The 143,101-nt window shown below is 42.7% G+C and overlaps 5 protein-coding genes across 8 annotated transcripts; 2 read left to right on the top strand and 3 right to left on the bottom strand.

The window, feature by feature from the left end:
- Positions 1-3,107: 3,107 nt before the first annotated feature.
- Positions 3,108-46,381, top strand: LAMB1 (laminin subunit beta 1). Its single transcript, XM_051805206.1, has 33 exons — positions 3,108-3,350; positions 3,540-3,709; positions 6,010-6,145; positions 8,163-8,236; positions 10,156-10,344; positions 10,440-10,503; positions 11,975-12,177; positions 13,445-13,565; positions 13,741-13,929; positions 14,198-14,377; positions 14,797-14,909; positions 15,731-15,810; positions 18,977-19,112; positions 21,177-21,335; positions 22,111-22,238; positions 22,675-22,798; positions 23,202-23,406; positions 23,563-23,706; positions 23,803-24,034; positions 24,546-24,709; positions 25,165-25,389; positions 26,199-26,416; positions 26,518-26,614; positions 35,402-35,771; positions 37,457-37,641; positions 38,866-39,107; positions 40,595-40,798; positions 41,176-41,320; positions 42,056-42,263; positions 42,436-42,577; positions 43,427-43,603; positions 44,884-45,043; positions 45,930-46,381. Exons 1-33 carry the CDS (start codon positions 3,314-3,316, stop codon positions 46,064-46,066), a joined length of 5,358 nt encoding a protein of 1,785 aa, XP_051661166.1. The 5' UTR covers positions 3,108-3,313; the 3' UTR covers positions 46,067-46,381.
- A 1,747-nt stretch (positions 46,382-48,128) lies between these two features.
- On the bottom strand, positions 48,129-63,645 carry DLD (dihydrolipoamide dehydrogenase). The gene is made up of 14 exons (XM_051805208.1): positions 63,516-63,645; positions 62,568-62,643; positions 61,723-61,802; positions 58,070-58,138; positions 55,635-55,704; positions 55,164-55,264; positions 54,690-54,833; positions 54,423-54,524; positions 53,083-53,273; positions 51,772-51,942; positions 51,195-51,384; positions 50,686-50,823; positions 49,288-49,377; positions 48,129-49,138 (listed from the first exon to the last, which is right to left on the bottom strand). Exons 1-14 carry the CDS (start codon positions 63,552-63,554, stop codon positions 49,073-49,075), a joined length of 1,527 nt encoding a protein of 508 aa, XP_051661168.1. The 5' UTR covers positions 63,555-63,645; the 3' UTR covers positions 48,129-49,072.
- A 21,353-nt stretch (positions 63,646-84,998) lies between these two features.
- Positions 84,999-103,792, top strand: SLC26A3 (solute carrier family 26 member 3). Its single transcript, XM_051805128.1, has 21 exons — positions 84,999-85,154; positions 88,695-88,893; positions 89,698-89,837; positions 89,950-90,060; positions 90,152-90,309; positions 91,034-91,198; positions 91,884-92,036; positions 92,776-92,858; positions 94,396-94,543; positions 94,673-94,786; positions 94,896-94,973; positions 95,384-95,479; positions 96,466-96,572; positions 96,831-96,900; positions 96,987-97,079; positions 98,493-98,588; positions 99,214-99,447; positions 101,163-101,217; positions 101,716-101,861; positions 102,608-102,673; positions 103,283-103,792. Exons 2-21 carry the CDS (start codon positions 88,763-88,765, stop codon positions 103,304-103,306), a joined length of 2,268 nt encoding a protein of 755 aa, XP_051661088.1. The 5' UTR covers positions 84,999-85,154; positions 88,695-88,762; the 3' UTR covers positions 103,307-103,792.
- A 6,518-nt stretch (positions 103,793-110,310) lies between these two features.
- Positions 110,311-116,665, bottom strand: CBLL1 (Cbl proto-oncogene like 1). 4 transcript variants are annotated; one of them, XM_051805139.1, is made up of 6 exons: positions 116,594-116,665; positions 113,934-114,101; positions 113,498-113,598; positions 113,151-113,234; positions 112,264-112,337; positions 110,311-111,753 (listed from the first exon to the last, which is right to left on the bottom strand). In XM_051805139.1, exons 1-6 carry the CDS (start codon positions 116,604-116,606, stop codon positions 110,712-110,714), a joined length of 1,482 nt encoding a protein of 493 aa, XP_051661099.1. In that variant the 5' UTR covers positions 116,607-116,665; the 3' UTR covers positions 110,311-110,711. The 4 variants fall into 4 exon arrangements, with proteins under 4 accessions (XP_051661099.1, XP_051661100.1, XP_051661103.1 ...); XM_051805140.1 differs by having other exon boundaries at positions 113,498-113,595; XM_051805143.1 differs by lacking the exon at positions 116,594-116,665 and adding an exon at positions 116,004-116,292.
- Positions 116,666-116,814: 149 nt separating this feature from the next.
- Positions 116,815-142,774, bottom strand: SLC26A4 (solute carrier family 26 member 4). Its single transcript, XM_051805125.1, has 20 exons — positions 142,531-142,774; positions 142,030-142,169; positions 139,735-139,845; positions 137,918-138,108; positions 137,285-137,449; positions 134,585-134,737; positions 134,396-134,478; positions 133,292-133,439; positions 130,864-130,977; positions 130,002-130,079; positions 129,711-129,806; positions 128,149-128,255; positions 126,719-126,788; positions 126,306-126,398; positions 126,108-126,203; positions 124,174-124,404; positions 122,660-122,714; positions 122,198-122,343; positions 120,941-121,024; positions 116,815-120,434 (listed from the first exon to the last, which is right to left on the bottom strand). Exons 1-20 carry the CDS (start codon positions 142,683-142,685, stop codon positions 120,411-120,413), a joined length of 2,340 nt encoding a protein of 779 aa, XP_051661085.1. The 5' UTR covers positions 142,686-142,774; the 3' UTR covers positions 116,815-120,410.
- Between the last annotated feature and the right edge of the window lie 327 nt (positions 142,775-143,101).

Here is a 143,101-nt window from a genome sequence, read left to right as displayed (position 1 = left end):
TGTTGTGAAAATGATGGAATCAAATTATAATTTTGATATAATCTAACAAAGCCACCTGAATGCAGGAATGCATGTAATTTGCAGGTTAGCATTTTCTGAATTTTAGCACTTTGAAAAATCATCTGTGAGGTGTGAGGCTTCTTTGTAAGTTACTAGGCTGTAGTCTGATGCCTGTATTTAGGCTGACTTTGCCATAATGCAATAGAACATCTCTGTTTTACTCGGAGCACACACCAAGCTGTTCACACATGGATCTCCAGGTAACAAAGGATTTTCTGCAGGTTTCAATGCATCCTTTGCAGCTGCACTGCACCCAGAAGAGGCAAACTGAAACGCTTAGACAGAAATTCCCAACTGCATATAAACCAAAATTATTTCATTCATGGCTTTAAAAATCTGAATTCACAAGTAGAAAATTGAAAGAAAACTTCCTTCTAAAATCCACTGTTGGCTGTGAGAGTTGCCATATGGCTTTCCACAAGCTCTACAGATGAGGAAATCTGTAAACACAAGGCAGTTAAATGTATCCATGGGGGGAAACAGAAATCGCTGGAAGAAAAACGGAAACAGGAAGATGAAAGCCAGCGTGGAGTCTAACCTCCCCAGCCTTCCTCCAAGCATGCTCAGACACACAAAGGAAGCAAACCTGATGGGACCAGCAGCTCTAAATCCATCCTGTGACTGCTTCTGAGGTTTACAACTGTGCAGCATTCCCCACTGGAAGTGGCACAAAAACTTTTAGTGTTTTTTCAAAGTTAATTTGTGGGGAAAATGCTATATCTAGATAAAAAATACCTATTTTTAGTTCCCCCTGGACCTGTTCCTCATGGGCAGAAGTGGCTTCAGAAAACTGTTTCTTGAAAAAAAATTGAAATCAGTATCTTGCAGTAGAGCATTTTGACTTCAATAGCACTAATTAAAATGTAAACAACACTCAACCAAACCCACATATAATCAAAGATATATTTAATCAAAATTATATCATCAGCTCTGTCTGCCAGGCATTCAACCACTGCAGTGTTGTAAGAAAACAAGTGATCAAGTGGATCCCACTGAGGTAAAATTCTGAAATTTTATTCTTTGAGAAGACTTCCAACACAGCACAAGCACAGACACTGCAGTGCTGTAAAGCTGCTTCACCAACCACAAAAACAGAGCACAACACAAAACTGAATTTTTGTCATTTGAAGAAACAAATTAAAATACTCCCACTCGCTATTTGTTGTGAGCACTGCAGAGAGGGACGGACACAAACAAGTTCTCTGCTCCTAATCACGCACACACTGAATGCTGGTAGTTCCAGCTACCTCTGAAAGGTGACCACAATTATGAGGGATGGTGGCCATCCAATCTGGGGCTGCAACTCCAACTCAATCCCTGATGCCACATGGCAGAGTCACTCCCAGGCTGGAACAAAGAGTATTTGCATGCTGTCTCTGGCAAGGCATGAAGGAGCCTAGGCACAGCAGTTATCAGGGAGCTTGGAGGGCAATTTTACCCAATTTTAGGTATAGGAGAGGATAGGACTTCTACAAGGCTGTGAAACAGACAAAAAAAAAGGAGAAAACTTCAATAAAAGTGGAAAAAATATGGGACAAAAAAAAAATTCCAGTGGCAATGAAACACTCTGTCCTTGCACAGTTGCACATGGAGTGATGTTGCTGCTCATCTGCCATGGACCAGAAGAGGTTCTAACCACAGCAAAGTAAAACATTTTCTGTTAGTGGGACAAAAATATTTGTTTTACTGAAGTTGAAAAATATGTTGGGATTATGAAACTGAATTAGTTTTGTCAATTTAGAAGACCATATTGCAAAGGAAGTTTAAAATATTACAATTCCTGTCAGCTTAGAGTGATTTCACTTCATGGATATCTGTAATGAAACAGCCCCACAAGTTCTTTAATCAGGAGTCTTGGGTTATGTTTCAGACCTGGTGTTTAACCTTTAGGGCAAGTCATTTGGTATCTTTCTGTTTCTGCTTATCCATCTGTAAAATGAGAATGAGCATATTTACCTACCTCGGCAGGGTTTGCTGGACAGACAGACCGTGGTGTGTTTTCACTCTGGCATTGCAAATAGTGAGGGCAAAGTGTTCTTGGGGGACACTGGTACATGGTAAAGATTTACACAAGTTCATGTGTTACGTATGTGAAAGCAAACCTCGGATAAATAAACCCAGGCATCTCTCCCAGCCACACGTCCATCCTTCGTACCCGCTCCTTGGCATTTATTTACCAGTAAACCTTCCCCTTGGGTGCCAAGGGGACTCTGCCACCAGCCGATGAAGCCCCCGTGTCTGCCAGCAGAGCCCAGGGAACCGACACGGGACGCTGGGAGCGCAGGGCAGCTCCAGCACAGCCATTTACGCCTTGCAGCTGCCCCAGCGCCCCTGGGAAGGCAGCACCACGTGAAACGAGTGACAGCCTGGCAGCGGCTGATCTGACGGGCCTCTCTGCCTGTGCCAGGGCCAGACCAGGCCATGTATGGCAGCAAGGCCGCCACCCCCAGGAATGGCATAGGAACGGCATTCCTTAGCCACGTGTGCTGGCACCGCAGCACCGGGCAATGTGGGGCCACCGAGCATCACACGTGACAGCTGCCAACACCCTGGTTCTTTGCTGGGTTTTGGGCCTTACCGCGCAATCACCCATCCATCCATCCATCCATCCATCCACCCATCCATCCATCCATCCATCCATCTTTCCTTCCCTTCCCTCCCTCTCTGGCCCAGCCCCATCAGCACTAACTCCATTCCTTCATTGTTCCTCCACCGACAGGAACAAGGAGAGGGCTCACCCGATCGGTCATTCCTCCCACTCACCCCTTCCCCCCCATTTATCGCAGAGCCTGCTCCCGACGCTGGAGAACAGCGGGGAGGGCACAACCTGTGGGCCAGGGGCTGGAGCCCGGCGTTCCTCCCTCGGGGCTCCCTGTCTGCAGCGGGGCGGCAGTTCCCCTCCCCGGGGCGCTCTCTCCGTGCTCCCCACCCCGACTGGGCTGCTCTTCCTCGACGGCAGCCGCCCCTGCGCTCCTGCCCCGAACGAGCGCGGCGGCTGGGCCAAGCACCCCGGGGCGGGGGGCCGGACGGGAGGGGCTCGGCCGGGCCCGGCCCCGCGGGGGCGGTGGGGCGGAGGAGGAGGAGGACCGGGGGGCGTCCGACGGCGCGGGGCCACTGCCCGGGAGCCGCGGGAGCTGCGGCGCCTGCGTGGAGCGGCGGAGCAGCAGCAGCTTTCGGCGGCGCGTGGAGGGGCAGCCCCGTCCCGTCCCGCCGTGTCCCGTCCCGTCTATCCCGCCGGTGCCCGCCGCCCGCCATGGGCCGCCTCCCGCTGTACCTCTGCTGCTGCCTCGGTAACTCCCGCCCCGCTCCGCTCCGCTCTGCCCGTCGGGGCACGGCGGGCCGGGCGCGCCCCTGCAGCGCCCGCCGGGGCGGCTCGGGGCGCGCAGCCTGACCGCGCTCCCGCTGCCCTCTCTCACCCCCTGTCCCCCTCTCTCCCTCACCCTCTGTCCCGCTCTCTCCCTCCCTCCGCGGCCGCGCAGCGCTGTGGCCCGCGGCGGCACAGGAGCCCGAGTACAGCTACGGCTGCGCCGAGGGCAGCTGCTACCCGGCCACCGGCGACCTGCTCATCGGCCGCGCCGCCCGCCTCTCCGCCTCCTCCACCTGCGGCCTCCGCCAGCCCGAGCCCTACTGCATCGTGAGCCACCTCCAGGTGAGCGCCGGGGCGAGCGGGCAGCACGCCCGGGCACCGCGCCGGCCGCCGCTCTGTGCAGGCGGCGGGGCGGCATCGCCTCCCGCGGCGCCCGCGGTGCGGGGGCATCGCTCGGGCCGGTGCGGGGGACGAGCCGCCGCCTGCGGGAGGGAGGCGCGGGCAGTGGGCTCCGGTGGGGCAGCGTCGTGCCCCGCGCGGGACCCCACAGTCCGGGTCCAGGCAATCCCTCGCGGCTTTCGGCTCCCGACCCCCCTTTCCTGATCGAGGGATGGAAGGAGGAATGTGCCGCAGTAGGTTCAATTAATGCTTTATTTCCAGGCTTGCTGAGAGCCGTCTAGACAGTTTCCTGATGGAGAGTGGGCTGTAGGGCCCGGCAATGTTTTGGCCACAGTCCCCATAATGTAATTACATGTGTATGGTCTCCGAGTGAAAGGACTTAAATAAGGTTGTCTCAGCACATCTGGTGGAAAATCCAGAGCTTGTTGTTATTTAAGCCAGAAGCAGCTCACCAAACTTAAAATCTCGGAGACAGAAGGGATGGTGAAGAGTAAAATATCAGTTATAAGTGGAACTCTGTTGAACTGAAAGTAAAGGGATAATCTCCGAACAAATTACTGTGGAGACAATAGGGCCGGATTCTGGCACTTGGAAGGAAAACCACGGGAAGCAGGAGGGGCTGTAGCACTTGACCCATTTGTGCCCTGAAGTTATCAAATCTCACCCCTCCTTCACCACCTTTAGTTTTACCATAGTACTCTGTCTACTAGAGTTAATACTTTATTTAACATAGGGTTTAGCTTCACTGGAACATTTTCAGAGTATATTGAGATTGACTTCAGCTTAGCATCACTTATAGAACGGACTAACAATGGCACTTTGTTATGTTGTCTCAAAAAATGTTGAAGTGCCACAGTAAAAAGCTTCACTTCAGAAGTTCTCTGCCCTTATTCCTGATCTCACAGCCCCAGTTCAGCATTTAGGATGTCCCTGGTTACTTCTGAACCATTGTGGGTGGTATTGAAGAAATCGTGGGAAGATGCCAAGTATCCTCTTAATAACATGAGACTTGGCCGCGTTGAGTGCTTTGCAGAATTAGGTCTTCTAGGATTCAGTTTTGGTGGGAGAAAGAGTGAATTGTGGCATGAGGTGCTAGGGCAGAGGAACCTGGAGCTGGCAGTAGCAGACATCTTCCCTGGAACCCCCGCTCTTGCCATTCTCTCTGCTGGAGGAGTCTTTGAGGACTGATGGCAGGTGAAGCACTGAGCTTGGGAGGAGCCGCTGAAGTCCACACTGGTGAAAGGAAAAGCCTATGTGGTGCAGACGTGCCAGCTCTCACATTCTTGGCTGATAAAGCACCACGTTTGTCTCCGTAAATGTACTCTAAGAATGAAGCCGGCGTAGCTTTTGACAGCGTTGGGTTGCTGGTGTGTTGGGACTCCCTCATTGCCATGCAATGAGCTTCCCTCCCTCATCTGCTTCCTCCAGTTGATTTGGGCAGGAACCCTCCCTTTTGGTTTGGTTTGCATCCTACCTTGCAAAATCATGAAGTGGTGGTTTTGGGCACTAGGACAGTGCAAAAAAAGCACAGTTTGTAGTAATAGCCATGATGGGGTTTCGTCGTCCTGGTGAAGAAGCTTCTGGTTTTCCCAAGTAGCAGATGCCAGACTTGCTCTGAGCTGGATTTCTATGGGCACACCTTGTGGTGTGTGCAGATGGAGTTTATGTGCTTGGAGTTGCAATGGCAGGTGAAGATGCAAGGAGGACTTTGACAATCCAGTCAAGTCAACCCTGTGCTGAAAGGGCTCGATCACTAAATCACTGATGGCCCCTTGACGTGCACTGAGCCTTACAAGAGGTATCCCTAATGCAAACAACTTGCATCTCCAAGCTAGCTCCTAAAAGCCAATGTGATTTCACACAAGTTGTTGAAGATGCAGTTTTGCACATGTGCACTTTTACAGAAGCAATTCAGCAATTTTCTGTAGGTGCTGCCTTTGGTTCTGGCTTCTGCTGGAGAATACGTGTGTTGGAAGAGATTTCCTGAAACTGCAATTTTGATAAAAAACATACTTCCCCTAGAAATGAAGTTTATGGAATTCCTGGCATGTTTTCCATTTGACAATTTGCATTAATTCATAAAGGTAAATACACTTGGTATTTCAACAAAAAAAAATACCTTTTGATGACTCCTGCAGGCAAAATGAATGGAATGTGATATGGATGGAAAATACTCTTATCTGCAGGAAGCAACTATTGCCCCACGGATAAAATCAGTAATGCTGATTATCGTGTTGTTTCAGGAGGACAAAAAATGTTTCATATGTGACTCTGAGGATCCCTTCCATGAGACTCAAAATCCTGACAGTCATCGCATTGAAAATGTTGTCACCACGTTTGCTCCAAATCGCCTGAAGCTCTGGTGGCAGTCGGAAAATGGTATGGGGCTTGTCCGGAAAATGCTATGGGGTTTGTCTGGAGCCATTTCCGGGTCTGGGAGCTGTTTTCCCTCCTTTTGTTTAAGGATACCTGTGGGTTTGCTGTTATCTTTGGCCTGGTGATTACTGCCCTGTGAAGGATCATGCTGTGTGAGGAGGGATGAGTAAAACTGGCTGCTTTTGTGTGCCCAGGAGTGATCCTTAATCCATAATGAAAGCCCCAGACTCCCACAGGAGTGTTGGGAACAGCCGTCCCAGCACATTGCAAGAATCCTTTCCTAAAGAAAAGAGTTTTCCACACTGGCCTCAGATCTCCCTCATGTTTGGGCAGCAGGAGCAGAGCAACCTTCCAGAAGTAAATATCCCAGGCAGCGCTGCCAAGGAAGCACCGCAGGGCTTCCCCGTGCCGCTGGATTGGAGGGAGGTTGTGGAAGGAGGAGATTTGGGCACAGAGCTGGGGGCTGTCGCCCTGCCTGCAGACCTCCTGTTTCCCTTTCCTACCCCAGGAGAGTAAAACCAGGGATATCTCTTACCCTGCAAATTGCCTTGTCCCTCCTGGGCTCCCTGAATTCCCTTATCCATATGCCAAACAATAAAATGAACTCCATATAAAAGCCAGCCAGTTAAAAAACATATTGCACGTTAGTTTGATGGAGGTTTTTGTTTTTGTTTTTTGGTTTTTTTTAATCCTTCCTCTGCCTGTTTTACTTTTCTGGTTATGCTTTTGGCATGCCTTCGTACACAAAACAAGGCATTGAGGTTTCTCAAATACTAGTCCTACCCTGAAGCTTTAAAGCCAGCTGGACAGGACAGGATTTCTGCAAAAGCATTGGCAGTAGATGCCTTACTGTATATGAAAAAAAAGTAATATTTATAACAGTTTTGTTGCCTGTTATAGAAAGGTTTTCACAAAATCATTTTGAATCATGTAGATCAGCCTAGCAAGCTGCTTGCCTCCAGTGGCTCTCTTTTAGCATTCCAGATAATTCATGTTTCTTGCAACAGACTTGGCAGCATTCACACAGAAAAGTTCTTAGCTCATAAGGTCATGAAAATGTCCTTCAACAATAAAAAACAAATGATTCTTTCTGTCCAATTCATGTTTTCTTCTATTCAGGCATACAGCATAAGGGACCATTACTGCATCCTTCACATTATGTTACAGCTGGTTGAAAATTTGACTGCTTTATTGTTTTATTATTTTTATTTCTTACCCTTTCTCCTCTCTGTAAATCTTGATTTTATTTTTTATTTTGAACTACAGTATAATTAGTATCCAGCTGTTTTGAGAGGTCTTTTCACAAGGCAAAATAATATTTGTAGCTGTTTTTCTTCCTTTCTGTGTAGAGTCCTTGACCGTAGGTAGTCATACAGCAGAGTTTGGAAAACCTTTTGCTTCTCACCAGTTTCCTAGCTCTTGTGATTGCAAAGCAGGGCTGTGATAGTTGCTTTAGGAGTATCTCAAAACCAGGTTGTGAAGGAACTGTGGACAGGAGAGTCCAGACTGAGTGAAAAAGGGTGGGAAGTGGTCTCCACCAGACATGGGTGAGCCTTGGGGTGTTGGGGCTGCAGAAGCTCTGCTGCCAGATGGGCTGTAGTATGTGAGGACAGCCTGGGGTCATTGCGTAGGTCTGGGCACAGCATCCCCAGTTGTACCAGCTGCTGGGTGCTTTGGTGCCAGGACCCAGCCCATTGCAGTCTGGTCTCTGCCCTACATCCAGTGATGCCATGATACTCAGCCTGAAGTTAGGTAGTGCAGGCTCACGCTTTGGGTGTAGCGTGTTTGGTGCCAGTGATGCACAGGAATCCCATGTGTGAGGCACTCTTCAGCAGGTCCTTGGTGTCTTCCCTTGTACCTCAGAAATGCACTAACCCTCATACTCCTTTTTTACAACAGAGCCCAGTGGTAAATAAAAGAACCTCTGTACCAACAGAGCAAAGAGCTTTGGCAAAATTTAGATGTAGAAACTGATGGGTGTCCTTGTTTACTGCACGCCTTCTTTTCTCTGCCCCTGCAGGGTTGGAAAACGTGACTATCCAGCTGAACCTGGAGGCTGAGTTTCATTTCACTCATCTCATTATGACCTTCAAGGTAAGGAAGTCACAGCCTTACCCTGAACCCTGAAACATGGGGAAATGAGAGGTCTTGTAGTCCTTCGCGTCTATTTGATATTTGGGATTTAAGTTTTGTCTGAGCTGTTTGGCCTGATTTTTTTGGAGCTGCCAACCATTAACCCCTGCAGAAGTCATGCAGAAAGGCTGAGTTGTGATTTGTGTTTGAGCCCTAGTGAGGCTGCAGAAGGAGTCATACTGAAGCTGGGGTTTGTGTTGGTGTGTCTCCAGGTTGTGTTCTAGAAATCATATAGTAGCAAGGATTTTTTTTTCCTAAAAAAAAATTGGCCAGGGTATCGACTTTCATTTGGCAAATGGAAAGGTCTCCAGGAAGAAGGAACATCTGTACACAAAGTGTCTTTGTTTCTTTACAAACAGATGTCTTGGAATGGCAGATTATGTCCTGTACATCCTAAATCACAGGCAAGCGCTAGTGGCAACCTTCAGCTGAGGTTTTGGGGGCTGCAGTTCCTGCAGGGCTGGATCCCTGCTCCTCCCATGTGGACAAATGAATCTCTTCATTTTTACCCGTCAGCTTTCTAGGAAAGCTGGTTCCTCTTTCCTGTGGCATCAGTTAGGGTTTCTCCCATTGCCTCAAGGTGGTGGTGGTCCTTCTTGCTGGACCCAGCAGCAAGGGACCCCCAAACAACCCCTAACGTGATGAGGCTGCTGCAGCCATTGTACCCCAGTGCTGGGGCTTGGTCTGCCATCAGGAGGAAGACTTTAGGGGAAAGATACTTTTAATAATGATTTGTTGACTTTGTTTGTATGGTAGGCACTTGAACTGCCTTACCTCTGGGTTACTACATTTTCTGTTGGGTGAGATACCAGTTTCTAAATCAGGTGTTATTTTCAGCCAGGAAGCACAGAGAAAATTTCTTTTCAGCTGTGATTGAAATGCTTTTGTACTTGGCTCTGGGAGGTCCCCCTCTGAATACATAAAACTAATGAATTGATGGTTGGTGTTTCTTGGTAGGTGCAAGCCAGGTGTTACTACCTGTTTTTTGAAAGGCGGCATGTAAATTGAAACACGATATTTTTTAGGTCAGAGAGATTAAAATCTTTCAAAAATCTCATAAACTATTTGTTCTAGAGTTGAATATGTGAAGGTAAGAAGGACAGTAGTTTGTCAGTGGTGAAGCAAATGCAGCCTGCCAGAGTCTGGGCAAGGTGAGCAGGAGGAGGGCCAGCGGAGACTGGGGGAGTCAAATGCAGCAAGAGTGGATGAAGCTGAACCTCTCAATCTCCTTAAAGAAGAAGGTTTTCTTAAGGGAGCACAGAGGATGATTAGCACTGAATGTCAGAGACACTGCAAAAGGTCATGTAGTCAGACAAAGAGAGGTGGGCAATCCCAGGGCTTCTCTGAGCATCAGAGGTAACTGCTCAGCAAGAACTTCTGGGTGTCAGAGCTGGGGAGGAAGCACTGACAGTGGCCTCCCAGTCCTTAGGGCAGGAGAGGAGGCCCATTAGGTCCTTTATAAGAGATTAGGCAAGGACGTACAGCAGTGAAGAACGATGTGCTGCTGTCCACAAGCAGTGGAAAGAATCTTTTTGTCTCCCTAAAGCCCTGCTTTAACCCCCACTTTTCAGAAAGGATTTGGAATCCAAAAAGCTTACAAGTTCACTTATTTATTGTAAGTGTATTTAAACACTTGGCCACTGGGTGCCATTTTCTGAAGATGGGTCATCTGTGGTTTGATGTGTGTTACTTCAAATATCTACCCCTGAGCAGAAAGTGGGATATCATCAGAAAAATATTCGCAATATTTCCAAATGTTGGAAACAGTGGAGGGAGAGAGATTAAAATTCAGACATGGATTACTTGCACTAAAAAGCACTCAATGTAAATGCAAGTAATAATTAGCTGAATAAAATCTCTTTTGTTTTTCTTACTGTTAGACATTCCGTCCTGCTGCAATGTTGATTGAAAGATCGTCTGACTTTGGAGAGACATGGCAAGTTTATAGGTATTTTGCATATGACTGTGAGAGCTCATTTCCTGGGATTTCAACTGGACCCATGAAGAAAGTGGATGACATAATTTGTGATTCCCGATACTCTGACATCGAACCTTCAACGGAGGGAGAGGTCAGAGCCATTTTTTTTCCAAAGTGTTTATTGTGTAGACCTTTTGTCTCTTATTTTTAAAGCTGAATCTTCTGTTGTTTGATTTTTTCCTCCAGGTAATATATCGTGTTTTAGATCCTGCTTTTAGAATTGAAGATCCATACAGTCCAAGGATTCAAAGTATGTATGCAGTTACCTTTCAGGCTCATTTGAAAGTATTTTAGTACTTACTTGCTTACAAAAAACAATAAACCACAAAGTTATTCATTAGCTCTGATTGCAGTTTTGAAGTCATATGAATACCTTTGTGTATGATTCCTTTTCCTAACTCAGACAATGACATGAAATAACAATCAGTGTTGTTGACTCAAGGGATTGCTCTAAATATGCATTATTTGAGTTGGTCCTTTTCTTAATTGATCAGGGATTTGTTTTCATTAAAGACCCCCTCTTCTCAAAATACATGCAGTTGCCAAGAGAAACCTTGGACTGTGATTCTGTAATTGTACAGTATTCAGAAAGCAAAGAAATAGAACTGCAAAGGTACTTAGATCATTGTGCATGTCTAGCTAAAATCAGTGGGTCCACGTTTTATTTTTCAGGGCTTTGAGTCATAACTTTGGAACAGTTGGCTGTGGTAGCACTGCATGGCTGAACTACACAGATGTGGCCATGAACCACGACTTACTGTAGTGTTTGTGTCTGGTCATGGCAGTCCATGAATGCAAAGGCAGAGAGATCTGTTGCTGATGTGGCTCAAAGAGAAACTGTGGGGCATTTGGGATGAAGGAACTGCTTGGCCTTAAGCTTGACCTCCCATTTAATGTGCATTCTCAGTTTCAGTTCATGTCCTTCAGTGCAAAGCTACCCAGGCAGCAGGAAATATCTGCAGTAGAGAATTGTCTACTGGTTGCTATACCAGTTTAATGTTAGGGTTTTTTTAACAGGCATTTTAAAGTAGAAACTGCTTTCATGGGCTTGAAATGCTCTTTCAAGTGTAGTTCAAGGCTATAAGAAATTACACAAGATTCACAATATCAAAGTGAACATGTAGACTGAATTAATTAGTGCAATATTGTCCTCCCATGGATTATCCCTCAAGAACTTCTTTGTATTTGGTCAGTGATGGGGTGTTGCTTCTTTCCACAAAATGTAACTAATTATATTTGCTAGCAAAGCTGGGCATACGCAAAACAAGAATTATTTGTGTCTTTATTTCCAACTAGGACTTTTTCCAAAAGGCTTGTAACTCCTAAGGCTCTTGGTCCACTTGTCAGCAGTTTCTTAATATCGAGTCCTTGCCCATCTCATGTTTAGAGAACCAGTGTCTCTTTGGTGGTGCTCTTCTGCGTGCCTTTAATATTTGTAGTTGTGCCTGCGCATGTCTACAATAAAGTAGACTAGTATTTTTACTTAAACTTAAACTTACTTATACATTATAAAATAATGTAATTTCTTTTTATTTAATTTGGGAGTCTGAAGTGATCTATAGTATGTAAGTGCTGAAATTAAATCTGATCTAATCTGCCTATAGGAAGCGTGCTTAGGAAGTCACTCCTGGCTTCCTCCCATTCAATACGCTATCTGGTAAATAATTCCAAAATGGGTTTTGTGAGTTTCTGGGGATTTTTTTTTTGTGTGTCCCCTGCAGACCTGTTAAAGATTACGAATCTGAGAGTCAAATTCGTCAAGCTGCACACGCTGGGAGACAATCTCTTGGACTCTAGGATGGAGATCCGAGAGAAGTACTACTATGCCATCTACGACATGGTGGTGCGTGGGAACTGTTTCTGCTATGGACACGCCAGTGAGTGTGCACCAGTGGAGGGCTTAGATGAAGAAGTGGAAGGAATGGTAAATATTCACGGTTTTTGCATAAAGCTCTTCCTGTCTGTGCCTCTTTTAAGTGATTTGAACACAAATGTAAAGATAACACTCTGTACCCCTTCTCCACACTCTTGGTTTTCAAACAAAAAACTGTTCTAATTATTCTTTCTCAGCAAACATATCTGTCCTTATAGGTGTTAATCAAACAGACATCTCAGATTAGGTGAAAATTGTTTCAACATTCCTTTTCTAATTATGTTAAAGAGCTGATGAAATTCAGAGGTAGGAATGAAGAAAAGGGGTGTAACCTTATTGGGTCAGAGGCAGGTGTTGCCTTGGTTCGCTCCTAAAATTGGAGCGAATAGAGCCATCAAAGGATGCGAATCAAACATGTCCTGTGTTTGTATCAGTTGTTACTAGCTGAGAAGTGGAGACTGTAACCCTAATTAACACAGGCCTTGAAGGAAAATCCTAGTTGCCTCCTTGGTATGCTGCTGCACAAGTGTCACATCCTTTCTGGGGTCTGGTTTTCTGGATGATTTTTGCCTCACAAGCAGTAATAGCACCCCTGTTAATGAGTCAGTTATTAACTGGGTGGAAATGTGAAGCGTACAGGGAAGTTGTGTCTGTTGTCCATGGGCCACTGGATGCTGTGAAACCCATTATGCTCCTTTGCCCTGTGCTTTTGGTCACTAGCTACACCCAAGTTTTGCCTTAGACATCATGGCTTCAGTGCTGGTAGTTCTGGTGAACTATGGCAGCAGCTGTCACATGATCATTGCAGGTCTAGTCTACTTAGTGCTTGTTTTGTACACAGTGAAGGCAGTCTGGGGTTGATGGATAAACCCCATCCAAACTGTTTATCTTTACTTTGAGAACCAAGGCAGAGCTGGAAAGTGGGGCTGGGCTAGTGGTGCTGATATAACTAGATGCATTTTAATAGCTAATTAACAGCTAATTAAAAGCTAAGTTTTAGTTCCAAGAGGCTTTTGTGATTATTGAGGTGGAACTGTGCTCTCCTTGTTTATATCTGAAAGCATTTATTTGGGCACTGGTTCCAGTACGGAAAGAAGGACAAGTTTGTATGAGGGCATTCTTACCTTGGCAGGTAAAGGACACTCCTGTGACCCTTTACGCCTTTTTAAATGCATTTACGTAGATGAAAGTCTCCAAAAGTATATCCATTATGTACTAGCTATATTTTACATTAATTGGAGAATGTTGGTTTTTTTCCCTTTGATAAGCAACTTTCTTTTTTTCTTTTTTTTTCTTTCTTTTTTTTTTTCGATTACAGGTCCATGGGCACTGCATGTGCAGACATAATACCAAAGGATTAAACTGTGAACAGTGTTTGGATTTCTACCATGACTTACCCTGGCGCCCCGCTGAAGGTCGCAATAGTAACGCATGCAAAAGTGAGTTTGACTAAAACGCAGAACTGCATGCTGTGAGTGTTACGTGCTGTTACTTGGGAACTTGTGACCGTGTGTAAAATCCTGAATGTTCTTTGGTTGACATGGTGTGTCTTTTCTGCAGACTTGCATCTGCCCCACGACCAGGCTCTTACTTTGCTTTCTGCCTTTGTCACAGAGTGCAACTGCAATGGCCACTCCAGCCAGTGCCACTTCGACATGGCTGTGTACATGACGACAGGGAACACCAGCGGAGGGGTGTGTGACGACTGCCAGCACAACACTATGGGACGCAACTGCGAGCAGTGCAAGCCCTTCTACTTCCAGCACCCAGAAAGAGATCTGCGGGACCCTGACGTCTGTGAGCGTAAGTGCAGCCCCACTCCTCAGGCTGGGAATGGCCTTGAGAGAAAGTGGTTGTCTTGGAGGTCTTGAGCGAGCCTGCCTGGGTTTCATTTTCTCTTTGAGAATCTGGAAATTTACCTGGTCCTAATGTGTTCAACCCATTCCGTGTCTAATACCTGCAGGAGTGATACAGTCTCTCTATGCAGCAGCTGAGTTTAAATAACTTAGTGTGAGACTTGGCCTTTTATTTTGTAGCAGTTAATAAAACACATGCAATGCTTCCTTCTTAGCTTGCAACTGTGACCCAGCTGGCTCCCAAAATGGTGGCATCTGCGATCGCTACACTGATTTCTCCACTGGCCTCATTGCCGGACAGTGCCGTTGTAAATTGTTTGTTGAAGGGGAGCGTTGTGACCTCTGCAAGGAAGGTTTTTATGGCCTGAGTGCCGATGACCCAGCGGGTTGTCAGTGTGAGTAAAAACATATGTTCCTTTATGTGTGATCAAAAGCTCTTTGAGGAGCTGTTAGAGCTGGGAGAAATTGTTTTGTGGGATGGATTTTTTTTTTTCCCCTTTCTTTCATGTTTTTGCTGAAGGAAAAACATTATTGTAGATTTGCTGTAGCTTGGAGTCGACCAGTCCTTGAAACCCGGTTCACCCGCTGATCCTTGTGTATTCTGTAGAAATATCATAGTCCTCCTTATTTGTTTTCAATTATAGTCTCTAAGCCAGGGAAGTTTCATTGGGATGGGTGGTGGGCAAAGTGTGCAATTAATTTCTGTCCTGGGGAATTCAGGGGAAGCTTTAATGTATATATTTAAGTTGAATACTGTCTAAAATATAACTCCAATCCTACCTTTTGACCTGCCTGTTTGTATTTCCCAATCTAGCTTGTGCATGTAATCCTCTGGGTACCCACCCCGGGGGGAATCCTTGTGATTCGGAGACAGGAAACTGCTATTGTAAGCGTCTGGTGACAGGAAAGCAGTGCAATCAATGCCTGGCAAGTAGTTTACCATAAAATAAATTAGGAGACAGTGGTGTGAGGGAGGCTGGATTGTGGAAAGCATGGAGCCTGGTGCTGGGCACTGTCTCTGACTGCCTGAAAGCCCATGCCTGGCATTCAGGCTGGAGTGGGCACCTCAGGATGTCAGCAACTTGCTGTGTTACAGGGAGCTGGGATGCATGTCAAGGCAGACAAGAACATCCAGTTTAATTCCTGGGACCATAAGGAGTGAGACATTAGGATACCTGTGGTTGCTCTGTGGAAGCTGAGGGATCTGGGGCAGTTCTGCTGAAGTCCTCGCTGGGGTGAAAGACAAAATGATCAGGGAAGCAGTGTTATCAAAAAAATTGCTTCCTATACAGGCCATTATTTTAGGCAGGGATTATTTCATACACATACATTTCCATGTAGTGTTTATGCATGCTGGGGTGTTATAGAAACAGACTGTCAGATAACTGAATGTGTTTGTACAAACACTGACAGACTCTTATCTAGCAGTGGAAAAGCTAAAGCAGTGTGTCTGCCTGTCCAGCAAGCAAGTTGCAGAGTAGCAGTCCTGGAAGGGCAGTGCCCCACACAAACAACTGCTGTCCCACATTTGGCTTGCTTGCCCTTGAAATGCTCAACAAGGTGGGAGGAGAGCAGGTGGGGGAGTGGTGTTGGTGGTTGTGGGGGTAGACCTACAACAAGGGGAGCAGGATTCGTGGGTTGTGGGGGCAGTCTGGGATAACTTATGCCGAGTATTTAAAAATTTGCCTTTGGATATGTCAGATTAAATCTACATCAGGTAACATTGCTGGTGATGTTTTTTCCTGCAGCCTGAGAACTGGGGCCTGAGCAACGACATGGATGGATGTCGGCCGTGTGACTGTGACCAGGGAGGAGCACTGAACAACAAGTGAGTCTCAGCCCAGTTACTCTCCTGTAATCATTCACCCAGTGAGTTGCGTGTTGTTTGCAATCACAACATCCAGGGCTTAATGTGCCCTGGAGGAGGATGTTTGGGACCATCTTTCCATTCTAGAAGGTGGCAGGTCTTGATTGCAGCAAGAGTGACAGAGGCATCCATGTCTTTTCCATACTGAACTACCTCTGTTTGTGCCACTGGTGCAAGTGAACATGTAAAACTGTTTTTAGCATAGCTCTGCCTTTCGTCAGGCATGGTAGGAGTGAGACATAGATTAATCTCTACCTTGGCCATAACGTGGGGTATGGTCTATGTCAAAGCTTTGATCTTACAGGATGAAAGCAGGAATCAGGCAGTGAGTGATATGGACAGTCAGGCTGGTTCTTGGTTTGTTCCCAAACTGGCCCTTTGGCCAGTCTGTCTGCCCACCAGTGCTGGGGGAAGCGCACTAGCTACACAGTATTGCTCCATTGCCCTAGTGGTGCTGCGTGGGGTGGGATGTGGACCTGGAAGTGCCTGCCGAGGAGATGGAGATTTTTTTTTAGAGAAAATTGTAAATTTTGAATATGCATCCATCACTGTCATCACGGAAAGTCCTGGCTTAGATGCCTTGTTAGTGGAGTGCTGGGTAGCCTGCTCCTCTGACCAGAGCAATTTTCTGTGTTAGGTATGTGTCTGACCCCAGGATTATTAACAGCAGCATGTTCCTTCGCTCCCTTTATTTTTCCCTCCCCCCTTTCCTCCACAAACTCTTTTCAATGTCCTGCTTTTGTCTAAAGCCACGGAAGTTTCCCAAGGGGGTCAATGAACTGTTTCCCACTGGAGCCCATGGGACCACACTGGGGGAGTGTGGGATTGGTCTTGGTGTGACTCCTATAGGGCATCACAGCCTACAGATACACCATCTGCATCAGGGATTGCCGTGGGAATGTCCCACGGGCCATCTCTCCCGTCTGCTCCTGGGTGAATTATTAGCCCTTGGCAGACAGCAGTGTGGATGTTAGGGATTATTTACTCCCCCATGCTTGCTCCCTGTGCACAGATGGGTTACACTGCACAGCCCATAACAGCTCCCCCGGCACAGCTGCTTCCAGGGATTTGGGGTAACACGGCCCAGCCTGTTTCCCATGTGCTGAGCCCAGTGATTGCAAAACCATGCGGGAAGGAGATGTGCGGCATCCTGGCACAGGCAGGCAGCAGCTGTGCTCTCCTCCGACCGCAGGAGAGCCGCAAAGCCCAGCTCTGGCTCCTGACTTTTCTCTCTAACGTCATCAGGAAAGGGGGAGCTTTGCCCTCCTTGGGGTTCCTCAGCTGCTGAATTGCTGCCTCCTGGCTCCTGCTCAGGGTGTGGGAAGCAGCATCTGGGACAGCCCCGCCTTGCCCAAAGTTCATCCCTATGGTGTAATCCAGGTGGTGGAGTCATTGCCATCCCTGGAGGGGACACTTCCCAGCTCCTCTTCTGGGGCAGGTAAGGCACTTCTGGCATCTCAAAGTGAACATTTAAATGAATCTCTGCAGTTTCAAGAACAGTTAAAAATTACTCTTTCGGTGGGGGCTTGAAAACTTGGAGATTTTCCGTGGAAATCAGAGACATTTAACTTTCGAAAATGTTTTGAAATCCCACTAAAATTTAAAGAAAGAGGTGTATTTCCTCTTTCTATGGAAAAGTGACCAAGCATGTGCAAAATTATGACATGCTCTAGGGTATTTCATAATGCTCTAGGGTATTTCATAATGCACAGCAGACATTCTGGGAACAATAAAACTGCCAAAGGCAGTTTGGGGATAGAGCTGTATTGAAAAAATAAAATGGCTGTGCTGGTTTAAAGGTAAACCAGCAGGGGAAATGAACTCAACTCAAAAGAGAGATTATAAGTCAGAATAACAATTTAATAAAATAATACAATAAGTACGATTATACAGACAAACAATTGGTTTTAACCCACAAAACCCAAATATATAACCCAGCACCCTGGGGCATGGACAGAGTGGTGTTCGTTGGGCCCCCTGAGTCCAAAGGAAAAGGAGAGGGGAAAACCTGTTGGTGAGAGTGCTCTTGCAGTCTGGTCGAGAGTGGTGGTTGCAGTCCAGTCTAGAGTGGTGATCTGCAATCTTCCTCTGGATCCCACGAGTGGTTAAAAAGGTCCCAAGACTCCAAGATTATATATCCTCCAGTTCAGGCAGGAATGCTCAGTACCTCCCTGGGGGGTGGGAGGGGGGGGGTCCTTAATGGGTGTGAGGACAAGAGCAACTCCTATCTCGCAGGCGTCAGTTTATAGCCTGAGGAGTCAGGCTCTATGTGCAGATAGTGTAAATGGTTCATTGATAACAGTTTCTGGGAAATGGCATGGAAAACTATAGAATATGCAGTTTTGGGTTACACCTGTCCAGTGATGAACTGGTCTCAGCTGTCCTAACTAGGACAATGGCTCATTACAAAGGAAGAGAGTCTCTATGTCACCATGGACAGACTTTCTGTGTTCCTTCATGGTGTCCCTGTCCCACATCCCTGGCTGTGTCCCACATCCTACTCTGAAGCAGCCAGATTTTCTGGATTTTCTCCTCTGCGTAGCTGCTGATGGGTGACCCCTTGGGATGTGCTTTGCAACATGCAAGAGCAGCTTGACATCCTGGGGCATACAGGGTCATTTGTGTTCTTGCTCTGCCTGAGCCCATACCAACAGATAACGCTACTTGCATGGCTTGCAAGCCTGGAGCCAAAGGCTGCTCTCAGTTTGCAGGACAGACATGCCACTTTATGTCTGTGGTAGGAGTGAAGCTCCCAGGACGGCTGTCTGGCCTCAAGGAACTACCTGCATCCATAGCACAAAATCCTCTCACCATCCAAACAGAGGAAACCGTGTGCAAACTGTATACTGGAAATGATCTCTGGCCCAAGCTTGCCCCAGCCTGAGCCTAGATGTTGTTTTGGAGAACGACAGTTGGGTTGAGCCAAGGCTGTGCCCAGGACCACACTGCCATTTTAGTAGTGCAGGTGGCCCAACTGCAGAGCCCAGGAACATCTCATATCCAGATGCAGCTGTGTTCAGAAGTGCTTCTCCTCCTGTGTCACTTTAAAAGTCAAAGCAGAAGAAAGCTCTAGCACTGTCTCAGCGTAGCCAAGATGTGTTGTAAATTCATTGCTCTTTCGTTTTAGCTGCTCAAGTGAATCTGGCCAGTGTGAGTGCCGGCCCCACATGTTTGGCCGTCAGTGCAACCAGGTGGAGCCTGGCTATTACTTCATTTCACTCGATCATTACATCTATGAGGCGGAGGAAGCCAACTTGGGTCCCGTGAGTAGCACTTTTAGTGGTCTGGTGTGTCTGGAGAGGTGTGGGGAAGTTGTTTCACCAGTTGGGCGTTGGAAGCATCTGTTTTATACCCTGAGTGTTTTGTAATTAAAACTTCCAGAGTGTGGAAAACACAAAGCTGAATTGTATCAGAAAACTGTTAACCTTTAGCTTTTCAATCTTATTATCAATAAATAATACAATAATTAGGGGGGAGGAACTGGCATTTTTCTTTTTAAACCTATTTCTTTGATCATGACTGTAGTTAGTTTCCTGTCACCATCCCTCTCTGAACCCGACTGCAGGCACACCCACCACACCCCTTAACTCAGGAGTGGTGGGACAGACACTGGCTCTTCTCTTTGGTGCCACTGAAACTGGGAGGGAACAAAGCACGCATTTAAGCACATTGCCTCAGCTTTTATAGTTTCAGTATATCAATAACCTTTCTTTTATTAATTACTAAACCCACAGTTGATTGTGCAAAGGACTGGTTTTGTAATTGAGGTTGCCTCCAGCTGGTTTTGCCTGCTGGCATGGTACAGCAGTTTCTGGCTCTTTCTGTTGCCCACCACGCAGCCTTGCTTTCAATTCATTAACAGCAGCTGGGTGATTACATCTATTACTTTTGCCTCCAGCAACAAGTCAGGGAGATGGAAATAATGGTTTCTCTAAAGCAGCAGATCCTTGTCTGCCTGCAATTGGGGCACTTGGTCCTAATTTATTTATTTCAGGTAAAATGCAACCACTTTGCAGTTTCAGCCAAGGCTGAGAATTTTTTCTCTCAGATAACTGCAGAGAAGGAAGACAGTGCAGAACAGAAGTTGTACCACAGCAGAGGGCACATGAGCTGGCACAGGATTTGTGGTGCTTTTGTGTGTGCCCAGCTGGAGAGGTGGTACCTGAGGCTCTGCTGAGGTTCAGGGATAGAGGAACCCAGCATGAAAATTCACCTTGCCAAGCAGAGCAAGGAGATGTACTGCTGGTTTGCCTTTTGAAATCTTAAAACCAAATAATTTTAAAAACTGCTGATATTGAAAAGCTTTCTCACAAATTTGGTGGTAGAATAAAACTCTGAATTCCCAGCATAAGACAAAATGAAGTGGCACAGAGTTGCAGGGATTTACAGGTGGTGCCAAGCCCCTGTGCTCCTCACACCTGCACACACTTGCGCAACTCCCACCTGCCATCCTTTCTGGGGAGCTTTGACCTTTGTGCAAAGCCAAAGAGTAATAACTTACAGTCAGGCTCTGTTCAAAGAGTGTGAGAATACATGAGGGGACATCCTGAAGTGATACATATATGGAGAGATATTTCCTTGCATTCTATCCCTTTCTACTGAAGCAGCTTCCTTAGGAATGCACAGGATGTCGTTCTATGGAGATAACTATTTGTAGATACAAATACATTTGAAACAGGAAATTTGAGTACCGCACGTTTCTATTTTCTGTTACCCTTTTCCTCTTCTTTGCTTTGTATAAAAAGTAGCAGATAAAAACATGCCACCTCAGACTGAAAGGAGTGATCATATGTTAATTTGGCTATGAAACAGTTGTCAATGACTAGGCTCTGTTATTTAGTGACACCCTACTCATAGTGACACCCTACTTTTCAAATGTTATTTTGAGCAGTGGTTTGGTTTGGAGCAGCCCGGTGTAGTCAGAAAGCAATTAGCACTCAGCTTGGGTGGTTAATGGAGCAGTGATGTGCCACTACAGAGAATCCTGTTGCTACAATTATGGTGTGGAAGTCCTTACAGTGAATGAGATGTTGTAGCTGGTGGATTAGTTACTCCCAGCAAGTTTTTAAATTTAATTCTCCATCATCATAACAGAGAAATGTATTAAGAGTTGTGCAGTCTTGTTTTATTTTATTTTTCTTGCTTTTTGTATGTTAAGTGGAAGGGCAATGCTGAGCACATGTGCACAAAGACAATTTGTGTTGTCTGGGATGCAGACTGGGGATGCTGCCATCCAGGAGCCACCTATCAGCAGAACTCATCACTTTGCACACTCCTGTGGGGTTTGCAAATTTAATATATCAGTATTGAAATTCCATGTTTTGTAGGGAGTGAATGTAATAGAGCGCCAGTACACGCCAGACCGCACACCGTCATGGACAGGCATAGGATTTGTGAGGGTCCCTGAGGGGGCGTACTTGGAATTCTACATTGACAACATCCCCTACTCCATGGAGTACGATGTTCTGATCCGCTACGAGCCGCAGGTATGCCTGTGAATTATGGCATTGCTGCTTTCTAGCAGGTGCTGGCTGTCCTGGTGCACAACTGACTGGAGCCTGACACTTTCAGGGGTCATCAGGGCTCAAAGACAAGGATGGACACTCAGTTAAATATCTGATATATGTGAAAATCCAAGCTGATGTTGACTATTTCCAGTGTTATTTGCTTTACAGTTTCTTTCATTATTACATTGTTTCAGCACCTGTTTAATGAGCAAATTAAAAAGTGACAAGTCCCATCAGGACAGATAAGAATATAAATTTGGCATAGGCTGGGTGGCCGTCTAATGGCTGGCAATGCTGTTATCTGCCTTAGGAAACAAATTGCCTATATTGGATGTTGAATGCCTGCAGCCAAGAGTTTGCAAGCTGTTGGCTCTGACTCACAGTGAAGGGAAAGATCCACCCAACTCCTTACTTAGAGCTTGGCAGCAGCTGACTGCAGTGAATACTGAGGTGCAGTACCCAGAAGCGGGGAGAGAGGAGGTCACCAAACCCCGATGATGCCATGGCACAGGTGGGGCTGCTGGCCATGTAATCCTAGTCATGTTGGATGATGTCCAGGGGCACTTGCCTTGTCATGTGTCAGCCCATACCTGCAGCTGATAGATGCCCCATTGATACTGGAGTTGCAGCCCTGTCATCCCCAAAGAGCAGCTGACCACCTTGTCTGTGCACATGCTTTTCCTGGTCTGAGCTCTGGATGATTCCAGGAGTTTTTGATCATTGCTTGATGCTGATCGGGCTTTTTTTTCCCCAGTTGCCCGATCAGTGGGAAAAAGCTGTGGTCAATATCTCGCGCCCAGGCAAGATTCCCACAGGTAGCCGGTGTGGCAACACGGTTCCCGATGATGATAATCAGGTCGTCTCGCTGTCACCTGGGTCCAGGTTCGTATAACTGGATGAACCAAAAGGAGGACAAAAAAAACTAAAAAATTGAAACAATTTTCAGTTTGCTGTACCCTCTATGAAAATAGGTAAAATTAAATTTCCAGTGGGTTATAAAAATGTATTTAGTAGTGTGTCTCTAGACTCAAAGCTTTTAAATTTATTCTTATTTTCTAATCTGGTTTCTTCACTGAGTAAAGGGAGGGGGAGGTGTTTGCACAGCCTGTGAGTGAACATCAGTGTGACTCTTTACCTTGCTGATAACCTTTTCCGGTTCTGATTTGCACAACCCTCCAAACCACCTTTCTCCCATCGGAGCTTTTGTTCTGTCCGGTCTTGGCTGCTTTCCGTTATCTCAACTGCTTTATAGGGGCACCTGAAATGCTTTATGGTGCTGTACGTTTGAAGTAAGAATTGTTTCCTGTTCCCAATCCAGATACGTTGTTCTCCCGCGGCCTGTCTGCTTTGAGAAGGGGCTGAATTACACCATCCGTCTGGAGCTGTCCCAGTACTCCTCAGTGGATACAGAGACAGAGAACCCATACACGCTTATTGACTCTGTGAGCAGAATTTATTTCAGGTTTCTTTAGTGTCAAAGTATGTGGGTTGTTTTTCTGCTAAGAGGCTTTTGAAGTATTTTACAGGCCTGCAGCTAGTTCCACAGACCTGTAGTCTTTTGGGGGAGGCTAGTGTGTGTCATGTATGTCATAAGTATCAATGTCAACATCCATCTTTTTCTTTTGACTGTTTAGAATTTGGAAGATTGGGTAAGGATTTGTCAGATACCAGAACTATTCCACAAAGCTAAAGAAATATCACCATTTCCCTTCCAAATTCTGTCTGGCTGTTTGCTTTTTAGCTAAAAAAGGATGGTAGAAACTGGGATAATGCTCAATTTCCACAATTTTGGTGGAGGCTATTTATTAATAGTGACGCTTTGTAAATTATAAAATTGCTTTGCAGCTTGTTCTCATGCCATACTGCAAATCGCTGGACATATTCACAGTGGGAGGCTCAGGCGAAGATGTGGTCACGAACAGTGCTTGGGAAACCTTCCAAAGATACCGGTGTCTGGAAAACAGCAGGAGTGTTGTGAAAACCCCCATGACGGACGTCTGCAAAAACATAATATTCAGCATTTCTGCACTGTTGCACGAGACTGCATTATGTACGTAACCATCTACTTGTAGGGCAAACTGTGCCTGGAAGCTGGACGGCACTTGTGGGCAGAGTAGTTTGCACGGGAAAGGCGTGTACATGGGATGCAGGGGGTTCATGTCCTGTGCCACATTACTCACTCTCTCCAATGCTTTTCTCCGCTCAGCATGCCAGTGTGACCCCCAGGGCTCCCTGAGTTCCGTGTGTGACCCCAATGGAGGACAGTGCCAGTGTCGTCCCAACGTTGTTGGAAGACAGTGCGACAGATGCGCCCCTGGCACCTTTGGGTTTGGGCCAAGTGGATGCCGACGTATGTTGAACCCTTGGCTCTGAGCTGTGCTACGGTTGGAGCCCTGATTTTGCGACTTGTAATGGAAACTCAACCCCTCTCCCCCTCTCCTTGCAGCGTGCGAGTGCCATCTCCGAGGTTCTTACAACGCCTTCTGCGATGTGGAGACGGGCCAGTGCCACTGCTTCCCTGGGGTGTACGGGCGGCAGTGCGACCACTGCCTGCCCGGCTTCTGGGGCTTCCCCAGCTGCCAGCCCTGCCACTGCAATGGCCACGCTGACGACTGCAACCCTTACAGCGGGGAGTGCCTGAGCTGCCGGGACCACACAGCGGGACACAACTGCGAGAGGTATGGCACAGGTGCCCTTTCCCTGGCCCCTCAGCAGGATGGGCTCAGCAGCTGTTCCCTTCTGGTGCTAGTGCTCAGACAGGTGTGAAGCCACAGGGAAAGCCCCTGGACCCTGGGAGCCAGAGCAGCCCTGGTGGTCCTGGAGAATGATGGGAGTGGGGACCCCCTCTTCCCTGCCTGCAGCCTTGCGCCTCACAACAGTGCCTGCCTAACTGGCTGAGAGCACGTTGCAGGATGCCAGGCTTTTAGAGGGCCATTGCAAGCCTTCTGAGAAGTCTTGCAGTGGCAGGGCTGACATCCAGCCTCAGTCTTCCTGCTCTTACACTGGTGTAAGCCAGACAAATTTGCCTCTGTGGACACAGCTGCTAGGAGAGTGAGTGGCAAGGAAGAGCCATAAGGATGTTTCTGCCCTTTGGTTCTTCACAGTGGTGGCAAAACCTCAGTTTAGTTACAGCAATGCTGCAGTGTGTTTGCCTGCAATTCCCTGTACGCTGTGTACTCTGTTGTGTAGGTGCCAGGCTGGGTACTATGGAGACCCTGTCCTGGGATCGGGTGACCACTGCCGGCCCTGCCCGTGCCCTGACGGCCCTGAGAGCGGACGCCAGTTTGCCAATGGCTGTTACCAGGACCCGGTCACACTGCAAGTCGTGTGTGTCTGCAGTATGGGATACATAGGTACTTGGTGGGGCTGGTTGGGCTGAACCTCTCAGTGAGAAGGGGTATGTTCATATGGGTTGGGTGTGACCACAGCACCAGCAGCAATGGGTTGCTGCTGGAGGTCGCCTCACTTGGTGCCAGGGAAGAGAGGCTTGTGCAGCCCATGACAGCACCACCATAAACCTCATCTCTGACAGCATGGCGGGAGATGACCAGTGGTCAGCACAGGTGGACAGGACAGCACTGGAACTGAGGGGATAAGTGTGCTGCAGCTGGGCTGCAGCACCATGCCTTGGTGACCTGGGGGTCTACCATCTATGCTGCCTCAAGTTGCTGCCTCAGTTGTTTTGAGCATGATCCAGTTAATGGCCCCATTAATGGCCTTTATGGCCTTGCCTCAGTCTTGCCGATGATGGGGCTGCATGCTAGCGAGCCGTGATGGTAATTCTCACTGTGCCTGTTTGTTCAAACAGGCAGTCGATGTGATGAATGCGCGTCTGGCTTCTTTGGGAGCCCCGACGACATTGGTGGCGCCTGCCAGCCGTGCCAGTGCAACAACAACATTGACACCACTGATCCGGAGTCCTGCGACAAGAGAACCGGGGCGTGCGTGAAGTGCCTGTATCACACAGAGGGTGCAAACTGCCACCTCTGCAAAGAGGGCTACTATGGGAGCGCTCTGCAGCAGGACTGCAGAAGTGAGTGAGGACACACGGCTGCAGCCCCTGCACCAGACATGTCAGCGGCAGTGGCCACCTGAACTCTTTTACCTGGGAGCATTTGGGATGGAGGGAAACCTTATTACCTCCAGCTGGAGTTGCCTGCAGCTGCCCTGCAGCTCAGTGGAGGGGGGTCCTTTATGTTTGACAGGGAGAACAGAGGCAACATTTACATGTGCTGAAAGGAGGAGGATTTTGTGGGAGGGGGTTTTCTCTTCTCTCTTGATACCGATCTCTGTTTATCTCTTCTCCAGAGATAGGGTGGTGGGGTGAGAGTTTGGCTTTTGTTTACACTGGGTCCCTGCAGGTGTGGCTGGGCAGTGGGAAGGAGGCCTGGGATGGAGAGGAGGGTCTGCCTCCCCTGTGGCACCAGGCACAGCCCAGAGGGACAAGTGGTCACTGGGTGGGAGAGCACACCATCAGCCACTTCTAGCACATCTGCCACCCTAGCTGGCTGACAGGAGCTGGGCAGACTTGAACTTTGGTTGGGTACAGAGAGAGGAAAGGAGAAGAGCATGAAGAGCTGGGCTGCTTGAATGAAGGGCTCCTGTGACTTTCTGTGTGGTAAGGCAGAAGCTGTAGAGGTGACCAGCCTGAGATATGAGGAGGGCTCTTGGGCAGTGCTGAGTTTGTTCAGCATTGGGTCATCCAGGCCTGGCCACAGGTACTGGGATATATCAGCATCTGCCACATCTCTGGAGACTCAGAGAACAAACTAGATGTGAACTCGGAGCAGTCTGGTAGCGAGAGGGCAGGCTGACATCAAGGTGCTGTGCTCTTTTTGTCAGAGTGCGTCTGCAACTATCTGGGCACCGTGCGGGAGGACTGCGAGGGCTCAGAGAGCTGCCGGTGTGAGGCAGCCACGGGGCAGTGCCGGTGCCTCCCCAACGTGGTGGGGCAGACCTGCGACCGCTGTGCCCCCCACACGTGGAGACTGGCCAGCGGCACCGGCTGTGAGCAGTGCGACTGCGACCCCACGCGCGCCCTCGGCCCTGCCTGCAACGAGGTGAGGGAGTGCGGGCGTGTGCCGGCAGCTGGGCCTCTGCTCCGGTGCAGGGATGGGCTGCTGAGGTGCTCGCGTCTCCTGATGGGTCGCTTTTTTGCCAGTTCACAGGGCAGTGCCAGTGCATGCCAGGCTTTGGAGGCCGGACCTGCCGGGAGTGCCAGGAGCTTTTCTGGGGTGACCCAAGCGTGGAGTGCCGAGGTGAGTTCAACCCTGGTGCCTGCTCTACTTGCTCCTTTGGGAAATGTCTGTGTGGTCCTGTTGCACTGGGACACCCCTGCCAGGAGCAGCCTGCTCAAGCCTTGGAAATGAGGGAGGGGAAGGCATAGTGGGGTCTTCCCTGAGGTTTTGGTGCCTTGGGGGACAGGATGTACAGCAGGAGCCCAGCTCTGGGCTTGCCTGTATTTTTCTTGTCTGACCTCTATTTAGAAACAAACCTCTCTGTTTAGAAGGGTAAGCTTGCAATGCTGTCAGGTAAGCCAGTGAGGTAAGAAAATATATCACAAGCATTAGGGATTGAGAATTGGTCTGGAAACCAGTTTCCTTTGTCTTTCAATTGTATGTAGCTGAAGAGCACTTTCTTCTCTTGTGTCTGCTTATGGAGACTGGGCCTGAATAAATAAGGGTTTTTTATTTAGTAGGAGACTTTCCTTATATTTCAGATGAAAGTAAAGGAGCGAGCAGAGATCGTGCAGTGGGTTAGCCCATGCTGTAAAACAGAGTGCCAAGAAGTTGCTTGTTTAGAAAACTGGATGCTCTTTGTCCTTTCATTATAAACAAGTCTGTTCATTAGCTGGAAAAGAAACTTCAGACATTGTCCAGACCAGAACAAACTTGTATCTCTGATCTGTTCAAATAGGAACCTTTGCCAGGAGGGTTTGCAATAGATTAAGGTATTTTTTCCTGCAGGGAGGAATGTGCTTGCTGTGGTCTTTAATAAATCCCTTACAATAGAGATACCTTAGAGCCCATTATCTTGGCAGATAGGCAGGTCACAGCTACTTGGTTACTGCAGTGGATGAAAGGACTGGGAATTGTCCCAGTTTCTGAGTACGTATTAGATTTCTTGGGGGGTGAGCAGCCTTTTTGGGGAGGCTGTGTGTGTTCTGGCATGGTGAGGGGCGTGCTGACCCTGCTGGCTCCAGGGCAGGGATTGTCTCATGGTATCAGTTGTCTCCATCAAGGTTTATTGATGGTGTCCATCTGCATATCTTATCAGCAGGATTTTGCAGCATACCAGCGTTTGTGGAGTCTCATGGAGTTTCTGCTGCCTTTCAAACATGTAAAAACCTGCTTTTTAATGTTTCTGAAGTAAAGAGAGAATATATTCTTCAGAGCCTGTTTTTACCACGCAAGAGCTACATTCTCCTTCTAGCCCATTGTACTTTCTGACCCCAGGTGATACAGGAGACTCACTCAGGTGGAAATGCAGATTTTCCTTCATGATTAGATCCAACAGAGGTCTCTGTGACAGATGGGGAAAGCGGGTGCCCAGGGCTGAGCCATGGCAGCCTGCAGCGTGATGCTCTGGACAGGCTCCAAGCGTGCGCTCGCTCATGGAACGCATCCAGCCGTGTGGTGCTGCAGAGTCTCCCCGGCGTGGTGGGGTCAGTGCCTCCTGCCGGTCTCCTATCCTTGCTTGGCACGGAGACAATCAACTTCTCAGCCCTCATTTAGCCCTGGAGAGTGAGTGGTGATGTTCAAGCTGGCAGACGTGCAGCTGCCGCGTGGGCAGGTAACAGATCTCAGTGGTAAGTGGTTTGCAGGCAAACTGGAAAACTGTGCTGTTTAAGGAGTTGCAGAGCAGTGTCCCTGGAAAATAGCTGAAATCTGGCCTGTGGCCAAGGTGAAGCTGGAACTGAGATGAGGCTTTGTCTCAAAGATGCTGGCTCCAGTTGCAGGGGAACATGTGGACTCCTGGCCATGGCGTTTGCCACCTGCCCTTAGTGGCATGCTCATGTTGGCCCAATCAGCCAATATGGCCACATTTTGTGCTGCATTCAGGAAGAAAATAGAAACCAATCTGGATGGGGAACAGCAAGAGCTCTGAACCCTGTGAGTGTGGACAGTCAGCCTTCACTGCGGGCATTGAGCTGATGCAGAGGTGTGGACATCAATCCCAACAACTCCAGGGTGGGATCCTCCACTGTCTAGGGCAAGTGGCTTCTGCTCAAGGTTGGAAATCACAGGGAGAATCAATCACTCCAGGGACAGTGATGTGTGATCTGTTCACGAGAGGTCTTCAGGCTGTTGGCACCAAGAGGCACAAGCTCTTGATGAGGAATGGCGACTGTATTGCTCACATTGCTGTGACACACTTGACAATACTAAAAAAACCCAAGTGCCTGCAAATAATCTCTGGACACAGCTATGTGGAGATGTACAAAATTGCCCATCTAGGGCAGGCCAGGGATTTACAGACACTTGCAGCAGCAGCGAGTTATGAATGTGGGTCCTAGCATGCTCTGCTAGAAACAAGGCTCTAGGGCACACTTCCTTGCCACTCCCAGCAATGGCAGTGACTATTGACAGCTGCTGCTGTGACTTGTATTCTAGAAACTTCGGTAAGATCAGAGCTGATGAAGCAGAAGCTGGGGAGGCAGGTTTCTGCACCTGATCAATGTGCTTTATTTGCAGTCTGTGCTTCCTGCTGGCTCCCTTTTGCATGTCTGCAGAGATCACACTGGGACCAGACTGCTGGGGCAAGCTGAGATGGGTGCCTGTGTTTGGGCAGCATCTCAAGCCCTTGGTACTGGGTGTGGTCTCAGCACCCACAGATGTCCATTGGGGATTATACACCCACAGAGAGCCTGTAGGACTGGGTCTTCAGAGACTGCTTACTCCTTGTAATTCGAAAAAGCACAGTATTTTCTCACTAAATTTGGCACAGCAGAGGCACAGAGGATGGGGCAAAGCCCAGGCAGGGTGTGTGTCTCAGCCTTGTGCGGGTCCCTGTGAGGATGACAGTGAGCAGGAGCCGTGCTGTGATGTGGCCTGCTTGGGGGGGCACTGCCAGCCCCTCTGCAGGACTCCTCTGGCCGTTGCTCCAGCTGCGAGCAGCTCTTCGTGAGCCTGCGCATGGACGCGTGCGTGTGCCTAGAGTCCTTGCTAAGGTATCAATAACAGGATTATAGAGTTTGTCAAACTTGAGTCTCCCAGGCATTCTGCTGGAGCTTTTCCAAAGCCTGCAACTGAAGTGCAGGACTCTGCATGCTGAGATCCATGCTGACTTCAGCCCACAAAGCATATTTCTAGCAGGAGGCTCCAGGCTCCCAGGAAGCCTCTGAGATATGGTGTGGCTGCAGATGCAGCTTAAACAATGCCTTTGCACAGTAGATGCTATGAGTTTGTTTCATGTAATATAAATGAGATGACAATTGTACTATCATTACTGTTTTAATAAGCTGAAAAACAAAGCAGAGTGCAGTTAGTGAGATTGCAAGTTAGGTGGTGTTGCTATTGTCCCTTCACAAGAAGCATACCTGTGTTAATGTTTTTCTGTGTTGGACATGAGTATCAAGCCCTATTGTAAAAGCACAGAATTGAATTGAACTAAAATAAAAAAAAAAACCTTTTTTTAATCAAATACACACTGCAGACATTACCATTTAAGAATTAGCTTTGTAGTCTTAATTTAACACCTGGCTCTTAAACTATTCACATAGGCTGCTTTTATAGGAGGTGTTTATGGTGTTGACTGAAGACTAGCAGATGTTTCTTTTCCTTCTGTGATAAGGGTCTAAAAAAGTTATACAAATTCTACATTTAAGAAAATACAATTTCCACTTTGAGTTTCATAATTTCAATTGACCTGTGGTCATAAAATATTGTAATCTATATTGTTTCCAGAAAATTGCCCTTTTGGTAAGGTCTTCTAGCATGTTAACATGCAGCACAACTCCAGTGGTTCTGGGCTGGTATCTTATCTTGACATTCCTACTGAAAATCGTAACGCTGAGGAGTTAGCACTATGCTTAGAGGATGATTTGAATCAATAGCTGATAATTCAAAAGAAATTTGCTAGCTTTGCAAAACTTTCAACCTTACAAATTGCTGAATGGTTTTCTTATCATAGTGCCTCACTATGACTGGGAGATGATGCCAGGAAATCATGTTTGAACAAAACCTTTGTGTTTTTTCTGTGGAGGAGTTAAACATTTGATGCTTGTTCTCCTCAGTCTCAAGCAGTAAAGAAAATATTTCTACAAAAATGATTTCTACATCATCCTAGACAGAACAGAACACTTACTGCAGGATGCTAGGAACAAGCAAGGAATTGGACACTGAGACTGGTCTTCATGCAGCCCATTCAGTATCCGTTGTATCATCTCCACTGTAGTATTAACTGCCTGATACACATTAGTTTAAATTAGGTGATGTGCAAATATGCCACATAATAAATTACACTAGTTTAAATGGAAGTGAGTTCTAAATATTTAAAATCAGAGGGAAAGGTAGCAAAGCTGTCAGAGTAGGTGAAAGATTAAGCAATTCATAGATCCTTGTGAGCTTAAAGCAAACCTCTTGAACTAGTCATTTGCTTCTTTTGGATTTCTCCCTTTAGGTTTCTACACTATTTCATTCAATATACATGTATGAGTGTTACTTCTGTCTTTAGGATCAGGGAAAAGGAGGAGGAGAAATGCATTGATCAAGGTGATATAAAAATTACACATGGATACTCTATTTGTGCATGTGTGTATGTGCACATGCATTTGTGAACAGACACGGCTACAGTCTTTTAATCTGCTAATCAGCAGGTCCTGACTGGAGAAATTGGCTAAAAAATTTTGTGTCAAAATTGTTATTTCACTTAAATTGGAATATGCCACAGAAGAATCTCTGATGTAAGCACTCAATTAAAGCAAACAATACGTCCAGTTCCAAAATGACATTTCAAAACAGAAACCTATTGTTTAATTTAGTAAATACTCCTTTGAAAATCCTTAAATTTTTGGCCAACTATTTCAAAAGCCTTCTTTGCCTCCACTGTTTTCCATGGGAGGTACTGCAGTGTCCTGCTCTGCTTACTCAGGGACAGATTTGAACCCTGTCTAACAGTGATCTTCAAAGCAAGCAGCCCTGTCTGTATTAACTTGCAGCCCTTCACCTTCGCCTCAGTCCACCCGTCTGCATGAAAGGAGAGTAATCAATAAGTTGTCTTGAAGGCATTTCCAACTCAAAATGGTCAAGACATCGAAGTATCTTGTAGTAAACTCAACATCTGTGTGGTTTTGCAGTGGAAAATGAACTACTTTTCCCCATTTCTAGTCAAATGGGCATAGACAAAACATTTATAAGGAACTTACAGGACTTTGTCTTTCCCTATTCCACATATACTATGTTGAGTATAAAGCCATCAGTAGCTACTGAGTAATATTGGAAACACTTCTGCATCCCTAGATGTGCCTGTGTGTTTCTCGTTCTTCTTGAAAAAGATAGATTAACCAGGCATATGCTAACATTAGATGTGGTGTAGCTACTTAGGTGTTACATCAGACTTATGAGCATGCTGTCTAGAACCAAAATCTCCTGAGCCAAACTGTACTTTAAAGACTGTGTTTGAGTTAACCTGTTTGGGTACCTCAGAAGCAAAACTGCCATAACAGAGAGCATTCTTAGCATTGAACTGCATAGGAGTTGGCTCATGTGGTGGTCACAGGAGTAGCTGGACATTATCAAAGGAGGTGTTGGAGGAGAAAGAACTCCACGAGGCTAGAAGTGATGATGGGTACTCTGGTACTGATTGAGCACATCATGCCCAGTTTATTCTGACATGGTGTTCACTCTTTTTCTAGCAGATGATAGGAATCAGGGCGTCTCCAGTATTCACATGCCAATTCCTTGGCAGTGATAATCAAATGTCACAGGAATCCTTTTGAGGGATGTGCACCCCCCATTATGAATGATGGATGTGTAACTCAGTTATTCTTCCATGAATTATTTGCCAATCCTGTCCAGCTTGGAGGCTCTCCTTTCCTTTCATGTGGAACCTGCCACTGTCACTGTGCCTTTGTCCCTTTCAAGCAAAGTTGCTTTTTTGTCACTTCAGGACAAAGTTGTGCTCTGCAGTCTCACAGAGACTGAAGCCAATGAGTTCTTGGCAGGCAGACATTGCCTGAGGCAGAGGTGAAACCTATGCACTGAGCTATTTGCCTGGTGGCCCAGCAAGGTGCTCCTCACTACCTAGAAGGCTCTATATGATCTTGGCCTGGGCTTGCTTTCCTTCTCTCAAGAGCTGGCCACAGCTAAAGTCAGCAGAGGGTTTGAGCCCTACTATGGTGTTAAGGGAAGATGCTCTTTTCAATGGCATTGGACTATATGATCTTTGCTGGGGTGTAAAATAGCCCAATGATGGTGTCCAGGGCACAAGGTACAGGACTCGTGCACTAGAGGTGTTAGAGATGGTTAGGGTTTGAAAGCTGGTGTGGTACTGTACATGGTTAATGACTTGGGAAGATCATGAAGAAAAGAAAGAGCAAGTGTGAAAGCAGCACTTTTGAAAGATGTTTTATGTATGTTGAATTCACACTGAGGTAATTCAGAGCCAGCATTGTCTACTTCTGGACTTGATAGACAATCCTGAAAAGATAAATAACCCACAGTAATGTTTCTAGCTGCCTTGTACAATTTTCTGGGTCCTGTGAAGCTCAGTTTGGGAGTTTTGTAGGACTGGAAATGTGATGATTCTTCCAACTGTTGCATTGCATTTAGAATAAATTACTTTTTTGCTCTTTATCATCTCCCAACAGGCAGCTGCAGAGTTTGGATTTTCACTTTGCAAACAAGTCAGTACCTAAATTCTTTTCTTCCTTTCCCAGCACTTTCTGGCTCCAGAGATTTTGGAATCCACATTACCATGTAAATGCTACTAAAGCCATGTCATCTGCTTTTTTGTGAACATGCAGGTATTGAGGAGTAGAATTACTAACATGGGGTTGGTTTTGGTGTTTCTTTTTCACTTTAAGCTTTTTAAATCCACAAGTAAATATAGTGATTTGATTTGCCAGAAGCAAGTATTCCTGTAACTTGATCGGACCTCAGGATCTTTGAGAAAAACCACATGCCATTTAGCCTCTTTCTATACAGAGGAATTTGGACAATTCATCATTATACTCAGGGCCTTATTAGTTGACAGAAGGGTTAACTGACCTTCAAACAGGAACTCAACGGTTTGCCTGCAGGGAACATATTCCGTGGTGAGTTGACTACTTAAGCACTTTCGATGTAAAGTAAAAACAATCTCTTGTGTCAGGGTATAATTCAGAGAACAAAGGACCGTTTTGCTCAATTGTCCAAGCAGCAGAAGTTATTTTTGTCTCTTGCCTATCACATTCACATTGTACAAGAAAGTCGTTTTGTTGAAGAGCGATTTGTTCTGCTGAGGCTCTTTGTGTGATTTTTGAACTGAAGACCACCACTGTGTTCTGGCATTGAAGCCAACAATGTACAATCTTGAAAACAGCTTTGTGTTTTGCCCCTTTTTCAAGGGGGCATGTGCTTGGGGTGTGTGAATCGATTTATGGGCCTTTTTGAGCCGTTTAACCTCCTTCAAGGATGCCTAGTAAATGGATATGTAGGTGAAGTATCACAGTCCTTTTCCTGTTTAAGGAATGTGCTCTTGACCTGCTTCGGGTGTATTCTGCCGTGATGATAGTTAGAAAACGTGCATGTTTTCAAAGCCTCTCTTTCTGTTGTTTGCTACCATCTCTTTATTAAAAGCTTTGCGTGTTGGTGGTGCCCTCTGCTGCCGCTGCCTCCTGTGTAATTAAGGAGGAGAGGTCAAGTGGCAGCCCCGCTGCATGGAAACGCTTCTCCTGATAGCATTATTGTGCACAAAGCACATCTGTGCTTTTAGAAATGACAGTGCATCAGTAAGTTAATTAAGTAACTTCTCTCCATGGCGAGTTAGTACCAAAGAAGCGAATTTCAGGAAGGTGTGAATATTAACTCCCAAGCTGATGCTCTAAGTGTGCAATAATTAAAAAAAAAAAAAAAAACAAACCAACAAAAAACCCCAACAAAAAATTACAGTGTTAATCATCCTCATTCCCATTTGAGGGTAACAAACAGTGTGTAGGCTCTTGGTCATTAGCACCTCAGGGCTAACAGGGCTGCCCATGACCACATTCTTTGTTCTATTATACTTTTCACTGCCAGATTTTTTCTCATTTTCTGTGTACCCAAAATGTCAGCCCAGGGACAGATTCTTTGATGTGTATTGTGAATGTTTTCCCACCATCCGTGGCAGGAGCGTGTCCTGAGCCAGTCCCTGTACCTCTGCATAGAAGATCTCTCAAGGGCTGTTGCTCCATAGATTTACCCTGTTCTTCTTTGAAGCCACCTCAGCTTTTAGCACCCACACTGTCTAGTGGAAGGAAGCTCCACCACTTAACTAAGTGCTGTGTAATCAACTATCTCCTTTTAGTGTGCTGTTTGTGGGAGGTGCAGGGGAAGGTGATTGGGTTTTTATCTGCTGGGTTCCTCAGTTACCCTTACTCCTGTGCTGGAGGAGACAGTAAATAGTTGTTCCTAGTTCCCTTTTCCCATTTTGCTCATGTTTCGTGCACAGACTCTCTGATGTGTGTCTGCCTGTTGTTTCTTTTCCTGTGTGGAGAGTCTTGCTCTACTCACTCTTCATTGTAGGAGTGAAAGTGGGATCTTTGTCTTTAGTTGCTATCCAGTTGACATCCAAACACTGAAAGAAGTGGTGTCCATCCTTGCTCCATTATTGTTCCTGTTTCTGAGATGTCCAAATCCTGGTCTCTTTCTAGAGTTCTTTCCCTGTCTCTTTCCCCTTTCACACTCAAACCTGCTTCCCCTGTACCCAAGTGATACATCCATAATTAGCTTTTTATAATCCAGGCACTGACCACTTCTGCACTCATTTCACCACTTTATTTATAACTGGTTTTTTTTCCCCACCCTGCCAACGTCACTGTCATTTCCCTCTCCATAGTCTTCACGTGTGCCTTTTTCTCCTTCCAGCATGTGATTGCAACCCTCATGGCATCCAGACACCGCAGTGTGACCGTGCCACTGGGCAGTGCATTTGCAATGAAGGAGTGGAAGGGCCGCGCTGCGACAAGTGCTCCCGGGGCTACTCGGGCTTCTTCCCCAACTGCGTGCCCTGCCACCAGTGCTTCGCCCTCTGGGATGTGATCATCAGCGAGCTGGCTAATAAGACCCAGCAGTTCCTGGACAGGGCTAATACCCTCAAAATCACTGGAGTCACCGGCCCATACCAGCAGACACTCACCACGCTGGAGGAGAAGCTCAGTGAAATTAAAACCATCGTCACTCAAAATCCAGCAGCTGAGCCCCTGAAGAACATTGGAAATCTCTTCGAGGAAGCAGAGTGAGTACAGTTGCAGTTACATGGATAAGTCTAGCGTGAGAAGGAGTGGGAGTTCCAGTGAGATGGAATTTACTTGAGTGACTGATGTCCCCATGCTGGGCTGAGGACACACTGTCTCCACTCCTTTGGCTGGGTGAGGTACGCTGTGCCAGTGTGTCCTGGCGCTGGTGGAGCTCCTGGCCATGCTGAGCACTGGCAGTGAGCATCCATCCCACAGTGAGCATCCATTCCACAAAATGGAGAAACCCAGAAACGTGGCTGGGGCTGGCAGGAGCCGTGCAGCTGCCACGTGCTGGGCAGGGGTTGTCCTGCTCCCACTGCTCTCCAGGCAGCTAATTACCGGGGAGCCACTCATGCTTGCCTTGTGCTGCCCTGGGGCAAAGGACAAACACTGCTATTATGTGAGAGAATGAAGAGAGGGAGAGATTAAATTCCTGGATTTCCATGTGTTGCTGATGAGTTGGAAACTTGGGCTCCTTTCTGAATTCTGAGCATGTGCGGGGGGAAGTATCAGCTTTATAATAAGGATTGTTTCCATTTTTCTCAGGGTTAGGAGCCTTGTATTTTGTTTTAGGGCTAAGCATACAAAAGATAGTTGTCTGTGCTTTTAGAAATGGGTCAGTCTAACATTAAGTAGGATTACAGATGCTTTCTAGCCCTGTCTACAACTGTTCCAACTTGTTTATGCATTATAAAGGGGACTGCACAAAGCAAAGGGCTGAGGATTAAAGCACAAATGTCTCAATCAGGAATAGCTTGTGCCCTACAGCTCCCTCTCTCCAGCTGGAGAGCTGGGGGTCACTGCTGCTTTTGGACTCTGTGTATACTGAGGTAGGTCAGAGCAGCTGAGGAGCTGCTTTTCCTTAAAACACATATATGTGCATCTGTTCTTGCTCCTCTCTGGTTGTATAGAAGAATACTGGGCTTAGGAGGAGTCCTGGAAAACAGGAGGCTGTTGGGCTATTGAGAGCTGTAAATTTGTCTTAGAGCTTAAATACTGCCTGATTCTTTCAGAATGCTGGGTTTGGTGTGATCACCATGGATGGGAATAGCTTCCTATGCCCACTTTTGTTCTGCAGCAGCCTTGACATGTAACATTCACTTGCTTTTCCTTTTAGGGTTATCCCACTAGCTAAAGCCTGCTCCGTGGCTCACTGAGGCCATGCTGAATGCTGAGGGCGGGATCTTTACAGACAAGTTAAAAGAATCCATTGTGTTAAGACTCAGGCTCTCCCCCGGCCCTCGCCTGCTTCCTGAAGTTCAAATCTGTCCCATGAGCTCGTAGTAATCAAAACTGCATTTGTAACTGTGTGGGATGGGAAGCAAATTATGTATAGATCATAGTAGTCAACTCTGACCTATGCAGTTGCCATGATACAAGATCATTACACCAGTCCTCTGGAATCTGCCTCCAGTTAATCTTACACAAAGCAGCTGTTTTCTGAGCAATTTGGTGCTTTGAGTTTATAAATGTGCTGCAGATTAAAAAGTAGTTTTGTGTGATAAAGGAAACAAAACAGTATTCTAGGTAGGCATGTTGTTACAAATCACTTAGAGCTCCAGTGAGGGAGTACAGTCCTACCGTGGCAGAAGCTAGGTACAGCTCTAGCCACCACTCCTCAGTGAAGCATCAAGGCTTACAACCCTTCCTCCCCCCGCTGTTGAGTCCTGTGCCTGTTTTACAGAAAGCTTACAGCAGATGTTACAGTTAAGATAGCTGACATAGAAGAAAACCTGTCAGCCTTAGCAGCAAAGAGCAACAGCACAGACACTGACCTGAGCGCGCTGGAGACAGATGCCAAAAGCCTCGACCACGTCGTGAAAGAACTTGCAGAACAGCTCGAGTTCATCAAGATCTCTGATGTTCGGGGTGAGTGTCACAGGGAGGGGCAGAAAGCAGTGGGGTGGCTAAAGACTTAATTAGTGCATGGTTTTAAATACCAGGTTAATCTTCTAACTTGTAATAAAACACAGTTCCTAGGAGGACAGCGTCTTTCTGTGCATTAGCAGAGTTGCTGATACAGCAGGAATTTTTGTCCCCTCACCCTGTCTCTCTCCCATCTTCACATTGCAAAGCTGACTTATTCTCGGGGCACAGAATTACCTTAAAGTATGTTGCTTGACACATTTCAGATGAGACACAATGGCATAAAGTGCACCACAGATTCCAAAATACGCCTGGACATCACCCTTGCTCTCCCTGGTCTGTTAAATGGCTGTTTTTGTTTGAAAAAAATGGGTCTTTGTGACTAAGACTACACTGTAAAGAGCCCAGTTCTTCTGAGCCACCCAAACTTTGCATGCCTATTGGCACACTGAAATGTGCCAAGAATCAAAATTTGTTGGAGAAAGAGGAATGTCACCAAATTATTTGGAAATTTGGAAAGCTGACTTCAAAGAAATGATTTGTTAATTTTTCTTTTAAATTTCCTAGTTTGTAGGAAGTCTGAAATTGTTTCCAGTGAACATGGGATATTGCAGAGTGAGGCAAGTGGGATATAGAACAGGGGAGTCCCTGACTTGTGGCATTCTGCAAAGGAAAGCTGCCCCAAGGTGCAGAGTATGGCTATCCCCACAGGGTCCCTCACCCCCGCTCAAGGCCTCTCCAGGAGTTGTGCCAAACTAACAGTTCTGTAAGTCAGCACCTCTTATCAAGCAGTTGTTTCTTGAGAAAGCTCTGACCAGTTTCCAGGCAGTGGCTCCATAGGCCAGACATCCCAGAGCACACAATAAGAATTAACAGGATAACTGAATCCTTAGAAAACAGACTGTTCCTCTAAAAAACCTAAAAGGATCTCCTGGATCTCCTTTTGACCTTAAGGCAAGCTGAATTCAGTCACTAGAGTCAGAGAAAGGCTTAACTTCCAAGTCCAACTTGACACACTGTCCACCATCAAAAAAGCAAGCTTTTTTTTCTACAACAGGTTGAATTCTGTCAACCTAGCAATGGCACTGAACACAGCTGCAAAGGTCAGCGTTTCATTTAATGTGATGTGAGATATCGTAACCCTGATGTGTCATCTGCTAACATCTATAATACACATTACTTTGGGTTACTAGCAGATTTCTCATCAGCTCCATCTGATTTCTACAGGAGCCTTGGATAGTATCACCAAGTATTTCCAGATGTCCCTGGAGGCAGAGGAGAGGGTCAATGCCTCCACTGTTGATCCCGATAGCGCCGTGGAGCTGTCAGCACAAACGCGGCGGGAAGTGGAAGACTTAATCAATGAGAAGGAGGCCCAGTTCAAGGCTAAACAAGAGGAGCAATCGCGCCTTCTGGATGAACTCGCAGGCAAGCTGCAGAGCCTGGATCTCTCCGAGGTGGCTGAGAAGGTACACAGCTGAACACAGCTGAGAATCACTGGGATAAAACCTGCAGCAAAAATAAAGCTGGGTTTGTGAAGACACGACAGGCAGGGAGGAACTGTAGGGTGTGACACCGTGAGATATGCAGCTTGTTGATGAAAAATGCGCGTTGCTTGGTTGGTGGGGTATTCTGTGGGCTAGATCTGGGCCATGTAATCAGCAGGCTCTGAGACCTACTGGCTTTCAAGCACCAGCCTTTCTTGTTGGTCTCCCCCCTACCCTTCCCAGCCTCAAAAAAGCAGCGGCCTTTGTATCACTCCTGCCTTAACCCAGTGCCCTTTGCTGTGGACAGAGCTCCCACATGTAGAAAAGCATAGCAAATCTGCTGGGCTGAGAGCCATCTGATGAGCTCTTAAACCCATCCTGAGTTCAGTGCTTGCTTTCTCTAGGCTTTCCTCTTCCTTTCTACAGTTCTGTAGGGAACATGCTGGGCCTGTACGGTGCCCAGCCAGGCAGCATTTCTGCTTGCACTGACAGGCTGCCCACCTCATCATCACCACAGGCTCATCTTCCTCCTGCTTGAGACAAAGCAGAACTTAACAGGGAGCTGGAGTCAAAAGGGCATTTTCTCTGTTGAAGCTGCCTACTCATCTGTAAATACCATCAAGGGTGGCTTTTTCTTGGGAGAGGCTGGGTGTTCCCTCAGTTTCACTTTGAAGTTGTCCAGCTGCATTCAGAGAACAATCCCTAAACAGTCCCCGGGGAAGGCAGGCTGCAGGGGACCACTCATTAAATCCCCGGGGAAGGCCAGGCCTGTGTTAGAGGGTGAGTTCTTCACACACTGAATTGTCCATTCCTTAAGAAGCAGCCATCCCTCCCACTCCCCCATCCCTCCCACTCCCCCAGCCCTCTGTTTTTCTCTGGAGGCAAGAAAGAGAGATCTTTTTGTTTAGCTTTCCTTCCCCTACATTCCTGCCTGACTGTTCTTGAGGTCTGAAAATCTTGGGTAGATGTTTATCAAGACAGTAAACACCAAGTTGCTTCGAGGTGTAATCATGAGACACACAGAGCCACACACACAAAAAAAATCTTTCTGCTTTCTAGCTACTGCTGGGTTGCATGCCAAACAGGTAAGAGGGACTCATTTACACTTCACAGGAGACAGCTGCAGTTAACTTGGCACAGCCCTTAGGTTATCCCAGGGAGATTGTTTGGCTGCAAAACCTCAGTGACTATCATTTGGCATAAAGGGAGTGGGGGCTTGAAAAGTGAAAAGAACCTCACAAGAATGGGGAGTTTTCTCATATTGCCTCCTCTGTTATGTCATTGCCAAACACTAACCAAGTAGTGGATAATTCTCAGTACACTGTTGCAGATGGAAATAGATTTGCTTTTAAAAAAAAAAAAACAAACCTGAAATTTTCTGGTACAGCAGTGTCCTACTCCAGCCCCCCCACAGTTCAGCAATGGAAATCAGGCTGTGACTGCTTCCCTTGTCTAATGTCTCCCTGCAGACGTGTGGCACTGCTCCGGGAGCCTCCTGTGCCGAGTCCGAGTGCGGCGGCTTGAACTGTCGGACGGAGGAAGGGAAGAAGAAGTGTGGAGGCCCCGGCTGCGAGGGGCTGGTGACCGTAGCTCACAACGCCTGGCAGAAAGCTATGGATTTTGACAGAGACATCCTCAGTGCATTAGCAGAAGTTGAGCAACTCTCTAGAATGGTAATGTGCCAAAGCCATTGTTAGATATTAAAAAAGAAAAAAACCTTTCATTTGTAACACAGATTGAGAGGCTAATTGACAAAGTATGTGCTGGCTTACTTCAGAATACTTTGAGTTGCGTAACCTCATCATGCTTGTAAAAATCCTCAGCAAGGGAGCTTGCTAAAGTGAAGCTTCATGGATAACTAAACATCAGCCTGAGTTGTTTAAACTAGCGCTGGGGGTATGGATCAGGGCCAGCTTCTAAGTGTTCTGTGAGTTTTATGAGAAAAAGCATTCCTCATTACTATTACCTCTAACTCCAACAGAATTGTTTTAAAACAGGCCTTAAAGCATGACAAGATATGCAATCAAGCCTTCCATTTTCCTCTCTTTAGGTTTCTGAGGCAAAACAGAGAGCTGATGAAGCAAAACAAAATGCACAAGCAGTTTTGCTCAAAACCAATGCTACAAAAGAACAAGTGGACAGAAGCAATGAAGATCTGAGAAATCTTATTAAGCAGATTAGAGACTTCCTAATGCGTAAAAACCTTACATTTTATTTTGATTCTGGGTTTGTGAAAACTGTTCTTAGATCTATATCATCCTCCAAGGGTTAATGCAATAGTTGTGTTATTGTTCCCTGCCCCCCTCCCCAGACAGACTTAGTGTCTATGATGAAATCTGGAAACATGAGAAAACGAAGACAATAGGAAAGTGAGAGCAAACTGTGACATGTTCTTATGTGCGTTTCAGCTGAGGCTGTTGTAGTGCTGTACTTAGCCAAGTATGTTCATAAGTTCTGGCTAGAAAGACAAAGTAGTATTAAAGGGGAAGAAAGTCAGAAACTGAATTTATCTCTGTAAGAAAGCATGTAAAGGTTAAATGAAAGCCTTGTTTGCCAGCAAGCAGCAGCATGGCAAACCCATTCCTTCCCTGTTTGCACAGGGCTGAGTGTGCTGTTAGCACAAATACATTTACGTGCAGCTGTTGGCTTTGTTTCCTGGGGCTCAGGTCCCCCCCCCAGCTAATCACCAAGATCTTCAAATGGCTTCCAAGAGAGCTATGCCAGCAGGGCCTCCACACCTGCTGGACCTCTCCCAAGAGGGAATTTCCACCCTAAGGAAGTTTTAACACCTTGATTTTCCATAAGTCTGTGGGAAGACGTTTTCCTGTGATTTTCCTTCTTTAGGGAGCAGCTGGACAAGAACTTTAATACTGAGACTTGACAGAGGGAAGCTTTTACTCACATCTTTGTTATTTGTGTCCATTTACTAGAAGACAGCGCTGACCTGGATAGCATCGAGGCAGTGGCTAATGAAGTGCTGAACATGGAGATGCCAAGCACTCCCCAGCAGCTGCAAGCCCTGACAGAAGATATTCGCGAGCGTGTGGAAAGCCTCTCTGATGTTGAGGTCATTCTGCAGCAAAGCGCTGGAGACATTGCCAGAGCAGAAATGCTACTGGAGGAAGCTAAAAAAGCAAGGTACACAGCCCTGTTTCATCTCATTGTATGAGAAGGTGCAGTTTAACTTTCCGTGATGTAGATTTTCATTCCTTCAGTAAGGGGCAAAAATGTTCCTTTGCAGTGTGTGGGTTTTTTCCAGTTCCAAAGTAAAAGCATTTTTAGCATTAACAGAGTCTTTCTTGCTCCACAGCAAAGGTGCAACAGATGTTAAAGTCACTGCAGACATGGTGAAAGCAGCACTGGAAGAAGCTGAAAAAGCTCAAAATGCAGCTGAAAAAGCCATCAAACAAGCTGATGAAGATATTAAAGGAACTCAAGACCTGCTGACCTCAGTGAGTTTTTTATGACTATTTCTTATGATATAGAAACAGCACCAAGTCTGATACTTGAAAACTGATGTAAGCCTGCCTAGGGAAGGCTCTTGGGTACTGCAAAGCAAAAACTGCACTTAAAATGGATCTAAACCATTCCTGCCTTCACATCAACTTTTGAGTATGACAAATGCTAGGGGACTGTTTGCTCACAAAAACCCCAGTCAGACAACAACAACCAACCACAAAAAAACCCAAACCAAACTGAACCAAAAATCAAAAGGCTTTTCTCAACCCATATCCTGCACCGTCCAAGTAAAATGAGCAGGATTGTAGCCTTCTAAAGCTAAGGCAAGCCACACTGGTCATGTACTGGTGTAACTGTGCAAAGTGTCATCCACCACTGCAGCTTCAGACTAAAATAAACGAATGCTGGATTGAAGTGGCAAGTGCTGTAATCTTGTCAGATAAAGTATTTTCAAATTTCATCTCAAGGCCCTCAGGACACCACAGTGCTATCTATACCCATGAAGCTTGGCCAGTTTAGAAGCTTCACAAGTCCATTATCACAGGCTGAAGTCAAACGTCTGAAGTTTTCTCAGCAGATTAGGCAACTCGTGCATGTATAATGCAATCAAATCGTTTTTAACCATGTTCAATAATGCTTTTGCAGCCTCATATGTACTGTTTTCAAGCAGTGGGCTTTTTCACCCTGACTCCGATTGGCCATTTTTAGCAAAACTAAAACAACTGTTTTTTTAAATCAGATCTACAGACATAAACTAATTAGTTGAGCAGAGTATATCCAGAAAGTTTAGTAGTATATCCAGTGTCTTTTGAAAGTGTAACTCTCATCCTTCTTTCTATTAGATTGAATCTGAAAATGCAGCATCTGCAGAAACGCTGAACAATGCTACCTTACGTCTGTTTGAACTAGAGAGGAGTGTTGAAGACCTTAAGCAAAAAGCTGCTACAAATTCAGAGAATGTGGACAACATAGAAGACAAAATTATTACTGCAAAACAAAATGCTGAAGAAGTTAAAGAGGTGAGAAGCTCAGGAAAGATGCTAAGGGAATGCCAACAAAACTCCCATCCCAGCTTTGGCTAAAGGAACATCAGTGAAAACATGTGATCCATCACATTTATTGGTCATGTACTGGGGGTAAAAAAAAATCCCAACATCTACACACTTATCCAAGATAGCTGCTTTTTACTTTGGATCCAAATACAGAGAGAGAAAAGTATTGGGAAGTTTTCAGGTTCCAAAATAGCTGCAGGAAACCTGTCACACTGTCACCCTTTCATAGATATGTTTCTGGCCCTCAGCTTTACTATCTGCCACAGGAGAACTGGTACTTTCTTTTTTTCACTTGTATAGAGTATTTATGGTTCTATGACAATGATAGCTTCAGGACAAACAACCCAGAATTTGGCATACATGGAATCAAGCAACAAGAAAAATCATGACTTTATTATAAAACCAAAGTAATTTTTAAATATCAGAGATGCAAGATTTTTTCTCTGACCAGGTGGCATTGCTCCCAATGTCTGCTAAACACCTTTGTAATAGCAAAAGAATGCTCATTAACAAAACAATTGACCAGATTGCCAAAGGAAGTTTCATTACTCCCATCTCTTGTCTGTAGTTAGCCCATCAGTCTCCAGAGAGACATTTTCTGCCAGGAGAGCTGTATTATCCATCAAATCAACAATATCCAAACACTAAGTAATATCTCAGATGCTGTCAAGTAAACATGAGATACTTCCAGTAGTACTGCTGCAGTTTGTTAACTTGCTTAATGATTGAATTCCATTGGACTTCTCAATCTTAACCCCACAGAGAAAAGCAGAGCTGAGAAACCAACCTTGTGACTTCTCCAGCACCTTCACCTGCACAAACTAGTCAGCTGTCTCATTACTGAAAGGGTAACAAGAGTACTCCTCCCCAAATGCAAGCATTCAATCCAAAACAGTGCCAGTTCCTTACCATGTGTAGCTTTCCAGCTGTACATTAGTTACAGAAGTGTGTAACTAATTAGTTACAGAACTGTGTAAATTAATCCCATAAATCCCTGCCAAGTGACAGTACTGAAGCTATAAAACAGCCACAGATCTGCAAAAGAGCAACTTATGAGTCTTCACCCCAGCCCTTAAAGTCTTGAATAGTAAGCAGGAAATACCCTGAAACTGTTCCTGCTTTTGTTAACTGAGCTAACAGCGTAGTCTCTCCTTCCACCCAGACTAGTAAGGGCAGAGGGAGGAAATGCCAACTCCCGCTGTATTGGCTGTCGCGTGAGCTCCATCTTGTGCTTGAATTTGGAACAGGTCCTCAACACGGAGCTGAGCGGCAAGTACAGAACCGTGGAAGAACTCATTGCCAAGAAGACTGAGGAGTCGGCCGACGCCAGGAGGAAAGCCAGCATGTTGCAAGATGAAGCTAAAGCCTTGCTGGCTCAAGCAAACAGCAAACTCCAGCTGCTCAAAGGTAAGGCTGTTCTGAGGAGGTAAGTTGGCACCTAAGCACATGAAGCAATTTCACACTGTTATTGTATTCATCAGAAGCAAGGGGGGGGGGAAGGAACTTAATTGTTACTGAGGCTTGATCTCCTTTCCTTATTTTTATGGATACAATACAGTTTTTTGAATCAGAGATTTCTATAAGAGAAGCTGAAACTTATAGGTGAGACACAAACTTATGGTAGGGCACCCATCACTGCTCCCAGAAACCACTACAGGGAAGGAAGGTAACTACTGTGCTTAGGATGACGACTAACCTGTTCAAGCAAGACCCCCATCTTCAAGCAGTACTGCCCCCACCCTGCCCTGGAAAGCTGTTAAAACAAAAGCTAATCAGGACACAAGTTCCTGTTTACAGATTAATTTAATATTTACTGTTGACAATTAAGGCTGAGTAAAACAGGAGGAGGCCATCTGCCCTGGGATGCTACCAGGGAGGGGAACTAGGTTTTCCTTCTGGTTTTGCCAGGCCAGGAACTCATTCTTTCCCTCTTAGCTATTCCTGCACAGTTACAGTGACTAGCTGAATAGGCTTAATCACCACAAGCCAAAACATACCACTGTTCTGTAAAAGCCACCATAGAGCAAAGAATGACACTTATTTTCACCATGAATCGAGGTATACTTTTGAATTTCCACCTCTGGAAAATAACTTCCTTGTTGCTTTACATCCCAGTGTTAAGGAAACAAAAAGGTGCCATTCCAGCCTTTGCCTTCCCCCTCCCCCCCAATCAGATTATCTTGCAAAATAAAAATAAATATTAATAGTACTTTATCCATAACTATAGCAATTTAAATGTCACTGCATTAAAACACCCCAAATTAAGCTGGTTTTTCCTTTCCTTTGCTTACAGATCTGGAAAATACATATGAAAACAATCAAAAAGTTCTGGAAGACAAAGCAAAGCAGCTGGTGGAGCTGGAAGAGACAGTTCGCTCCCTCTTACAGACAATCAGCCAAAAAGTTGCTGTTTATAGCACTTGCTTATAAATGGGAGTGGGAAATGCTTGTGTTCAGGATGGGTTTTACAAGTATTATACTAGTTCTTTTTGACATTACACTCAGACCTGATAAGGTGAATAGGTTTTATATTGACTTTAAAGTCACAGAACCAAAGACAAATAACTTTGATGTTGAAAATAAACAGTACTTTTGTATCTCTGTATGTACCTAGTATGACTCATTAAGTTCCTTCCTATTTTCAGTAGCTGCAATGGTACATCAGTTAAATCTTTAGCAAGTCTTTTTTTTAAACTGCTTAGAGATCTAATAAAATAGTGGCTTGAACTATGTAATTCTAAATAAGGGCTCCTATTACTGTGAAATATAGGATGGTGACTTAGACCAAATTACCAGTATATGAAGAAATACCATCCATGTGTGGTCAGCTAGTTACAGCACAGTACTCAGAAAGGATTATTTACCCTCTGCATGATATCTGTTTAGGCTTGACACTAGTTTCATGTCACTGATTAAGGAACACTTGATTTGTGAAGTGGAAACTGAAGAGGTCAGTACTGAAGGGGTGAATGCACCAAATTTGTGACAAACCAAGCCTGGAATATTAATCCTGTCTGGAAAGGAACTACAGAAGTTCACAGGGCACTTAGTGTGAACCAGTTAAGAAGCTGTATGCAGACAGATCTCTAAGAACAGCCTGTACTTAACACAAGTAGTAAGACTTTTAAGAAGTGCAAGAGTAGCATTTGGTTCACCATACTTAAAGTGATCTGTACAACAACACACCTTCAGACAAACACACAGGATGGCACAAACTGATTTACAACATCCATCAGCTACACAAAGCACCAAAAAGTGCAATGTGCACATCCTGACTGCTAACTCTGACCCGAGGATTGTATCTTTGTACATACTTTGACTGGCACTTTCCCTAACCTTCACTAAACAGCACTGAAAGCCAGGACAACTATGGAAAGATACATAACTTACTAAGCAAACTGATGTTTAAATAAATTATTACCCCTAAGCTTCATCGGTTACAAATGCTACAACAAAAAAATCTGTTATAGGAATTGATTACCATACCAACATCATACAAGAGTTCACTGCCAGTACACTTAGCAGCTGTTGAAAAGTTTGCCAACTTTGCAACACTCAGGTTCTAACAGCCATCAGACCACTGACAGGTGGCTCAGTAGACCCTCTTACTTTTACAGTAACTCTTTGTACACTTAACTAGAATGGGAGTGACAGTGAGAGAAGTAACTAACAAATTTTAAGGCCCTGAATTTTATTTTTAAGTATCTGGAAAAATATAGTCTTCAGTATAGTCTTAGCAGTATTCTTGATTAAGTTTCCATGACTTTCCAAACTTCATTTGACATGAACAAAATGAGATACAAGGATTTGTAACTGGTGAACCTCAGGTATGAACTGCAGTAAGACTGCTACAAGTATTCAGGGAGATGTTGTCTCCTCCTCACTGTTGTCTCACCTTTGCTTTCCCTTCAGCAGCTTCCTACTGCCACCTGAAAACAGATCCACATTAACTCACTAACCCAGCATATCCATGAATCAGCTGGTGATCAGCTTAGTGAGCTGTCACGGTTTAACCCCATCTACATTTTAAAAAATTACCACAATAAAGAAGAGTATCAGTGGTGTTTTGTTGATGAACTGGTATCTTAACAAAATGGTAATGCTGGCATACATTTCCATCACTCCAGATAATGGATCAATACTTGAATAAGAAGCTATAAAGAAAGGTAGAAAGATGTAACTATCTTGTCTACATAAAACCAAGTAGCTGTTGCACCATTTTCTGAAAGTACACTTCTCATTCCACTGGCATAATTAAAAAGGACATGCACAATACCAGCAGATATTAAGGTTTTCTTCAAGGCAGAAGAGCCTAACAAAAAAAAGAAGTGGTACCCTGGAAAACTTTAAAATGAGCTACTGGAATTGAGCATGTTCCCTATATACATTAAGGATCTTCCAAAATGCCATTTGTTTGTGAGTTTCTTCACATTTAACAACCTAGACACTAATAGGATACTATCAGCAAACAAAACAGAAGAAGACCCTCCAGCCATGTCAAATATTTATTAAGCTCTCTTGCTACAGAAGAGACAGAAAGAGAGAACGAAATAGAAAACAGAAGAGAAGAATGTATGTCCTAATTGTGTGGAGAGCTGACACTGCAGCCCTTACGTGTGGAAGGTGCAGAATACCCTCGTGTCACAGCACTTCAGAGGAAGGGCTGCTGCACTACCCAGTTTTAGCATTTCAAGTTTAAGAGAGTTGGACAGTGGATGTTTTAAGAACAAAAAAAGATTAGGTTGCACTATGCTGAATTTGTCTTCAGTCCTTCATTTCTCAATAAGCACTCGATTTTTCCCCTTTGAGTTTTCAATATGAAAACATGACATCTGGAGAATCACACACAAAAGTAATTTTCTCTTTAAAAAGTCAATATAATTTTAATTGACCTATATGAGCCCCTCTTCTCCCAACATCCTAACACTACTAGGTCAAAACAAGTTTTGGTACTCATATATAGGAAGTAGGTTAAATACTAAAGTTAATCCTTTCAGAAGGAACCACGTTTTTGTGCGGAAATGACAGTGGCATTTTAAGTGCCAGTGGCATTACAAGTGCCAGCATTCAACTGGTTTATTGTATCACTACTTCAAATAAGAAAACATAAGGTATGCTGGACAGTTACCCAGAGTTCTGACCAGCACACCTGATAATCCCATGCAGCAGCAAAATATTTGGTTTGAAAAAGTGAGTTCTGTCAGGCTGCTTTTCTGCAACATTCATTATGTAAATAAACATGTAATTTTAAGTATTTACTTTACAGAGACTGGATAATTCCACTTGTTCCAAACTCTACTTGTTTAAATATCTGATGTTTAAAATTAAGAGATTCACTTATTTCGGTCCTAAAATCCTCAGACTCAACCTTCCATAAGGGCCCACAGTCCGTTTTCAGAGATGTATTATACATGTACAAAGATCTGCTCTTCCATTTTAGAAGTTGATAGCTTTGCCAAAGGACGCTGCTAGGTTTGCTTCCCTGAAGGCTTCTGACACTGTCTGTAGAGAGCAAACACAAAAAATTACAAGTCATTAATCATCATGGCCAGGCTTCACAAATGAAGATTTGAGACAAGTCATTAATAGGTACATGTAATAACAGCATGGCTGTGTACTGGTGTTCAACAGTCACTTCAGGAAAGACTTACTGGATGGGCATGGCAAACTCTGGCTACATCTTCACATGATGCTCCATATTCCATAGCAAGGGCAGCTTCATTGACCATCTCACCAGCACCCTGTAATTTAATAGTACTTGCAATTAGCACAAATCCTTATGCAGTTGTCCAGGTTCTTCTGAATCAGTAACAGCTTGTAAATAAGCATTTTTTGCTAAAAAAGAGAAGTTGTGTATTTTAACTAGCACTTCAGCTGTGCTTCAATGTAAGTTGTAAGTACTTAATCTTTTTGGTGACTATACTCAAACCTAGTTTAAAACTAAATATAATTCTTAATGAGGGTATTTTTTCTGTCATTGCTGAGAGTTGTACAAAAGCTGGGCATTTTTCCACTATAGATAATATACACATTCTCAAAACTACAGGGTACCTCATTGCTGAAGTGTACCCAAAACTTCAGTGTCCCCCTGGAAACTGAAACAGATAACTAGGTAAGCAAGAGCAGGTTACTACATCTGCACCCCCCTTTGTATTTCTTGTATGTATGTGTATTTACTTGGGTAAAATTTCTTTGAGGAGTCAAAAATAGTGAAGTCTCCTGTTACATTTTTAGCACTTAGATCCACAATCGTAAGATTTTTCCCCCAGCCCTTTCCCAATGAAGAAAATGATATTTATTGGTGTGAGTCAGACTTAAGTTGTGCTTCCTTTAAGTCATGTTGATTTCTAAATTACTGGAACTGCAAGAGAAAATAACTGGCATAATGTTTTATTGAGACCAGTTTTAGTGTTTCTCTTAAAGAAAGCTGTACACAAAGATGTATGAAAGTGTTTCTGCATAGCTCTTTCGAAAAAAAAAAAATATTTAAAGCTAAGAAATGAAATGGAGAAAGATTAGGGTCTAACTGGGGAAGAGGGGGGAAGGGAAATACTTTTCCCAAACAGGGAATATCCCAAAGGTTCTTTTATGCAAAGTTCCATAAGTTACGACTCCAGAGCTGGTGACTGCAAGATAAGGATACCAGCTTTGCTGATGTCTGAAGTCAGAGAGAGGGGGAAAAAAAGAAAACACCAACAAGAAAGCCACGGTCTTTTCAGCTCCCTCAACTTCCAAAACTTGAGTAAGTAATTTCTGATGTTCTCTCAAGTGTTTGGCAGTATTCATTAAAAAAACTCAAACAAAACAAAACAAAGCAAAAACAAAAAAAAACCCAAACAAACAACAACCCCCAAACCAAACCAACCAACCAAAAAACAAGACAACCCACCACCACCAAAAAAAAACCAACACACCAAAAAACCCCATTCCACAAAACTCATCACAGAAACAAACACTGCTTCTCCTAACTCAACCACTAGTCTAAAACTGTGCAACACTAAATAAAAAGACCCTTACAAGACCAAGACAGCACAATGTACAATACTTACTGAGCCTAAAATGTGAGCACCCAACATCCTGTCTGTTGATTTTTGACTAAGTATCTTCACCATGCCATCTGTGTCAGCATTTGTCTTTGCTCTACTGTTTGCAGCAAATGGAAATTTCCCAATTTTGTATTCTACACCCTACAAAACAGATGTTCTTGAGTTAATGACCAACAAGAACAATGTAATCAGACAGAAAATTTGCTAAGTACATGAACAGAAGTAATACAGAAATGAAACACAGGAGACACACAGAACAATGCATAAGAACAACCACCAAAAGTGGCATAAGGGGTTATTAAAGATTAATTTGCAAATAAACAATATTAATGTCACAGAATGGAAGTCACTAAAACTATGATTCTTGGGAGAGTGGCATGCAGGAGGGAATCATACCCTACGCAATAAATTCAGATGCAGAAATTCTGGATAAAGTAGCTAGAAAAACTACTAGACAGTGAAACCACACCCAAGGTGGAAAAACAGTTTTTGTCTGAAAAAACAAAAGGTACCTCTTCTTTCAGCTGTTCTTCTGATTTGCCAACCCAGGCCACTTCAGGGTGAGTGTATATCACAGAGGGAACACAGTTGTAGTCAATGTGAACCGCTCCCCCAGCCATGCCTTCTACACAAAGAATGCCTTCATCCTCAGCTTTGTGGGCCAGCATAGGTCCAGCAACTACATCACCAATAGCATAGATGCTATCAGACCAATGAAACAGAATAAGACACTGTTTAAAAACATCCTAGCACACCTAGGCTACCTCATATAACAGTCTGTTTGAAACAAGTTACTGAAAACTCTAATCAAAATAAATTAAAATACTACATTTTTGCACTTTTCACAGAAGGAACACACTTCAAGAGGTACTTAGTGACGTGAAATACACAGTGATTTCTAAATTACAAAACTTCAAAGGCTGAATAAAAATTTTTAGATCCTGAAATAAAACATATATCTTGAGTTTTCCCCTCAGAAAATAAATATATATTCTGCCATTAAAAATATAAAGTGCTTTAGTAGGCTAAACTTTAAATATAAGTGTTCTGCTTAAAAAAAAGAGTAAGAAAAAAATTAGTCTTACTTACTTTGGAATTTTGGTTTGGAATCTGTTATTGACTGGGATTCTCCCTCTCTTATCAAGTTCAATTCCAAGATCCTCAAGACCCAGATTTTTTGTAAAAGGACGTCTACCAATGCAAACTAGGAGCACATCACAAGTTATTACTTCTGCCTTGCCACCAGCAGCAGCTTCAACACTATAGAAAAATAAGGAGAAAACCACTAAGCTGTAAACTTGCAGCATTGCCTCTCTCTGACTAGTAACTGCTATGACTCAGGTGGTGACCTGCTGGCTGGATGTGACACCCAAAGCATTTGCATTCAGCCTGCCCCACGCTTCCTCCCAGCAAGACTTCAGGAGTAGAAGAGGGAGGAAGGGACAACACCTCTTACTACATTTCTTAACAACTGTTAGAGAAATTTAGGGTATATTTTCACTAGCAAGTAGCATGACCCATACAGCAAAACAATTGGTGCTGAGTACTTGGCATCCAAAGTACTTTTGAGGTGGAGTAGGGCCATGTCTTCTGAGCTTTCTTTAGGTCTGAGTACCAAACACTTATCAGCAGCTGCCCTGCATCACATGCATCCCCTCAAGTGCATCTTGTGTTTAACTGCATTCAGAACAAGTTCAGTTCATGTGCTCTCAGAGTGCAAGAACCAAAGCATGGTAAGTGAAGACAAGTAGGAAGTGTGTTTCAAAACCATAGTCCTGAAACAAAATAGAACTCTAAATGTAGAAACAGACTATGTGAGAGATCCAACCAGCATCAGCATGGCATGTAAAGAAGCCCAAACTCTGGACCTTTACAGTAGGGGACAGATCTCCCTAGCTAAGGTGATACAGCAAATACAAGTCACCATCTAAAGATTTCAGTGAAGAAACAATTAAGTTTACTTTCATTAAGTAACATTAACCATTTTGACCCTTCCAGTAAGCAGCAAGAATTAATGGCTTGAAAATGACTGTATGAACAATCATGATATTTATGCTAATTATACCAGAAGCAAATATCTTTCATGAAAAGAACAATTTAGAGTTCTATTTTTGTTAGTGATCTCATTATAACAACACTGGTTTTATCCCACCACACCCGCAACTCAAGGCAAAGGACCCTCTCCTGTATAAGCAACCTAGGACTCAATAAATCCAAAATTATCAGCTCTGTAAACTACAATAGAGGATAAAAATTAAATGTTACTAAAGAATTAAGTTTCATTCTAAATGCATTTTTTCCTGTTTAAAAAATAATATCAGACTGTATTTTTAAGCAGGTTTGATGTATTGGGAGGAAAGATATATATGGCATTCCCCCAGTTTTATGTTAAACACTTACGCTACATCGATTTTTCCATCTGGTCTCTTGGTAGCACCAGTAACTTTGGTGTTCAGTTTGAACTTAAATCCCTGCTTTTGAAGAATACGTTGGAAATTTTTAGAGATCTCCATGTCAATTCCCATTCCACCAACGTGGCCCATGAACTCAACTGCCGTGACATCTGCACCAAGGCGCTGCCAAACTGACCCCTGTACTCACAACAACACAGGTAAAGAGAGTTTTTAAAAAGCAAACTTCAGACACTTTTACTCTAATACTTACCACAGACTGTAAACTTTTCAAAAGTAGGACAACACATAACAGCACTGATCAGTTTCTACAAATGTTACAGTGTAAAATGAAAAAAGTCCAACTATCCCCAACCTTTCCATCAAAAAAAAGTATTTGCATACCCCAAACTTCAATGATTGAATTTAGTGAATTAGGCTTTTAAAGAAATAGCTAACAAAATAACTAAGTATAACTCATGTATGTTTTACATTATAGGTATAAAAGAAATTCAAAATCAAAGATTTTGAAAGCAAAACTCAAAGGAAATTACTTGTGGTGTAACAGCACTAGAAATTAATCAAAACAAAGCACATTAGGGAAATTTTATGCAATAAAATGGAACCACTGCTGCTTCTGTATGTATTTAACCATATAACCATAACCACAATCATCAGCCTCTCCAACAAAACCCACATAAACCCTACTTATCTGCAGTCACCTATACCCATCCAGCAAAGAATTTCACTTTGCTTTCTCCTTCCCTGCTTAATGGTCAGCAGGCTAAGCAGATGTGCAAAGTTTCAAGCAGTTGCAAGACTAGCAAATATAAATTCTTTTTGAACTGTGTATGTATGAGGCAAAAGGACTCAGACCAAGATGAACTACAAAGTCTCCACTCCTTTGATTGCACATATTCTATCGAACAATCACATCACATTAAAAATTTCTTGGGATTAACTCCTAAACACAACAATTCATCCTGAGTTAAAGCGAACTTCCCTTAAAATAGAGTTGTCTCATCTATACATAGAGCAGGTATAAACCTCAGCAAAAGTTAAACACCATCTCCCCACACCCCTGCCCTCCCAAAAAAGAAAAATGAACATGTGAGGCCCTATATGTTCCCCTCTCATCTCTCTGTTGATCTAACCAGCTGCAGAAGTACTGATCCCACAAACACATCCCAGCTTTTCTGGTAAAAAAAGGAGCTAGCAGGCTCTGAAGTCTGAGCAGATTCATTACAACCCACTCCACTGTTAAATCACAGCAACATTGTCAAATACAACAAAAAGTAACGCCCTGTTCCTTTATAAATTTAAGACCAAGTAGTTTAAATATACTCTCACCAGTTCCACACCAATGACTCCTGCACCAATGACAACCATCTTTTCAGGAACTTTTTTCAGTGACAGTGCACCAGTGGATGACACGATATTATCTTCATCAATCTAATGACAAAGACATGCACGAATGGAGGTTTTACAATCTCTTTTACACATTATATAGAAAACACACAGAAGGTGAGGTGCAGTTAGATGCAAAAAATTGTACACATTAAATTATGTGGCTATAAGACATTGGAAAAAAGTACATTTAACATTTGAAATACGTACAGTAATTCCTGGGAAGGGAGCAACTTCTGAGCCTGTGGCTATAAGTATGTTCTTTGTATTGATAACCTGTGTGCTGCCATCTTCTTTAGTTGCAGTGACTTGGTTTTTGCCAGTTATTTTTCCAAACCCAGACACATGTACAACCTTCAGCAATCAGAACACAGTAAAGTCAGATTCAAATTCCTTACGTAAGTTTGGCTACATTTCATCCAAACCTCACTAATGTTTAGAGGGGCTGCTAACACATACCTTTACATCACTATCTGGTACAAATCACAAAGTAATTGTACACTATTCTTTTAGGTAGATAAAGAATGAAGGAACTGATAATTTCAAAGTTTTCTAGAAGAGAAGCATTCAAATTCTGCCCTTGTTGAGTCAGCCACTCAAATTTATGTGGCAATATGGAAGTGTAAAAAGCAAGAAATTCAGATCAGAAAAATGGATATACCTTTGTTTACAATCCAAACTAACCTTGTTTTGCTTAAATAAATGAGCAATTCCACCTGTTAATGCCTTCACTGCACTACTCTTCTGTTCCATCATCTTCTCTAGATTCAAACGGATTCCTGAAACTAAGGTTGAAAAAAAAAAACAAAAAAACTTACATCAAGCATTGCTGTGTTTTAATCTTAAAGGACCTAAGCTCAACACAATTAACAGCTCTGATGTGTTGAATGGCCGTACTAAATGCTAAAGGTTACATTTAACACCACCTATGTTAAAAATCAGTATTACACTTTGCAAATATAACTTATCTATTCAGGGTTCGAGGAGCAAACACATGTCCCTAAGCCTCCAAATGACAGATAAAGGATATTATTTATAAAGTCTAAAAAGTTTTCTGATCAGAAAACCACAGCAGTCAGATTTGAAAGATTAAATTTGCTTGTTGATGGAAACCATTTATATTAACAGTCACCGACAGTTGTTCTTCACACTCACTTTCAATTCCTCTATTAGCGAAATCTTTTCCATGGGCCAAGTGATACAGATGTGAGTTGTTCAGCAAGGCCTAAAAAAGACACATAAAAATGTGAACTGGGACATACATTCACAAGAATGAGTTATTTATTATATTATCAGAAAACAAAAATCTGATATTATGTGCAAAACATTCTCACTATTAAGAAAAAGTCTGATGTAGGTATTAAAAAAGGTATACTTCAAACACCAAACTTGTACACAGTAACTCTTCCTGAGTGTTTTATAAAGTTACATAGCTAACACAGAAATAGAAAATGGTTAAATCCACACCTATCCTTTCTGCACATTTCAACCAGAGAAACTGATAATGACTCCATAGGGATTAAAAAAGTAGAGCAAAAGAAAGATGATTCTGACTGCCAAAGAGAAGATACAGAAAACCTGGATGAGGAAAATCTACACTGAAATGCCTGCTAAGATTTTTGCCTGTGTAGACACATGTGAGTTCAATTTTTAGTTGTTGTGCTTAAGTTAATAAAATTGCATAGCTAGTTGAGCTGAAGCTGGATTGCTAGGAGCCAGCTCAGGTACATGGGTTTCCAGAATTCACAGATAAAATCAGCACAGTTTTTATAAGGATGGCTATAAATCAGCAGCTCGAAATGCAGAACCTTAATGATTGTATTTTGGTTAGAAATAACAATATAGTTAGGGGAGGATCTTACTAAGCAAACTGATTCTTTCACTATAGCCATCTCTAAGATGAAACTATCAGTATCTTCACAAGAAGGTCAACAGTGCAAGTCTGCACAGACTGAAATCTAAAGCAGGCACAGTAAAGGATTAAAAGGACATTTTGAGACACTTGGCCTATATAGATATGCTTGAGTAGAACTAATACTGTCAAAAAAAGATCATTCCATTTTTATTACTAAGTCTTATCAACTATCTTAAAAATGAATGTCTCCATTTCACGTAACTGTCACCACCCCAAACCTGTAACATCTACATTACTTAAAGACACAGCCATTGCTTAGGACCTCAGCAACTAGGAAGAAAAAATCCATGCCCAATGTATTATTTTGGGTGGCTTTCCAGAAAGAAATATTTGAATAATCTGCTACTGCCTAAGTGTATGCAGCCTACATATCCATTTCTTAAGAAGTTTATTGCCATTGAAACAAATTCTGGATAGCATTCAAGTTTAACCATGGGTTCAGTAATATTTTTGTAAGAACTTCAACAGATGAAAAACAAAAAGGGACTCAAGAAGTCAAACAGATCCTGGCAGAGTTCCAAACTTTCAAGGTAACATTGTGTAGACTGAAATTTTTGAATGGTGCCTCTGTATACCACACTATTATGAGCTTCATTAGAACTATTATTAAAATCTTTAGAAAAATTAATATATAATTTAAAAGAACTTGGTATTTATATTGTATTTTCTCTTCCCATGCTAATAGAACCTCTTGAGCAAACAGATTAGAAATAGCAACACAGTTAGGAGAGATCTTGTTAAGAATATTATGTTTTTTACTACAGCCATTACAAACCTGACATTACCAGTGTCTTCCTTCACCTGCTGGGTGCAATTGAGGCAGACTCCTTTCACCAGCAACAGCACTATTCTTACAAGGGCCTAGGTCTGAAATTACTTAAAACTGCATTGACAATGTCAAATATTAGGTTCTTCTGAACTACTTCTTCCTTCTCCTTCCTTTCAGAGTGCATGCCTTGGACTCACCCTTTCCCCACCTGCACTACTCGACACAAGCACCACCAGCCCCACCCTCCAGGCCATCTCTGGGGCTGGTGACAATACTGATATAGTTTAGATGAATATTTCAAGAGCTAATCAACTAGGCTCTTGCTACAGTCAATGGAGAGAGACAGGTCTCTTCCAAGCTTGGTGCAGTCAAAGAAACCAAAAAAATCTCTAATTTAGATTTACTTTCTCTTCATCTAGTGACACAGTTCAGCATTCCTTTAACATAAGAACATCATCTTAGACAAAGCTACAGGTTTATTTTTAAGAAACTGATAAGAGGAGTTCATGGTATAAGAGGTACAACCATCTGAAACAGTTCAGGTAGACAACAAGAGATAATAGTCTGAAACAATAGTCATTACTGGTTACAACAGACTCAATACCTCAGAGTGAGGAGATACATCTGTATGTACCTCTGATTTTCATACATGTCCTTTCTCCCATCTGGGAAGGACCACAATGCAAAATTTGCAAATAAAACATTTCTACTGCATAATAGAAATAGTAAATAAAATTTTAACCCTTTTTGTTCCCTATGTTTATTTGTATCCTCAGCTCATTTACTTTACAATTTTGATTTTTAAATAACATATGTCTGTCTTTAGAAACTCCTTAATCTTCTTCCAAGTGATGCATATAATGTCTGCTGGTTTTAATGCAGTTATGACAAACTATGTACACTTACCTTGGATGGAATACATCCAACATTCAAACAGGTTCCACCTAATGTTGCATTTTTTTCTACACACACGGTCTGAGGAAAAAGAACAGGCAAAAAAAAGAACTTTTAGCAATATTGTGCTACCATTTCCTTATAGAATATATCACAATTTAGAATTAATGTCAGAGATCAGGCAATTATCTAGTAATCCTACCTCTGCAAATGTCTCATTAATTTAATTGCTAAATTTATTTTGCAGCTCAGATTTTCCTTCCCTCATTTTTTTCCTAACTTAAAACCCACGAAATAGTTCTTTGCCACAAAATTCTCCACCAGAAGACAGCCACATTCCCCACTGCACCATTCATCCTTTTATACAAGTTTGAGTGCTATCCTACTTCAAAAATCTACAAAATTGCCTCAAATAAATACAACACAGTTCTATGAAAAACGTTCTCCTTACAAGCACAGAAAAAACCTGCAAAAAGCAAAAAATATAAATCTTGCAAAAGATGCATAAAAACAAGCAAACAACAGATAAGTGAACCAGCACAGTGTAAAATCTCATGAAGTAATAATTTCTTTGAAGAAAACTAAACAGAACAGAACCCCCAAGTCACAAACATTTCCCCCTCTGAACACACTATCCTATAAGACCCATTCCTATAAAGTTATGCCACTAGCTATAAAGAAAGAAAAAAATAAAAATCAAGTAAAGTAAAACCCAACAAAAATAAGGTCAATACCAAGAGTTATGGAAAACATTCCATCTCCTCCTCATCAACTTACCAACATCAAAGTGTGCAAAGGACAAAAACAACTGCCAAAACTTCATATAAAAACAGCAAGGGGGAGAGAATATCGTAAAATATTTTTACAGAAGCAAAAGAATTGGCATCTCCTTCTTTGCAAGGTGCATACATACTCAAAACAATCATTCCTTGGTTTATACTCTAAGGGCTCCAGTCTGCTCAAAAGCAACTACCCAGGTGAAACCCTTTCATAATTTCTTTAAACTGCTGCTTTTGTGCTAAGGTAGGGGTGATGCTAACAGCAAGAGCAGAATTCACCAATTCAAATTACAAGAAGATGGTGAGATGCTGATCCTCTACCTACCCTTCCTCTTGTTTCAAGCACACGAATATAGAGAACACAATCCAAGAGCTTTACAAGCTGCACTGTGGATCAAACAGCACCAGACTGCTCCTACCTTTACTCAACAAGGATGTTCTGCCTCATCCGCTTTAAATCAACTTCCCTGACAGGGCCAGGCAAAGCTGTTGGAAAGCCAATGCCCAGAGAACACTGTTGGCAATAACACGGAATGCTGTGTTGGTGACACAAGGACTTAATGCTTGTGCTAGCAGACATAGCACTGAAATTGGAAGTTAAAAGTTCAGGAGTTCAGTAGAGCAGACTCAGTTTCTTCCATGGATGATGTAACTCTAGAATCTATTTTTCTGCCAGTCTCAGAAAAACATCTTGCATTCCTCAAGGATGCCAAAAATATTGTCCATGTTTATTCAGTGCTACAGGTGACACGCATAAATATGTCCAAGGATTTTGCCCTTTCTGACTATCTGTAAAGCAGTGTGACATGATTATTTTTTGCTATGATGAAAAACAGAATCCAGGGCACTTTTTAACCTCCTTGTGTGGTATCCTATTGTTAATCACAGACTTGAAGGACTCAAGGACAGCCTTGTTCCAAGAAAAGCTGGCATATAGCCAGCCACAGAAATACCTTTAGAATAATCAAACATGAATTTATGTGGCTGAAGGCCTTAATCTTAATTAAAACCCATAGCATGGAGCACCTTTTTTCTCAACTATTAATAGCTCAGTAATAACATACACCTCAAAGCAAAAGTATTTATTATGACAAAAAAAATTTCACAGACATGGATAAAGACAAGTCAGTTATCTGCACTAGGTCACAGACAGATGTAAAACTTAATGGAAACTCATATATTTATATTTTGATACATTATACATTAGAAGGCTTAAAGATACCCAAAGATACACAGCTGTGAGACTATTGACCACTGAGGGACAACACTCAGAATTACAGACCAGTTCAGTTTGAAGGTACCTCCTCTGGTGGCCTTCTAGTCAAACCTTCAGCTCCAAACACAGTCAACACCAAAGACATCAAGGGAGATGATTCTCCCCCTCTGCTCTCATGAGACCCCACTTGGAGTGTTGTGTCCAGCTCTGGGGCCCATACAAGACAGATGTGGACCTGTTGGAGCGAGTCCAGGGGAGGCCATTAACTTGATCACAGGGCTGGAACACCTCTCCTATGAAGATAGGCTGAGAGAGATGGGGTTTTTCAGCCTGGAGAAGGCTCCAGAGAGACCTTAAATCAGCCTTCCAGTACCTAAAGGGGGCTAACAAGAAGGACATGGAGGGACAGAAATGGCCTTAAGCTGAAGGCGGGTAGATTGAGATTAGCTATCAGGAAGATATTCTTATCTGTGAGGGAGGTGAGGCACTGGAACAGGTTGCCCAGAGAAGCTGTGGTTGCCTCATCCCTGGAAGTGTTCAAGGCTGGGCTGGATGGGGCCCTGAGTAACGTGGTCTAGTGGAAGGTGTCCATGCCCATGGGAGGGGGGTTGGAATTAGATGATCTTTAAGGTCTCTTCCGTCCCAAACCACTCTGTGATTCTATGACGTGTCAGGTGGCTCAGGGCCTTGTACAGCCAAGTTCTGAAAATACTGAAAGATGAAGACTACATGCTGTCTGGGGCCCTGTTCCAGGAATGGAGCTCCATTCATCAACAGCAGTTCCTGTCCTTACCAGCTGGTCAAAACAGCTCATTTTGATCATGAAGTCTATTCTTCATAATTCAGAAACATTGTGACATATCGGCCAGCAGAAACATGTTCAAGACTGCTAGCACTGCCTTCTCAGATTTCCAAATAATTAAGAGAAGAATAATGCAGTGCTAAGAGAGTCAGTTGGTCTCATGTTAAGGAACGAAGACAAAAACATATCCTGTTGAAGTCACACTCTGGATTTTTGTTAAGTTTAAAAATATGTAGAATGCCTTATGCACATATAACTCTCAATAACAATGACACATCATTAGTACACAGACACAAGCTGCCTCTTCCAAAAGGCACTCAAAGACAACAAGCAGAGATGAACACAAATAAATGTAAATAAGATACTGCAGTATTTCTACATACATATTTTTGCCTCTAAAATTCTCACATGGAAATGGAATTCCTCTACCCACATTCAAAAAGCCTATCAGCTGAATGTGGCTTTTCCCCCTTCTGAGCTCACTCAGTCTGTTCTTCAGGAGTTTTCGAGTGGCCTTTTTGTCAGTCATTGTCTTGTCTTTTTTTTTTTACTTTGTTGAGAGAAAAATTCCTTCCTATCATTGCTTTCCCAACTTCTCTTTCACAGGGCTATAAGCCCACCTCAATTATCACTTCCAATCAAAAGCAAGCTGTCCTGAGCAGCTCTGTCAGTAGCAGGGCTATAGACAGTCATCCCACCCCATCTCCATTTCAAATTCTGTACAATCTGGGTAGGCAAGGTAACAAAAGATTAACGAAAGATGTCACCAGCATCTGGTGGCCCAAGATGCAACAGAAGAATTTCAGTATCACGCAAACACCCTTCACCTGGGTGACTATTTTGCTATCTGAGTGAGGTCTCATCTTACCTTAAACCCAAGCTGAGCTGCTTTGATAGCAGCAACATACCCTCCAGGACCAGAGCCAATAACCGTGACATCGGCATCAACTGAAACAGAGAACATTTGAGTTACTTTTGTTTCAGCAATTAAAATTTTACTGCAGGAACACCACTTTTTAATTTCTGAAATAACTCATGTTTGAAATTTGGTTTTAAAAAGCAAAATATTAAAAATTATGCAAGTTCATAAACTTGGTTTAGATAAGGAAGTTACATTTCATACCTGAAAGTAACTTTCTGGACAAAGGAAAAGGTTGTGTGAAGGTATTGATTCCACAGTAAAAACAACCAGTCTTAAATTTCACATGGAAAATAATGTAAAATGACATGAAGAAACTGAATTCCTCATCCCTCTTGCTACAAATCCTTTAAGAACTTAACCCAAGATGTGTCAATAGTTTATTATACCTTTTTCCAGCATAGCTTCTACTGATGTTTAGAGCAAAAGATAAATGATTACTGAACAGTTTATAAAGGGGAATATATGGCTGCAATAGGTATCTATGCAACTTCTATTGATTATAAAGCAGCAGAAGCTATGAACTTTGTACCTAGTTCATATCTTGTAACCACAATCTCCTCTGGAATATTAATTATATACAATACAAACAGTGATGATAAAGCTCAACTTCTATTTACAGGTTTAGTTTGACATTAAATAATGCAAATAAACCACTAGTTTCATCCAAATCTCCACACTGACATCAATTCCACAGTCACCTGGAAGACTGATTTCTGAGTTTGAAGTAATGCTTTGTTTTTTGTAGGGAGTTTGGGCTGGTTTTGTAAAAAAAAGTTTTGACAATTAACTACCTTGATCAGCATAGGATCTTTGTGACACTGCACAAATTCCCTGGAGACCATGATGAACTCGATCAAAACGGCTTCTCTAGAAAGGGAAACAAACTTAGTTTTAAAAGCTGATGTTTACTTTCAAGGAAAAATAAGCTCTCAGCTACACACAAGCGAACACAATTACTGTCACCAGTTAACCAAAACAGGAACAGCATGAATAAAGAGACGCAGCAGGCACCGACTGGAACAAGAGGTAGAAGTTGCTCTGCCACCTCAGCCTGTCACCACACCTCCTCTCAGGTCAGCCTCGCCTACGGCTGCCTCTATCCACACAAACTTTCAACCCTTCGCACAGGGCTCTCAAACCACTTAACGACATAAGTTAGACATCTACAGGAGTTTGAGTCTCGTTGTTCCGTAACCATCCCTTCAGCCACTTCCTAGGAACATCCCAGAAGAGGTTCCGGTGGGCAAGGTTTTTTATCCTTTACAAGAAGGTAACGGGACAGCACAGAACAGCTGCTACAAGCATCTCAAGGGCGGATGACTCTGTAACTGGAGCAGAGGATGTCCCTGGAAGCATTTGCGAAGCCCCCGGTCCCGCAGCCCAAGGGCCGGGGATCGCCCCCTCTGACAGCGGCGCTTTCCGCAGCCGCCGCGGCCTCTGCGGGCCGGGCACCGGGCACCGGCAAACACACGGCAGCAGAGAGGCTGCTCCCTGGGCCCAGGGACCGTGAGGATCCCGCGGCCGCCGCGTCCCCTCTGTCCGGCCGAGCTGCGACGGGAGCGACAGCAGAGCAGGGAGGGGAGCGCGGACAAGGCCCGCACCCGCTGCGGCTCCGCCCGCCCGCCCTCCCGGCCGCTCCCGGCGGGGTGCGGGGGTCGAGCAAACCTCAGGCCAGAGCTGCCCGGCACGACCCCGTCCCCCGCCTCTCCCCGGCCGCCCCGCCGCCGCCGCCGCCGTACCCGAGCGAGCGCGCAGGAGACGCGGCCCCAGCGCTGCATGTCTGCGGTACCGCCGCGGCCCTCAAGGACTCCGCGGACGCGCGCAGGCGCAGGCGCAGTGGCGGGCGGGAGGGGGCGGGGCCAGGCGGAGCGCGGAGCCGTCAGGTGTGGGCGGGGGCTGTGCGGGTCGTCCTGTTCCAACCCCTGCGAGTCGGGGACACTTGGAGCGGGGATACAGCGGCGCGTCCCGGGGGCGTTGGAGTGTTTCCAGAGAGGGGCAATCCACGACCATCCTCTTCCAGTGCTCTGCCACCTTCGACATAAAAAAGGTCTCCATGCCGAGGTGAAACTTCTTGGGTTTCAGTTTATGGCCGTTGCTCCTCGTTCCGTCTCCGGGCACCACTGAAAAGAGCCTGGCACCATCTTTTTGGCACCCACTTTTGAGATATTTATAGACTCATAGAATATGCAGCGTTGGAAAGAACCCATTAGGATCCTTGAGTACAATTCCTGGCCCTGCACAGGACACTCCAAGAATCACACCATGTGCCTGAAAACATTGTCCAAATGCTTCTTGAAGTCAGACAGGCTTGGTGCTGTGACCACTTCCCTGGGGAGGCTGTTCCAGTGCCCAAATACCTTCTGGGAGAAAAACTTTTTCCTGATATCCAACCTAAACCTCGCCTGACTCATTTTGCTGTTGTGTCCTCAAATTCTGTCTCTGGTCACAAGGGTGAAGCGATCGGCACCTGCCCCTCCACTTCCCCTTGTGAGGAAGTTGTAGTTGCTATAAGGCCTCCCCTCAGTCTCTTCCAAGCTAAACAAACCGCAGCTGCTCCTCATAAGACTTTGCCTCTAGACCCTTCACCACCGTTTTGGCCCTCCTTTGGACATTCTATAGTAGCTTAATGTCTTTTTTATATTGTGGTGACCAAAACTCAAGATGAGGCCACACCGCTGCAGAGCAGAGCGGGACAATCACCTCCTTTGATGGCTGGCAATGCTGCACCTGATGCCCTCCAAGACATGGTTGGCCCTCCTGGCTGCCAGGGCACTGCTGGCTCATATTCAACTTGCCATTTATATGTATTGATGAGATCCCCTCTCAGTCTTCTCTTCTCCACACTAAACAAGCCTAGCTCCTTCAGTCTCTCCTCCTAAGAGATGTTCCAGTACCCTAATCTTTGGCTCTCCACTGGACCCTCTCCAGTAGCTCCATGTCTTTCTTGTGTTGAGGAGCCCAAAACTGGACACAGTACTCCAGATGTGGCCTCACTCTGGACAAGTGGAGAGGGAGCATAATCTTCCTCAACTGCTTCCCAATGCACCTCAGAATACTATTGGCCTTCCTGGCTGCAAGGGCACACTGCCAGCTCTTAGTCAACTTGTCATCCACCAAGGTCCTTCTCAGCAGAGTTACTCTCTAGCAGGCCAACCCTCAACCTGTGCTGGTACTTGGGAACTCATGGCCCCACCTGGCACCAAAGGGAACTTTGGGATGAGCAAAGCAGCCCCCAGACCCACATTGACTGCATTAGAACAACACCTGGGCACAGACAGAGAAAGGGAAACTACATGTTTCGGAAGGAAACCTCTCCCATCTGATTTACAGTGAAATGTGCATAAATTCAACTTTTAAAATATTCAAAAATATAAAATCTAAGATATTTAATTTTGGAAAGACTTTCAAGTGACTTGGAATAATTGCTATCAATTTATTTAATCAGGAAAAAAATGAACTAGAATAATGAGACATTTTTAAAATTTTTCCAGACATTTTATATATTTTTCCAGAATATATATTTTCTTCTAGAATAATAGATTGCACACTCTGCAATCCTTTGTTAGTTGCACTTCAGCACATTCGTATTTGAAAACTTAAATCCTTCGTTGCTTGTGGGAAGAAAGCAATGGTCCAAGACCATTTTCCTTCTATACCGAATTCCACATAGTTTAGAATATGGAAAATATTCTGTTCAATTTATGCTAAAAACTCCTAAACGTGGCTTTAGGTAAGTAATATGCAACATAGATCATAATATTGATTCCCTATCTTGCCTGAAATTGAAAATATTTTTTGTGGAAAAAAGCTCTCAAGTTTTCTAGATATACTTTCTAATTTCTTTCATAAAATCAGTATTTCCATCAGGTGGCAGTGTTCTGCTATTTCCCACACAGCCATGGAAAAATGAAAGGCCATTTTCAATGGCTGGAATTCCTCTTCTGTCTTTCTACATAAGGATTTTTCTGATTGCCCCTCCAGGAACACTGGAGACTGTATGTGCCCAATATTTTTACATTTAAACCCCTAATTCTTAAGCTACCTGATGAGAAAGCATCCCAGAGTTCTCAATGCTTGCAAGGATCAGGTCCCCATCATTTCCTCCCATCCTCACTAACCAAACAGAATAAAACCCAAAAATGCTCCAGCTTTACCTTGCTAAAAGTACTAAGCCAACATGTTTTGATTCTCTCAGTCCTGATACACATTGGGGTACTGGAGCTCTCCTCTCTGCACTGGCAGCGCATGAGTATTTTTAAGGAAATTACTTTTTTTTCAGATATAAATCTGAATGCCATGAGCAGATTGTTATTGCTAGCACTGAACAAGACCATGTTCTGCAACAAGAAATGACTGAAGCCTCTGAAGGCCATGCTTCGGACATGTCATGTCTGACTAAGAGAGCAATGTCTGGGTAGCCAGTGCAAGAACAGGACAGGGCAGAGAGCACAGCTGCCCATCCCAGTCTCCCTCCAAAAGCAAAGCTGAAGCCCCAGCAGAGATGCTGGAAAGCCCCATGGGGCAATCTCTGCAGAGATGCAGCAGCTCTTTGCACTCCCTGTGTGCTGGTGGAGGGCTCAGCTGTGGGTTTGTGCTGCACAATTTAGAGAAAATGCTGCTGATTACCGTGGCCACTTAAGGGAAGACTGTCTGTGTGATGATAGGTACAGCACCCAGGAGTAGCAAGAGGGTATAGGAAACATGGGGTAATGCAGGAGGAATCAAAGTGTGTCTCCGTGGAAGGCAAAGGGGCACAGGGGGAACACAGGGCTAGACCTCTCCATCCCATTCACCTCTGCCCTGACAGTCACCTGAACAGCCTTGCACATTATATGCCTGTCCTTTGGGGTCATGGTGGCTGGGACCAATGTTCTGAACCTTCCAGGAAACTCTACTGAAGTTCAGAGACTATAAAATACTTTTTCGAGGTTTTACGTCTCTGAGTAATAAAGATCATAAAGACCAGTGATTTGACTGTAGGACTGTGGGACTTGTAAACCATGAACACCTGAGTACTTTTTGTTCTCTTGCTCCTGGCATGATTATCTCACCTTTCTTTGGTTGCGGCACTCCTTTCATGAACACTGTGGTTACGGTACCTGGGTACACTGCAACTTTTTATTGCATCCATGAGTACTCATGAAATGTCCCCTTGCCGCTGCAGGATCCAGGATCCCAGCTGTGTGAGGAGGAGTCTTGCCAGCAGGAGGAAGGAGATGATCCTTTCTCTCTGCTCAGCACTGGGGAGACACAGCTGAGGTGCTGGGTCCAGTTCTGAGCTCTCCAGTACAGGAGAGACACAGACATGCTGAAGAGAGCCTAGCAAAGAGCCACAGAGATGGGCTGGAGCATCTCTCCTCTGAAGAAAGGCTGAGTGAGCTGGGACCGTTCAGCCTGGAGAAGAGAAGCTCAGGGGAATCTCATCAGTGTACACAGATACCTGAAGGAGGGTGCAGAGAGGGTGGAGCCAGGCTCTTCTCAGTGGTGCCCAGTGACAGGACCAGAGACAATGGGCAGAGAGTGAAACACAAGAGGTTCCCTCCAAATATCAGGAAACACTTATTTTACTGTGAATGTGACTGAGCACTGGCACAAGTTGCCCTGAGAGGTTGTGGGATCTCCCTCCTTGGAGATACTCAAAAGCCATCCAGAAACAGCGCTGGCACACTGGCTCTAGGCATCCCTGCTCGAGCAGAGGGTTGGATCAGATACCTCCAGAGGTTCCTTCTAAGCTCAACCATTCTGTGATTCTGTTTAGGGAAAGAAACTGCCTCATGAAGTCTCCTGGTTATCTGCTCTGAGAACAAGAGTCAGCTCTGACTTGGAGCCAGAGGAAGGCTGCCAGCACAGGCTGAAGTCAGCAGAGGGCAACATGGCTGCATAGACTAACAGAGCTGCAAGGATGTGTTAGAGAGAGAAGCAGAGCATTCGATTTCTTTGGAATACTGAATATTTTCTTGCATTACAAATTGGATTTTTACATATATATCTATTCACACGTGTTTATTTGTACATATCAATATTATCAATCTAGATATACTATTACACCGGATCTGACTTGAGAAAACAAAATTAAAATATCTACCACACTCCATCCAAGGTTTGGGTGGTGGCCATGAGTGTTTTGTACCTTACAAAGCTGTAATTAACAAAACACATTTGCAGATGGGGCACCATGGCAGGACAAAGCATATCCAGAGACAGGGGTGGCATTTTGTTTTGCATCCTTACATACCCTGCCAAAGCAGGATACTGTATTGCTTTCCAGACTCAGCTTAGTGCTCTGCTTAGAAAAGCTTCCTATCACTCTGGTGGTAAAGCAAGAAGAGAAGTGCAGAGAAAGCTACTGCAAGTCCGTCACATCTGTTTGAGGTTCTGCACCAATATGTGAGCAGTCTGAAATAAATAGGAAGGATGATGGAAAGAAACTGGGCCAGATGCAAAATAGCAGCATATCTCATATTCATTGAAAAGGCAGGACAAAGCGTATCAGGAGACTTGGTATGTACTTTGTTCAACAGATATTTTAAAAAGATCTGTGGCTCCCAAATGCTAGCAGGAGAGTTAAGTGTTCAGGACATTCCTCTGCTAGTTGGAGCTCTGAAGGAGCACACGTAGGCAAGTAGGGGTTGGGGAGGTTGAAGCATTTTTGAGCCAAAGGGAAAATAAAAAGGAGTCTCAGACCCAATAAAGGGTGCCAGAGCCAGTGGTAGTGGCAGGATCCATTTGGATTGTCTCTTATCACACGGTGACTGCAGAAAAGGGCACTGGTCCAAGCTGAAACATTGCATACCTAAGACCTTGACACATACCATGGTTAAACACCCAGCACCCTGCCCCTGGCAGTAGCTTGTGAGTGAGGTAGAATCCAGCTGCCTCACCTGAGGGAGTGACACTTCTTTGCATTTAAATGTTAGGCACCTAGAGAAGCCATCCTCCTAAAGCAAGTATCTAAATTCCCAGGGTGGTAAGCTGTCTTTGAAAATAAGCACCCAGAAGATCCTATCTGCCTGGCCTGCCTGGCCTATACGCACGCACCAAGGCCAAGACAATCTTCCTTGGGGCCTTCAAGGATTCCTGCGTCTCCTTTTATTTTACAGGGAAAGTGAGCAATCAACACAGGACTCATCTTATCCCATTGCAGCTGTCTTGGTCAGACATCTGGTTTAACAGGTCTAATAGAAAGCCAGTCTTCTGGGCTCCTGTGGGAGATGCAGAAAGTCTGGCAAGGGTTATTCATTGAGAGGGTTATTCATCCTGTCCCAAGGTGGGTGTCAAGGATTTTCCTCCAATTTAGCGCTCTCTGCCATATGCTGAGCAGAGAGGGGCCTTGGTGATCTACGTTAAACATCAAACTTTGATACAGTCAAAGCTGATGAGAAAAAAGGTCATCCTATTTATGAAGGAAGGCCTCCATAGGCCTGAGGAATTTTGGGTGCTGGTTGGGCATTTCGGGCTGTTCAACTGGGTCCTGCCCTCGGCGTTCCTGGGGTACGACTGCGCTGCTGCCCCTCAAGGGAGGCAGGGATGAATCTCCCTTTAGTCGTTAGTTTGCTCAACTTATCAAGTCTGCACTGCAGAAAGACAGTGGGAGCTCTACGTCTGATGTCCTTCCCTTCAACTTCCTTCCATCTGACTTCCTTCTGGGTATCATTTATTTTGCAATAGCAGTGAGTGGCTTTGCATATCAGTAACTTGGTGTACCTTGTAAAATTCCATTTCCTGCACATTACACTTCTGAAAATCTGTGACCTAATTAGAAAAGAGATTATGAGTGAGGCCAATGCAATATATGAAGGCCTGGGTGTTATTTCTAGTAGATTATGCAAAAAAATGATTCACTGCAGGATAAAATTGTGCAATGCCTATAATTCAAGGTCTTTGCAATGAGAATTAGGGTTATATATTATTGTTGTTTTCCTTTTTCTGTGCTTAATTTATTGTTGCCCATTTAAACTTCTTAATAAGCATTCATACCAGAGCTGATCATAAAGTACCAGTTAATTTTCACATGTAAAACAAAAAAACCCCCCGGTTTCATTTGTTTTAAGCTTCCAGTTACAGTTTCAGGTTTGCAATAAAAATCAAACCCAAAATTGCAAATATTCTATATTTCTTAAACACTTGCAAAATCAGTTTGTTCTACTGTTGTTGGAAAACATGCAAATCTAAACTGAAGTGGAAAGTTTTCATAAAAGTTTTCATGTTAATTAAAATCTCACTGTTGTCCTCAAACAAAGCCATTAAAAATGCAGTGACTGTGCAGTATTTAAGTTTCTCTTATTCCAAAAGCTCTGTCAAACAGGCAATTTACTCACAGATATACTTCAAGAGGTATGTGTTACATCAAGAAAATGGCACACTTCTACTCAGGGGATGGGTTTTCTCATGCTCTGCTCTCCTAATCCAGGACTTGGCCTTTAAAGCCCCTGAGCAAGGGCTGGAAGTTATAACTAACAGGAAATTTTGCAATAGAAGCCAATGACACTTTTTTCATTTCTGCAGAAAATCTATGAAGTAATAAATTTTCATTGTTAGGTCATCTTGACTTTATGAAAGTCAAAGTTCTCCCTGAAGCATAATGATATCGTACAGCTTGGAGGTTTCTCAGTGATAGCAGGGTGATAAACACAATGTAATTCCTGCATCCTGGTTCACTGCAGTGTTAAGGTTGTAAGCACTGCACAGCACCTGGACAGGAGAACGGCCTGAGTGTCTGAGTGGGGCTTAGCTGCTGGCTGGGTTTGAACCACAACATACTACAAACAGGAGTGGATTTGTACAGCAAACCAGTTGGTGCTGAGGACCTGAAATCCACATTGCTGTGCTACCCCTGTGATTTCTACTCCTCTCCTTGTATGCAGGTTCATGGGCTTGCAGGCAACTTTTCAGCACTGGAGGAAGGCTAAAGCATAGCCAAAAGTGAGCGAGTGAGCCAGTAAAATGAAAAAAATTACAAAAAAAAAATATTTGGATACAAGAACCCAGCAGAAAAGAAAAGAGGATCTGGAGGAGTTTATATGCAACCAGGCACAAAGATTGGAATGTTTTCTGTTATCAGCATTCTAAATTAACCAGTTTCATCCAGTTCAGGTATGTCTACATGAGTGAGAATAGAGTGCTGCCATACTCCTAAACATAGTGTCAGCTGAAAGGAGGGCCTGGATAAGCTCAGCAAGGCTCAGCTTCTTCGGAAGAAGTTTCTGTGGATATTTGAGGATCTTTGAGACTGGTTTCAACTAGAATCAAAGAAGCAGTACACAGAAGCATAATGCTTCTGTGGGCAGATTTGTCCTCACTGCTCTTCTGGGTCACCAGATGTTTCAATATCTCAATGTAGCAGTAGCCTAAAGTATATTGTCAGCCCCTGTGGGAACTCCAGATCTAGTCCTTCCACAGGATTAAGGAATCTTTATTTCAGAGATTTTTCTCCCTCTAATGCCCTCATTAACTTGTCCATATTCAGACATTAATTCAGCAACACCCTAAAACATGGGTTAAAAATCAATCTGCTTTCTCTATCAGTTAGTTCTAGAGGGGTGTTTTCATGGCTCACTGGAGGTGTTACTACAACTCTTGCAGCAGCAGCTAAGGTGACTTACCTCTTTTTGCCTCCAGAACTATGCTGTAGCTCCACTCCAGGTTGTCCACGCCCATGGCTGAAACATATTTACCATGCTTCACCCTAAAATTACTTCTGTCCCTCCAGTGGGAGCTGAGGGAACTTGAAAACTCCAAAAGACACTAGGGCTGGGGAAGGATTTGGGTTATCGACTGTGCGCTGTGTTGCCACTACAGAGCCTGCTTACAGTGCTGTTGGAGGAAGCCTAGTAGTAGAGATTCATTTCAAAGCTTTTGCTTTGCTATTGCTCCTCCAACCTGATTTATGCTGTAAAAAGGTACTCTCAGTATGCCAAGGGGAGATCTAGTAGGTTGACTTGGAAAACCACACAGTGGATTCACAGTGACTGTCTTCACAGGTAGTTGCCAAATTTCCACTCATGTTTCCTCTCTTCTCCTTACAGTTTCTTTTCTGTCTGTTCCTCAGTCAAGTCCAAGTTCCAAACTTCCCTGTAGTGGCGCCTACTGTTAACACACCAAGGATAGGAGACAAATCACTGGACTTTACACATCTGCAAAGGCAACATCTGCATCTGGGAGACTCCCATGGAGTGGCTTTGCAGATAGTAGGAGGATAGATACTCAAAAGGTACCTCCTGCAGACAGCACCATGGGAAGATGGGCTAATCATACCCTGGAATTGCCTGTCTTTTCCATAAACTGACTATTACCAGTTCAGCTATGGGCATCCACATCAGCCTTCTTCCATGAGCCATTCAATCCATCTCCAGCAGAGACTTCTTTTGATCTGGAAGAGGCAAGGCCTCTGTGAGGCACAGCCATGAGATCCTGCAGTTACTGTCTCTATCCAACACATATGCACATAAGCAATCAGAATTCTGTCATATCCTAATTTGAGATGCTTTACTTTGCAGTCTGAACAGTTTGCTTTAACTAGTGTTTGTTAACAAACCAGTTTGTTTCTGAGCTCTTTTACAAAGTGATGAGAGGAAACCAGGAGACCCAATACCTGGCTTCCCTCTCAGCGGGTCTGCAGCCTTGAGGCTCACAGCATAGAGCAAGTGGAGTAAGTTGCAGTGTCAGTGAGCAGAGGTGGACATTTCACAGATAAAAGCTGGCAGGAAAGGAAGGTGCTCTTCCTTAATCATATTCTTAGAAATACCTAAACTATGTAGACTGAAGCCATCCCAGAGTTCATCCTGAAGCAGATTTTATGCATGGGAGCTTATTGCAAAGACCCGCAACACAGCACAGAGCAGTGCAGCTGTGAAGTGGGGCAGTCAGTGCTCGCTTGCTAAATTCCTGTTGGAATGCTGGCCTCAATGACACTGTATGGTAGGAACATTACCTTGAGGTGGACACTCAGAGAAAAAGGATTCCCCATATGGGTTTGGATTTGGTTCTCTCTAGTTTCATTTACATTTTTTGTTTCTAATAGTGAGAGCCAGGGAGATCAGGAACTCCTCCTCAGAGTGTTCTTTGCACAGAGGTACACGAGCCTTTTGTATAGCTGCATTTTTAACATATTTGTGGAGCACAGTCATATTAATGTCTAACAGGCTAATAACAAACACCTGGAATGCCCCTCACAGACCTCCCAAACAGTGTCAACAACAGTTCTTGCAGTTCTGGTATTCTTGCTGGTGGCCTAGTCGATAACTAAAATGGATTAAAGAGACATTGTTGGGAAACAATTAAGGAAGACATCTGACAAGGCATCTTTGTGAATGGCAGCACACAAACAACAGGACCTGAACACCCAGGTCACATAGGTGAGCCACAACCCACTCAAGGACATGGCTGTCTGCCCTGTGCGAGCTAATCAGTCATGAGGCAAATCAGTGCGGACTCCTTAGGGACACAGTGATGATTTCAAGCTGGCTGGTAGTGAGGAAGATGGAAAATCGTATCAGTAATCCAGCCCCAGTCTGACTGTGACACAAGAGCAATAGTTCTGCCAGAAACATCCCCATTCTTTTCACAGCTTGCTTCCCTGCCTGAAGGCAGGAGCAGATTTCTAGGGCAGGGTTTTTCAATCCAGGCATTTTAAGACCTGGAATAGTCTCAAGGACCACCATGGACTCAAGGCACAAGTAAGACAGAACGTAAGGATGGTATTTTTCCCCCTTGAAATAATTCAAAGTTTGGTTGGACTTTCAGAAGGCTTCTCCCAGTCAAGGTCATTTTCACTCCAGAACAACGAAGAATATCAATTGCCATGAGCTAGTATGTGCCTCTAACAAGAGCTGCACTGGGCTGTCTGGGCTATCCCAGGACAAGATAGCCTTGCAAAGGAAGTTTTTAAAATATTTATCAATAAAACATCCTTTGATATGGCACTGAGTAAATTTTACATGCTTCAGTTTATTTTAAGTAAAGCAAATATCAGATGTTTATCTACTAAGGAAAGTTGTTATGAAGTCACCCTGACAGTCATAAAGCAATTAAAGAATCTTGAATGGAAGGTCTGGAAAAGTGACAGTGCTCTTATACCATTAATACATTAATAGTGAGATACCTCAGGTAATGTTTAACCATAGAATGAGGCAATGGTAATAAAAATGACACTTAAACAAGCATTAATTATTCTTCTGATCAGGGTAATGTTCCTTTAACTGAAGTATTATCTTAAAAAAAATGGAGTGGTTAAATAAGAGGCATATTTACACTTTGTCTTCATACAGACTGTAAATGTTATAAGTACAGATTTACATTAATAAATAATGATGGAGTAAAAATTATATTTTGGATCAGTTTTCAAATGCTAACCAGGAATAAAGGAGTTTAATGACATTTCATATGCTGTATTCTTACACTGTCAGGGTAAAATACTTTATATACATATATATAAATAGTAATATCATAAAATATGAATTTATATAAAAATGAAGGTTTATAGTGGTTGCAAGAGCCCCAGCTCATTTTCCAGTATGATCAGACCAGTCCAATGGTTGTGTTTGCATTGTTGTTCATTTTGTTTAATGGTTGTTTTGGAGTTACTATTAGTATTCATTTTGGTACACATGTACATAAAAACTGGCACAGGCAGTCATAGATAGATGTGTGTCTAGGAAGTGAGGAGAGAGTTTTACATATAGATTCTTAAGAAAAACAGGGGTTTTAGCTGCATCTGTCAGGAGCAGGGTGCCTGGGGCAGTCATCCTCAATTTCTCTTGCTGAAAATTAGACATGAACTTGTTGGTGCCTTAAAGAGACAGTCCCTACTCTGTGCATGTCATTTATTCTTTCTACACATTTTGCTTGCACCTCCTTCCTCTGCCACAGACATGGTACTCTTGTCCTCTCCATCCTGCCTTCATAATATTAAAACTATCCAAGGTTTTTTTGCCTTCTGGGAGCACAGGGCATGTGAGATCATAGGATGTCACGGATAGTCTTCCACAACCATGTATGATCTTAGTGCTCCATCAAAATTGCTCTCCTCTGCACCCCCTGATGAGTGTCTGGCCCCCCCTGCTACTCCCAGTGCTCCCTGATCATGGGGACAAAGACAAAGAGGTTACAGTCATAGTACAGCGTGTGCTGGGCTCTTGTTTGCACACCAGCATTCCCTCCCGGCATGGCTCTCCTCACTCTCCTGGGGATGCTGTGAAGGTTAGCTCTCATGTGACAGCTTCACCAGGCTGCTGGACTAACTGCAGCTCCCTGGGATGAGCCTGGTTCATCCGCTGTGACTTTGGCCCAGGCACCTTACGAGCTCCTGGTCGGAGCGTGCGAGCACTGCCGTTCAGCTGCTCAGACCCATCAGGGTCTTGCTTACACAACCTGCCTAAATCACAATCCCTGCCACAACTTCTGGGATAAAAATCAAAAGACTGAGCTTAACTATTAACAAAATGCTCTGCGGTGCACTAGACAGTCAAGGCTGAGCATAATGTTCTGTTTGGAAAAATCTCACCTTTCAGTGGCCTCATGTATAAACAACAGAGTTTCATTTTCCAATGTGTAGGCAGCTAGCAAGAGAAGACATGTCTGTTGTCCTGAAGAAATTTTTTTTTTTAGGTCGTGTGGCTAAATCAAGCCCAGAATTGTCTGTTTATGGCCCAGAATGAGTGCTCGGGTCTTTCTGCTCTCCTGTGGGTTAACAGGAGTATGGGAAAGGCTGGGAGCAGGGCAATGGGGACATCTCCCTGCTTCTCCTCCTCAGTGGGGCTGATTGCTGAGCCCTCCAGTGTAGCCTTGCAGAAGGGTCGCACTTCCACAAGAGCATACTGGCAGCCCTCTGTGCAAGGGTGAGACCTCAGGTTTGGGTGCAAGGAAAGCAGTCAGGCTGTCTTCTCTGGCAATGCCCCCCTGTGCCCTTCTTGCACATGAAGGTATTGCAGGACCCTGCAGGGGCAGATGTTGGGCCTCTGTACTCACCTCCACACATGTGCCTGGCTGCAGGCACAAAAAAACCCTCAGGAGCACACACCCAAGTTCCTCCATAAGTTAATTTGTATTTCCTTGATTCCTATCAGCCTCCTCAGCAAACTCTCTCTCCTGGTTACTTCTGCCATCTCACCCATCTGCAGCTCAGCATTCTACCCACACTCTCCTAAAAGTGCTCTGACTTTCTCCTTTGCTTCACACTCATATTTCCATCAATTGTTGGTATGTCTTACTGTAGAGAGTTGTGGTTTACTCATTGAAACAAAACCTGGTTGCTTGGAATTAACTAATACTTAGCTTCCGGTGGAAGAAAATTGTTCTAGAAACTTCAGGAACATCTTAAAAGTACTCAAGGCAGGTAGTAGGTTTTTTGTAGAGGTAGAACTCCTTCTGGCAAAGCCTCACTTCACACCCAATAGATGAGGCAGGATGCTTTCCAGGCCTGTCAATGCTGACAGCAGGAGGTCTCTTCCCACGGTGAGCTGCTGGAAGCCCATCAGGACCCAGGCTGGCCTGGGCGGTGCAGCCTTTCCAACCCAAACTGCAGCAACACAACACTTTAGAATATCATGAGTGACAACAAAATTTCATGTGTATAATTTATTTATTGTGATTGCTAATTAGGAGCTGGCAGCAATGGAAACAACGGTACTGCACCATACCTTGCATCCATAACTCAGGCAACAGTCCCTGCTTGCCTTGTCCCGACGGTGGATCCTGCCGATCCAAAACAACCTGCAATCTGATTCCTCAGTGCTGTTTAAATCAGGCTCTGAGAACACAGCTAAGTAAATAAACGTCTGGATTGGCTAGTAAAACAGAATGATTTAACAAAATGAAGGAATACACACATTTGTGTGGTTACTTTTCCAGGACACATGACATTTTAATTGGGGCTTGTACCGATAATGACATTAGGCTGCAACCAACTCATTGTACAACTCATCTGATAAGGACAACTTATCAGCTGTACTTAGATACACGGGGTTTAGTTTACGCATATCCCAGGTCATAAATAAAAGTCTTTCCAGAAGACCTTGGAAACTATTAGAAAATGCAAGTGCAGACAGTAGATAAAATATGATGAATTTTTGATCATAAAGGCAGATAATAAATAGTTGATAATAAATATTTTAATGCATTTTTCATGAAAGCCACTATCATATGAAAGGGCACTACAGTATTTATAATGATAAAACTTTTAAAGTTAGTTGTAATTTATGCCTTTGTAAGGATATGGTGGTGAAGAATTTCCTCAAACTCTGTGATACTTTGTAATATTGTTTCAGGATTGAGCTCTAAGCTCCCAGAACACACAGGTTTATGGTATTATGAAGAGCAAGTCTTTAATTTCTATTGAGAACCAGACTGCATCACCCAAACAAACTCACTCCAAGCACATGGACTGTGTGACCATTTTTCACACACAAACATCTTGGGAAACAAGACAGGGAAGACATTTTCGAGATGTGAAGGAGATTCTGATAAGGATTGCTTACTCTTCTGTCCTTTCTTTGTAAAATCACCTCCCCAGAGCTCCAGCTACAGATTTCTACCCAGCAGCCTCTGTTTTTCCCTACCTGGATAACCACATGGTTGTGCTTGTGGAGACTCCCAAGTGCTGATGGTCCCATCCCAAGAAGTGTTTGCCTTCCCCCCTTCTAGAAAAAGCCCTGCTGAAAGTCCTACTTTTATTTTATCCTTTTGTTTGCTCTAAATTAACTTTGTAGACTTTGATAATTGGCTGGTAAGAGCGGACAGGTCTCCTTCCCCTTCCTTTGATCCCCCAAATGGGTTTTTTCAAGAGACTTGTGTCTAAGATTAGAGTTGTTTTCCCCAGTCCCAGTGCTGTCTTTCAGGCTTACCAGTTTCTTAATGCCTTATTTTTAGGTGTTCTTCCATGAAGCTCAGCATGGGGGAGATTGCCTCTTTATTTTCATCCAAAGGACTCTTTCTTTTCACTCTTGTAGCACGGTGCTCCAAGCCCTGTTGGTGATTCACTGGGAATGATGCCAGCTATTGAGAAAGAAGCTCATTTCCTGGAGCAACTATCTTTTCCAAGGTGGCCTTTATCCTAGACTGATTAGTCACAGTATTTTTAGTTTGTTTGATCTGGCTTGATTACAACCTGGAGCAGCCTGTTGAGGAGCAAAGGGGAGCACCAGCCCTGGTGGTGGGTACTGCAGCCGGGATCTGTTTCGCAGAGGTTGCTGCAAAAGAAGGTGCCAACACTCCAGCACTGGGGGTTTTCCCATCACTGTTACTGCCTGCTGTTTGCAAAATGGCTTCCACATTTGGCTTTGGGATTTGTGGCTCTGCATATCTTTATACCAGCTGGACAAAGTGCAGCCCTTTTTTATCAATAATGTTGCTGATAGGAACTGAAGTAGTGGCCACTTTGGGATCCAGGCCTGATTACAGCTCTGGGTGGCCAGTTTTCCTTTAGGTTTGGCACAGAGAGCAAATAAGCCTCCCTATTTACTGAAAAAAAACCCTAGCTAAAAAAATAATAAACAAACTGAAACCATGAACACTGAGGCTTCTCCCTGTACAAGCAGAGGCCAAAGTATCACCTACAAGCATTGTGTGGGGCAAGAAAAAACTAGAAGTCAGAGCTGGACTGAATGAGACATACTGTGGATGAGCCCAGGAGCCTCAGAGCTGGTGGATCTGGTACTGTGAATACAGAAATACAGAAATTGCTGCTGCTCTTTGCTTCAACAAGTGATAAATGAAAATTTTTTCAAATGCTCCATTTGTGGTTGTTTGTTCTTTTGGGGTGTTTTTGATTGGTTGTTTTGGCTTGGCTTGGTTTTTTCTGGATCTCTCAGTAGTCATTCTTGTGAACTTCATCAAATTAGCCATGCTACTAAGGAGTGCTACAGCTGGAATTATATTATACATAAACACTTTCCTACTTCTGCCTTCTCCTGAGCAGACAGCATGCCAGGTCAGGCCACATGTGTATCTGTATAAAGATTTCATCATTTTCCTGTGTCGGTCTGCAAACAAGCAGATAGAAAAGATATTCAGGGCATGAATGCAACAGAGGGTACTATTGGGCTTTTCAATATCATGAGAGAGATCTCAGTTGTAGATTAAGAATGCAAGGGATTAACAGAATTTTGTTTCATTTCTGCTTGCAACTGAACTCAGCTCTTGAATATTACCTTTAATTTGCCATACTTGTATTTATTACAATAGTATTTTTAAAAGATATTTAACATTTTATTTACTGTTTCGTGTACTTTAATATTTATTACAGTTTGCTAGCACTAATCTAAAAAATTAATCTAAACTACTGAATGTGGTCCTTGAACCTGCTACTTCACTTCTAAGAATCTCTGTGACATGAGTAAAAAAGCAGACTTTTCTGGGCTAGATTTCAATGTATACTTGGGAGATCTGTATGGAAATGTTTATGAACCCACAAATGGAAAAAGTAAAGTTACTGTTAACAGTAAGTTGAAAAATAACAAAAATTTCAGAGAATATCAGTGATAAATGATTGCAATGTAGGAACTGGAATTCTCTCTCTTAAGAATTACCAGAATATTCAGAAAAGTAAGGCTACTTAAATAATCTGAAACTATCCTGATGTGAGCTCAAAAGACAAAATACTCCATATCCTGTGACTACTTCATTTGTGGAATTCCAGGGGAAGAGCAGGCTGGTAATAAAAGAGAGTTAAGGTTAAAATTCCCAAATCCAGATGAGATTTCAGAGGGGCTGTACACACCTGGATGGCTCTGGAACCAACACTTGGGGATGAGGTGGGGGATTGTAGACCCCAGACCTGTTGAGCCATGGAGCCTGCAGTTAGGTGAATCCCTCTGCTAGATGAACACAGCAATGTTGCTTCATGAGCAAAACCCCAGATCATTTAATTTTGTACATCCTTGCAAAACAAGCTGATGCTGATAGGAACACAAGAACTGATAAGAGACCTGGTGAAATATTGGGAAATACATTTATCCATGTCACTGTTACCTGAGGGGAACTTCAGGCATAATTCACACAGTTTAAGGAATGGCAAGTCTAAAGTATCTGGAGATAGTGGAGTATTTTATTGCACTGCTATCTGCAAAGGTCCATCACACAGGGAGACCTAGAGCACAAACATAAACGGTTACAAGGAGCTGGCTCTGACTTAATGTTTGAATATATTCAAATGTTCTACCAGATACACAGAAATACATTATTTGTTTAGGTTATTTTAACAGTTTATTTTAAGATTGTTTCAAAATAGATAAGCAAGTAAAAATGTGCTCAGCTGAACTTTAAGGAGGAAATTGGGAATGGTGACTGGAGCTTGCCTGGGAAATACAGTGCTGGCACTCATCACTAGAAGCTCCTTGTCATACTCTGCCAGGCAGTGTTTTGGGTATTTATAGTTAGTTTGGTTTTGGTTTTGCTTTCACGACAGTTTGACTTTGTTCCTATTTAATAGAACTGTTTTGGGATTAATTGAAATTCAGGCAACCGCTGTTGTGGTCTTCAAGAATCATTATCTTGACTGTCCTCTGTGGAGGCACAAACCAGACAAAGGCATGGTTTGGTGATGGACTCACGGGCAAATTGTCCAGCAGTGCTGAGGGGTAAGAAAATGGGACCGTTCTGGCTCAGCGGTGCTGGACAGAGACTCCAATGTCAGGCCCCATCCAACACATGCCACAGCTCTCAGGCTTCAGCTGACCAGCTCCTGACAAGAGAGGAATAAACTGGTCCTTCCTCTGCCATCTACTCCTGCTTGCCAGAAGGAAAAAAGATCTATGGCAACTAAGTGGGGACACCACAGCTTTCCCTGGGGCTGGCACCACATTACCATGTTAGTCATACCATGGACCTGCACAGTTTCATCAGGAAAGGGCTGTAGTGAAAGCTGCAGGCATCTGGCACTGTGGCTTCCCAGAGCTGGGATGTGCCTAGAGAAGGAATATACATAGACACTGTATGCAAACCTGAGGTAGACAGAACACTCTGCAGTGCTTCTCCTTTAACCTGGTGGATCATAGGCTGCTTTTACACTCTCATATGACTTAGCAGCTCTTGCAAATGGGGGTCCCACGAGCATTTCTGGGTCAGGTGTCCTTGGAGCAGGCAGGCAGGACCTCAGGGTGAAGAGCCTTCCATTCCAGCAGAGCATAAACAAGTCTATCTATGTCTCTGCTTTATTTTCAGATATCTAAACACTCATTACTATCTGTGTTCAACGTAACTCCATGCACAATTAGCAGTATCTCTACTGAAGGACACAACACATCTGGCTGTGACGCTGCCGATTCCATGAGTCACCCACTGCCAGCCAGGAGAAGCTCTGTGATTGTGCATCCTCCCATTGCTGTAATTCCCAGCCTAATTGAGTCTCAAATAATGTGTTGCTATATTTAGCAATTGTAAAAGTGCAGGTAACTGCTGAATCAGCACGTCTAATCTAGTTGGTTGTCTATGAGGTGAGAGGTTGCTTAAGAAATTAATTTGCTTCATGAAATTAAAAGAGACAGACAGCTTTAAATGAAAACAAAGTGTTTTTGCCTTAAGCAAAATATGGAAAATTCTTAAGAGAGAAAGGAAAATTAACTGAATAAAAATACGATACTTTTGTCTTGAATAACAAAGCACAATTCTTAATGTTGGCAGAGAAGCAAGTCAAAACTCTCCCTGTTTTGAAAGGTAATGTGCAGGATTTTGTGTTTGTGCTCTTCTTTATGGTGCAATGTCATCCTATAATCCCATCATCCAGGCCACGATTGCTGGCTTTCAGGGCACAATAACTCTAAAGTCCATAAAAAAAGGGAATTTCCTTCTTTTTATTACACATGTAATTTATGTGTAATAAAAAGAAGTGAGAGGGATGCGAATATGGCACAAACCTGTCATTGGAAATTCCCAGCTCCTCTGCGCCATACACTTCTGCTTATTGTATGCTCTATATAAAGGAGTGATAACTTTCAATGACCCACTCCCTAGCAGGGTGTCAGCTCTTCCTGAGTCATAAAGCAAAATTCAGACCTCCTTTTTCTGCAAGTCTCAATAAATTTGAGCAACCCAGAAATATCATTATTAATGGAACTGATCTCTTTCCAACCCAACCTCACTGCCCTTTCCAATCTTCTTGTTGTTGCCTGAAACTTGCTTCTTGACTAAACTTACTCTTCTTAACATCACCACTGAATTCAACTCGGTAACATGACTGATTTGAACTGGGCTACAGGGTGCTAGAAAGAGAAACTTGCTGTAAAAAACACAAGGTGCTGGAAGTGAAATGACATTATGCTTCCTTCTGGCATCAGTGTTCTGAGTTTGTTAGTACAAGCGACACCTCTGCCTTCCATAAAAGCCTCTAAGGGCCAATCAGTTTTTGTTTTATTTCTTGGATGTCCCCAGTGGGGGCTTTACATCTTCCCGAGGATGCCATTCACAGGCTGTGGTCCTCCAAACAGCAGAGAGAGGAACGGGCACCCACCAGCGGTGCATCCCCAAACTGCCTGCCACACTTACTACTGACTGAAATATATTTCTTTTACCCGTTGAGCTGCCCCAATAGCACTGAGTGTCATTTTTGAAAGAGTTGAAAGAACTTGAGTTGGGAGTGTTTTGCACTTCTAGCATCACAGCAGATGGTATTGTGAGCAATGGGCAGAACCTGACAGCAGGGTGAGCAGCAGAAGACAGGATGTTGCCAGAAAGCTACAAAGGAGAACAGAAGCTTTATATAGCACATGGTGAAGGAAAACATTAGGAAACACTAGAAATCTGTATGAGCTCATGCTGTTATCCACATTCTTAGCCAGCTAATCTCCCAGTATCAATACTGGTGTTTATTTAACATTAAAGAAAGATGTGAAGCTCTTCTCAAGGTGAGTAAAATGCATCACTGACAGAACTGTTTTCTTCTTCCTCTGTGAAAAATAGCTTCTTTCTGCAGTTGTAAGCCACTCCATTTACGTACTGCTTTTTTTCCCTCCAGTCACTTGTTTTACCCTCTCCATCCTGGCTGGGATGAGAGACAGCACAAGTGAAGCCCTTCAGAGCTCAGCTCACCAAGTGGCTTTCAACAGCTGTGGGTCGTTTTCAGCTCCCATGAAAACAAAAGGAAGCTGAAAGCGCTTGAGACTTGGCAAAGGATCAGTCTGTGACTGATCCTGAACTCTCCGAACTCTCTATGTTTATGGGGCTGCCTGAGAGACAGAGCAATCAGAAATTTTCATTTCCTCCTCTGCTGCTCTGCCTTCGCAGAAAAGACCATGCTTTCCCAGTTGGTTAGAATTTAGCTAGTGTTTGAATACCTGGTGTAAAGACATCAAGGGTTTGCACAGCTGAACTTCCACAGTATGGGACAGAGTCAACCTGCCTCCTGTATGACCCTTGTGCATGAAACCTTTTCTGCACCATCAGGGGAAAATTGTGTTTTCAACATTACTGCTGCAAACAAAAAGGCTAAAGTGTTTATTCCCTCATCACTCCAGGTAGAGCCTTATTTCTTCAGTGAATTAGTGGAAATAATTCAAGAGTAAAGCATTTACAGGTGGACATGATGAAGCCAAAGACTCTACTGACTTCACTAGAGCCGAGAGTCCCTCATGCATTTAAACCTAGCTCTTAAAAAACTGCTCTACTCTTTTATGTTGCAACTTTTTGTGACATACCCTTAATACAAAGAATTAAAAGTTTTGAAGCGTTTCTATGATCACACCATGCCTGCCCTTTGAGGAGGGAGGCCAAAAGTTGTTAATTGTTTTATAGTTTTTATGGCTTTTTTATAGTTTATGGTTCTATATCTTAAGTGTTTGTTATTTTAATGGCAAAACTGGTTACCGTGTCAGTTGCACAAACTGCAGTAAATCCCTTAAGCCTGACAGCAGTCATCAACACCAGGGGCTTGCTGTCACAGAGATGGAACTCTCAACACTTTAGGAAGTGACCTGGGATCTTTACTTACTAGAGGAGCTTATGGTCTTGGTTAGAAGTGTAGCTCCATATTTCAAAAGCACCTGAAATCTATACTCTTGGAACTTGGAGCCATGGGCTAAAGCACAAGAAAGAAATCCTGATTGAATGGTCTGAACTCTCACCTTGTGGGTCCTCCTCACTTCATTATTTCTTGGTCTAATAATTGACTGAAATATGGGCAAACCATCTGAGAGCAGAATCCCAGGCTCCTCCTGCCTCTTCTCCTCCAAACTCATGTGTGCGAGTGACCCTCCAGAGCACAAAAGGTGCCCACCCTCATGTTGTGCCCTTTCACCAGATGAAAACGTCCTTCAGGGTCAGGGTCTGTGACTTCAAATCACCAAAGGCTAAGTCAAGCTCTGACTTCCAAGGTAGAGGAGTGACCTAAGGACCCTGGCAGATCATAGTCTTCCTGATAACATGGATATCAACAACTGAAGCACTTCTAGGTGCAGCATGGCAGTATGACCTGAGGAAAGGGTTTTAAGGACACTTTTCATCAGGGAACTCTGATGCTATGGTGTCCTCAGCACCTCAGCACTAAAGGTTCACTGCTCTCCTGAACACAGGCACCTGCAACTGAAGTTACAGGCTGAGGCCTCAAAATGCTATTTCAGGTATTTCCTTAGGCGGTTTTAGGTATCTCAGGCAAATGTTTACAAAGACTTGCTTTGTCCTAGGGAGCGTGATCCCTCTGGTTCCTCTATGGACAGTGGAGGGGAGCAAGAAACTGGGGGACAGTCCAACCCACCCACACCATATTCATGCCCCAGCACTTGGCCACACATGTGGTCTGTGCCTTCCACCGTCTGTCACAGGATGCCACAGCTGTCAGCTCCACCACATCACAGCTGGCCTTCCAAAATCTCTGCAAAGACTGCCTTTGGCAATGATCTGAGAATTCGGGAATTGCTTCTGGAAAGATAATTTAGGGGCTATTAAAGGTGCTTCAGAGGTAGGTTCAGGAAGGCACACTTTTCTCAGAGCTGACAGGCCCAGCAGCTTCATCAATAACTCATGTTCCTTCAGAAATGAAGGGTACTATATCTGAGCTCTGGCCACCTCAGCTCAATAGAAACCTGTCAGATGCACAGCACAGGATTGCAACAGACAGTCCGTCTTATTCATCTCTATTTTTCCATAATGAGTCTCTGCAGACCAATCAGAAACAGTTCACCAAACAAAGTTAAGCAATATCACAGAGAACTTTAAGAAATTACTCTTATCATTCCTCCTGAGGATAAGCTCAATGGTCAAGGCCACAGTGAAATCTTCCTTTTCTTGTAAAAGTTAACTGAAGTTAGTTATTAAAGTCCTGCCAGTATTTAGGGAGGTTCTGAAGTGAAGAACAGCACAAGATACCTGTAGTACCTCTGAAAATTTCAAGGATATCTTTATCCATAAAATCTTGGTGTGGTTTCTTCTGAAGAGCTTCCTGGAAGACATACCAGGTACAATTTTAACTTGCCATTGTAGGTATGGGATATGTGAAGTAATGCTTATAAATTAAATGCTTCTAGTCATGTGTTGTATTTCTTGTAAAATGTAAGTTTCCCTTGTGGAATTTCTTTGTATTTTTTCAAATGTTTATATTGCAGAGAAGTAGTATTTGTTAGTGGGTATACACAGATTGAAAAGTGGGATGGAGCATGTTAATATTTAATTTAAATCTAATTCCACAGAAGTTACCAGATTTTTGTGTACCTCTTAGTATTTAGAATAAATTAATAAATGGGGAAAACTATCCCTTTGTTAATCCCCTCAATAAAATGACTCACATCAAAATATGCGTTACCAAAGGTTCACAGTGCTGGAGTAGGAGTTTTCCACGTGTGAGAGATGGCAATGCTGTTAATTGCTGGCTATTAGAACAGGATCAGAGGCTATACGGAATAAAACTGAACCAAAATGTTATTTCTGGGGTTTCAGGTCACACCTTGTCTTGGTCAATAGTGAGGGAAAGTTGTTACCACTTGATAGCTCTGCAGCATGAGCTTGGTCTGTGCTCTTGTTTCCTGTGTATGTTGTAGAAGTCATCAGAAGAATTAGTCATGTCCATGAGGAGCCCAAGAACTTAATGATGGGGGCACTCTGGACAGGCAGTTTGGGTTACTGGAGTACAGACATCTCTTTTAGGGGATTTGTGGAGGATGTTTGCCTTCACCGTGCTGGTACTTTTCATGATATCCTCATTTTCTTTAAAACACCTAAAATAAGTAACTTTACTGACAGCTGAAAAAAACCCCTTCCTATGCTGAGGGCATCCTGTCTTTCTAGATATATATGGGAAGAAAATGAGACTGAGCGAGAGGAGGGCTGGAGGCATGGTAGCTGATAACTGCCAACAGAGCCCGTGAAAGAGGGAATGAGGCAAAAACAGCTCAACCAGTGGGGGTGACTAGCAGCTAGTGGTCATCTAGCTGCAGCAAGGTGCTGCTCTGCATGGGTCTCATTTACCTGCCAGGAAACAGACTGAAGGCACCTTCCGCTGCACTTCAGGTACTCAGGCTGGCTTGGTTCAGCTTAGTAGATGATGTATGTAACTGTGTAGAACTGCAGTCTTTAATGCAGAGTCTTTCTTGCTTGATTCAGCTTGATGAGACCCTTGGGGTGAAGCTCCTGGTCTCCTCCTGCAGCTCTAAGCCATCGACCCAAAGCTCAGCTGGCAGAGAGTCTGTAAATTGAGATTTCAATGAGGAGGTAAAAAACACATGTGGAACACTTACACATTCAGTAAGACCAGCACTGATAAACCAAAGGAGATTCACAGAGCTGTAAAGAAGCGTGTTGTATATTCCCTGAGATTGAGGCAGTAAATTTGGCCTGAGGAAAGAAGAATGGCTGAGTGAGGGGCAGTAGGAACAACTGAAGTATTCACAAAAACTACAGCAGCTGCAGCACTGAGGAAAGTCTGAAATGAGTCACCCACACACTTCTTTAATATTTATAGCTTGTGAACATTTCAAAGGGTACAAATAGTACATCTCGTGCCCTACAATGTAATGAACAAAACTAGTCAACGGGACTTTCAGCAATATTCCTTAGTGACAGGAAGTCTAAAAGGCAGGGACTAGGAAACAGAGCAATTTAAAAATCTTCAATAGATAAAACTTCTTCCTGCAAATCTACATAACCAAGATTTGTCACAGAATGGACTAAATCAACCAATTTTTTTATTGAAATTTTATCAGCCTCAGGTTTGATGCTCTGATCCCAGCAGAGGCAGAGACAGCAGTGTACAGTTACAGGATCAGAGTGTGATTTTAACTGACTTTGGATCAGTGTCTTGAATCAGCTTAGATTTTGAGCATTGGTCTGTTAGAATAATTACCTGCCAGGTTTTGGAAAATACTACAAATCTCATTTTCTAGATTAAAACAGATAGTAAAAATGCTTAATCCATTGCCAGTATGATGAATCCTTTGTGAAAAAAATAGTATGTCAACTAAAGCAGCATATCTAAGAGGTACATCTGACATTATTTGGACTTCTACACTTATTTATGAATTTCCCCAGCATGAACTATAGGGAAACTAAAATGAAATCACTTGAAATAAGTCAATAATAGGCTCTGAGCTGTAGCAAAGTTTCAGGATGGGATTCACATTTTAATGCCAAAATTGTCACAGATTAAAAGCTTTTCCTCTGTTCATAACTATGCAAACAGCTTTGTGCTACATTCAAATCTGTCCTGTGATATCTCCAAATATTGAATACACACCAGTCTGAATTAGAAATACATGCAGAGTATTTCAATGCATTCAATACATTCAATACATTCAGAGTATTGCCCAGGCAATAGACCTGGGCAAGGAACTAGTGTTAGTTGGGCATCTGTCATGAGACCGCCAACAAGCACCAAGGTACCAAGTAGCATTTGCACTGGGGGAGAGAAAACAAAGAAAAATCCCTTATTATCAATGTCACAGAAGACTTTTTGCTTTCTATGATACATCTTCATCTGTGAGTCAAAAGAAAATAAAATAGGATAGAACAGATTAGTTCTAGTTGGGAGGGTCCTTCAATGATCATGTAGTCCAACTGTGACTACAAAGAGCAAATTCCACAGCTTCTGTCTAGGGCTAGTACTGTATTAAATATTTAATGGCGGCTTCAACTGAGATAAATGTTTTTAGACAGTACATTTGTTTAGCTGAATTTGATGTGGGAAGAATATGAGGCATAGTGGGCAGCACAGTGATGGCATCACTTAATTGCTGCAAAGTACTCAGTGGTATCAACGGAAATGAACCTTTAATCTTCTCATGTGTAATGAGGGCTCCAAGGGTCATTTCTGGACTGACTGAGAACAGTTTCTATCCAGTATAAACAGGCAAATGTGGGTTGGGATAAGGCAGGAAATAGTATTTAGGTAAGATATTGGAACAACTGTTTGTGAACATGAAGCAGAGGAGAATCAGTCCATATAACCCATGGAAATAAATCTTACAAGTAACTTAACAAGCAGCAATACTGTGCTTTTTTTACTACTGAGCCTGATCTCCCTGTCACACAGACCTAAGCCAAAAGATTCTGCCCTGTCTCTGAATCCGAGAGGATGTCTGAGCCCTGCCTTGGCTCAGCCTTTCCCCTCATGTGTCAGCGGCTCTCAGTGAGCTCCCAGCTCTCCCAGCGGTGCCACAAAGAGAAACTGCTTGGGATCTGCTTGTTTATTCTTTAGGAAATTAATTTCCATTGAGGGAGGAAGTTCTTGGTTGTAGATGGCTGACTTAGAGATAAATTACCTCAAAAACCATCTCCACTTTTTGACCGCGTCTTTAGAAAGAAATAATTCATGCTCCAGTGAAACACTGCTCTGAAGCAGGAGGAGGAGCAGGGCAGGAGATCACCTTGGCAAAGTGAAGCAGGTGTCTCAACCATTCCCTCTTTTGATCTTCAAAGGTGGTAACGCTCAGTTTGGAGTTCACTCAGCTATGCTATGACTACCCTCCCCACAGTACATAAGGAGCTAACCCTGTTCTTCATTTCAGGTTTTTAAGTGCCTAAGCCAGAGAGAAGCATACACAAGTCGCCATCCTTGCCCGACATTTCAGAAGAAATGGTTGAACCTGTGGGCAATCACTACGTTGTAGCCAGACCTGTGTACTCAGAGAATTCATTCAATGAAGAGCATGAGAAATTGCACAGATACCATAAAACCTTTTGGGACCACCTGAAACTCTATTTCCGGTAAGGAGATTTTTATTTTTTTTTTAATATGGATCTAAGAAACAGCCTGAACCGCTCTTGAACAGCATGAACTCCATCCTGACAACATCCATCTCAGATTCCAACATAGCAAATGAAAATTCTTTAGCTATATTCAATGTCAGATCTTTCTAATTAATTTTAGCCACTATTACCTTTAAAAGTCTTTCTACAGTTGTATCTCAGCTTCTCTTTTTCTGGGCATTTGGCAGCACAAACTCTAGAGAGATCTTATTGCAGCCTTTTAGTACTTAAAGGAGGCTTATAAGGAAGATGTACACTGACATTTTACCAAGGCCTGTTGTGACAGGACAAGGGATGATGGGTTTAAACTAAAAGAGGGTAGATTTGGACTGGATATAAGGGAGAAATTGTTTATGATGAGGGTGGTGAGGCTCTGGTATGGGTTGCCCAGAGAGGTGGTGGATGCCCCATCCCTGGAAATGTTCAAGATCAGTTTAGATGGGGCTCTGAGCAATCTGACCTAATGGGTGGCATCACTGCTTACTTTGAGAGGGTTAGACTAGATGATCTTCAGAGGTCCCTTCCAACCAAAAGCATTCTACAATTCTACAAGAATTTTGGTTGGAAAGGACTTTTGAAGGCTACTGGGTCTACCTTGAAGCCCAGCTGGCAGTGCAGGTTGGTCACGGCTGTATCTGCATGAGATTTTGACCTCTGACAGCCAGAACCTGAATCATTTTCTCTTCGATTCCGCTCTGAAAACAGTCTACAACTCAGCTGAGCTGTTCACTGACAGAATTCTGTCCTCTTGTCCCTGTACAGCTGCTCCCCACAAAGGGCCAAAAAAATTGCTCTGCGCTTCTTTCCCGTTGTCTCATGGCTGCCAGCATACCGCTTGAGGGAGTGGATCCTGAGTGACATCGTCTCTGGCATCAACACAGGGCTCGTGGCTGTGCTACAAGGTATCTTCAGGAAATGTGTGCCCTGACACAGCCTGCTAGGCCAGGTGCCAAGGCACTGCTGACTGCAGCCTGCAACACACACATCACCTTCCCCGGCCCTCTCTCTTCACAGGTCTCGCCTTTGCTTTGCTGGTGAATGTCCCCCCTGGTTATGGACTCTATGCAGCATTTTTCCCTGTCCTGGTCTATTTTATCTTTGGCACATCCAGACACATCTCAGTGGGTAAGTTCAGGCAAGCAACTCACCCTCCTCACTGATGAAGAAGTACATGCTACCCCTTTGGATCTCTTGACGAGTGCCTTGTGCTGCTCAGGTCCTTTCCCCGTCCTGAGCCTGATGGTTGGAGGAGTCGTCACCAGGCTGGTCCCTGATGACAGCACTGGAAGTGGCAATTCCACAAATATCTCAGCAATAAATGAAGAGAGGGTGATGGTGGCTGCATCTGTAACCTTTCTTTCTGGGATTTTTCAGGTTGGTCAATTGTGTGTGTGCATCTACACGTGTCTATATGCACCTATATGAATAGTTGGGTGGTAGGCTGACCTTCCTCTTTGGTTTCTGCTGTTGCAGTCACCAAAATAATCCTCTTCCCCTTCCTGTGTAACTCCCCTTGGCTCACTGATTAGGAGACATCTATTCCTTGGTTTTGCACAGACCTGAGCCTACAGTTCACACAGCTGCAACCTACACCTACAGCAAAAAACAATCTGTTGCATAGGAAAAAAGTAGCTGTGAAAATAAGTTAATGATGCAGTTGCACCCAGCTCTGCCTCACAATAGTAAAATATTTGGATTTGTCTTTTAAAAAAAAAAACAAACAAACAAATTTATCCTTATGTCCTAATAAAGAATTCCTACATTTCCTCCCTTACTAACAATATATTTGTACTTTGTGAAACAGTGTACCCTGTGAAAATACAGGTACTGAAGACCCTGAAACTAAGGCGGCTTATTTTAACTATAAAATAAAAAGAATGGATTTTAACTGCTCTAGCAATTACTCTTACTAGTGTTATGCCCCCTGTTGCTAAATCTCAACTTTTATTGCAAGTCTGGTGACAGCATATTCCTCAGTCTCTGGGTGGATGGGATTAGGTGAAAATATCTGCTTCCATTAAATACAGTTCTCTTTATTGCAGAGATTGCTTAAAAACATGAATGAATCCCACTGACGTATGCTTATTTTGCATTTCAGTTGCTTCTGGGAATTTTCCATTTTGGATTCCTTGTTATTTATTTATCACAATCATTAATCAGTGGTTTCACGACTGCTGCAGCTGTCCATGTTTTGGTATCCCAGCTGAAATTCATGTTTCAGCTACCTGTTCCTGGATTTATTAAACCATTAGGCATCATCTATGTAAGTGCTAAGTGCTCATTATTTGCTAATGTTATTGATGTACCTGTGTCTGTGTATCACATGGCAGTAATAACAGAACTCAGCATAAAATAGCCAAGCAGGAAGAAACACAAGAGAAGAGAGATGTATTAGTGTTTACTAATTTGACCAATCTTTAAATTTATTACCAAGCACCAAGTTACACCCTATTGGGCTAATTAGATACTATTTACTGTTGTGTAGTGGCATATCTCAATTAAGCATTCTACTCTGCCTTAGGCACTTAATTATTCATTTTTACTGGACTGATATTATACATATTTTATTTGCATATGACTCTGGATGAGAAAGGAGGAAGGAGAAGGACAGGAAGCAAGGAAAGGAGAGAGGCACTTGCTCTTCAGTGCCATTGTTCACATTTCCCATCACACACACACACGTGTGTTGCTCCAACCCTCCCTCAGGGGAAAGCCAGGAGGGGAGGGTCACAAATCAGTGGAAAGGTTCTTTTGTGGATGCTTTCATCATTTGGCTGATGCACATACATTCATGGGGGCTTGCAGTCCACATCATGCCACAGGAAATAAATCTCAGCCATCATAATCCTTAGAGCAATTCAGATAAAGGCTCTTCTGGAAGGGATAGTGCTACTGTGCCAGGGCACTACGGTTTCTAAAGCACTTCTTGTTTCTTCCTGATTCTGCAGACTCTGGAGAGCTTTTTCAGCCAGATTACAAAAACAAACGTCGCTGACCTTGTCACATCCCTGCTTGTCTTGCTTGTCGTGTTTGTGGTGAAAGAAATGAACGATCGATACAAAGAAAAGTTACCAACACCCATCCCGATCGAACTCCTTGTGGTAAGTCACTTCCCCTTGATTTTGCAATTGCTCCATGTTACGACACAGAAAGCAGAGTTTTAACTATTTCTTCTCCTGTTCTCCATTAAATGATGCATTATCATTTTACCTATAAGGAAAAATTGACAGCATCTGTGAGCTATTGTGAGATATTTTACCTCTACTTAACTGTTCTTAATTGAACATATCTGTGGTGTTATAAACTATGAATTTTCTAGTTGGACAAGATTGGCTCTGACACCAGCCAGCTGCAGTCTCACAGCTGGGGCCTCTCTGCACCCCACTTGCAAGCAGCCACTGAAGTCCCAGCCATCCATGGCCAAGCACAAAATTATTTTGCCCTCCAGCAGCAGAAAGTTTTGCCCACTCCAAGCAGCAGGGGCGGGGGGAAGCTTCTACAATCCTGGAGGATGTTGTATAGACTTAAGTAGCACTTTTTTTCTCCCAGTGTCATTACAGCACCTTGTTAGAACATACATGGTTTGTTGGGTGGGAAGATCTCTGTTGTTAGTAAGATATTCTGTAATAATCTGTGTGATTTATGAATGTAAACTCATACCTGTAAGGTCATTCAGGAATGACATCTGAATAGCAAAGGGATGTGCAGACCTGGGGAATTGTTCTGCCACTGTTGATAAGGCTGGAGGGTGCATGGGAGAGGGAAGGTAATGGTGTTTAATAGTTTCTTAACACTCTTGCGTGAATGTGTCTAATGGAGGTGTGGTTTATTATCTTTCAGACAATCGTAGCAGGACTGATTTCCTATTTTGTTAACTTGGAAGAAAAATTTAATGTAGCTGTTATTGGAAAACTACCGGAAGGGTAAGTGATTTACTTACAATTCACCAGTGGAACAAAATGTTCTCTCTAGTTTGGCAGTGTTAAATCAGTTCAGCTATGTTTCTGATTAAAATTATCTGCTTCATCTTCTTTCAGTAGGTAACTAAATATTTTTCTCTCGACAATATGACACACTTTCAATATGTAAAAGTTACTCACTAGAGCACATCTCCCACTTATCAAGGAATATATTGAGACATGAATTAATTGTGTCCTTCACTTTCTAAGACAGCTGTTGAGCAGGAGGTTCATATTTGTCCCTTTTATTGGGCTACTCCTGAACCCCTTGGTTTCCCTCAAAGTACTTGCACAGTTCAGCAGCCACCACCAGCCCTGGGAAGCCACCAGGGCACTGCACAGTTCTCCTGCCTGGTGTTGTGACTGGCCACCAGCATTTCCTCAGGCACCATTGTCCTCCAGAGGCCTCAATGTCTGCTCCTCCAGGATTATATCCACTTAGAGGGTATTCATGGCTTGGCTTCGCGAACGAAGATTTAGGAAGGCACTATCCGCGCTTGTTACAAGCACGCTGGTGGCTAATGAGGCCAATACGAGATAGACATGTCTGATTGCAAAAGGCACAGCAGAAAGACTCCTTAGGTGGTATATTCTGCAAGACACGGTTCTTTCTGCATTGTCTTTTCTCCTCGAGAGTGATCCTGCGTGCATTCTCAAAGGAGACAGCTGCGTTATAGATGGTGTGTCTCCAGGCCTCCCGATGGGAGGCCAGAGTAGACCAGTTATGGTATATGTCCATATATAAAGTACATCTGGCTATGCCAGAATTCTGGCATAAAGAATTAATAGGCACACGTTAAGTTAAAAAGAGGGAGGAAGACCTTTACTAGGACAGCGTTGCTCTCTGTAGCCTCAGGGGTGTTAGTAGATGAAGTTTGCAGAGGAACAGCTTTTTCTGCTTAAGAGTCTCTTTTCTTCAGATTTCATTTCATTGAAAATAAAAGGGAAAAAAAAAGAAGCCCAGAGGGAAAGTCTCCCTAGGAGAAGACCTAGCATTCTCCCTAGGAGAAGACCCCAAACAAACCAGCAGAAAATGGTAAAACTAAAATTTCTAGGAGATAGATAGCCTGAGAGACTAGCCAGTATTACCTGATATTGTAAAAGAACCTCAATGAATCACACTGGTTTGTTATTTTTCCATTGTAATTAAGCGAAATCTTTCCATGTGCAAATTGCCCATGCCTCAGTGCAGTATCAGATCCTACATCCATGTGTAACCAGAAGGAAGAACTGTGTGTGCACCTCAGATGAAATAAGCTGTGACTGGAACTGGCTAAGTAAATGAGAACATGCTGAAACACGAACTGAGTTGAGTGCAGATAAACAGAATCCTTAATCTCCTGATTAAGGATTCCCCAAAGTTTTATAGGGTTCAGACCCACAGCTCTGTGTCGCATCTCTCCGAAGTGCTCAGTATGAGCTTGACCACTCCCTTGCTCTCTTGGCTGACAGCTTATCTCTGTAGGCATATCCTTAGTGAGTAGAGTTTTTTGTCTTTCAGGTTTCAAGCACCTGCTGCACCTGATGTAGGTATCCTCCAGAACTGTATTGGTGATGGCTTTTCCATCGGAATCGTTGCATTTGCAGTGGCCTTCTCTGTGGCTAAAGTGTATTCCATCAAGCATGACTACCCAATAGATGCCAACCAGGTAGGCAAATAACAGAGATCAATATGGTGCATTTGTCAATGGGAAATAAATCATTTTAGGAATGCTTTACCTTGTGAATAACTGTCATGAACCAGCTTTTAAGAACAATCTTTTTTGTTTTTATTTCAGGAACTAATTGCTTTTGGTCTGGGTAATATAGTTGGCGGATCATTCAAAGGATTTGCCTCCAGCACTGCTCTGTCGAGATCGGGTGTGCAGGAGAGCACAGGAGGCAAAACACAGGTATAGAAGACAACAAATCATGATGGTGTTTAATGAAACACAGCTCTGTTTTTTCCTAGCTGATCATAATGCCTGCAGGCACTCATGGTGGAATTGTTCTCTCATGCAGATTGCTGGTATTATCTCATCTGTCATCGTCTTGGTTGTGATCTTGGCCATTGGGTTTCTCCTGGAACCATTACAGAAGGTATTCACTGGTTTCACTTAGTGCTTCCTCCTGCTTGCCAAAGATAGGGCTGCTCTAGGAGTCACTCTGACTGTTCATAGACTTCAGGGGGAGCAAAGCAGGGTTTTGGAAAACTTGGTTCTTTTTCCCACATCATGCCAGAAAGGACCACTACATCTGGTCCTTCAAAGGAAATACAAGTACCTGAACATCAACCACCACAGCACCAGCTTTCAGGTGCCATAAATAAGTGGGATTTGCAGCCTCAAGTCAGACATCTGCACCACAGCTGGGGAGGTTCCATCAGTTGTGATGTACCAGGAGCCTTTCAGTTGCACTTTGGCCCTATTAGTAAGATCTTTTAATTCCTAATGTTCAACATGTTCTTTGCTTGCTTAGATATTCAGCATGTGTTTTGGTCTTTTTAACAGTCAGTCCTTGCATCTTTGGCCCTTGGCAACTTGAAAGGAATGCTCATGCAGTTCAAGGAAGTAGGCATCCTATGGAGGAAAGACAAGTTTGACTGTGTAAGTTGAGTCTCACGAGCATCATCACAAGTTAAGTGCTCTAAAAAAGTCATCTATTATATAAATTTTCTTACAGGTTATCTTTTTTTTATATACCTGTCTTACTTCATTAAACAGAAAATACAATAATGGCATGCCTTTTTTACATGCCTTGCTTATGTTTCCGATTTTGTCCTACCTGTTTTGAGTTGATTCTCTCTTAACTTCATTTTCATCCATTTCATCAAAATCTATTAAAATAGCACATTATACAAAGTCAAATATAGAAGGCAATTACAGAAAATGCCTAAATAACAGAAAATGTCTAAATACCTACTGCATTGACTATGCATTCAGGCAGGCACACTCATGCAACATATTATATGGAAGATAGATACACAGCAAAAAACAAATGACAACCATGGCTTGAAGGATTTACTCCAAATGGTAAAACTCATGGCTCTAGGGCAGGACTGGTTACCTCCAACATTCAGAAAATTTAGGCTCTTGCCTTTCTTACATGCCAGTTCCTTGTATTCACAAATGGTTCCAAGCCTCAGTTTTCCTGGCTATCAAACAGACATTTTTATACCATGAAAATGCTTTGAGCTCTGAGGCTAAAAATCATTCAGTATTACCTAGTCATTTATCAGTCATGTACATCCACAGCACCGATATTTGCACGTTTACAACTCTCAGCTTTACAGGATCCTGATTTACTTGTAGCCTTGCCTTTCTGCTGGATTTTTATTGAGCATTTAGTGAACCACTTATTGAACAGCCACACCCCTATCATTCTAGGCCTTTGTTGTCTAGAAATGGTCATCCCTGGAAACACTCCCAGGTGCTGGTTGGTGACTCTGGTTCTGTTCTACAAGAAAAAAGCCCTCGCCAAAAGCAGATGGACATCCTGGACCAGATCTGAGATCTATTGCTGCTCCCACCCTGAGCTCATGACCCAGGTTCTTGACATGCTCATAACCATTGCCTTCTACTGCTCATTACAGATCATATGGGTGGTGACTTTCTTAGCTACCATCTTTCTTGGCCTGGACCTTGGACTAGTAGCAGCTGTGGCATTCCAGCTGCTGACGGTGGTGATCCGCTCCCAGATGTGAGTACTTGTTGAATGCAATGATATCTCAGGGCCTCCCGTTATAAATTAACTCCCTCTGTACAGAGAAGGCCAACAGCCCCATGCCTCAGTCTGTCCAGCAACCACATATGGAAAACTAATCTACAAGCGTAAACCCTTGGCTGTGGGGATCTGCTTCAGTCTGCCACTGCAGCTGAGATTGTTTTATTTGATCCTTCCCATCCTTCAAGTTTTGATATAGGATACTAATAATTTTGTGTGTGTTTTTGTTCACAGCCCAAGCTGCGCTGTTTTGGCTAACGTTGGGAGAAGTAACATCTACAGAAACAGGAAGGATTACACTGATGTAAGAAATGTCATTTCTTTCATTATCTGCTGCACTTGTGTTTCTGTAACAGACATAGTTACTTACACTTCTGCTTCATTGTGCAGATCTATGAGCCAGAGGGAGTGAAGATTTTCAGATGCTCCTCTCCGATCTTCTTTGCTAATATTGAATTCTTCAGAGAGAAACTCATCACTGCTGTAAGTGTCTGGGGCTGTCATCCTGAACATATGAGTTGTATGGCACATTAAGGTGAATACAATTTCCCAGTAATTACTATATATGCAGTTGGTCCACAGTTCAAAGGTGAAATTTTCATGGTTAATTCAAATATTATTGCCACTACTGTAATCTCACACGTATGCAGACACCCCTGAGAAAGAGAACAGCCTGACTCATGCTGAACTTATATCATAACAATGTTTATACTATATATATACTTATATATGTACATCTATGCCATATATTGTTGTACCATAACAATACATATTTTAAGTCCTTTACAAGAAAGTAGTGCAAACACAGATAATATAAAGGGAAATAATTTTATTTTACTGTCATCTATATTGTTTACACCAAATAAAGGCTAGTTTACTTCATATTGCCCAAAAAAAACATAACCACAACAGTCAGAAGAATGCTGAATGAAATCACTCTATCGAAGAGGTCTTAATGTCTTCCATAACAAACTGGTGAAGGCAGCCAGTCTTTCCATAATCAGCACAGAGATCCAGGACCCCTGAGCTCTCACCATGCCAGCGAGGCCCACCATCCCCAGATTGAACACAACTTGTACTTATAACCTTCCCTTACTGCTGCCCTTAGTGGGGAGTTGACTACCCTGAGCACTGGTAATGAGCATTTCATTCTTCATGCGAGGGACTGAAACTGGCAGAGGAACATGGGAATCCAACACACGTGGTTCTCCATGTGTTTGGCTTTCACCTCAGAAGAGCATAAGGGGGTTCTTTTCTGTGAGAGCAGATGCTCACATCACTCTCCTTCTTTACAAATACTGGTACTTCTAACACCTTTCTCCTCTACCCACTAGATGGATGAGGCAGAAGACTTGCAGGAATCTAGTGTTCTCATAACCCTTACTAGCCTAATTTACCTGCCATCTAATTTTGTCAAAACCAGCGAGGAGGTTCGAGAGACGCATGCAGCCAACATGATCAAATTTGGTTTTCTTCTTCAGGAAAAACAATGTGTGAATGACCCATGCTGCGGTCGGGTGGCACAGAGCAGATACAACCTGTGAACTCTCTAGTCTTGGTCACCTGGGTGTCCATCTCATAATGAAGATGAGTAGGACATGCCAGCACTGTGCCAGCCTGCTGGAGTTAGTGGCCTTTGCTACAGCACTGTCACTGCTATAATGCTGTCCATGCTAGTGTCCTAAAGCTAGCACAGATAGGCCTGCCTGGTGTGCAGCACTACCTGTAGACATCTTTCCAACCAAGAAAGAGCCCTTGTTTGAATTGAAGACAAGTGGTAGGCAACATCAAGTTCAAATCATGACTGTAAAGAGAAGACACATGAGATGCCTTGTCCTTACCTCTCTGTCACTGGGGTGTTTCCATTTTTGATTATTTAAAGTGCTGTTTTTGTAGGTTGGCTTCAACCCACTGAGAGTCCTGAGGAAACGCAATAAAGCTCTGAGGAAGATCAGGAAGATGCTGAAGAAAGGAGAGCTGCAAGTGACACCCGTATGTAATGCAACTCTACTCCCAGCAGAGGGGAGTTAAGGAACCAGCTCCCTGGCTTTACATGGCAGAGAAGTACCTCATAGCCTCCTGTCCTAATTAGATATGCTACTCTCCAAGTTTCCACTTAAAGATTTTAAATTGCTCTCACAGTTAGAGACCTACAGATTTATCAGGGGCAGAGCTTGTATGTGTCCACTAGACCTTTGTTTGCCATCAAATGGCAGGATCAGATCCCACAGAGGTGACGATCATGCTCCATTAATGGTAGGATAAAGCTGGTTTTCTCCCAGCCCAAATCCTGCATGCTTTTTGTTGACTAGTTCCAAATCACTGAATTGAAGCGTGTCTGACAATTGACTTCAAGGAACAATAAAAAGCCATCATTAAGTGATTATGATGATGATTAAATGATTTCCAGATTTCTCCAGGCAAGAGAGAGACAGAACTTTTTCTAGTGCAAGGTGCAGGTAGATCCTGCTCCTTCTCATGGCTCCTTCTCATGATGTTCTCATGGGAACATCAGTTTTGCATTGCCACCATTCTTGCCCTTGCCCAAGAAGCACTACTACCCTGGCTGGGTCTTAAAAAAGAGTACTAATTATGACACTTTTCTCTGTCAACACAGAAAGGCTTGATTTCCATGGCTAACCATACATATGAGTCAGATGAAGAATTAGACAACAACAAAATAGAGGAGCTGGACCAGCCCACCAACATGACAGACTTGCCCATTCAGATCAACTGGGGCACTGACCTCCCCCCTGGCATCACCGTGCCCAAGGTCAACATCCACAGCATCATTCTGGATTTCTCATCAGTATCCTTCCTCGATTTTTCTGCCATGACAATCCTCAAAAAGGTAATCATAATTCACAAGACAAACAGTGATCATATGAAACTTATGAATGCAGTTACACTTGAGGGATACACGAGGGAAGAGATGGTACCCAGAGAGACATGGACAAGCTTCAGGAGTGGGCCCATGTGAAACTCATGAAGTTCAACAAGCCAGGTGCAAGGTGCTGCATGTCAATCATTGCAATCCCCTGTATCAATAGAGGTTGGGGAATAAATGGATTGAGACCAGCCCTGTAGAAAAGGAGATGGGGATACTGGTGGACGAAATATTGGACATGACCTAGCAATGTGCACTCTCAGGCCAGAAAGTCAATCATATCCTGGGCTGCATCAAAAGAAGTGTGACCAGCAGGTCAAGAGAGGTGATTCTGCTGCTTTACTCCAGCCTTGTGAGACCCCACCTGGAGTATCCTGTTCATCTGTGGTGTCCCCAGCACAGGCAAGACATAGATATGTTAGAACAGGTCGAGAGGAGAGCCATGAAAATGATCAGAGGGCTGGATCATTTCTCCCATGAGGACAAGATGAGCGAATTAGGGTTGTTCAGCCTAGAGAAGAAAAGACTATGAGGAGATCTTGGTATATGGCTTTTCCATACCTAAAGTGGGCCTATAAAAAAGCTTGGAGAGGGACTTCTTACAAGGGCATGTAGTGATAGGACAAGGTGCAATGGCTTTAAACTGAAAGAGGGCAGGTCTAGATTAGATATTAGGAAGAATTCTTTACTGTGAGGGTGGTGAGGCACTGGAACAGGTTGCCCAGAGAAGCTGTGACTGCTGCATCCCTGGAAGTCTTCAAGGCCAGGTTGGACAGAACTTTGAGCAACCAGCTCCAGTGGGAAGTGTCCCTGCCCATGGCAGGGAGGTTGGAACTAGGCGATATCTCTCAGGTCCTTTCCAACCGAGATGATTCTATAATTCTATTCTGTGTTTATAGCCTGCTTTTTAAAGGCGTTCCTATATGGACTGGAAGGTCAGTGGCAACCTTTGAGTGCATGTGAATTTTAATGTACATTTTCCATAGAAAATGTTTAGGAAATTGTTTAAATAATCAATATAAATTGTCTTGGAATTAAAGTGTTGGCTGTGGTAGCCTTTCTTCACCTGGTAAGATTTCAGGAAGCTTTACAGAAATGTAGATATGAAATATCTTTAAACACCCAGCTGGGAGTTGAAGCATTGGAGTTCAATTTCTGCTCCTGCTCTTGCTTCCCCACATGATCTTGAACAAAGCAAAAGGCACAACATTTTCAACAGTAGCAGCTACAGTTAACTATCTAGAGACACACGGGGGGTGTAAATCTATTTCCATAGGAACTAAAACCCACCGTGTCAGTGGGAACTGTAGTTCTGCTCAAATTCCCAGTTATAAAAATCTCCCCAGAAGATTTTGAAGTCTTTTTCTTTAAAGTTTCATCATGAGTCTTGTAGGTACAATAAAGTCATACAACTCACGAAAGATCCCCTTTTTCTCTGTGAGCTAAACATTTTCAGTAGTGCCCCTTTTCAAAAGGATTGGCCATCGCTGTCTGGAGCCATATGAAAGGACTGTCCTGCCTCTAGGTGCAGCAGAGTTTGAGTTCAAAGCCACTTGCCATCGTAGATCTTAAATGTCTTAAAGCGGTTTGTATATTTGCTGTGGCTAATCAGCATAAGGGTTGTTATCATACTGCAAAAAACAGCAATATCTAAATGGTGCCTCCTTCTGGTTTAACAGACTTTGAAAGAATTTGTCCGGCTGGACATCGACATTTACATTGTTGAGTCACACGGTGAGTACTTGCCTTTCCGTTGGCATCACCGCAGGTGCCTCATCCCACTGCCTCCCTTGCTGGCCACTGAGCACGGCTCTAGAGATTCACCACCGTTTTACTTTCCAGTCTTGGATAACAAACAGACCCAGCTGAATGGAGGTGTCATCCCTCCTGTGCTGTCCCCAAAAGACTGGAACCACGTGTAACAGCTCATTTTACCAACGGCCACTGCAGCTCTGGGCTGCAAGACCTGTGATTGGGCACCCTGGGCTGGGCATTAAATAAGAAAAGGGGTTCAGACTCCCTCCTGCTTGGCCTTGAGCAGGACACTACTGATGGGCATTTGTGTTCTGCCCTTTCCACATCCATAAAGATGAAACCATCAGCTCTAATAAATAAAAAAGTGCATTATACCAGGAATTCCTATGTTCACTCAGTGGGCATGCTCAGGATACACTATTTCTTCCTTTTTAAGGCCTGCATATCACTCTGTGCTTTGATTTTGTTCCCTCACAGAGGGCCTCCTGGACAAACTGGAGAGAAGTGCATTTTTTGATGAGGAGATTAAGCCATCCATGTTTTTCCTCACCATTCATGATGCCGTTTTACAAATTTTGCTGAAGAAGGACACAGCCAGCTCCCCAAAATTAAAGCTCACTAAGGTAATTAACACTACAATCTTCATCTTTTGTTATTTTAGTGCCTTTCCAGTACTGCCAGGCACCCAGCAGTGTGTGCTACACTGCCTCTCTATTTGAAAAGTTAATGACTAAAACTCAGCTGGTCAGGTGCCTGGCAAACCACTAGTGAAAGGAGTGAATAATTCCTACTGGTGACTGGCTTGGCCATAGATGTCACCTGAAGTCACCTCTTCGGGAAGAGCACAGTGTGGGTGAGATCCCAGCCCATTCGTCAGCAGTCCTCTATCACCACTCATCCAGCAGAGACTGCTCCTTTCACTGCAGTGGCTCCTGCAAGGCAGAATTTATGCTGCATGTAGTCATGTAGGCTTTCCAGCCCTGTCTACCTTTACAAGGAGTCCTAAAGCAGTGTAGATAAATTAGTACAGCCAAATTTGGTGATGGCCTTCCTGGGAGTGTTCTTAAATCAAGAGCAAGAAAGGATCCTGCATACATTAAATCTGTACCAGACCCAGAATGCTGCTCACCTGAAACTGTCTAATTCCACTTAGCTGAACTGGCCCAGCCCCTCTGCACTGACCCAGAGACCTGGCAAGGGTCGTAAAGGACCGACGAGTGAGAGCTTCCTTCCTTCTAGGTCAGCTTCCCAGGCATTAGGTCAACTTCTTGAGATTTAGAAAGCAAAACCTTCTTTAATGTGAAAAAGGAAAATCAGAAAATAAGAAGCAATCTATTTCCTAACCCACAACTTCCCATGTTCTTTACAGGAGAACAGTAGAAGCAATGACTATGTCACCATCCCCAGGAATGGACTGCGCAGCCGGGAGTGCACAGTAAGGCTCTGTCTATGGCACTCTAGACATAGAAAACACGGCCCAAAAAGCTGCTCATGGGAATCTGCTAGGTCAGATAACAAAAGCATCTTCATCCCTGAGCTCTTGTGTCAGCCCAGGGCAGAAAGCATCCAGACAGCTTATTGATGGGATTTGACTTAAGGCAAAGCCTTCCGGGAGTAGGAGGCCCAGGGCTCGGCTCACAAGCTGTGCTGTGTGCATGGAGAGGCTGCAGAGGGAAAGCAGGCAAAGGCTGTCTCCCCAAACTGTCCCACCTGGTCTCCTGGCCACCACAGCTCCCCTGTGAGGAGCTCACTGGTGGAATGCTCTTGTGGCTCAGAAGTCAACATTAGTCCAGTTTATCGAAATTTCTCAGGCAGAAGGGGAGTCTGGAGACAGGGATAAGGGATCCATGCAGCCTTTCATCACAGAGTTAAAGAGAAGGGCAGTATCCAGCACAGAGCAACCCCATAAGGAGAAAATGTCAGACCACAGTCTTCTCACCCAAATGCTTTAGAGAAGCAGATTCTTATACATCATTCCCCAGAGGAAACTTACCCTGGCTATTCCTTTCAAAAGATGAAATTTATTTCCTTTTATTTCCTACAGATTCCAATAGAAACAAAATTTTAGATTTAATTTTCTAAATATAATATCCTCCAGTGTAACAATGTCACAGAAGACGAATGCGGATGCTATGATGAGCACGAAGAAAAGAAGGATACTTTTAAATACCTTAAGAAGGATTTACTACATGTGGTTATGTTCCAAGTTTTGGAATGGGCTTGTTAGTCTTTATGTGTCTCTGTATATATATATATGTATTTATGTACATATATGGAGGCTAAAATCACACAGATTTTCTTATTTCATGCCATAGTTTGTAGACAGCTTGTACAGTAACTAAAGAACATATAAATATTTGAAATCTTGTATTTTATAGCACAGACTAATAGTTAGGAGTAATATTTTATCTGCAACTTGTATATAACTTGTATAAAGTTTTCTTGATGGTTTGTAAGACATTTAGTAGACTGAATTATTAAACTTGTTCTCAGCTCAGTATTATGATCATAGTGTACAAAGTGACTAATGTATCTACTGTAAAACATGAAGGTTGTTCAGGAAAGACACAGGATGTTCAGAGCCACACATGACTCATTAATTTGGATTGGGCTGGTGTAAAGTGCACACAAGAGGATACGTTTATAGTGAACATCTGTAAGTAATGACTTCAGTAACTGTGTATGTCTGGCTGCATTTGTCAAATACACCACCGAGGCAGCTCATGATCAGTGAGACCCCGTGCGTGGACACAGGCGCTGGCCCCAGAGCTGGGCTCGGAGGGGCTGTGGGTGTGGAGCTGCCAGGCTGGACTGCTTGGGTCTATGGACAGATGCACAGAGGACTTTAACTTAAAGAGTCTCCTATGACACTCTGCACAACCCAGTCTGCATGACTGCCATCAATTAAGTCCCGCTGAAAGTCTAAGGCTTGAAGATGAACTGCATCACAACTTCTAGAGGAAAAAACCCAAGCCCCAAAGTGACCGAACTTTTAATTTTGCATAACAAGTGCTGGAGGTATAAAAATCTTCAGCCTAAAGGGAAATGTAACCATCCTTGGAGTCCTAAAGAAATAGCAGTGTGAAATCACAGAAGTTTTTTACTTTTTTAAACCTAGGTTTAACTTTCAATCAAGCTGGGGTGACTGAAAGTGTGCATTTGGACTTGAAGTGAAAAAGGGCTGAAGGGAAGAAGAATGTGTTCTGGGTAAACCAGAAGCACAGTTTTTATCTCGATAGTATGCAGATCTTAAAAACAAAATTTGAAGAAAACCAGACAGAAATAAATGGGGAGAAATGCAGCTTGTTTTTAAAAAAGGTACATATACGTATGCCACATTCAACTGGCACCTTCATTTAGACAAACTGCCTTCCAAAGGGAAATGACATCGACATCACCTCTCTGAACCTGAGTAAAGCCTTCCGTTCCCTGCCACACAGGCAATTTTTGATGTCACTGGAGAAGATGGGATGACTAAAGGCACTGAAAGGCAAAGGTGGATTATGCTAAAGAGGAGGTGACGACTAGGAGCTTTGAAAAGGAAACTCCAGAACAGAGGGAGCACTAATCTGTTAATTTATTTTTTTTTAAATCTGGAGTTATCTGATGAACTCTGCTAATGATACAAAGCTGGAAGTCAGTATTAAAGTGAGGAGGTTTTGAATACAGAAAGAATGAGGTGAGCTTGAAGAGTGAGGTAGAGAAGTTCAGCTTTCAGAAAACACACTCATGCATTTGCAGATGAATAACAAGCTGTGGTTCTGCGGTGGGTGATCGTGTGCCCAGCGTGGTACAGGAGATGTGGCCCTCGGTGGCAATCACAGAGATGCTACAGGCAGCTCTCTGCAGACAGCAGACAGATGGTGGGCAGTTGTACAATCCTGCTGCACTTCTGAGCGGGACACAGCAGACTCACTGTCAAGTATGTGCCATGTGCCAGACACTGAGCACAGCAATACCTGAAAACAGGTATAATCAGGACATTGCCAAATTGCTTTTCTACTGCAGTCTTCCAAAAGCCATAGATTATATCAGAACAGATTTTCCAGCAGAACAAGAAAGATATTAATGCTACTGTGCAATACACAGGAGAGATTTCACTCTAAATACTCTGAACTTCAGGACTGAGTTCTTCATTTCAAGAAAGATGATATCAAAGTGCAACTAATGAGGAAAATAGTTATGACAATCTTTGTGGAATGGAGAGCCTGTATCTAAGGACTGGAAAAAAAGAGAAATAGATACAGGGATTTAACCTAAAAGAGAGGAAAAGCTATGCAAGATAAAAAATAGTATTGTCCTGTGAGAGGAAAAAATAAACTGGCCAAAATTAAACATTAGCAAGATATTAGAAGATGGTTCCTCATTTTTACAATGGTGAGATGATTCTGCAACGTTCTTTCCAGCTAGAACAAGAGAAGCCAAACACTAAATTACTTTTAAGATGAGGCTTAAACATATTTATGAAAATCATGATGCCACATCATACCAGTTTAACCTGAATTGTCTGACTCAGGCTGTTCTTTCCACTCCTGTGCTCATATGTACCTATACAGACCCAGGCAAACATCCTTACTGAAAACAAGTCAGCAACATATGAAGTGCAGTATGCGGTGGAATACCACATGTTGCACTTCAAAACCATATGGGATTTGTTGACAGGTTTAAGAAAAAAATATTATTTTCTAAATTGCCCTTTTCAGAACAATTTATTCCAATACTAATGACACTTCTGACACAGCACAGAGCCCCAGAGGATAAATCCCCCTTCTGAAACTATTCACCATTTCTTGAATGGACATGATACTTAGACAGCCTTGACCAGAGAGCCTTGCACTCCCATGCCACATGTCCCTACCAGCTACTTGCCATCCTCTTAAATCACTTCACTCCTTATTTTTCAGTGTTGACACCAGCAGCATTGTATTCCTGATGCTTTATGTGATTTCCCCTCCAGGTACTGGTTATTTCTGCATTCAACTCTCTGTTATTCTAATACTAACATTCCTCTGAGCAGTTTACCCTCATGCAGATTATAACACAGACCTCTTGTTGTGGGATATCATGGAGATTCAGATTTACTGCTTCATTCTTGAGACAGGGACCTTCAGAAACCTGGGTATTTAGGTTTCCAAATGTCCTCCCTCAGGCACTGCTGCTGCTCGGTTAGAGCCCTACCATAAATCACTTCTTAATATTTTACTCATTAATTAAGCCAAAAGGCAAATGTCATACCTGCTTTCTTTTTGGTAAGCTGACAGGCATCGTGTTAATTCATGATGACATATCCTGAGTCTATCTCTCCTCAGCACAGTGCAGATGCTCCATAACTAAATAACAGGCATTTTGCAGCCAGTGAGAGGGATGGAAAATAAGAAGCCACAGAGCCTGTGATGCTCAAGCCTACTCTCAAGCCTGGTTTTCACTTTGTCTTGCAGAAGAGATTGCCTGTGTGAAATATAGAAACAAAAAATTAAAAGTGTTTATTCAAGGTCTAGGGCCCAATGGAGAGAGGATTATAACATGCAAATTGAAATTTTTTTCAATTTCTAACTTTCTATTAAGAAAGAAGTTATCTTTAAGCACTTCTTCACTGAAATGTCACTCACAGTTCTCTATTCCTCATCCTTGTGCTGAATGAAGTTTATTTTCTCACTCTTTATGCATCTTCTCCCTTCTGCTTCCTTAGGAAATGCCTCAAAGTCTACCTGATCCAGAAATGGTTGAAGTTCTTCCATTAAACATTATTACATAAAAATGGAAACATTCCTGCCTGTTTGCAGACATTATCACTCTTCCCATTACCAGAATTGTATTACAATGTGTCCTTCTGGCACTCGAGAATCACTTCCATTTATTATCAAAATTGCTTATTAAAGTTTCATAATGACTGAGCTAACTTACCAGCTTCCTGCTGCTATTCCACCCATACCTTTCTGGATGTATGTTGCATTTTTTATTATTTTAATCTCTTACACTAGTGAAAAAACCCAACAAATTAATGCCCCATACTTAAGAGAATAAGGCGATCCAATTCAGAGTAGGAAAACTTTCTGAAGTTGCTGTCTTATGGCTAAGTCAAGACTGAAAGAAGCTTTAAACTTCATTATTCTCACTCACACTGCCCTAACGAATGCAGACAGTTCAGTTTACAAACTTGTATGAACCATTAGTGTGACTAAAATATGTGACATAGTGAAAAACCTCACAATTGTGAAGGCACAATTACTACAGCAAGATGATTTATGAAGTGCTAAGAATTGTTTTTAACCTCATAAAATAAAAACTAGGGAAAAGGGAAAATACAACTTGTATGATACTGGTATTTACTTCAGAAATGTAATCAGGATGAAAATGAACCCAACCCTTGCACATTCCTCTGCTGTGTTGGATTCTGTGTCATATATACAAAAAGTTCAAACTTATTTCCCATACGTTCAGTACGAATTGGCAGCTGCAATCCACTGTGCTCCTCCAGTTTCCCAGGCTCGAGAGGACTTTCCATGTGAACCTGTGCCTGCTTTTGGCAGCAGCCCAGCAAATCACAGAGAGAGAAACGATACAAAATCAGGCACTAGTTTTACAGAGCAGAAAACAGTTGAAGAACAGAGGGGTGTGTTCAGTCTTGATCCATAGGGGAAGCGTATTCACAACTGTCCTTTTGAGAACACCTGACTTCACATAACAGGAGAGAGGTTTTCACGGAATGAATAGTGAAGTTACTTACACTTCAGTTTTTAGCAAACAGAATTTGATACTCCTTTGAGAGCAGGAAGTGAAAGGAAGTGGAAACTCCATTCAGTAAGGTCTTCTAATTCTCTTGGATCATATTTTTAAAAAATAATTCACATTTTTAATTTTTCTCTTTTAAAAGGCATGAAAAATATCACTTATTGCATCTAAGTAACCAATCTTTATGTTAATAGTATTAAAAAGAAAATCACCACAAAGTATATGTTCCCACAATTAGTCTGCTTATTGTAAAGTATGCATGGCTGCAGGCAATCCTTTAAGGAAAGTTATAGATGGAATCACGGATAAAGTGTAAGGAGACAAGCATCTAAAGCACGGATGTTTTCAGGCCATCTGCTGGTGCCCTTTCTTGCATTCCATGGGAGACACAAGCCATCATCAAACTCCTTTTCGTTCCCTTATGTGACATTGTTACAGGAACTTACAATGGCTAACAAATTTAAAGGTTGTCAAAGTTCTCTTCAGAACTTGAGATCTGCTTGGCAATGCCTTGGGAGGGAGATCACTGCCCCAGAGAGGGATATTTATTCAAAATAAACATAATTAATTCAAATGTTTGTCTTTACAGTAAGACTTAAGGAATCCAAAGAAATCACAAGTACATGCCACCATTTCTAGGGCTGTCAATTATACAATTAAATACAATATAGGAATTTTGGAACTTCACAGTAAAATGACCAGGTATTTTGCAAAAAAACCCCAACCAACTAACCAAGAAAAAAACCACCCCAAAACACAGCCCAAACCCATAAAAAAAATTAAAAAGACAGTTAACACAAGTTTTCAACCAATGGAGGCATCTTTAAAATTTGTAAATATGAAAACACCAACAGTGCCCTTGGTTACATAGGTATGCTTAAGACTCAATAATTTAAAAAACATATTTAGGTCTTCCTCTTATAAGCAAGACACAGACGCTTGACCAAGTCCAAGTCCTGGCTGTGTAGGATGACTTTTTGATTAAGTCCTCTATCACAAAGATTTTAGGTCCACAGTCACTAAACAATTTGAGGGATCCCACTGATTTTTTGGGTGGAATGTCATTGTCCGTATGACATACATCACCTTTGCCTTAAATAGAGAAAAAAATTCTCACACATTGTCTACAGTGACATACATTCAACTTTTGTGCTTTTTGATAGAGCAAAAGCTGCTGTTTTCCCTTAATCAATTAAACTTCCTCAGCATTTTCAGAAAAGCACTTTGTCAGTAACTCCAAGAACAGGTTTGGACACAGAAATATTAAGTTTGAAGCCTTCATCTGCTTCACAGCAGACTAATATATAACAGAAGTATGCAACCTGACTTACTTCTAAAAACCAGCATGATGGAAAGAGTTGCCTTATTTCCTCACCACCTGCAGTGGACAGGTAGGAGGTCATTTCAGAATGTGTGATTTTCCCAAACAGAGGGCACTGGTGAGTGGATGCACTGCCCTGCACAAACACCTGCCATGCAGTGCCCTCAGGAACCACGTGAGCCCTGAACACAGAACCATCAGTGAGTCCCTGTAACACAGGTATGTCAGGCCTGAGTTTGGCTTTGCAGAGTCAAAGGATATTAACCAGACGTGCAGATTTCCTCCCAGATGAAGTTATATGCTGTAACATAAATGTGCCTAAGTCTGCCTCCTCCCAGTCAACAGTAACAGAAGGGGATTCTTGAAAGTTCCTCATGTGTTTGTTAGTTACTGAAAGAAAATAATGCTGGCAGAGCCATTTTTGCCTTCACATGCATACAAGATTTCACACAGGATTTCAGATCACTTCTTTCAGATTATCCAAATGTGAAGTTTTCCTACTGCATACAGTATAAAGTGAGAGTGGCAAACACCACTTCCCGACCCAAAATGAGCTGCTTCTCACAGACATGGCAAGCCAATTCACAAACACTTCCACACATAGCCATAGGTAAATACAATAGTTTGATTTCAGCTCACGTTTACATGTAAGCAGAGCCTTCTGAATCAAAACTAGCTTTAAAACAAACTCCAAAAACCCAAACAAAAGCAAACAAAACCCCCACAATACATTTTTTTGTGTCATGCCCAAAGTTATATCTTTGATAGACTCATCTTGCTGCACAAATTTAAAGAAAAAAAAAAATCGAGAAGTTGAAATGCAGTAAATGCAGAAATCTGCATGTCTGATTTCTAGCGCCATGAATTCACTATAGCCTGAATGAGTAATGGTGAAAGGTAGTAGGAGAAATATTAAAGTTCCCTTAAGATTTCACTGTGCTACCCATTTGGAAAGTATTAGTGTTGAAATGGCGTCCCAGAACTATGTGTATGTTAACTTCATATAAAAACTCACCATGTTTACAACCATATTTCAATTTAATTATTGTACACAGGTTAACAAAAACACTGGATTTAACAAAAACAATATTCAGAATGGTACAACACGTGTTCATTTTCTCCAGAAAATAATATTACAAGTGATCATCTTAGGACAATTTAGCCACACTAGCAACAGAAGTTCTGTTAAAATGCAACTGTGGTCTACTAAGCCACTTATTTTAGCACTACAGAATATTTGAAGTCAGAGTTCTACGGCCAAGGCTTAAAAGTCATTTAAGATTCAAACCTCAAAATGTCTTACAGCCAAAATGACAGTATTTTAAAAAAAACACAACAAAATAACCCCAAAACAATTAAAAGGCTGCTGTATATAATTTTATCCTCTTCATAGCACTCTCTATTCATATAATTACTTGTATCATTGGTAATAGGGTCTGTATCTGGCTTGATCAGGGTGGTGTGGTCCAGGAAGGGGGGCCTGAGCAGGAGGCCCTTGCATCCTTGGAGGTGGAGGTGGCCCCCTGGGAGCTGGCCATATCCCTGGACTCATTCCCCCGGGCTGTGTGAAAGGGGGACTCAGAGTTCCTTGATCTTCACTGAACTGTGGCAAAGAGTTAGGATTATAGTGATGGGGAGGGGGTGCATTTACATTGACAGGTGGGCCTCCGTGCTGAGGAGGGGGAGGTCCTGGAGGAGGATGGTTCATGTATGGTGGCATCTGGGCAATGATATGTCCGGGTGGCGGGGTTATTGGAGGAGGAGCAGAGGTCATTGGTGGTGGAGGAGCTTGGCTATACACCATGTGAGGAGTGCCTGCTGCCTGGGGAGGGTGCTGCAGCGGGTGGCTAATCGGTGGTGGCGGCGGCGGGGGCGGCGCGTAGTGCTGCTGTGGAGGCATTATATGATGAGGGTGCGATACCACTGGTTGGCCCTGATACTCAGGATGATGGTGGGCAGGTGCAGGGGCTGGTGGAGGTGGTTCTCGAGCACCTGAATTCGAATCATCCTGAATAGGGACAGTTATCAAGTTGCTGTGTTTCCTCGTCGAAATGCGGAAGGTGTCCTGGCTGACGGGGCGAGGGGGCGGTGGAGCCATGGACATCTCTGCAGGGGGAGCACGGATGTCTTCGTGGGGCTGGTTATAGTGCTCATGTGGCACATGCTGTAAAGGAGGTGGTGGCATCATGATGTGCTGCTTTGGCGGAATGTGGCTCATGTGATGTTTCTCGGGTGGCATTATGAAACGCTCGGGAATTTCGGCAGGTGGCGGGGCTATAGGAGGATGCACAGGTTCAATGGGAGGGCGAGTAACAGGCTTTCCAGCTCTCATATGACGGTGGTTGATGTGAGCTTGTAAGTCCCTCTGTGACAGGTAAGTTCTCTTGCACCCTTGAACAATGCTACACATGAAGAGAGACCCTCGTACACACTGCTCAATTCGCTGCACAGGCTCGTTACAGCTAAATCAAAAGAGAGTATTGGTTTATTGTCATCACAGGGGGCTCAATATGCATTTTTTCTTGTTAAAAGTCAACCAGTTAACAATTAGCCAAATTAGAACTGACCGTTTTCCTCCACTTTTCATCAATTTTGAAGTTTATCTAGTTTTTAAGTATCTAAACATAACTATGAAAGAATGAGGTAGAATTTTGTAAGTAGCACCTCCCCCTTGCACGAATTCCTTCTGTGCATTAAGACTTAACAAGGGTCACTCTCACTAAGTAAATTAAACTGCTGTTTATTCCTTTTCAAATTAGAGCAGTAACAGGTTACTTACCCAAATACTCGAACAGCAAAGTAAACACCGATCCCTTACAATCCCAAAATATGGGATTGAAAACTAGAAAGAACAGTGTACTCTACTGCCTCTGCTAAATGTATATAAATAAGAGCCATGCTAATAAAGGTATCTGAAATAAGATATTTACTTTCCTACATTGCCTTTAATAACAAATCTTGAGATAACTTACCCTGGACACATCTTGTCTCCCTTTTTCTCATGTAGTATAGCACAGTCATAGCAGAAAACATGCTTACAGGGTATCTAGAGACAAAAAATTGCTCTGTTAAGACATTGTATAGAAATATCTTCATCATTTTGCAGAATACAGTTCCTCCCTCCATCACACAATTTGTAATAATAAAAGTAACTAAGTTATCTATGAAGTGAACAAGCACAGAGGTGGTTAACTGTTTACAGCATATTTACACAGAAACCTTTTAGAACAGTTTGTGTTAGAGTTTGGGGTTTTTCTGGGTAGTGTTGTTTGGGTTTTTTAAGTGTTGGTAAAATATCAGCAAAAGTTTGTATTTTGCACTAATGCCAACACTGAACATCCACAGAAGCTGCACATGCAATCTGATTACACTTGTCCTGCTGGCAAGGGAGGGAAATTTTAAAAGCATTAACTGTCATTAAGTCAGGTCCTGAAGCCTCTTACATCATTCTTAAAAATCTAAATTAATCTCAGGGATTTTTAAAGGGACATAAAAGTGAGCAGTGTTTTCTAACTTCATTGCAAGTCTTCAATTGAGATAAAAAGCTTATTTTTAAACTTAAGTGGTGCAAGATAAAAACCCATGGAACTTGAAGGTTTTTTTGTTGGTGAGTGTTATGATTTTTTGTTTAACATTTTCAAACTTTATTAAATCAAAGGGTAAAGCAAAATCAGTCACACAGATGGAACAAAAATACTCCAGCAGTGAAGGCTCCCTGTTCCATCCTGATACTATTATGAAGTTTATTCAGATGCCTGCTGAAATCAGTAACCTCTAGAAGCCTCACACAGACACAGCAAAACCTAATTTCACCTAAAGGGAAACCACAGCTGCATCTTCCACTGGTACTTTTACTTACCATGCGTCCGTACATTTTGATGGGCAATCCACACTTATCACAAAAATGGACCGGTGTATCATCCTTTTCCCCCAGCAAGTTTATCTGATAGGATAGAGAAGGGAGTGGGAAAACAAACCCCAACATTACTAAAGCTTCTCGTTTCAATTATCATTAACACACTCATTATTTCTGAATTAGCTGAGAAGGAAGCAAGAACACTACAAACAGGACAAAGCAGAGAATGTATTTTTAATCAGTCAAAAATAATGGGAAACACTTTTAATAAACAAAGTATCTACTAGGACTACCTACAGCTTGGTGTGACACACAGGCAAAGATTCATGACTTCCAATCCATGACTTTACCTTATAGTCCCAAAAGATGGGTCCTGGAAATCTCCTTTGATTGCCAAACATTTCACCTCCTTTGCATTCGTATCGCTCCTCTTTGTTATAATCAAATTCTTCTGTGGAAAGGAGAAAGAGAAGAAAGACACGAGCCAACCACAACACTTTTCTAATTGACATTAGCTGCTATTGAGAGCATGGGTCATTTATACTGAAATCATCAAATAATGCCACAGAATTTCCAGTCTGCTGAGACCATTCTACAGAAACAGAGTCAAAGTAGTAAGACAGTCTTTTTTGGAAATGGGCACTATTTAAGCCCTGCAGTGCAGCAGTACCTGGAAATTTGAACTTGGACAGAACCCTGGACACTAAGTCTCCAAGACTGAATAAAGTCTTGAACAAGCTGCAGAATAATACAGTTCCCTACCACAGGGAATTTATATTAATTTACCTTCATCACCAGCTTGTGTCTTCGAAGGCATCCTGTTCATATTTCTTGGAGTTCGAGGTGCAGGTTTGGCTTTATTGGTCTGTTTTGAAATAAGCTTTATAGGGATTCTTCTACGGACATCAAGACCACCCAATGATCCTGAACTATTTGTTCCTTGCAAATCATTGTCTATGAAAGAAAATAACAAAAATTATCTATTAATTCAGTTATCTAATAGTTTCCAAAGAGGCTAAATATTAACAGAAAGTTGTAAGAAAAGCAATGTTTAAAGCTTAAGAGTCATACAATATATCAAAATTCAATCACTAGAAAATAAGTATCTTCATGTACAATTTCTTCCAGAAGTCAAGTCACAAAACTGTACTGGGAACAGCTGTGATTTTAGGAAGTCTAGTTGTAAAAATAAAGCCATTTAAATAAGCTGGCTGGTCTGTCATTTCTCCACAACAGAAAAAAAAATTAATTGTATAGCTCCTTTCACAGTATGGATAGCACTGAAGAGTCAATTTGTTGTACAACCCTGACAACAAAGAACTTCTGAGAAAATTTTTACAATTTCTGTAAATTTTTTATTACAGTAGGAAGGAAACTAGCTTCTATATTAACTCAGCATCTTGACATATCACTTAGAAGTTTACGATAGAGTTTCACAAAAATATGGGTACTTAGGAGTATGTGGCTGTATCCTGCCTACACTGAAAATTATTCCCCACTATGCACAGAATTCTCTTTAACCAGATTTAAATCTGAGTACCAGGGCAAAGGAAGCAAGAAATAGTCTAACACGTGCATCAGCAGGTACAGGCTCCAATCAATAACCCAGAGCAGGTATTGCAACCAGCAACATTAACAAAGTGGGTGTAACGCCCTCAACCTCCAATGAGTTTTCCTAAAACCACTGCATAGCATCTTAGTCACACAAAAACAAAGTTATGCCCTTCAAAAATCTTCCCAGCTCACTTAGATTTTAACTGAAAATGCTGTTTTGGCAGCTGTTTCGAAGCAAGGCATGCTCAGCCTGGAAGGGGTGAGCCACAAGCTGTTTCAGCCCTGCTGTTCTGCGGGTACAGCACCAGGATGACTGAGGCCCCAAGGGATTGCAGCACAGCAGCACCTGGACACTGAAACTAGGGCCCTTTAGTGATATGCCTCACTAACTACTGTCCCTCAAAGCCTACAATCATTCCACACAATGCAACAAGTAGAAGGAAAAACAAGGAAAAAGAGATTGCTCTGAATTATTCAGCAGCTACCCCAGAGCCGGGAAACGTGTCAGCTTCAAACTGGGACTGGGCCCTGCCAGTCACTTCACCTCAAAACCCAAAGCCCTCAACGTCCTCTGACAGATCAAATTCCTCTTAGCACTGTGGTTGACATGCTTCACTCTAAAAGGCAATATGCAAAAAGGTACAGCACTAAAGGTTGTTTTTACTTCTGGTCATTTGTTATTTGTTTAGGCTGTCCAGATGAAGCTGCAAACACTCAACTACACCCAGGGGGCCTGCTGGACCACAACATCACAGGTAAAGCTGTTTTCCACCAGAATACACAAACCCACAACTCTATAAACAAAAAAAAGTCCATGCAGAACCTCAGTCCATTTGCAAATAGGGACAACCAAAACAAATTTTAAAAATCCAAAACTTGTGTATTATTTAGTCCACTGAATTGCCAAAAGGAAACTATTAAATTCTGATGCTTTTCTTCCAGATACTCTTGCAAGCCAGGAATATTTACACGAGTTAGCTGCTCAACTAATCCAAACTAGCAAGTTTATTAGTCATTCATGTCTCACAGAAGGATAAGAAATTCCAGTCTGCGTGAGCATAATTAGCAGGATTGCATCCAGAAGAGAAATACAACAAACATCCCAAGGTTGTTAAGACTACTTAGAGAAGTCTACTAATTAGAGGCAACGTCATCTCCTCAAATGTCACTTTCATCACCTTAGGTTTTATTTTTGCACTTCAGGTTTTATTAAAATCCATTTATATAGGTCAGATACCATATACATACAGATTTATAATGCAATCTTTGCTAAGGGAAAGGTAAAAAACCGCTCCAGAATACCCTAGCAAAAAGCCGACGTCCTCTCACCAATACACTGCACTCCGCCAGCACGCTCACCAGCGAGGGGCCACAGCTACGAAATCAAATTTCAGCACACGAGAGGGATTCCTCTCAGGCCACAGCTATGGCACCAGAAAACATACTGTGGGCACCGATCCCTGGAAACGCCGCGGCCAAACGAGCGTCTCTCCGGCACCTCCGGAGCGCCCCAGCCTGCGGCCGGGCCCGGGCACTCGGCCGGATCAGCGCAGCCCACGGGGCTCAGCTCCGCGCGGTACGGGGGTCCCGCTGGCAGCGGCCCCCCAGCCCGGCCGAGCCCCCTCGGCGCGGGGCAGCGCCGGGGCCGCCGAGCCGGGGGCAGCGCCGGGGCCGCCGCGCCCGCCCGGGCCGCGAACAGGCCCCGCCGCGCGGGGAACCGCGGCGCGCCCGGGCCCCGCCGGCGCTCCCGGCGGCCGGGCCGGGCCGGGCCGGTCCCGCCGCCGCCCCGGCGCCGCCCCCGCGCCCACAGACCCGCGTGGCCGCCCCTCGTCTGGCGGCGGGCGCGGTGCGGGCGGGCCGGGCCCAAGCGGACCCCCGCCTCCCCCGCTCACCATTGTGGTCCATGATGCGGCGCGCGGCGCTCTGGGAGCGGAAGGGCGCGCCCGGAAGCGGCGGGGGCGGGGCGGCCGCGGGAGGACTCGGCATGACGGGGGGGACGGAGGGGACAGGACGGGCTGGGACGGGCACGGCGGCCCGCCGCGGCCGCCTCACACCGAGACCCGCTCCCGCCTGCCGGGACCGCGATCCCCGAGGGTTCAGCGCCGCGAGTAGTTGGGAATAGGAGGCGCGACCCTGTGGGTTCGTGGAGAAGGGTGAAATTATGAGAGGGGTCTCTCAGTGCAGGATCCACGGCGGCCCCCCCTGCCCCAGTTTGTGGCGCACACTGGAGAGGTCTGACACCGCATGGTCAGCCTTGAGTTTTAACATGGGAACGGCAGATTCCTGACAATCGGGCTGTAGAAATGATGGAACGGTGAACTTCCAGAGTACTCAAAAGCTTCACAGCAATGGAGCTCAGTAGCTCAGGAGAGGGCTTAACGTGATTTCCATAAACTTGGCGTTTTGTAATTCCTATGTAACTCGGTGGGATTCTGTCTATATTTGTAGAGTGCCTCCGTAGCACTGAAGAAAGAAATATAAATAGAACTGAATCGTAGGTTATGAGTAGAAAATTACCTCAAGCAGTCCTTCCACAACCCTAAAGCAGGGATAACTCCACGCACTTCTATTTGGTGATTGTCTCACTAGAAACCTCCTGGACTGGGATCTTGTGTCCCTGCAGACAATGTCGCTCATTATCTTTACAGCCTTAACATTTAAAAGCTGCCATTTAAGTCTTAACATTTCTTGTCTTACTCCCACGAGGCAAACAGAACAGGTTTTCCCTTTTGTCTTTGTTCCTCAAAACTCAGACCTAAGTGAGGTGTGACACTGATCCTTTAATTATATCCTTTATCTCCTCATAATAAGAATTAATAAGAAGACTTAACCCAAAACCAAACAAGAAACCCCCAAACATGCAGATGCAAGGAGCGTGTTTACAGTGTGCACAACTTTATTTTCTAGTTAATGGATACAATTACTTTTTCAAATGCAGCTTTTTAAAAGGGTAAAGAAACTTAAAAATACATCTCCAGATTTAATACCTGACATGCAAAGACAGAACAGTAATACTCAAAATGCATACAAAAATACCACTTCTTCATCCAACTGGAAAAAGATAAGCACACCTAGTTGTATTATGGATGTTTGAATTAGTACAAAACTGTAGAGAATTTCAGCTTTGTTGCAAAATCCATTATTTTGGTATCCTCCATTTTGATGGTTACATAGAAAATTAAGCACATACTCCCTGACCCACTGAAAGAGGGATTTGAATGCATTTGGCATATTACCCTCTTACCCTTCTATGCCACTGTAGGCTTTGTGTGAAATGCTGTTTTTCAGAAAAAGCTGAATATTTTGTGCCAGTTAAATTAAGAACAGATACAGCCATGCCTGGAAGAACTATGCAGGCCAAAGACAAGTGCATTTCATCATACTTTATCACAATCACAGCTGAAATGTTGTATTTGGAAAGGAACTGGAAGACTGTTGAATATTTAATTGCTTTTTAAATACCTGTACGGTCAGGAAATAGAGAAAGTTCAAAAAATAATGTAAGCCCACATGTCTGTCAAGTAAGAATCTATACTTAAACTTCACAGTGCATATGTTCCCTTGATAAAAAAAACCAAAACACTGCTACAATTTTTTTTACCATCTTTTCCATAGTATGTGTCCTGCATGACAATTAACTGAAAGCTCATTTACCAGTCCCAGGTAGAAAATTTTGCTTTTTACATAAAATGTAATGTGTTTTAGAAAGGCAATACAGCTTCTAAGAAACATGTCACTGGCCTTGTCCTTCTGTTACTGGCCTTGTGCACTGGCAACAGCTCCCTGTAGTCAAGTTTAGAGAAGCTGGGGCCATGGTCTAAAAGGAACTTCAGGTCAGTAAGGCGGGCAGAAGTGCCACCTAGCTGGCAAATGGGAGAGGAGGAGGACAGGTAGCATTAAAAGCATGAATTATCAAATCACAGCCTGGGCAAAAGCATTAGTGTAAATAGAAATTATTAGTACCATCTGAAGAGGTGCTGATTGGTCTGATTTGCCTCATTCTTAGATGGTGGAGATGCCCATCTGACATACAATGGCCTATGTCCATTATGAATACAATCCTGCGTTTTGCTGGCTTGGACATCACCTAAGTTCAAGCCTGTATTGCATGTGAAATGAGAAACTTCACTGACTGTTGTGAAGGCTGAATTTTTTGCCTTAATTAAGAGAATAAAGATGTCAGTCTGGTGCTGGTACCTACTATGTAAGATACTGCCCTACTGACATAAGTTTATAGGATTTTTTCCCCACTGATTTTGATGGAGTTCTTTCAGGTCCTTAGGACAGAATAATTTATTTAGTGCTTAGCTTTACACCTGAGATCTTCCACTAACATTAACCTGCAGCAGAAATATTTGTGCAGTGTGATGTACGAAAATTTCTCTGATGTAATCAAATAAAGAGACTTAAATATGTGAAGATACTGAAGCTAATTAGCCCACACTGTTAAACTTAGACATTTTATAGCAGGGCATTTCTTACACTGTTGTTTTTATCGGTTTCCTCACCATGAAGGGTTTTCTTCTCTTTAAAAAAATTAACGTAGTGCTAAAAAAATTTAAGGTAGCAGTCTGTTTTACATCAAAATACATTTCTTCTTCATGAAAATTAGGAACATTGATTTCCTGCATATCTACTTTGTATAGTCCAAAAGTAAGAATTAAAGTTTTGCAGGTCAAATCCTTTATCTTTTGTAAATGATTGCACTTGTGCGTTATGGACTTTCAAATGTAAAAGAACAGCAGCAGTTTGATGTAAAATATTAAAAGAAAAAATCTGCTATATAAAAAATATAACTATTCATTAAACAAAAAAATACTCCTATATTCAATTTAAAAAACCCATAAACCTCTATATTAGGTCACATTCTGACATTCTTGCTTGCACTCAGTAGCAGCTTGTTCTACAGATTCCATTAAGCACATGGGCACCAAGGTTCTCCTTAATTTATGTCACGATCTGCCTCTTGATGAGGTTATGTAACCTAGCCAAAATAATCGTGTTGTACTTCATTTTAGGAATGATCATAAGTAGTAGTGCATGATTTGCCACAATGGGATTAATACATAACTAATGAGCCCATATCCAAGCGTCTTTTGAAACTTATCCTATTTAAAATTTTTTAGTAGTTCAGTGCTGTTTTCTCTTCATGTGACTGTTTCACCTATCACCTGTTTCAGTGATCTAAGAACCTGCAGCAATTTAAGGAATTGCTTGGAAAAAATGATCGTGACACAGCACATATTCTCATACTAATGTTCTATAATTCCAAGCCTTGGCCAGCTAGAACTCCTGCCCTTTCTCTAGGCATTGTACAAATACTGAACAAAAGGCTTGCCATCCAAAGATTTTGGTCTCTTCAACTCTCCTGGGCAGACCACGAAGGAGTGTTTCATCCTGTACACAATGATAAAAGTGTAGTGCATCTTCTGCTTGACTAGTCCCAAAACTCAGTAAATCTTTTGTAATAATCTTCTGATTTTCTTTTTTATTAAAATGTATCATATGGGAAAGTGCTTGCTGTCCAGAATATTTCCAGGACAATGTTAGCTAAAATTTGGAGACTTATAGAGATCTGTATCATTCAGAAAAACAATCAGGGTTTTCTTCCAGTGCAAAGATTGGTTTCATTGCAGAAAATGTCTATATAGTACTGGTGCGTAAATATTGCTGTGAGTTCACAGGCAGGACAGTACCAGCAGTCCATCTTCATGAAGCAAGTCTGCGCATAGCCTAGAGAAATGGTTTTTAAAAGGTGGAGAGAAACAGGCTGTGGTTAGTTCTGAGTATACACCACCTGGGAAAATAACACGTTTGTGTACGTGTTAACTAAAAACTCAGTGAAAGTACAGAGAAAATAACTTCTGAAAAAAAAGCAGATTGTGCAAGAAGGTGTCTGCTGTGTTTAAAGGAGGAATGAAAGGGGGATGTTGAGCATATTTTTGGACTCTGGTGTCTCAAGCCTTACCAAGTCTTCTTTTAGGCACCTTATGTGTGTTTAGATCTATTTATAAGCCTGTGTAAGGCAAAAGTAGCCCTAAAGTGGCAGAGATGAGATGCTTATGCAGATATAATCTACTACCATCTCAAGAAAAACTTCACTTCCTCCACTCAGCACTGACATCCAGGTATCCAGAGAGGATATTTATGGAGAAGATAACAGTTAAGGGCCATACTCCCACAGCATGACTCAAAGCTACAGACAGAGGGACAGACACATTCAGTTCTAAAATACGTACCTCTTCCTGAACATCAAGTTCATCACCAGGCCGGCTTGTTTCTGTGAACTCTATGGGTTCTTTAGACTCCTGCATGAGTGCAATCTTGGAAAGAAATTGAGAAACATGATGAGTTACATGTTGTCCATGTCACTGAAATTGATTTTTTACTCTGAAGTACCTTAAGATAACTTCCACAACTTACAAGAACTGTTGTTTGCTATTCCTTGATGAAGATGTTGATTTAGTTCAGCTGAGAGGAACTTAAAAATTGCACAGCTTTTGGTCTTGTCTCTGCTCACATGTCTAGTTATAGCTTTGTAAAAATAATAAAAACAGGATCTATCTCTAAACTGCTGTGTAGACTGTATACACTGCATTCACAAAATGTTGATCTCTACTATAAAATAGTAGTATGCAAAAATTATAAAAAATAAAGTCCTGTCCTAGTTATTTATCAGTAATATTAACTGTGATTGCTATTTATTCATAATACTGTAATAGTGATTGCAAGGGAAAGAATTGTGGTGAAAAAAGAGGAGGACATTATAAGACCATTTTGCTAACATGGGCCCACATCTTTACGTGCTACAGAGTTTTCTGGTTATGTAAAAAACTACAGAATGCAACCAGGAAATGCACAGAAAAGGGCAGTAGGAATGAACACAAGCTTGGAATAGCTTCTGTAGACATCCACACAAGTAGAATCAGATTGTAGCTTTGATCAGAGGTCTATGAAATATGAATAGTATTGGGAAAGGGAATTCATTGCAGCTAACAATCCAGAAGACCAGCAGGCTTAAACCAAACAAGAAATATTTGTCATATAACACATTAAAAAGGAGAGAACCCATCTCCACAGGACAGTGTCAAGCTAAAATGTGTGAAGAGGTTCCAAAAGGAGTATGATAGACGCACTGAAGAAAACTCCATCTGTGACAATTAAATATAATGTTACAAATGCAACCCTCCAGCTGAGAAAGTTCTTAAGCTGCCAGTTGTCAGAAACTAGAAAGTGTGTCTTAGGATGAAATGTTCTCCATATGTCCTGCTTCTCATGTTCTTTTCATAAACAAGCTCCTGGAGTAGACAGACCTTTCCTTTGATCTAGAAAGATATTCATGTACTACAGAAACTGCCCAATTTACTACACACTCACTTCTTTTTTTGTTCTACAGTTCTATGTCTAGTTTTCAAATGTGCCATGCTGTAATGGAAATTGCAGGAATGAGTGCTAGATGATAGAAGGAAGGGAAGTGTACTACAAGATATCCTTACCTTCTCAAATATGGGATCTTTGTTGTCACTGTATGTCATTTGATTCCTTATGTAGAGCACAGCATCATGGACAGTCAAAAAGAACATGTCTTTTCTGACAGTGTCATCAAAGAAGGCACTCCGTTCCAGCTGAGATATAAGGTTGTCTGAATAAAAGAAAGTTGTAATAGGTTTATACAATCTGAAGTAATTTCAAAAATAAATATCAAAATGGTTGCAACAATCAGATATCAAACATACAGCCAAATGAATCCATCAATCATAGCTTTGGCCTGACTTTTACTTTCCATATTTCCTTTAAACCCCACCATTCTTTGTGTCCCACAAGAGTCCAAAATGTTTATCAGCATGATAATTCACATATTTATTAGCACAAGTGCTCCCACAGACACATCTAGTGATTCCTTCTCATCTTCACTTTATTCTTTGCATGAGTGATAGTAGGAATATTTGGATATTTACCTTGATATGAAGCAAAGTATACTCTCACATCAATTCTCTCAAACTCTTTGATTATCTAAAAAAAAAAAAATTACAACAAGTACATAAATAAATAAAGTCTGTAAGGAGAAATACATATATGTGTATGTGTCTATATAAGTAATGTGTAGGCACACACACTTCATTTTTTTCTGAGTGTCTTCATTCTGAATTGTATGTTCTGTTTCTTCATTGTAAATATGGTACTGCTGTACTTTGCTATACTTAAAGATCCAGTTGTTAAGTGCCTGGTTGCTGAAGTGGCCTATCTTTGACTATGTAAGTGGAACTATTCATGTTACACACATAAATGTTGCTGCCAATGAAGGTCCTCATTCTATTCTCATAATATGAATAATCATCTCTCGAAACAAGAGCATGTGGGCCTGAGCAAGCTTTTTTCCCCCCATGTATGTGTGAAACAATACCATCATTCGCTGGCACATGAAGGTTTTTTTACACAGATTCTTCCCTCATGCCATGCACCAGATGGAACTGTTCTTGGATGAAGAAGCTACATAGGGAAAGAGTCATATCCAAGCACCCCATATCTCTTTTGTCTCAGGAGCCAGAAATTAATTGAAACTATGCAGAAGGCTAAAGCAAAGCACACACCACTCCTGTATTTCACTGAGTTAAAAGGTGGGAGACTGGAATCTACCCCTGTCTCCCTGGTGTCAGGTAAGTCTCTTAGAATAGTGTTTTCAGAGGTGATTACCAATTCCATTCCTTTCTGTTAATTGATAAACTAGAGTCCTGGTAAAAATCTGATTTATATATAGGCTAAGCAGTCCCAACTGCAAAATTAAGTTAGTGAAAGCAGCAATCTGAACATACAAAATATCCTAAAATACTAAAGTCTGAACAATCTGGTCCTACAGACTTGTAACTCGGTGCCAAAAAATAAGGGAAATACTTGACCTTAATCTCTGCACCTCATTTCCCTCTCCCTAAACCAGGAATATTATCTCCTTATTATGTAGTGTGATGTTTGAAGATGAGTATAATGAATGTTGATGAAGCCCTTGATACTAGCCACAGAAAATACAAAGAAATTAATCATTCTTCCCTCCCTCATAATTTATTAATGAATAAATAAATCAGTGGATAAATACTGAACAGGGATGGTAAGATGAAATTTTTACTACCTCTGTATTAAGTGAGCATCATCCTGTGCCCAGATTAAAGTAGGAGGCATGTGAAAAGAAAATATATAACCAAAATATTTCATAACATATGCATGTAAGGGGACCACATTTTGCAGTTAAAATTTTTGACTACTTGACTATGCAACCTTCATATTGTTTTTTAATGCATTTTTTTGCCACCTAAAATACACACACCCCAACATTTTACCTTTTGCTGTATAAATTTTGAAGGTATTTTTCAACAGCAGACTTTTAAAAACTCAGAAATTAGCTTCAGCTAACAGCCCTTGATTTACATAATACTGACTAGTTTCATTTTCATGAAACATCAGAAAAAAATGCCCTTACCGTTTTTATTGATCTCACAGCTACAATATCCAAGAAGGTTACTGCTCCAAAATCAAGAATGAGACTGTGAATGGGCACCTTGGGGATGTTTACTTTGACTGGCAGTTCTGAATTCCAGTCCACCTGGATCTCTACTTCTTTGGTGGGAACTTGAAGATCTTGGTTGTCTTCAGGATCCTCATCAGTCTCAAAAGCTTCATTATTAATACCAGGTTCACTGATGATGCCATTCTAATGTGCAGATAATATACATGGAATATAGAATTTAATCATGGAGAAAGTTTTGGAGTTACAAAAATACTTCCCTCTGATACCTTCTGTTTCAAGAACGAACAGGACAGATACTTGTGACCAGTACCCCCTGCTCCCAATCTTGGTAATGTGGTTAGCATAACTAATGCCATTTTATAAGTCAGGAAGCCATTCTCTATGGCTGAGCAGGTCATGTATTTGTTCCCTTTTCCCTTACTCTCAGGCCTTGAAGTCCTGTGAATGAAGCAGACAACTCAAACAGATTTCTTCTTCCCCTCCCTACTGGCCTTAAGATTCCTGGGCACCAGACTCATTACTCCCTTCCTTACCAGCCTTGAAGGTCCCAGACACCTGGTTGTTCTTGATGACCCCATCACAGAACAGAGAAGTGTAACAGTGCACAGAGCACTGTTTATGACAAGTCCTAAGTGGGAAATTAGGACCAAAACTGCTGCTGGAGAGTGAGACCTGTGACACCCCCCCAGTGGTCAGGGACGCCTCCACTGTTTTCTGTTTTCTCTGAGTATTGGTGACTCATCTTCTTGTATGTAATTTTACAGTCTAGATTATGATTGTTACATTGATGCATCAGACCATCTGACCTGATCTGCAGAGAAACCCTAAGTTAGGGTCTAGGTGATTAGAGACTGTAAGTTAAGTTGTATTATAAATTCTATATTACGCTACTTATAAATTGTACTACATTAATTCTGTTTGTAGAAATCCTGTGCCATTCCAATCTTAAGTTCTGTGCTATACTAGTCACAAAATTCTGTTAAGAAAAATAAAGCTATAATTGTAACTATAATTTGGTGTCATCACCATTCTGCAAGGATCCCTAAAAGAACCTGTCTGTCTCCTGTTGCATGACGTACAATAATTTAAAGAAAAACAAGGTAGAGCACATAATTACTTCCTTTCCTTTTATTTCTTTATTGAAAGAGCATCTTCCTGCAAACAGGCCATTATCTGGAAAAATAAGTACCTCAGAGTGATTCCCTCCCTCAATAGCTTCATTTCTAGGAGATATTTAAGACCAGTATTTTCAGCTTTGAATTAGATTTACTATATACAATTCTGTGGTAAAATTACCAGGTCAAAAGCTGAAATATCACATAAACTGAGCATTTAACGGCATCACAAATTGAAATATATACAGGAAATACTGCATCCTTCACTGAGAACAGAAAACAGATTTCTAAATTCCAGTTCTGGAGATTTACTGTATTGCCCACAGCTGTCCACTTCTGTAAGCATTTAATTATTGAAATGCACAATCCATACTCAGAGAAACATATGCCACTTTCTCTAAAGAGGATGTAGAAGGCTAAGTCTACCAGCCAACTGATACAGCTCACATGGACACATTCAAGAGCCAGCACTTTCACTGCACAGAGACAATCTGAGGTGGTGAGGGGTAGAGGTAAGATCAGGGTATCTCTTGCTTCCATTCCTGCTAACACTATGACTGTCACAGCTGCCTGAATCTGTGGGGTCTTTGGCAGCAGGCACACTGCTCTGCCAAGTCTCCTGCAGGTCATAGACTTCCTACTATAATAATAAGTCACACTTTTCATCTTTATTTTAAAGATTAGTACAGAGAAATTAATAATTAAGGCTAAAGTAATAAGCTGCAACAGTAATCCTTTGAGAAAGAATCAAAAGAAAAAAAAAAGGTTTACCTTAGTAGCTTTTAATTTTCCCTTCTTGATTAGCTTTTGTATTTTCCTCAGTGCTTTGAGTCTCTTATTATATACCTTGACTGCATCAAATCCCACCTACAGAAAAAGAACCAAAATTATTTAACTTAACATAGATATAATTCTGAGGAAATCTCAGGGTTAGTTAAGAGGCTTCCAAACCCATCACATATCACTTACCGTGGATTTGAGGCTGCTTTTCAGTCCATCAATGTTAGCATAAAAAATTGGACTTGCAAACTTGAGAATCTTCACACCTTCTGGTTCTATAACCTGTTGACAAAGAATATAAGGTTTAGCAGCAACAACTATATTTTGACTAATAAGAAGCAGTTTAACTGTTTCAACAGTTCAACTACATATCTAATTCACCAAAATTGCATATATTTGCGGATAATTTAGCGGATTCAGTTTTCAGAAGCTTCCTGCCCCAGCATTGATATGGACCAACCATCTGGATCAAGATGAATTTAATGCTTAAACTTGTTATCTTCAAGGACTCCAGTTCCAAATTCAAGTCCACAGTATGCAAAGCACAACTTTTTCTTACACTGATTTATGGACTGAAGGGAAACAACTCAGCAATGACTTACATTTTTGTAGTCCTTGACCTTCTTGTAGATGTCTGTGCCAGGAATGTTTCCAAAGCCTCCCCATGAAGGACTAACAGAAACAAAAAGAAAAGATAGTGAAGATAAACATCATACACGGGCACTCACAGAATTGAAGGGATTCTGCATACAGACTGTCTTAGACTCTCACAGTTTGCTTTCTAATGCCAAACTAACAGACTCATTGCAAAAGTGTTGGATCTATTTTGTGTTACTGTAGTGAATGGGCCTTTTAAAGACAAGGTACTTTAGTCTCCCCCTACTTCCTGCACCATTTTGATTTAGAGCTGAGTTGATAACTTGTTCAGTTTGTTTCCAGAACCAGAAAAATATTTCAAAAGCAGATTAATTTAGTTTGGATTAAAAAAAGAAAAAACAACCCAAACAATTTTTTTACTCTGAAAAAAATTGATCATTTTTTTCAATTCATATCAACTGAAACAATACATTTACATTCTTTTCAGGTTATGTAAATCTTTTTGTCCAACCTTTTTAATTTTTATTTCAGTCAATATTAAAACCAAATTATTTTGCAGTCTCCAGTATAAATTTAACAGCTGAAGTAAATTCATTTGAAGCTTGTAAAGCTTCATCTCCCTTTTATATTTTGATTACATACATCTGAATTGAATTTGGGAATGTTTTTTTGAGGCTCTTCAAATTCCATTTTTTATAATCTACTACTGTGTAACAACTTCTGCAAGGCTTTACTTTTATGCATTTGCTGACAGTGCAACTATCCTTTGGTAATGCTAGTAACCATATTCTGTGGACTTCCGGCTGAAGGTAAGGAGTTATGTCATATTTTCAGATAAAAGATCAGTGAAAAGTAACAAGATGATCAAATAAGGTACTTCAAATCTACCTTTTCTCACCATTCTACTACTATATATTCTTTAAGCAGCAACAAATGAGCCATAAGCACAAAACTTTTTTTTACTCTCATGCTTTTTCTTGTTCTTCCTTTACAGGCATACGACCTTGCATAAGCACTAAGTGAAAAAGTTATTGGCATCTGCAACATACTGTAATACTATTACCTGCTAAGAGTTACTATAGTGACCAGTTAATTACAGAAGCCATACATCTGTTTATATTTTATCTGGAATGTTCCTATCCCTTTCCAGAACTCAGCTATGTGGCTATATAGATAACATATGGCTAAGTACCACCAGAGTGGCCAACATGATATGAAATAAATACTGATAAAATAATGCAGCTTCTCTTTTATCAGTTTAATTAAATAATAGCACACAAGGAGTGGTTTTTTCTAAAAAAATAGATGTTTTTAATTTCAACATTTTTGTAAACCCAAGCTGATTTTCTGCCACAAATCATCTTGCTTTTCAGCATATTGTATTCCTTTTTCATAATATAACACTAAGAATTACTTCTGATCTTGTGTTACTTACAACTGAACTCTCAGTACAACTGTCAGCAATCCAAACAAAAGGCCAGCAAGTAATCCCAAATCAAGTCCCAGAACGATGGATGCTATACAAGTAAAAACCCAGATCATCTGGAAAGGAAATAACAAATGTGAAGTCTCTTAATTATAACATATGACTCCTGGTCACACTAAAGAATCACTAGACCAGACATCATGAGTAGCAGAAGAATTTAATTTTGGAGATGATTGCAGTACAACTGGCAATTAGCTGACTTCATACAGAAGTCTTCCTTCAAGATGCTTCTATCCATCACTATCTTATTAGGCATGGTTAGCTTTTTAGGAAATAAGGGGTTTCTTTAACATAACAACATTTTTCAAGGATCCAGTTACTTTGGTGAAATTAAAGGAGATGCAGTTAACCATTGCATTTACTTCTTTCTAATGGTGGCAATATTTGTTAATCTTTCTTTAGAAATTGGGAAGAATTTATTTTACCAGGATGTAAAATACTGTAAGATGCCCCACCTGCAGACATATAGGGAGGGGACTACTCAGTGATATCTAAGAATCAGAACTGTTGCAAAGAGAGGTGTTTCATATTAACAGGTTGATGGCACTCTCTAAAGCCTCCACTGAATATTCAGGCAGAACAGTTGAAGTGCACTCCTGAGTTCCTTCCTACGTCACTGCCCAGGCAGAACACGCAGTAGACTCAGTCTTTCAAAAAGCTGAGTGCTCACACTTCTCACTGAAGTCAGTGGGATCTTTTGCCTATAAACCAGTAAATGATTGACTAAAATACCTCAGATCTGTCCAAGGCAGGTACTGCCCAATGACACTAACTTAAGATCTAACCACAGTAAGGACTGCATGGAGAAAATGTCTTCCATGCAATCTTTTCCTGCCCTAACAGCCACAGTGAAGGTCTATTCCATGGAAAACACAGTGGGAGATGTGAGCAAGTACCCTGAGATATGGTTATAGTGGTTCAGAAGAAAAGTCTGTTCATACATCCCTTAGCATGCCAAATGAATCCACATTCTAGCTTGGATTAGTCTTGCTACAAGAAAAAAACATATTTTCTGAGGGCTACCTGAGATTATGCAAGCAAACAGGATGCTAATGTGGTAACAATATATGTACATGAATTAAGGAAAGGTCAGCTTTTTTGACTCACTTAAACTGTGATAAAAAAATAAAAACAGAATGGTAAAGGTGGCAACTGGTCATCTTTGTTCTGCTTTTCAAGCCATATCAACACAAGATTGCTGTGTCATCACTGCACATGAATACCCTGATTGGCACTCTTACTTGGGGTATAGAGAATAAAGAAGATAGCAGAATACTATGTAAAACTCTAAAATGGGGAATTTTTAACTGACTTCATGGCACTTGCATTTCAAGGATGCACATAAAAGTTTTCTGATGTTAACTCTACAAAATCCTGTTTATGTGGTAGTTAGAGGAAACTTGATGGCATTAAAAAGCTAAAAAAAAAACCCAAAACCCCCACAAAACCAAACCAAGCAAACCAGAACCAGAAAAATCCTCTTGGAGAAAAGAAAAAATTAGGCCACTTACAGCATCCACTTTATTCTGTCTCCACAGACGCGGAACATCAAACACTTGCATGAACATCCCTTTCAAGTTAGCTATGACTACAGCTGCCAACACAGACTGTGAAGAAATATGATGAAAAAGCAGTATTCAGAATCAAAGGTGCATATTAAGATAGTGCTCAACATTACACACTATAAACCACAGCTTTGTCTGTAACCAGTCACCATAGTTTATAGAGGGATATTAATCTTGTCCATCATGGTTGAGCATTTGCATCTGATGTGGCTGTGCTGCAGAGGAAGAGTACAGTACCTTTTGTAAGGGCTCCAGCAATTTCCCCAGGGCAACAATAGAAATCAAAACAATCCCAGCTGAGATTATACCAGCAACCTGCAAAGAATAGTGTTTACAGGAAATGAATTTATTAAGACTCTACTGTATCTTTCTAGGATTACAAAGACAAAGGTACAAGTAGTTGCACATTCATTTATTTAGGAACAAGGAGACCCTCCAAAATGTCATTGTGTTTAGGCATATGTGGGCAATCATTATACACACTTCAGCTAACACAGAAGGAATTCAATCAAGCAGGTAGTCTAAACAACTACATGCAAGGTAGTAGCTCTCGGAGAGGTTACGTTACACAGATAGATGAATGGAGCAATCTGCGTGTCAGCTGGAAAAGGAGTTGCTGGATAACCTGTAGTTCTCCAATGTTAAAAAATGCAAAACTGTAGTATTGTTAAACAAAATAGTTTACTCAACATGAGAAAGATGGCACATGGGCTGATGGTGAATGGCAAATGGCAGCGCTGCACAGGCCAGCACATGGGAGCTTCAATATAGCATAGCCAGCTGAGAGAGATTTCCTCCCTCATTCTGAATTCCTACTGTGACAAACTCAGTCCTTTAATTGGGAATGAAATTCTGGGGAAACTAGAGTTGAAGGATTTCTGACCTCTAAGGTAACTCATGTAAAACTTGATGGCCCTCTTCTGGCAGAGCTACAAAAATGATTCACTACCAGAGCATGAGCTGCGAGCTAAGATACCTGTGCCTTTCCATTTGCCAGCAACACAGTCATTTTAGGACTATTTTCACCCCTCTGTGAAATCTGTGCACTATCCAAAATTAAATTTACCTGTGCACAGTACTAGTAAGAAGAGGTCATTACCTGAGTCTTTCCACCGGTACTTTCTTGGACTGCGGTCCGTGAAAGAGCAGTAGTTGCAACAAAACAAGAAAAGGCACCTGAAAAAATGTTGCTGATCCCAAAGGCAATAAATTCCTGAAAGATAATTGGATGATGCTGTAAATACAGATGTCTGAAGATAGTTCTGCAATGGAGAATGACAATAGCTTCTGCAGTAGTTGATAAAGTAATAATATTGAGAAGAGTATGAACTAGTAATAGCTGTTAAATGTTAACACAAATTCCTTTTGTGCCAGTGCAGCTACCTCTGTTTGAAAATCAATACAAAGAAGTTGGTATACTCCCTCTGACCTGGACATATTTATCTGAGTATAAAGGTGTTTAAAGCTTATTTCCATCAATTTTCCTAACATTTCTAAGAATTACACTTGTCTAATTGCATCAAGAAATCGTAGTAGTATAAATTTAACTCCTAGGTATCATCAGCTAAACAAATTATTTTGATCAGTACCAACAGACTGAGTTTAGACAAGCCTTTAACTAATACAAAGCATTGTATTATTAGTAGAATTAATAAGGAACTTTGCAATAAAACACAATTTCACTGAAAACTTCTAGTTTGTTGAGCCAGAAGTTTTTCACTCTAAACATCTCAATGAACTCACACTGAGTCCCAAGCAGAATTCTCATATATTTGCCCCAGAGTCATAGATGCTGGTGCCTATTGATGCCCATTGTTGTGCACAAATGCCAAGGACCATGGGAGCTTTATGTCCTGGGATCTGGGCCATTCCTCTGCTGGGAAATAAGGAATTTGGGACCTGCCTGCAACCAACCCCATATAATTGACAGAAACATTGTTTTCACCAAGATGACACAGGCACAGGAGCTTTTTCCTCACTGCAAACTTCTAAAAATATAATTTAAGAATTGAATCCCTTCTTTTCTCCAAAATTAAATTTCCTGCAAGTTTTTCATTAAGCTTCATCTAAAAGAGTAGGATTTTGAAGTCATGTTCTTTAACAGAACAGACCTATATGATTCATGCCTATTCCTGTGTAACAGTTGGGATCTGTGAGAAAATGTTGGAAGTATAGTTCCTAGTGTTCTTAGGTCTTATTAATCTATGAATCTGTGAAGACAATATAAACACTGGCAGATAATAATATTGACTCATCCTTCAAAATTATTTTACTGCTTGCTTTTATGATGTTATTTTAATTTCTCCCGATCAAGTAAACTATTTGCCCATCATTCGAGGCTTCATTTAACCTTTGTTATATGTAAAATTCATAGTATTGAAAGGAAGGCAATTTGCTTTTATAGACTTATTCTTCTACTACAATATTTAACAGTATTGTTAAAGCACACCAGTGCTGGCAGAACATATTCAACAACAGAACAGCATAAACAGCACTTCCAGGATCATGTATTATTGTTTCAGATTTATTTTTGGGCAACTTTAAGACAAAGTGTTACCAGATATGAACTTTGTGGATTGTAAACTGACGACCAGAAGCATTGTTTTCTTATGTACTGCAAAACAGTGTTTCCAAAATCGAACTTTATGTAATCCATTAGTACTAAAATAAAGGACTCATTAGACAAAGTACTCAGCTTATCTATTTATGCAGTGAGTGCATCTTCTAATATGCTCAAAGGATAAAATTAAAAATTACCATAGATGCAGGACAAGGAAGCTTTCTGACATTTTTCTTCCACACCCATGGGCAAGCCACAAAACCCCCAGTGAAAACACTGAATAAGTGCAGGAATCCTGTAAGAGCTGGTGACTGCACAGCTCATGTCACATTCTAGCTATGTGTCCTTAGAAACCAATGCTTAAAGCAGTTCAGCCATTTATTGCAGACAGTTACTCAAGGACGTTCACATGCTGGTAGGCGTTAAGTTTTGTGAAGCTGCAGGACTGATCTATTAGGTTACAACTATATTTATAGTGATGTAACTGGTGTCATGCTGAGAAGTACAATAATTTATTAACTGAAAAGTTCAACTGATACAAACCCTGCATGTAGACTAAGACTAAATAAGGCTGTCCAGAGCAACTTCTTAGCTTGACATTGCCTTTCCCTGCCCCAGCAACACATCTCAAAATACGCCTTAAAAGAGGAAATGAAAAGTAGGTTGCTAAAGCTGGCCATGCCAACTTGACATCAGCAGAAAATTCCTCTGTGCTTACCCTTTCAGAGCTACTGAAGTCACTAAAGCAACACAGAAGGAAGGAATTAGATAGAGCACATCTGGCTCATCTCTGTGTGGCCATTCCAGCTAATTTTTTTTTTCAATAGTTGAAAGAATTTCTCCTGTCAGACTTCAGCACTCATCTGGAAAACACGTGTGAATGGTGTTTCTTTCATTTGGATACATGAGTCAACATGAAACAGAACTTACATTCACTATGTTTATAAATGTTTTTTGTCATACATACCTGGTTTCCATCAATAGCATAGTCATACTTGGTTGCATACACTTTTCCCACAGATACGGCAATAGCATAAGCAACAATAGCAATGGAAAAGGAGGCTGCTATCATCTGGGAAAACAGGCTGACTTTTGGAGGTTCGGGAGGCAAAAATCTAGCATTTAGAAAATATATTAGTGTTACCAATTTTTATTAAATTCTGTTCTTACTAGAATTGTCAAGGAGTTTGAGGTGGAGGCATACAGGTTGCTTATAATATGAAGTGTAATGTTTCAAGTTAATAAAAAGGTGGAAACAGGCCATTGACATACAGAACATGCTTATCTAGCTCACCATAGCCCAAATCCTGGTGCTATTAGTCAGAAACAAAGCTCCCATTGTTCTCAGCATGACTGAGATTTGGCCTTATGATAGCAAAGTGAAAAACTACATTTTTTGAAGCACTGAATAAAGAATGTATTGAATAGTATAATAGATGAATTACATAAATATGTTAATGACACTTCATACTATTGTTAACATATTTCTTCAGAAGATCTCAAAAACATTTTATCCCTGCTGTGTTTCCACAGACTTTAATTAATCAAGCCCTGAATACCAAATGGAATGTGAAGGTTACTACTGTGAAGTGCTCTGAATCTTTCAAGTAGAAGTCTCTACCAGTATAATACTCAGCATCCTTGCTCCTATGACTGTGGAAGTGACAAGATTGATTGGGATAACAGCAGTGGCATGAATATGAACCACAGTGGGATAAGTTAGGTCTACAGAAACTAAATCTATGCAGAATTTCTTTATTACAATTCCTTATTTTTTTTGACATTTTCTATAGTCACATAGTCACTTCATGAGCATGAAGCAATTAATTATCAGATGAACCTAATGAATCAGACAGACATTCCTGAGCTCGTTTTATGGAAGAAGGAAAGCTATGCACTATATTTAGGTGGCATAATTGACAGAGGCAGAAGTAAAACTCAGGAAATCTCCAGATCTCAGTTCTAAACTCAGGTTACAGCTCTCAATGTTTCTTTCATGTCTTTTCTCTTAGCACTGTCATTTTTAGCCAATTAAAATAATACCTATTTCCCAGAAAACAAAGACACTCACCCTCTTGGAATGCTCTTAACAATGCCTGCATTGTATTTTTTTTCCAAGTCGGCAGCATATGAAATGCCAGTGGCTACTATTGTCTGCAATAAAATAAAACAAGAGTTTTAAAACTTAAAAAGGTTTCTTGTCTTCCTGTAGCTAGACCCATCTATTTTATCTGTTTTCAGATAATGCCCCTTTGCTTACCACAATAACTTCTATTGGTATAGGTATTGGTATCTTGTGTTTGAACCGATCATTTAGTTCTTTAACTACCATGCAGACAAAAATGGTGAGGAGTCCAGCAATAAGATCTGCAATGTTTGTGGTACCAATTTTTTCAAATGTTTCAATAAGAGTCTGAAAAATAAAAATTACAATGTAAAACATGCCCGTGTCCACTTGAAGAATGTGAAAATACTCATGAGATGATCCAGGTCCATGAGGTTTTGGAGAAGGCCAAGTGACTTCTTTGTTCAGGCTTGGAGAAGTCTGAGGGTAATGTATTGTCAAGGTGCTACAAAATCAGTAAATTAATTTAATGGGGAATTTAACAGAAAAAGCATAACTGCAAGAATTGTCCACATAGGGGGCTTCTGCTTCCTGATTTTTAGGCAATTAATACTAAGTAAGAAGAGTTAACTCCCTACCTGTAGTTTACCTCTACCTGTATTGGAGCAAGGAGGGGAAGATCTACAGCTTCTTCACTTTGATTAATAGCACGGAGATCCTCATTTTTCTAGTCAAAAGAGAGCTACCAGATCCATGGGCAAAACTCTGGTTCACTATATGCCACAGTACATGTGGTTTGAGGATTTCATGTTTCCTATTTCCATTGCTGACATACAGAGAATGAGTATGAACACACAGGCCCTACCAGGCTGTGAAGAATCCTACACTTCAAAAAATGTCACTAAACCTCACTTTACAGTACGTTAACCCTCCCAGAAGAGTTCAGTCCCATACTGGAGCATTCTCACAACTGGGCTGCAATAGGCAGCTGCCTTCTCTATCCTTGCTATGCCCTCGTTGGGTCCTATTGTCTCTTGCAAGTAAGTGTACAGAGAAAACAAGAAGGGATGATTACAGAAAAACCACAAATACTCCTCTGTCCTCCTTCTAAGCATCAGGGTAGTTCTCATGTGCCTGCTGTCTTCAAGAAAATGTAATTATTCCATGCACAGTGAAGCAGCTGTAACAGAATGATCTAATAGAAAAGGGGTTAGAAACAGACTTCTTGCATCCAGGTTAGCTACCTCAGTACTGAGCTGTTGGTTTAAAGACAAGGGGAGGTTTGCAGCAGCAGCACCCTTCTGAAAAGGCTCTGGTTTTGAAATAAAACATCTAAGTGTTTAATCAGCTATGTTTTATAAGCTAAAGAAGCTGCCTTCCTGAAACACTGGATCAGATGCCCTCCTTTGGTTGACTGAAGCCACTTCTTGCCCGTTGTACTGTTTACCACAGATCCCATTCTTACTGACCACCTCTAGCGCTACCCCACTTCCCAGAGAAACAGTAACTTCGTAACTTTGGGCCGTGGATTCTGCTAATGTTGGATGTTTAGTGCTGCAGTTTGTTAAACACTACTTTTGAAGCAAGTCCAAAATTTGCTGAAGCCGACACAGCCAGTCACTGGTTGAGCAGGCCAGAAATCACAATTTCTCTGCTCTACATGCACCTGCAAACACACTGACTTGGCTCACTTATAAGAACACAGAAGCTTTGAACTTTAACCTAAAAAGTCAGCATTCCACTCAGGTTTGCAGGAGCTGGAAGAACCATGTAATTTCTTTTAAAAAATATGTTCTACTAAAGGTACCACCCATTCAATAAACATAAACAAGAGATGGAAAACCTGCTGGATTAACAAATCCATCACCCGCCAGGTCTGCTTTAGGGTGTATTATTTGTTGCACCTAATTTTCCTTTTTCTGAGGGAACGCGTTTTCATTAATTCTGAAAAGGCCCATAATACAATACTTTTTCCCCCCCAAATAATCCACTTGATTTTTTTTCTAAATTTTACCTTGCTGCTTGTAGTTATATTCATACTATTACTGCTGATCTAGGTGTCTGATGTATTTTTGTTAGTCTGGTTGCCAGAACTGGCATGTAAAATCTCTAAATACACTTTTTTCCCCTAGAACAGCCTCTTTTAGAACCTGCTATTCTAATATGAAGCACTATGGAAGATCTAAAATACTGTGAACCTGATTAGTTTCATGCTGAAGTCATTGACAAATTCAGTAATTTTCCTGGGAAAGGATACTATTCTGTAACGTAACACCTCTAGGAATTCAGCATTTCTGTATTGCAGGCAAGACATTTCTCCCTTTGATCATTTTCTGTAAGATCAACAAATGGGGCTGTGATAGCAACATTTAGCCTCACATTTGCTAACCAGTAGGTACCTGGCCTAAGAGTGGGAGTCCACATCCTTCTTTAGGTATTCACAAGCATGGCTACACAGTGGAATGGAGAACAATGCCCTCTACCAGAATGACCTGCTTGGGACTGGCCAGCTTTGGAAGATGATCTGACAGTGTTAAGAAATGATGAAATATCCTCCACAATAAGCCAGAAAGCAAGGGGTGGGACAAAAAGTAGTCTCCAGAAGTGAAGAACTGTTTTGCTGGATAATTACATTTAAACTTTATGTGAAAAACTGCTCTGCCCGAAAAAGGTGGCAATAAGGCTTTCTGTCTGGGGAACCCTGAAAGCAGCTACTTAGAGCCCCACAGCTATAAATGAACAGCTGCAGATCTTCATAAGAGTGAGAACTCAATGAATGCCCTGTACTTACCATATATATATATGAAGCATTCCTGTTGGAAATGGAAGCAGAAGATAAGCAATAATATAAAAAATATGTCATAAACCCAAAACAGATTAGAAGGGCATACTTACATATATTATGGAAAGGACACCATTATAATTTTTAGTTGAAACATTCAGGACTATTTTCAATTGTGACACAAGCACTTGAAAAGCAGCTGCAGTTGTGAATCCCCCAACCAGTGGATCTGCAAGGTACCTCACAATGAAACCAATCTGGAGGACTCCAAATATTACCTGGAAAAATCATGAAGAATAACAGCTTGCTGAACAACAAAAAGGTACATTTTTATTTGGGGATTTCTTATGCTTTGTCTTTTCTCTTTGTTGATACAGAGTCTTAGGACTATATTCCCCCATTTCAGCCTAGTGTAGCTTAGTGTAATCCATCCAAGGAACTAAAGAGACCTGAAGAAAGGTGTGAAAGGAAGCTCTGGGAAATGCACCATTAGCACTTAGTTCTTCTGGTCTGCAATCACAGGGCTATTCTGGTCTCTGTGCTCCCAGTCAGGCTGTCACAGACTATGCCCAGGGTAAGAATAATAATCCCCCAAAAGCTCTTCAGAGTTTGAGATAACTTTACTCCATTTTTGTGTTTTACTACAGGAAAATGTCTGACTGGCCTGGTAGGTATTTTCCTGCCATAGGTTTTCCCATTAAAATTAAAGCACTGTCAACCTTGTGTCTTCAAGTCAACTGTTTTACCTGTAAAATTCCAACCAGGAACGTGAGAGTACTAGCAATCAGCACTCTCTGTGCATCTCTGGATTCAGTGTCTATCAGTGTCCCAGTAGCATTAGTCCCTGTAGCATTAACGCTTTCTATGAGAAAATGCTCATCAGGGGCCATGCTCAATACAACAGATCCCACCATCAAACTGACTACAGGGAATGGACCTGTAATGACAAACAAAACACACTGAAGTTTAATATACATTGAAAAGAAGCTTTTATCAGACTAGGCAAGAAACTCTAAATCAAAAAAACCATGTAATATTTTAATTGGGCTACATTAGTAGTATGAGGGGGCCCAGAGCTGCAGCACTGCATACATGACACAAAGATACAATTCTTTTCTTAAATAAGTTGCATTGCTCATACAAGTACAGGTGCAGTTTCGTGCTTTGCTTGAGCCAATTTAGGGCTGTACCAAGGTCAAAAGGGGCAACGTGTTCAACATGTTCCAACCATCTCCCTTGTATCAGCACCACAACGAGACAAAGCAGATCATCAATCCAGGTGAAAGCAACATTTACTTGAGTTTTGGGTTTTGTTTGTTTGCTTGGGTTTTTGGGGTTTTTTTTCAGGGTTTTTTGTTTGGTTGGTTTGTTCAGTTGGTTTTGTCATGGTTAGTTTTCAGCTGATCCAGCGTGCCACATAGCTACATGGTCAGGGATCCCAACATGATGGTGGTGGCAGGACCACATCTTTTGGCAGCCGTGTGCTATTACATTGGCTAAAGATGACTGAAACTATACATTGGGCAAGATATAGAGGGAGTGATCATTGTGTCAGCAACACACAATCTAAAAGTAATCATATTTGTTGCAGTTATTTCTTAAAATTTTGCAGGAAAGGAAAACGTCTCAAAACGTCTTAAAGAAGGATAAGTTAATTTTACAGATACCTTAGAGAACACTTTATGAACAAGAGTATTGGGGATAGCATAAAAAAAGGAGTGCTTGATAATCTAGAAAGTAGGAATGCCACCATAAATAGACGTAACAACTTAGATCTGGATAGCAAATGTGAGCTGATGGGGTGGAAAGAGGCTAACAAAGTTAGAAAACATACAGAGGCATTTGATGCAGCAGAAAAGAAAACTGATGAAAAAGCGTAATACCATGCCAAAGCTCTGGGGGGTGGAAACAACCTATTCTTAGTAGAAACAAACGATGAAAGACTAGATTTTGTTGGAATGAAGAGAAAGGAACTTAAGCGATCAAGCTGTAACAAGAATTTTAAATGTGAGAACTGAGAGGAAACAAATTTCATATTTAAAAGTATTCAGAAAGAATCAACAAGGTTTACCCATAGCCTTGATGTGAGGACCTAGAGCGAGGCTGGAGTGCACACACAGGTTCTGGGTCTCTGCGACAGGCAAGAAGAAGATACTGTCCACAGTAATCGAAAAGGATGCAGCAAGTAAGGCATGTAGAGAAGACTAAAAGAGCTCTGTTTTAGCCATCTTGAGCTTTAGTTGATAGACAATATGTCTGTCATTCATACTGCCTACTGAGGCCTCGATCTTGTCATTTCTTGCATAGAGTGTAGCCAAAGACAAGATTTAAACTTCAGCACAAATTCAAGCAAAAAGCAGGGGCACAACTGAAGTTAGCTATTATGCACAATTGCCTGTATAGAGAGGAAATAAGCCTTAATTTCCTTAGATCCACCAATATTAATGTTCAGATAGCCAATTTGGTTCAGAAAGTAGTTATATTGTATGAAATATGAATGTCCACAGTAAGGATTAACATTTTGTAATAGATAATTCACTGTAACTTGAACACACGCAGTTACCAACTGAGATGTGCCTTGATGTTCCCAGGAAAAAGTATGTCAGGATGGGAAAAAAAGCAGAATAGAGACCATATCCAACAGGGACTGCAACCAGCAAAGCATATGCCAAACCTGAAATGATAGATCATCAAAATATCAGATTTAAAATCTCTCAGCAAACTCCTGTCTTTTCTAGAATAGACTTTCAGAAAGATTTACTGCTTTTGTCCAGATGCAATTTAGAATGTGTTTTGTCTGTAAATCAGTTACAGGCACATAGGTGAGTACCAGTGACTAAATGACCGTACATCCCACACTGGTAGTTGGATGAGTAAATATTGAAAGTTGTTCCTATATTCACACAGGTAGTACAATATACAGGCTCAGATGGGAAGTTTAAGCGGGGAACATTGTTGCAAGAGTGAAAGGTCTGCCTCTTGAGAGATAAGGGGGGGATATATGAAGTGCTCTAGTTATAGACAGAAATTTCAAGCACAGGCTCTGAATTATTGCACTACAAATATGCTTCAGTGTGTTCAGCCCTTGCGAAAATTAGGCTACTTCTTTTTCCAGCATCAGCTTATAAACCGAACTACCAAAAGTAAGTCACACAAATTTGAGAGTTTTGGTTCTTCTTCCTTTGTGCAAGCTGTCAAATCCAGCAAATAATAATAAAAAAAAGTTGCCTTCAGTGTCATATCCCACTAGTTAGCTCCCACTGCAGAGTATAGTATTCTCCTTCAAAGATGCTGCAAAAACCTGTCATAGTTCAAACAACTGAAGTCCTGGTCATACTACTGTGACTGGTGGGAGGGCTGCAAGCAACACACATAGCTGTTGGGAGTCAAGGACTTCAGGGACGTCAAGATCCCAGAAGCCTCTTTTTTGGCAAATATTTTGGCCGATTTTCCCTATAATGCATGTTTTAAAATGTCAGAACTATTATGTTTTTCAAAATTATAGCTAGGTTTAGATTTGCACTAATTTGAGTTTTTTTCCCTTTTTTCTTTTGTTTGTTTGTTTGTTTGTTTGTTTGTTTAATACATAGGTGGGATACCAAACAGTATATTTCAGAAATTGGTTTTACAAATGGATTCTATTTGGCAGAAAATCAAGCCACTGAAAAAAATAAATGAGGAGATTACAATCAGAGCATAATAACTGTTATAAGTCATATGAAAAGTCCATCTAGCTCAGTTCATTTTAAAAAGGCAGGGGAATCCTGTAAGTGTGCCACTACCTTCAGCAAAGATCTTCCAGCTCTGATACTCTCTTTGGGAATTTCTTTGGGAAAGAATCACTTGTTTTATTCCTCAGGTCACCCTCTGTCTAAAGCAGAAGTTTGTAATGCTTTTTTTCTGCCAGTCTGTGCTTTCCTAGCATGCTCCAAGGGAACAGACAAGAGGGAGTACTTGTGGCTAATTGGGAATGCGTAAACTGCTTTGTTCCTGATGTAAATCTTTGCCCCCTTCTGCCAACACTGAATTTTCATTGAGGTGAAGCGTGGGGTTGACATAGCTAGCTTTGCCTGCCTCAGTCCTCAAAAATTGTGAAAATAGTGTAAGAACTGTATTGCGACGAAAGAAATTAATGCAGTGGATGTGTCAGAGTTACAGCTAGTCTTGTTTTTGACGGATGCTGCCTCAGACTGGATGGTTCAGCCCTTTGAGTCTTCCTTAAGTAGCTTATTTTAATTAATTTCTGCTTATTTCTGCCACTTCCTTATATGTTCATCTACTGAATGCTTTACTAATAAATGCAATAAGGCAGTAAGGAAAAAATATTGCAAGCCATGTTCCATGAAAATCCATCAAGTTAAAATTTTTTTTAAATGCAAATACGCCACCACATCCTTAAGGGTTGTCTTCTGTAGATATCTGAACAACCTTACGAGGTGAATTTTAAAGAGGAGTAGGTATCAAAGTTGCATTATTTTAGGGCAATAACCAGATTTTTGTAGGCTGTTGCAGGAGAACTATAAACTTAGATAACCAAGAAAGAGAAATAAGACCACACAACCTATCTGATTCATCGCAGTGTAATTAAAATTTTAAATATCAGAATGGATACTCTTTGAGTAAAACGCTTGGAAGAAAAGTTAAATACATCTTGATAGCATCTGAAAGGAAATTTAAATCTTCTAGCCACACAGAGGAAAAGGAATAAGTTAATTATTTATTGCAAAATAATACCTAATATCTAGTATTAAATAACAAGCCCCAGATTTGTAATTCCATCTGCATAACGTCCCTGTGTTGAGCCAGCTCCCTCATAGGAAGGTCCTAGAGAGCGGGGCGCCGGCGTGCCTGGCTTTACCTTGAAGGGTGGCGACGAGGCCGGTGCTGACTCCCGAGATGATGTCGCTGATCAGCCACTCTTTCGCCCGGTAGTTGGGCAGCCACTCCAGGATGGGCAGAAAGGACTTGGCAATTTGAAAGGCCCTTTTCCTAGAACATCTGCGAGAATAACAAGTAATGAACACACCCCACGGGGCTGCAATTGGAGAGCCCCAAGAACCCCGAGACTCCCAAGCTGACAGAGAGCTGAGCTGATGCACATCAGTCATCTCTTGACAGAGACTGACACTGTCGTGTCTTCCAGACAGGGACGGGGCACGTACTGGTGCCAAAAGTGCGCTCCCTGAAGGAAGCACCCTGCCGGCAGCTTCGATATGCTGAGGAGCAGGGACGGGTCTACCGACGAGCCTGGCGTTGTTCGGGCCACTCCATCCCTCGGCGGGTGGAGTTCGTGGGCGCCGGGACCGCGCGTCCCCTGGCACCCCCGGCTCCCCTCCCGCCGCCCCGCGCCCGGACCCACCTGCAGGCCGCCTGCGCCCGCTCGCGGAGCGTGGGCGGCAGCGGCGGCCGCCGCTCGTTCTCCTCCTGGAAGCCCGGCTCGCTGTAGATGGGCCGCGCCACCACGTAGTGGCTGAGCTCTGCCGGCTGCTCGGCCGCCCGCCCGCCCGCGGCCATGGCCCCGCCTGAGCCGCCGGGCGGCGAGAGGCGCCCGCGCCGGCCCCCCCTGCTGGCCCCGCCGCCCTCAGCCCCGCAGCGCTGTCCGCGTCCTGAACCGCGGCTCCGACGGCTCTGCCCGCGCCCGCTCCCCGGCCTGGGGCAGGGCGAGCCGGCCCCGCCGCAGCCGCACTTATACGACCGGCCACGGCCCGGCGCTTTATTTACGGGCAAACAGAGAGACCCGGCTCCGGGCCGGCCCGGGCGGCGCCTCCGTCCGCCCTCCCCCTGCGGCCCCAGTGCCCCTTCGCCAGCCCCGGTCGGGCGGACTCTCCTCCCCCCCTCCCCCGGCACGTCCCGTCCCCTCGGGCGGGGGCTGCACTTCAAAGGCGGCGGCCCGCGGGCAGGACGCGGGCGGTGTCGGGGGTCACTGGGAG

The sequence above is a fragment of the Manacus candei genome, unplaced genomic scaffold (assembly GCF_025592945.1).
Source record: "Manacus candei isolate 608988 ecotype Guabito, Panama unplaced genomic scaffold, ASM2559294v1 h1tg000063l, whole genome shotgun sequence".
Lineage (NCBI taxonomy): Eukaryota > Metazoa > Chordata > Aves > Passeriformes > Pipridae > Manacus > Manacus candei.
Note: the sequence above shows the minus strand (reverse complement) of the source record. Positions and strands in the feature narration are given on the sequence as shown.

What these genes read in the sequence shown, in the direction of transcription:
- CBLL1 (XM_051805139.1), bottom strand. An exon ending in GACACAAGCTGGTGATGAAG is followed by an intron (nt 113,599 to 113,933) that starts GTAAATTAATAT and finishes TCCTTTCCACAG; the next exon opens with AAGAATTTGATTATAACAAA. An exon ending in TCAAAATGTACGGACGCATG is followed by an intron (nt 112,338 to 113,150) that starts GTAAGTAAAAGT and finishes TTTTGTCTCTAG; the next exon opens with ATACCCTGTAAGCATGTTTT.
- SLC26A4 (XM_051805125.1), bottom strand. Translation starts at nt 142,685, where the DNA reads ATGGCCGCGGGCGGGCGGGCGGCCGAGCAGCCGGCAGAGCTCAGCCAC. An exon ending in GAAAATTAAAAGCTACTAAG is followed by an intron (nt 124,405 to 126,107) that starts GTAAACCTTTTT and finishes TCTGCACATTAG; the next exon opens with AATGGCATCATCAGTGAACC. An exon ending in AACTTGATGTTCAGGAAGAG is followed by an intron (nt 120,435 to 120,940) that starts GTACGTATTTTA and finishes CCATTTCTCTAG; the next exon opens with GCTATGCGCAGACTTGCTTC.
- LAMB1 (XM_051805206.1), top strand. Translation starts at nt 3,314, where the DNA reads ATGGGCCGCCTCCCGCTGTACCTCTGCTGCTGCCTCG. An exon ending in TGACCCAGCGGGTTGTCAGT is followed by an intron (nt 14,378 to 14,796) that starts GTGAGTAAAAAC and finishes TTCCCAATCTAG; the next exon opens with CTTGTGCATGTAATCCTCTG. An exon ending in CATACACGCTTATTGACTCT is followed by an intron (nt 22,799 to 23,201) that starts GTGAGCAGAATT and finishes ATTGCTTTGCAG; the next exon opens with CTTGTTCTCATGCCATACTG.
- DLD (XM_051805208.1), bottom strand. Translation starts at nt 63,554, where the DNA reads ATGCAGCGCTGGGGCCGCGTCTCCTGCGCGCTCGCTCGG. An exon ending in GAGTCATTGGTGTGGAACTG is followed by an intron (nt 53,274 to 54,422) that starts GTGAGAGTATAT and finishes TTGTGAGTACAG; the next exon opens with GGGTCAGTTTGGCAGCGCCT. An exon ending in TTCCAAACCAAAATTCCAAA is followed by an intron (nt 51,385 to 51,771) that starts GTAAGTAAGACT and finishes TTGGTCTGATAG; the next exon opens with CATCTATGCTATTGGTGATG.
- SLC26A3 (XM_051805128.1), top strand. Translation starts at nt 88,763, where the DNA reads ATGGTTGAACCTGTGGGCAATCACTACGTTGTAGCCAGACCTGTGTAC. An exon ending in GTGGTGATCCGCTCCCAGAT is followed by an intron (nt 96,573 to 96,830) that starts GTGAGTACTTGT and finishes TTTTGTTCACAG; the next exon opens with CCCAAGCTGCGCTGTTTTGG. An exon ending in TGCGCAGCCGGGAGTGCACA is followed by an intron (nt 102,674 to 103,282) that starts GTAAGGCTCTGT and finishes TATTTCCTACAG; the next exon opens with ATTCCAATAGAAACAAAATT.